General features: G+C 43.3%; 1 protein-coding gene across 3 annotated transcripts; it reads left to right on the top strand.

Moving 5' to 3' along the window:
* The first annotated feature begins 35321 nt into the window (after positions 1–35321).
* IKZF1 (IKAROS family zinc finger 1) lies at positions 35322–137224 on the top strand. Of its 3 annotated transcripts, XM_025380013.1 has the most exons (9): positions 35322–35690; positions 49853–49906; positions 58307–58426; positions 107733–107993; positions 113763–113930; positions 118558–118683; positions 122947–123081; positions 131271–136137; positions 136894–137224. In XM_025380013.1, the coding sequence occupies exons 2-8, from the start codon at positions 49867–49869 to the stop codon at positions 131978–131980; spliced, it is 1560 nt and encodes a 519-aa protein (XP_025235798.1). In that variant the 5' UTR covers positions 35322–35690; positions 49853–49866; the 3' UTR covers positions 131981–136137; positions 136894–137224. The 3 variants fall into 3 exon arrangements, with proteins under 3 accessions (XP_025235798.1, XP_025235799.1, XP_025235800.1); XM_025380014.1 differs by lacking the exons at positions 107733–107993; positions 113763–113930; positions 118558–118683; ... (1 more) ...; positions 131271–136137; positions 136894–137224 and adding exons at positions 98819–98878; positions 100362–100782; XM_025380015.1 differs by lacking the exons at positions 35322–35690; positions 107733–107993; positions 113763–113930; ... (2 more) ...; positions 131271–136137; positions 136894–137224 and adding exons at positions 39470–39696; positions 98819–98878; positions 100362–100782.
* The last annotated feature ends 6955 nt before the right edge of the window (positions 137225–144179 follow it).

Here is a 144179-nt window from a genome sequence, read left to right as displayed (position 1 = left end):
AGCTGCCATGAGCACTACTGCTGGGTACCAGACAGGGACCAGCCTTCTTTCCTCATTTGAAATGCAGGAAAGGGCAAGAGCGTATACTTCAAGGTTTGAAGGAGACCAGACCAGAGCAGGATTTGTCTCTGTGAGATGTGTGTCCCCACAAGGGCAGTCTGCACTGCCTGGCATCCCATCCCAGGATTCTCACTGCCTGTTATGATGCTTGCAATCCTCCCCTGTTAGGCTCTACATAAAACTGTGTAACTTTTTTCTGTCCTGCATATGCTAGTTTTTTTCTACTGGGCATCCCTCATGTACTGTTCAGCCTCCACCTCTGCTGGAATTTCTTTCAGAAAGCTCTGAGCTGAGATATAATTGGTACTGACTTCACCACCAGCTTAGGAGCGGTCATAAGGGCTGACACCCATCCTGGTATCACACTATCTTGGCCTGGACAGGGTTGGGATCCAATCAGAAGCAAGGATATTTGCTGAGGCCTTGGAGAAAAAGAAGCTTTGTCTCGTGGGAGAACTTCAAGGGCAAACATCATCCTTTTCTCTGAATGGTAGGGCATAAGAATACAAGGTCTGGATGTGAGGGCTGAGATGATCCAAGATCCATGGAATGCAGGCCACCAGGCTGGCACTTCAGAAGACAGACCACAAAAATAGAAAGAAACTGAGCCATTCATTTCACTGCCAATCCATTCCCTGGATCCTGACCCTGTCATCTGCTCTCAGCTTTTAAAATTGGAGCTGATACATTTCCCATATCGTTGAGACAAGTTTAAGGGGCTTTTTCATTAAAAAATGTTTACTCATGTCATAGACATTAAATTATATATCGATGTTCAATTTGCATTTTCGTAAAGTATGAGGTTAACTCTTAATTTTATCTCTTCTTGACCACATGGCACAGGAAAGCATCTCAAAGTCCTCACCAGGATAACTTTATGGACTGGGTGATTGATCCAGCCTAGAGTTTGCATTGTGCTCATTCTATGGAAAAACAGTCAATCTAAAAAGCACGGCAGAGTGGGCTATGGAGACTATGGTGGGCAGAATTCTCAGACAGCCCCAGTGACCCTCACCCTTGTATAATCTCCTCCCCTTGGGTGTGAGCAGAATCTGTTGAATGTGTTGAGATAGCCACTCCTGTGCTTATGTTACAGTTCATGGCAAATAGGGTTTTGCAGATGGAATTAAGGTTAGTACCCAGTTGACTTAGAGTTAATCAAGAGAGATATCATCTTGTTGAACAACAGCCCTTTTCATCCATCTCTAGAGGTCAGAGAGGGGAAATGAGATGCTCAAAGCATGAGAGAGATAAGACGTGAGGGAGATTTTCTGTGGCTGGCTTTGAACATGGAGGGGACCACGTGGCAAGGAACATGGGCAGCAGTGTAAGCTGACAGCAATCCCTGCTGAGAACCAAGGAGGAAACAAGGCCCAGCCTTACCCAGAGGAACTGAATCTTCCAATAACCTGAATGACCTGAGAAGGCGGTTCTTTCCCAGAGCTTCCAGATTGAGGACTCAGCCCAGCCAGCATCTCAATTTCCACCTCAGGAGACCCTGAGCAGAAAGCCCAGTTACATTGTGACCAGCCTTCTACTCACAGAATTGTGAGGAATTGTTTGAAGCCACTAATTTCATGATAATTTGTTATGCATCAATAGGAAAGTAACACAGAAGGACAGACCCCAGCAACTGTCTGAAGTCTCACCCAGAGCTACAAGGCTATTTGTACCCTGGTCTTCACAGATATTTAGAAAAATAGAGTCCTTTTTTGCCTAAGTTTATTGAAATTCAATTCCCCTTCTCGGTGACCAAAAGCCTCCCACTATAGTTCTTAAGTTCTTATAATCTCTTTTAATGTATATTTTATGATATGCTGCAAAGAATAGGACTACCTGGACCAGAGGCATTCAGATTTTTAGAAACCTTGCTGATAATTTTTAATTGTTTTCCAAAAGAGTTATGTCAATATATCCTGCCACCAAAAAACAAACAAACAAATGAACTATGAATATGCCAACAGCAGTATAAATCTACCATTATCACTCTTCTTGTAATATTTGGTTAAAAGGTGGTATTAATTTGTACCTGCATTTTGTTTTGTTTTTAGCTTTCAAACTTAATAAATGTAATCAATTTGTGTGAACTCTCTGTTCATTAATTATGACCAACGTTTTATTGGAGTGCTGGGGTTTTTTTTTTACCATTTTTCAATGAGAATGCCTATTAATTTTCTATCATACTTAAACCATTTCTCAGTTTGTTTTCTTTGAATTTTATTTCTATTAGGTATATTATACTTGTTGGGTAGAAGTCTCTTATTTTTTATGTTTCATATCTGTTGTTTCCTTTAAGATTCTTATATTGGCCCAAAATTTTGCAACCATGAGAGCTTTCTGATATGCACTTCATTTCTATATTCATTTCCAGGATTTGTCCATGTCATTTAGTTCTTCAAATACTCACGTCTTAGGCTTATTTATCTATTTTGTTTTTGTGTGTTTTCTATTTTTTTTTTTCTTTCATCACATTTTTAAGGTGGCCTCAGTTGCCAGATACAGAAACTCAATTCAAATATGCATGAACAACACTTGAGGATTCATTTAAAAGACATTTGGGTAGTTCACAGATTAAAAGGCCAAGATGAAGAGTGACAAGGGTGGAGGAGGCCTAAGAGGGAAAACTATGCCTCCCTCTCTTTCTCGCTTAACTCCAGGAGCTCAGACTATTATTTTTTCCATTGGTCAAAATTTTGCCCTGCTGAAGAGAACAGGACAGCTCAGGCCTGAAGTTCTGCAGCTCCATCACTCAAGGCAATGATGAGCCCTCTGCCAGAAGCACCCAGTAAAGTCCAGGGAAGGGACCAAATGGCCCAGCTTGGGACACCTGCTGACCCAGCAGATGGAATCAAATAATAACTGGTGAGTGTTGCCTCTAGAAGACACTTCTTTTTTCTCACCTAGTGAGAAGGCACTAAAACTCAACATTAGTTTTGAGCTCTTCATGATACAAAGCCTCCTAGAAGTCTGAACCCGGCAACAGGCTGACCTCCAAAGTCAGGCAGTGGTCTCATCATTAAGAGGCACTGGGAAGCTTCCTGATGACCCCCCTTCCCACCGCGCTCTGCGTTCTCCCAGGAATGACCGTGGGCATCTGCTACTGCTGTAGAGCAGGGATTTCCAGGCTGCTGTAGGATGCAGGCTCCCAAGGAATCTCACATCCACCACTCATCTTTGGAAAGAGATTCTCTAAATTGGGACTCCTTGGTTTTATTTGACCAAATTGAAAAGCTTTTGGATCAGGCTTTCCTTTGCTATTTTAACAAGAGTAGAAAAACCAGGAAAGCAGTATTCTTTACAGAATACTCTGCTTTGCCTGAATATCATGGTCTGCTCATGCTATTTACTACATAGTAATTTAATAAATTTCCTGGGCTCCCTTCTTAAATCAGTATGCTTTTTTAGTAATTCACTCCTCATTGGATGCCACACTGCAATACCTAATGATAACTTTTAAGACACATTTCTGGGAGGGGAGGGAACAAGCTTCTCTCTGCTCTCTTATATACTTCTGTTTCTCCAGTTCATGTTGGTTAATTTTCTTTGCATCATTTGGAGCTTTGATTTTAGTCAGCATTATTAATAATTTACTCTTTGACTTAATGGGACTGCTAAGGGGATGAGACAAGTCTGGTTGAAGCAGTGTGAGCTCCCTGGTATGGACAGCTATGGGCATCGTGTGTGTTGCCAAGTGCATTACAGAGTAATAAATGTATAACGAGTTGGGCCATCTGGGTGTGCTAAAAATGAACTCTGAGTTAAGTAAGAAAAGCATTTCCATTGTGCTGCCTGTGCTACTAAGGAGCCTTTTCTGTGAACTGTCCTGAGCTAGAAACTTGTTCAGAATCCACTTCTGAGATATGAGTGCAGTGTGTTTACAGGCCTTCATGCCTGTAAACCTTGAATTATTTTAGAAGTTGCTTCTAATTATTTAGAACTGTGTCTAAATAAGTTACTTTAATCAGGAGACATCTGTATCCCTGTTCCTAACCATGCACCATGGAACAGGTCTTTGGGTGCTACTCAAAATCTCTCCTTTCATTGATCTAGTTAGGCGTGGTCTAAACTGCACCAGCATAGCTTGTGGATGTGAAATGTTTAAACAGTAAAACCTCAAATGTGTGCAGCTGTGGTTTGGGAGAGCTGGAATCTTCACCAGCTGGACACAGTCAATGTGGGAGAGAGAACTACATTCACAATGGGGGAGAATTTGTTGTCTATACTCTAGACAACTCTGGTTCCCCTCACACTAAATCCAGAGTAGTCTTCAGATCAGAGGGAGAAAACTCGTGTCCAGGTAACGATGCAGAACATTCTAGAAAGATTAAGCTAGGGGAAAGACTCTCCCTTACATTCAGAGGGAACCAAATAGATTTAAACACAGGAGTGGGTGACTGTCCTTAAAATGTGAGTGTCAATCAGTTGCAGAAAGAGGCTGAGAATCTTTTCAGTTGGGGTGAAAAACTCCAGGCAAGAAAAAGCTGCTTGTCATGGACAAGGTGTGGAGCAGGAACAGAGGTGCTCCAAGGGGACTCAACAATGATGAAGACCTGAGAATTCCAGACAATGACAAAAAGTAGAACCAATAGCACTCCCTCCACTTCACTCAGCTGAGAGCTTCACCAGCAGAGGGGGAAGGCTAATGTCAGCAATTAACCAGTTATTTTTATACTCATAATCATAAGAACCCCGGAGTTATGGTCATCCATTGCAATCCAAATCGGTAGACCATCACTAGAAATTCAGTCTGCATGGAGTGCCCTGATGTCATACTTAATGACAACTTTTTAGACATTTTTTTAATCAAGTTTTCTCTACTATTTCAAGAAGAATAAAGAGACCAGGAAAGCAGGTTTCTTTGCAGAATTTTGCCTGAAAGTCACTGTCTGTGCTATTTAATTTACTACAGAGATATATTACAGGATTTCAAAATTTTTAAAAAGGTGAAGCAGAATTAGCTTTGGATTAAATTTTCTGCTGTTTCTATGTACTTCTGGGATTTCATTGTATTCAACACAGCGCTTCTCCAGCAGGTAGGAAGGAAAGGGACATGTAGCCCAGCCCTCTCCACTCTCGGCTCTTGACTAACTCCATCCATTAGAGTAGGAATGGGTCGTGTCTTCAATGCAGCTTGCTCAGGAGGAATTGGGCGGGAAGATCAGTCACCCTTCCAGCTATCCTCTCAGCAGCAAGGCAGGAGTTCTCCTCTGACTACAAACCCCGTGGACACTGAGGAACGGCAGCCCTCTTCACTGTGTGGGGCCACGGCGATGAGATCATCCCGTGGGCCCCTCCTGCCGATTCTCCCACAAACGGGCCCAAGTGGCAGCCTCTGAGTGCCAAGGACAGAATTAGCCACCATCCTGGAATAGGGACCCTATCTTTGTTTGTTCACCCAGTCAACATGTATTAAGCACCTATCATGAGTCTAGATACCAGAAGGAAGCTCCAGATCCTGCTCTTGAAATCGCACACATCATGTTCACCAAAATCTTGGGCATGTAAAGCAAGGGTGGGGAGGAGATCTAAGCTGCTCCATCTTGGAAGGACGATGGGGTCCTGAAGCGGCTTTCTGAAACTTACTCTTCTCATCCTGCAGAGCAAAGTTTAAACATTTGACTGCAGAGACAGAGAAAACAAGAGCGGCTGTGCAGAATAAACCCATTAAGTTCTTAAAGAACAACCTATTTAACTAAGTGCTTGACATGTGCCAGGTATCATTCTAATTACTCTACACACCTATTTAATCATCACTTTACACTGCTCTAGGCCTGTGTACCAGGCATATCTCCGTGTACTTTAAAAATATGAAATCATTCAATTCTCTAAGCAATCTTATGAAGGGTACTGTTATTATCCCGATTTTACAGATGAGAAAATTGAGACACAGAGAAGCTAAATAATTTGCCTAGGGATACACAGCAAGTAAGAGGATTCAAATACAGGCAATCTCACTGTGGACTCCATGCTCCTAACTCCAGTGCCTTATCCCAGGTAGAGAAGTAGCAAGTGTCAGGCACAGAAGCAGGACTGGAGGTGTCTGTTTCAGTAGGAACCCATCCCTATTACCAGATATTCAAACAGGGAGACAGTTGTAGCACCTTCCACTGGGCTGTGGGGTTGAGGAGAAAGCTTGTAATAGAAAAAGGAAAGTAAATTCATACCAGACATGGGATTTCAAGTCTCAGCTTCACAAACTACCAGCTGTTCTGAGCCTCAGTTTTACCCATCTGCAAAATGGGGATAAAGATGTCTGCCTCGTAAAGGCATGATGAGAATTCAGTGATGCATGAATAACTATTCACACAGTGTCTGGCACAAATATGGTGAGTAGAAAATACTCTCACTTCTATAGCCCAGGTCACGCCTTCCTGGATGGAGATTTACTGTGAAGCCAGATCAGGCAATACTCCTTCCTCAAGTGTCCCCAGTGCACCTGTGGCACCTGGAAAGCTGCCACTAACAGCTTCTGCTGAACACGCAGACACAGAGGCTGTTCAGACCACAGCGATGTGACCAGGTAACATCTGAGGCTCTTTCTGGTTCAAACAGTTTATGCTCCAGGAATCAAGATTATCATAATTATGGTAATTATCCATAATTATCCACTTGTCATTATCATTGACAAGCTAGTCAATAATCATAGAATAAAAATATATTGACATTGGAAAATCAATTGAAGACTATCCTGGGCAAACTTGCTTTGCCTCTTATGTAACATATTAGCAGGAAACTAATACAGGGAATGAAATATATATTACTCAATTCCAATAAAGTCCAGAAATAAAAAGAAATAATAACTTCTGAAAAAAGTAGTAGTTATGTTGGGGAAAGGGGAATCTTATTTGTTTAATGTCACCTTGTAAGATTGAAATTTTTACAAAATGAGGTAGAAGATTTAATGCATTTTCAGAATGTCTAAACAGAAAACTTTATTTTAGTATTTTCTGCCTAAAACCAAAAAAAAAAAAAAAAAAGTTTTGGACAGAAAAAAAATACATTGCTGCTGTCCAGATAGTGACAAATGGTGTCAAATGTTAACACCTAGCAGCTACTTACCACTACACGTAAACTTGCTTTAATAGTCACTATGGAAGATTATATAAGTAAAGTGATTGGGAGAGGAGAAAGAAAAGAAAGAGGAAGGGAAGGTGAGGCAAGAGATGATACACTTTTCTAATCTGATTTTACAATGGCTCAATTACTCTCTTTTACACTTCATTTACTCTGTGCTTCTAAATTTATACAGCTCATGAATGGGCCCCACCTCCCCTGGAATATTGCCCATCAGGCTCCATGTCTTAAAACACCACACCTGGGGCAGAACTCCTGACCCTCTTTAGTGGTTGAGCTAATTGACATCATTAATTGGCAAAAATCTATTGATTTCTTCTCTAATAAATATTTCCTGTTAATTCAATTAATCTTCTTCCTAGAACATATGCTAAATTTAGAGAAGGTTCTTCAACCGCAGAGGTACCATGATGCAGGAATATTTCTATAACAGCAAATTCATTCTTTCCAGAACATTAGCCCAGAATTTTTAATAACATTTGGAGCTATCAGATTTGCACACCACGACAATGGCTAAGTCTCCGGCCCAATTTATCCTCTTACTCAGATACCCACTTTAACTAATTCACATGCTAGAAATGTATCCATTTTAAATTGGGAATTTAGAGGTCTCCTTGATAGAAGCAGTAAAATAGTACATTCTAATTTCAGGCATGTCTAATGGAAATTTTATTCCTAAACTGTTATTAAATTACTGGGATATTGTGCTTGTGGTTTGTGTGACCCATTACATATGGCAACATCTCTATTTAAATGTCATCTTGGGCCATCTTTTCAAAGACACATCAAAAAAATACCAAGAGTTATCGCCAATAAAGAAACTCATTTCTTGACAGATCTCAATAGAATAAATTCTTTCCTTATTGGACGGTCAACAAATTAAATAATCAACAAATGTTCATTAAGCATCAGAGGAGCTGGAGGGCCTATATATACTCCAATCAAATCACCCTGGCCTTCCTGGCAGAGATGGACTGAAAAAGAACTTTACACCTCCTCTTCTTTTCCCTTCTCATCCCTTTGTACATCCAATCTCTGGTGCCTGCATTGTCTAATTACACCCAATAACCATACAGAAAAGGCAACTCCTGAGTTTTGCAGGGAAAATAAAACATACTAAATTTGCTTATAACAGAATTTCATGTAAGAGAAATTTGCATTTGGGCAGCGACTGGGTAGTAACAGAAGTTTTAGCAAAACTGAAGGACCCATTACTATGAGGAATTAAGAGGCACACAGAAAGTCTTTGGTGTTTTGGAATCAGTTTGTATTCCAGAAGAAGATTCAGCCTCACAGAATGACTACTCACCCCTCTCCCATCTCGCCCTCTGCCTTCTGGTTCCCAACCTCAACTTTTCTTTTGCACATTAGTTTAGCTGTTTGCTTTCTGGGCTAATCTTTGACCACACCAAAGTCCTTAGCATCAAATCTTTACATGGGTTTGCTTGTTTTGTTAAACAAAGACGCTTTCTGTGTTTTATTTTTTAATTATTAAGATGCCTCAAAATTGTGTTGCATGAGAATAGCCAAAAATTGAGAAAGAAAACTCTTAAATTTACATCAATAGGGAAATAATTAAATAAAAAAGATGTATCCATTCAATGTAACACAATCCTTTTTGAAAATAATGATACATAATTGTATGTTTGAAGTTCAAAATTGTTCATGACATTATAATTTTTTATTAACTACTGAATAGATACAATATTATAAAATATACATAAAGTATAATGATTAATCATGCAACAATCATGAACTCAGCACTTGAGGAAAATACTCACCATCCTTACTCTGAAGTCCTGGGGGTGTCTCTAATCTCATTCCCTTCTGTACCTACTCAGAGAAAATCGTTATCCTGAATCTTAGGTTTATTTCCTTATGTTCTTCAGAAAATTATTGTTATTTTCCAACATCTATTAAATAATATATTTTGACTTTTATGTCTTTAGACTTTTAGGAGTGGAAGTATAACTTTTATATTCTTTTGTGATTTGCCTTTTCCACTCAAGACTAAGTTCCCAACATTCATCTGTGTTGACGTGTAGCATAGAGTCAGCTCGCTTCACCTGCTTTGTGGCCTCCCATTATAAGCATACATCACAATTTTTAAAAATATTCACTTCCCAGTGGACCTTCTGGTTTCTTAAAACTTTTGTTATTACAAAGGGTGCTATTAGCAATAATATTCTTGAATACTTTAGTTTTTGCTAATTTGGTAATATTCTAATACAGTTTTAATTTGCATTTCCCTAATTATGAATAAGATCGAGCATCTTTTTATGTGCTTATGAGTCATTTATGTTCCTCCTAGACCCCTTCTTTACCTTACAAAAAACTTTACAAAAATTAGCTCAAGATGGATTAAAGACTTAAATGTAAAACCCAAAACCATAAAAACCCTAGAAAAAAACACAGGCAATACCATTCAAGACATAGGCATAGGCAGAGACTTCATGACTAAAACAGCAAAAGCAACTGCAACAAAAGCCAAAGTTAACAAATGGAACCTAATCAAATTAAAGAGCTTCTGCACAGCAAAATAAACTATCATTAGAGTGAACAGACAAACCACAGAATGGGAGAAAATTTTTGCAAGCTACCCATCTGACAAAGGTCTAATATCCAGAATCTGCAAGGAACTTAAAACAAATTTACGAGAAAAAAACAACCCCATCAAAAAGTGGGCAAAGGATATGAACAGACACTTCTCAAAAGAAGACATTTATGCAGTCAACAAGCATATGGAATAAAGCTCATCATCACTGCTCATTAGAGAAATGCAAATCAAAACCACAATGAGATACCAACTCACTCCAGTTAGAATGGTGATTATTAAAAAATCAGGAAACAACAGATACTGGTGACGCTATAGAGAAATAGGAACGCTTTTACATTGTTGGTAGGAGCGTAAATTAGTTCAATCACTATGGAAGATAGTGTGGTGATTCCTCAAGGATCTAGAACCAGAAATATCATTTGACCCAGCAATCCCATTGCTGGGTATATACCCAAAGGATTATAAATCATTCTACTATAAAGACACATACACATGTGTGTTTATTGCAGCACTATTTATGACAGCAAAGACATGGAATCAACCTAGATGCCCATTAGTGGTGGACTGGATAAAGAAAATGTGGCCCATGTACACCATGGAATACTATATAGCCATTAAAAAGAATGAGTTCATGTCCTTTGCAGGGACATGGATGAAGCTGAAAGCCATCATTCTCAGCAAACTAACACAGGAGCAGAAAACCAGACACCACATATTCTCACTTGTAAGTGGGAGCTGAACAATGAGAACACATGGACACAGGGAGGGGAACGTCACACACCAGGGCCTGTTGAGGGTTAGGGGGCAGGGGGAGGGAGAGCATTAAGACAAATACCTAAAGCATGTGGGGCTTAAAACCTAGATGATGGGTTGATGGGTGCAGCAAACCACCATGGTACTTGTATACCTATGTCACAAACCTGCATGCTCTGCACCTGTATCCCAGAACTTAAAATTTAAAAAAATTAAAATTAAAATAAGTCATTTATGTTTCTTTTTTGTAAGTGTCTATTCAAGGCTTTTGTCCATTTTGCTATTATTTTATTATCAATTTTAAAAATCTGATTTGGAGGGTAGATTTTCTTCTAAAGTAAGTGCTTGGTAGTTCACAATTTTATCTGTAATAATTTTATTTTAGAGAAATGGACTGAGAAAAGATTTAATTTTCATTTTTTTTGCTGTGTGGATAGCAAATTAGTCATACCACATAGTATGCGTGTGTTTCTAGGCTCTCTATTCTGTTCCATTGATCAGTTTAATTTCAATACCAGACCATCCTAATCACTATGTTATTCATAATATTTCTTGTTGGCTGTTAAGGCATATGGCCCCACATTTTTGCTCAGGATTTTCTTAGCTATCCTTAACTCTTGGAGCTCCCGACATACATATTAAAATTATCTTGTCAAGCTCTTTAAAAAGAGGGTGTTCGATTAGGATTGCATTGAATTTCTAAATCAATTTGAAAAAATAACATCTTTAAACTATGAAGTTATTCCATCTATGAACATGGTGTATCTATTTAAGTGTATGATAGTACATTTACCTATATTTCCATCTAGACTTGTGTGTCCTTTTCTGTTTCTATATTATGAAGCCACTTCTTAGCTTAAAAGTTTGGAATAATTATATTTTTCTGATGAGGCTGTAATGATTCTTTTATTTTTTTCATAATATCCTTTACCTTAGAGTATCTTTCGTTTAATAGAAATGAAACTGCACCTGTTTTTATTTGTTTCTTTGTTGTCGTTGTTTTTTGGTTTTGTTTGTTATTTTGGTCTCTATTTGGCTATGATATCTTTTCCCACAGTTTCACTTTTAATCCTTCTGATAACTTGTGTTATATGTCTATTGTAAAAAGTGCATAGCTTGCTTTGTGTTTAAAATCCACTGCAAATCTAGTTCAAGCTCAACTACAGAATTTGGCCTATTTAAATTTCTTTCAAGTAAGCACATTTTCTAATTTGTTGCTTTCACTTTATTTTATGTTTTCTATTTATATTGCTTTTCATTTTTTCACTCTTTTATTGCTTCCTTTTAGACTTAGTGTTTTTTCTTCACTACTGGTTTGGAAGTTATCTATCTTATTCCTGTTTTATAGTGGTCACCACAGAAGTGTCAACGTGCATACTTAATATGAAAAATTAATAAATATGTTTACCTCAATCCAAATCATGTCAAGACCTGAGAACATTTCCGCTTCAGACCTTTTCCTCCTAATCCTGACTTATATGCCTATTGCCAGAGTTGCAACTCAACAAAGACTGGCCAGTGCCTTAGATTTCATCTAGATGGTACTTTTCCTGAAGCTGAAATTCATTTCTATATTGATGCAGCCCCACCCCTCTCCTCCTAGGAGCTCCCATCACCAGCTTTGGATGGAACTAGAAGGAGTTTATCCTCAGGCTTTGGTGAAATCAGAGAAAGTGAGAGGAGAAAACTGCTATACTTGACTGCATCTTTTCCAGGATGAAGATGACCAGGGGATATTCTTGTACCATATCTGCCCATCACTGAATCCAGTCCATGTGGGCTTAGGCTGAAGAAATTAAGAGTTGTGTCTATTACATATTCTATGCTTTTGGGCTCTATTTCTGGTGGTAAGAATATTCTAAGGTTCTTTTTACAGAGGGGAACTTTGAGGCTCTAAGAGAGGAAGTGACTGAGGTCACCCAGGAGTCAGTTGGCAGAACCAGAAATAGACCCCAGGTCTCATTCTCAGTTCAGACAAGGCAGCATGTTCTGCTCTGATGCTGAGTGAAAAAGAAGAAAGAGGGAGAGAATTTTCAACAGATCATATCTGTGAAGTGGAAGCAAGATAATCATTTTCCTTAGAACAGACCTTTCTTCTCCCCTGCCCCTCAAGCCCGTCTGAAACTCCTCTGCTAACTGGCTTGAGCACTTCGAATATTCCAGATGTAAGAAATGCAGACAGGCAATAGCGCCAGCCACCCTCCCACAGCTGCAGCCCAGGTCTTGTGATTTCCGCCAGGCTCAAGCTTGGCCTCTTGGTTTCTCCTTGTCCCGTGTGCTGAGTGTGGGAAAATTCTGCGTGGGACACGTCTTTTCTTCAGCACTCTGGGATTTTGCCACGCCGGCCTCCCACTCCCGAGGACAGCAGCAGACATGCACACCTGCTTAGGGGCAGGGCTGGCAGTTCCCAGACCACTCCTGGAAGCTGCAGTGAGAAGATCCAGTTCACTCTGAGCTTCCCTCTCATGCACCTCTGAAGTCCCCAAAGATAGGGCCTTCAAGATCAGAGAAAGCTTGGCATGCTCTGCTCCCAAATTCCTTGGGAGAAGAGATTTAATTGTCCTTGGTTTCTTCGGCTTGTAAATCTTTTCTTTTCTTTTCTATTTATTTTTTAGATAGAGTCTCGCTCTGTCGCCCAGGCTGGAGTGCAGTGGCACGATCTCGGCTCACTGCAAGCTCCGCCTCCCGGGTTCACACCATTCTCCTGCCTCAGCCTCCAGAGTAGCTGGGACTACAGGTACCCGCCACCACGTTCAGCTATTTTTTTGTATTTTTAGTAGAGGCGGGGTTTCACCGTGTTAGCCAGGATGGTCTCAATTTCCTGACCTCGTGATCTGCCTACCTCGGTCTCCCAAAGTGCTAGGATTACTGGGGTGAGCCACCGCGCCCAGCCAAAACTTTTATTCTCTGGTGAGGTTGTTTGAGGCTCTCCATGCTATCTCCTGAAAAAGAGACCGAGGCCCACACAGTATGAGAGGAGCGAAATGAGTACAAGCTAAACGCAGTCCCTTCTGATGGCCTCGCTTTCCCAGAAATAAGAGGTTATAGAGAAAACACAAATGGAATCTAAATCTGGTAAGATTTGCAGAACCTCAAGGTTTCGCTGGGTCAGGAACAGGGTAAAAATAGTCTCTGAGGATGAATTCTGGCCAGGAAAATAGAGATAAGTGAAGGACAGGGAAATACATTGTAAAATTTCACTTTTTCCAGCTTCCTATTTGGTTTCATTCTGAATTTTCTCCGAATCATTTATTTCTTCCACCACCCTCATAGCACTATGAGGAGCCAGCTACAGTACCAGAATCCAGGAGATTGAGACATGGGGGCTTTTCAAATGTCCAGTGGTAAAAGGTATAGTAAAAATAGATCCCAGAAGTAGGCAACATGCCCACAAAGCTGGCCAGACAAAGTTCTGGGATGCAGGAACCCAGCCACTCAGCACAAAAGACAGCCATGGAGCTTGCAGTGCAGACGCAAGGGCCCCGAGAAGAGGAACAACCAAAGGTCACCTCGTTTTTGGAATGCTGCCAGCTATCCCAAACAAGCAAATGACGATCACATTTCTGAAAATCCTCACCATGGGGGCATTCCTGGTTCCCCTGACGGCTGGTTCCTTTCCACTGGGCAGTTGTTTCAGACACTTATGTTAATTTTCCTGGTGGCAAGTCTGTTCCATTTTCATCTAGTTCCTCATTCTCTCCAGATGGCCCTATTATGTGCTGGGGTCACAGAGCCAAATAGATGGACTTGAAGATACCATTCCTCTGCCATTATGGTCATAATCATCTTTTTTTAAAGGACTGCCTAAAGAAATTCAGCCGTGAAAGTCAGCAATAGCAACAATAACTCACAGTTTAACCATTTTCTCTTTGGATAATTAGTCAGGTGGAGAGGAACAGAGACCCATTCAGCTACCTAAAGTAAAAATTTGTGTTTGGTTTTATTTTCTTTGTTTCTTTCCAGAATGAGGTGAGTCCCATGGTGTCCAAGGGCAGAGAGCACCCAAGGCCTTTTCAGAAGTCAGAAGAAGAAACAAGAAAGTCCCAGTGAGCTCAGCAGGATCCTCAGCCCCTCTCCTGCCTCCAGTAGGCCTTAACAGTCTTCTCTCTTCCTTTCTAGGGTCTCTCATTCCTATAACTCTGCAAAAGGCATGTGCCTATTGTGTTATACATATGAACACATTTGAAAGCCCAAACCTCTGTTTCACAGCCTTCCTTGGCTATCAATCAGCATGTTAGGTACCAATGCCAAATTCCTGGGGGTGAAAATCTAACTGGCCCATTTGGAGTTAGGGAGCTGCCTAGGTCCAATAAACAATGCCCAGAAGGCGGGGGCTGCTGGGTGAGATAGAGATGTCACCCATTTTTTAGTGAGACCTATGTAGGCTCCCAAAACCTATCCATTACAGAGACTGGCTAAGAACTTTCACAGACTTAAAGTAGTTAATAAGCTTTGTCCATCCTACTCTGTTTAAGAAAATGGCAGCTCTAGAACCTTGGAGAAGAGATTACTTGAGCACTTATATTCTTCCCTGGCACTCTTTACTTTTGCTAGGATTAAGCCTCAATGGGTGAGAAACTTTTGAGTGGGCCTGAGCCCTCCCTGGGTGTGGTCAATGGTAGCCCACATCCTGTCCACCGAGCAGATCAATGCGTTAATGGGCCATGGGTCAGTTCACTCACGGATCAGTTAGTAGTAGGTGGGTCCCCTGCACAGGTTTGTCCCCGGTACTAAACACATTCCCACTGTGCTGCTGGCCACAGGAACACATGAGCCAGTCAGTGTGGACAGCCAGCCTGCATCTGTCACTTCTCCGAAGGAAATCACAAAACCCAAGCACTCTGTGTCATCTTTGTAAATATGAAATAAGGAATTGAATTATTACTTGAAGGATAGAAGACAGGTAGAATAAAAAGCCATAATAATGTCCACATTTCAATAATCTCTTAATTCACCAAATGATTTCTAAAGAAGCCCCTGACTAGCATTCATCTCCTCCTCTGCATAGCATTTATCACCCTGAGTGGCATTTGATCTCATATCTCTCTTCCTCAGTAAACACTGGTGTTCTTGAATGAAAACAGCATATTGTAGCCTCTCGCGGGCTTGGGGCCCAGCCCAGGACCTGGTATGTCACTATAAACAGTTGACAGTGGATGGACGAAGAAATGAAGAATGGAGGGAAACATTTAGGAATTAAAGGTCTGAAAGAAAATAGGAAGGGACTGAAAGGAAAGGGGAGGAATAAGGGATGGAGGAAGGAAGGAAGAAAGGAAGGAAGGAAGGGGGGGGAGGGGAGGTGAATGAGGGAGGGAGTTCAGTGGCAAGTGTAACAATCCCAGTGAGCACTGGGATCACACATCCTGTGATATGGTGCCGCACACAGATGAGTGCAACCTCCTGGACCAAACCTCCTGGACCAACACGGAGCTGGGACTGGGCTTCACTCAAGAAGCAAATGAGCTTGACCCAAGGCTAAAAGTTCTCGGTGTCATGGTCTTCAGGGAAGTTCTTCCTTGCCTCCTCTTTGTGTGCCCTTTCCTTGCACTCAGGCAGCAGTGCTCTTCTGACATCCTCCCCAAATCAAAAGGGAAGTCACTCCCACTGGCCATTTGCTCTTATTGATGGATTACACTGCAGTGTGAATATGCTTCATCAACTTTAACCCAGTGGTTCTTAACCTTTTTTGGCAGGAGAAGAGAGAAGTTGGCTGGGTGCATCACAGACCTGCCCTGACATCTTGATAAAAGGTATGGATCCTCTCCTCAGGAAAACGCACCCCTAACCACTCCTTAAATGCACAAACTCAGTTTCAGGGCTTCCCAACTTGAGGTCTGTTATCAGGGTTTACTAGACTCTGTATTATTTGGCTCTTTTTTAGTTTTAAGCTTCTGATCTCTAATTGGGGAAGTCTGTTACTTAGAGGATTACCAAGCACCAATAACCAGATAGGGAGGAAGACGTTTCTCTGGTCAGAATCAGACTTCAAAGTGCACAAACGGAGCCCTATTAGACTTCTGGGTAACTGGGAAGCAGTACAATAGCACGGTGACGTAGGAGCACTACTCCTGTCCTCTGGGATCTCACTGGCCCTGTGTGCCTCTCTTTGTCTCTCACACACACTGACCACTGGATGGAAGTCCCAGAACATTAAAGCCCCTGGGAAGCCACCCTCTATTAATGATTGGCATGTGTCAACCAGTTAGCAGCCTTGCTTCCTAATTTTCTGGAATTATCTACCTTTGGCCTTCCAGGACAAACTATCACATACATAATTTTTAATAGATTTTTTTTTCTTTTTGAGATGGAGTCTTGCTCTGTTGTCTAGGCTGGAGTGCAGTGGCACAATCTCTGCTCACTCCAACCTCCACCTCCCAGATTCAAGCAATTCTCCTGCCTCAGCCTCCCAAGTAGCTGGGTGCATGCCACCATGCCAGCTAATTTTTGTATTTTTAGTAGATATGGGATTTCACCATGTTGGCCAGGCTGGTCTCTAACTCCTGACCTCGTGATCTGCCTGCCTCAGCCTCCCAAAGTGCTATAATTACAGGATTGAGCCATTGCACCTGTCCTTCACAGATTTGTTTTTGAGACATGGTCTCACTCTGTTGCCCAGGCTGGAGTGTAGTGGTATGATCACAGCTCGACCTTCTGCTGGGCCCAGTAAATTTTTTTTTTTTTTTTGGTACAGGTGGGGTTTTTCCATGTTGCCCAGGATGGTTGCAAATTTCTGAGTTCAAGCGATCTGCCTGCCTTAGCCTCCCAAAGTGCTGGGATTACAGGTGTAATCCAATGTGCCCAGCTGGCTTTATTTTTTAGAGCAGTTTTTAGGTTTACAGCAAATTTGAGCAAAAGGTACACATTTGTTACAATTGATGAGCCTACACTGACATGTCATTATCACCCAAAGTCCAAAGCTTACATTAGGGTTCATGCTTGATGTTGTAAATTCTATGGGTTATGACAAATATATAATGACATATATCCACCATTATTGTATCATACACATCGTTCCACTGCCCTAAAAATCCTCTGTGCTCTCCTAATTCATCCCTCCTTGCTGCCCCGCAACACCGGGCAACCACTGATCTCTGTGCTGTCTCCATAATTTTGCCTTTTCCAGAATATCATAGAGTGGAAATCATACAGTATGCAGCCTTTTCAGATTGTCTTTTTTAACTTAATAATATGCCTTTAAGATTCCTTCATTTATTTTCATGGATTGATAGATCATTTATTGTTAGTGCCAAGTAATACTCCATTGTCTGGATGTACCACAGTTTATTTACCCATTCACCAACTGAAAGACATCTGCTTGCCCCCAAGTTTGGACAATTAAAAATAAAGCTGCTATAAATACTTACCTACAGGTTTTTGTGTGGACCCCAGTTTTCAGTTCATTTGGGTAAATATCAAGTGTGTGATTACTGAACTGTGTTTGGTAAGAGTATGTTTAAGTTTGTAAGAAACTGCCAGCTGAATTCCACAGTGGTTGGACCATTTTGCATTCTCCCCAGCAATTAGTGAGACATCCTATTGCTCCGCATTTCATCAACCTTTGATGTTGTCAGTACTTTGGATTTTCATCATTCTAACAGGTGTGCAGTATTATTTCATTGTTTTAATTTATGACTTCTTAATGGCATATGAGGCTGAGTACCTTTCATGTGCTAATTTGTCACCTGCATATCTTCTTGGGTGAGGTATCTGTACTTCCATGCTGTTTATTTTACTGGTAATGAAGTTTCTTATAGCAAATGCTATAACCTTGTTTCCCATGAAATCGTTGTAACCCTTCCTTATTGGCTTTTATTTTAGATCAGTTTTCTCCAAAACTAAAATTACATCCTTATTTTATAAAATGAAAACCAAAATTAATTTAAGTATTTGGTTTGTCATGAGTAATCCAGTTCGTTACTTCTCTTATAGTTTATTAATTGAAACCACCTCATCATTTTTAGAATAATCCAGAATCTCTTTTTAAAGTTGGTGACTATTTTTTTATTTCCTTTCTTCAATGAAGAAGTAATGGCTCAGCAAATAACAATTCCTTGGGTATCATAAAATGTAAGCCATTGGGTCCAATTGCAATGAACAAACTCATCCTTCACAGGTACTTTTTGGTCACTTTCTTTCCAATTCTAGTATACATTTCATTTCCCCACATAAAGGCTTCTAGGTTTTAGGTCACAATTTTTTTTAAGAAAACAAAAACCATAAAATATCTGTATTTTCCTAATTTTACCCTAAAGTTCCATTTTCACCAAACAGGTTAAGAACATGCATTTTTTAACAACAACAAATCTGGAAACAGACATTTTAATTTGAAATATTTTGGGGAAAATATTTAAGGAAATAATCATAGATTATAAAACATACTGAGGTTACTCTTATCAAAGCATTTGACTACTTCAAAATGCAGTTAAAATAACATTAAAATATGACACGGAAAGCACACTCAACAAAATAAAAAAATATAAACTGAACGTCATCAAAATTAAAACCTGTAGTGCATTGATACTACTATCAAGAGAGTGAAAAGACAGCTCACAGAATTGGAGAAAGTTTTTGCAAACCACATATCTGATATGATTCTCTATACTAGAATGTATAAAGCCAAGTACATATTCAAAGGATATAAAGTATCCAGAATATATTAAAGAACACTTACAACTCAACAACAAAATGACAAACAACCCTATTTAAAAATGGGCAAAAAACTTGCTTATCATTTCTTCCAAGATATACAAGTGGCCAATAGGCACATTAAAAGATCCTCCATGACATTAATTATTAGGAAAATGCAAATTAAAACCACTTTACAGCCACTAGAATGGTTATAATTCAAAAAAAGAAAATAATGGGTGTTGGTAAGGATATGAAGAAATTGGAATACTCATATGTAGCTGGAAGGAATTAAAATGAATTACAGTGTGGTCCTGCAATTCCACTCCTAGGTATATACCCAAAAGAATTCAAAACAGGTGTTCAAGCAAAAACTTGTACATGAATGTTTATAACAGCTATATTCACAATAGCCAAAAGGTAGAACCAACCTAAATATTCATCAACAGATGAATGGGTAAACCAAATGTGATATATTCATATAGTGGAAATTGCTCCACTATAAAGCAGAATGGAATACTGATACATGCTACAACATGGGTTAATTTCAAAAACATTATGCTAAGTAAAAGAAGCCACAGACAAAAGGCCACATAGTATGTGCTCCCATTTGTATAAAATATCCAGAACAGGCAAATTAATAGAGACAGAAAACAGACTAGTTGCTGCCAGGGGCTGGGAGTGACTGCTTCATGGATATTGGAATGAACAAGTTCTGGATATAGTGATGATGGTTGCGCAACATTGTGAATGTACTTAATGCCACTGAATTGCATACTTTAAAATGGTTATGATGGTAAGCTTTATGTAATGTATATTTTACCACAATAAAAGAGACAATAAATGCTTCAAAGACATGATTTAAATTAGTTTTACTAGTGCGTTTTATTTCAGATACTGGTGTTACATTGTCTAAAGGTAGAATTAATCCATGTTTTAAGCTTTTGTTCTATACGGGGGAGAGAGAATGTTGAAATGTTTCTCACCTTCAACCTGTGTTCTTGGAGAGTATTAAATTTGGCATATTGGCTGCAAATTTATACTATTTTTCTTTTTCAACTTAATTTGACTTCCACAGTTATCTGTTAGAGCTTGGGGTTCAATATATGGGATAGTTTCATCATAAATGCTTTTGGAATCATATTTATGAGTTTTTCTAAACTTTGTGTATGTCTGAGTTGTAGTTACTGTAAAGCCCAGTCTTTCACTTTCCCAGTAAAGTTAATGGTTATTAAAATTGCATCTAACATTTTTGGACTCAGCTATCTCTTAGATTTAATTTAATTTTCTAAACAGTCTTTGCTTATTATGTCTTTTCCTTTCCCTTCAAAATGAATCAATTATTAGTTTCTAACATAATTTTGACCAAATTTAAGTTCTTGTTAACACTTTTTTAATTCTATGAAGCAAGTCAAATGAGTTATCGCAACTACATTTTCATAATGTATGTAGGCTTATTGATAATTGTTAAGTATTACTGCAATGGTTAATGTTATATGTCAACTCTCTGTCTCTCTCTCTCTGTCTCTCTCTCTCTCTCTCTCTTTCTTTCTCTCCCTCTCCCTCTCTGTGCTTGAGCTTGGACATCCATCCTCTCGTACCCTCAGATATTGGCATGCTCCTGGTTCTCAGGCCTTCAGACTTGGAATAGAATCTACACCACTAGGTTTCCTCAGCATCCAGCATGCAGTTGTCAGGTCATAGGACTCCTCAGTCTCCATAATCATGTGAACCAATTAACTCATAATAAATCTCTGTAGATCTATGTCAGTATCTACACTTATATGTGTTCTATTGGTTCTGTTCTCTGGAGACCTGTTGATACAGTTTGGCTGTGCCTGCCCCCCACGCCCAGCCTTGCCGAAATGTCATCTTGAATTGTAGTTCGCATAATCCCCACATGTTGTGAGAGGGACCCGGCGGGAAGTAATTTAATTATAGGGGTGGTTACCCTCGTGTGGTTCTCATGATAGTGAGTGAGTTCTTAAAAGATCTGACAGTTTGGCTTTTCCCCTTTTGCTCATTCTTCTCTCTCCTGCTGCTATATGAAGTTGGACTTGTTTGCTTCCCCTTCTGCCATGATTGTAAGTTTCCTGAGGCCTCCCTAGCCATGCTGAATTGTGAGTGAATTAAACCTCTTCCCTTTATAAATTACCTAGTCTTGGGTATGTCTTTATTAGCAGCATGAGAACTGACTAATACACCTATAATACAATTATTAATAAATGATAATGTAGCTCAGTCAGGGAATATAGAAAATTATCAAGAAGAAAATGTGAATCACTCAAGAACCTCTTACCTGCTGGCAATGTTAATATTTTAGTGAATAGCCTTCAGATATATGTATGAGAGATATGTAAAATGCTTAAAACAATCCTGCAATTTTCATTTTCACTCTACTATGCATAGTGGATGTCTTTTCATCTTAGAAAATAGACATAAGTCATCTACTGATAGCTCCAAAATACTCATTTGTGGGAATATATCAAATACTATTTCATTTGGGATGAGCGTTCAGTTTTCAATTCTTCCTTCTGTGAACCTCTTTCTAGTGAATGTTAAACACACATATGTTCAATGTTAAATACAGGTATTTCCATATACAATCAGTTATCTTTGCATGTATTTCTTGAGGTTATGAAGTAAAAGGCCTCACGCCTTCTATATTTTGAATCCTATTGATATTGATATGTAATGCTGACTTCCCTCTGATCCTAGGAATCCCACCACCAGACCCCAATCTCCATGACCTAAAGACAATCTTTTCATTGTAAATTTACAAATTACAGTTGTGTATGTTTATGAGGTGCAAAGTGAGATTATGATTTAATAAATTTATTTTTAAACTTATGATTTATAAATACAAAATGATTTATAAATATGATTTAGAAAAACTAAATCAAGCTAATTAATGTATCTATTACCTCAAATACTTTTCATTTTTCCATGGTGACAATATTTACTCTTAGTGATTCTGAAAACGTACAATACACTATCACTAATTATATTCACCACACTGTACAATAGATCTCAGAAAACACCCTTATTTCTCTTGTCTAATTGAGGCTTCATCTAACAGTTTATTTTAATCTTTAGTTTTTAACCTCTACTAAAGTTGAACATTATTTCGCATTCAGTGGTCTTTTGTATTTTTTTATAGATTGTATAATCATGTTCTTCACCCATTGCTTATGGAGTTATTTCTTTTTATTAATTTGCAAAAGCTCTTTGTATATTAGGAAATGTAACTCTTCTTTCATGTTCATTGCAAATATTGCAAATATCATTAGTATCTAACAACGGTCTTCTTGTCATTTTTCTTTCTTTCCTAAAAATACTTTATCTCTGAAATTTTCAAATAGATACATCATTACATAAGGAATCCCCTTATAGCTATCACTCAGCTTCAATAATTATTGAAACTACTACCAATCTGGTTTTATCTTTCAACCACTGTTTTTCTTTGTTGTTTTAAGCCAAGCTCATGTTACCCATAAATATATCTGTAGGCATCTGTAATTAACATGATCATTTGGACCCATAATCACATACCATGTTCCCAACTTATCTACCTGTAATATAATGGAAATTTCACCAACTCACATAAAACCCTTTTAGATAGCATATACCCATTTTGAAACTTCTTACCACTATCCATACTCCTTTTCCTGGCCCTTCTGCTAGAGTTGTTTGGCCTACTTAATCAGAAACTCTTTCATCCATCTACTTGTCATAGGTTCTTAAATATATTTTCATAGTGTTTATCAGATTCACTTTTTCCACAAAGGTTTTGTTTTCATTCAGATGTTCTCCACACATTATTCACTTTCTCTTTTCTGTGTATCAGATAATTGTAGGCTTTTGAACCTAAAGGCAGTTGTAATTCTTATTTTCACTGCATCTCCTCAGTTGCAGCTCAATATTTCCAATTTAAGTGATAGTGTATGCTGAGATGGCAAGCTCTTCCTGTTAATTTTCCATGTTGTAGGCATTTACATAGGCATTTGGGGAAGTTAAGGGTTTTCCCCAACGCATTTCCCACTTACCACAACTGTCCACCTCACAGCAGACTTCAGGATTTCCCCCAGATCGATACACTTATTTTAGTCCCATATTAACTCATCTTCATTAAATCTCCCTTTGCCTATGCAGCAAGCAGCCTGCCCCGAGAGTCCCAGTCTTCACCAGGTGTCTCTCCTCTTTTACTCAAGAGGACTTTCCCAGGAAAACCATGCCATTAGCAAAAGAAAAAAAACAAAAAACAAAACAAGAAACACATAAAACTTGTCTGTGTGGGATCTTTATCCCTAGGATGCTTCTGTTTTATTTTTATTTTTATTTTTTCAGGTTAGGAGAAGTTGTGACTTCTTCACTCCTACCTACACAGTCCTGAAGTCAAACCATCCAAGTTTGACCAGAGAGGGTTAGACACTATAGGTTAGCACTATAGGTTAGACACTACAGTTAGCAGGTGATGGAGGTGATGATTGTGTTTGTGCGTATCTGAGGGTGTGATAAACTCCGGCTGGTTTTAGCACAGTTAGCTCTTAGTGCTTGAGTCCTTCTGGAATGGTATGGCATAAAAGCCAGGGACGTCAGGTCCACTTAGACATGTTGGGGAAAGAACTTTCAAAGCTTTTCCCTAAAGCTGTTCTCAGTTCCATACCAACCTCCCAGAAATATGTTACCAAGGCCAAACTGAAGTCATGAAGTATCAGTTAGGGGTCTTCATAGAGATCATCTTGTCAACCTCTATCATCTAATGAATAAAGAAACCAAAACTTAGGAAGGTGAACTGAATGACTTGCCCAGGGTTGGAGAGAGAATCATGACCCAAACCAGGTCTCCTGAATCTTCCATCCACCAAACCAAATTAAACCATCTCTGGTGACACTCTCTAGCTACTGTGCTTTCTACTCAAGCACACAAGGCCACTGTTGACTCTCCAAAGCATCACATGTTATAGCAGAGCCTCAAACAACCTCAGTGGGACTAACTGCTATAATCAAATTGACTCTAAGGGACATGGAACATAACTTTCTCAATCTGGGATCTCATTCGTTGCAATTCTAGAATCCCTCATGATGGACATCAGGGAAATTTAATTTAGTATGGCCCTGTTGGATAAACTAAAGTCTACTAAACAAAAGAGAATAGTAAGCATGGGACTAAGAAGAAAAATAGACTTCAAAGGAGAACAGATGATGAGCTCTGGTGCTCACAGGAAGCCCCAGGACAAAGTTTCAGTCCCATCTTACCCTTGACCGGCTTCAGACCTGAAAGAAGTTGGTCTTTTGTCTGTAAAAAGACAACAGGATTGGGTCTTTAAGTGAAGAAATAAATAGTAAGTAGTTCTCCAGGTTTTCTGCAGCTATGTCTCATATTTGACAATCTTACACTCACCGACTTGACAGTCTGCTTTCACTAATCCATATGCATATAAGGTGTATATTACCCCCATGTCTACGAGATTCTCACTTAGCCAACGACATCTGTCTTTGAACTGTCACGAAATGCTAGAATGATTCTTTTTCTTTTGTGGTGTCAATTCCTCTTTCTGTCATTATTAACCTTGTTAAATACCCTCTTCCCTCCCCTTCTGAAAGGCATGAACTGAGTGCTAAGTTTCAAACATACCCCCTTAACACATCCAGAAGGGGGGAAAAAAGCACATCTAGCTATCTACTTAATCAAACATCTACTTTCACTCCATCAACGGGGAGTAGGCCCTTTTGTACATTTAACAAATTCAAGCAATTTAGCAACTGGGTTAAAGTCTATGTAAAGTACTTCAACAACATGGGAAATGAAGACACTGGTCTTCTGTCTTAGAATTGGTTAATGGAAGACGTGAAGTCTCAAAACGCGCACAACAGTGGGTTCTTACGGAGCTGCCTAATGCACTGCTGGGAAAACCTTGAGAAGTTTTCCATCACGGGGGGAGGGGGGTTGACAGTTTTTGCCTTTGCTGTCAGTTCCACTGTGGGAGGCTCCTAAATTTATTATACCTGGGAAATGATTCTAGCGCAAACCCATCCTGAAAGAAGCCAAAAAGTGAGGCATGCAGAACATCCTTCTACACGTATTATTGGTTCCCACCCCAAGTTACAGAGGCCGAGTCAAGGCGACTCCATGGGCCATGACCATGGGGCACTTTATCTAACTTGATCAAAGTGGAGCAGAGCAAGAAATTGGTCCTATTTGCCGTGCTATATCAACCAGTTTTCCAAGCCTTAACTAAAAAAAAAAAAAAAGTGTTTACCTCATAAAACAGAATTGTCACAGTGGAGTGGTAGCATTTTTCTACCAGCAATGATGTCTCTATAAAATGTCCTTTCTACTGAGTAGTCAAAATGCTCAATGCCACCTGTTAGAAGCTCACATGTCAAACATTAGTTTTTTGGATCATCAAGAAGCAGCTGTATTTCTTTTTCAAAAAATTTAAAAATAACTCTCCTCACTTTGGGGGACTCCTTCACCTCAGTTTCCTCATCCATAAAATAATAATAATAATGTGGTCTAACTTCCTGGGGAGGAGAAGATTGATAAGTGCTTTTTGCTGATGAGCTCAAAAGCTATGCAAATATAAATCATTGAGTACTGCACATATTGCCACACTGCTACCTGAGGTGCTGGGAGCTTTCACTGAAATCAACAGGAGCTCCAGGAATGCAAAAGAAATATGCACTGGGAGAGATGGGCCCAGAGCATTTTGGTGGTGCTTATTGAAGCACAGTGTTGTAGTGGAGGGGCAACAGCTAAGTGTATGATTATCGACCGCTGCGTTTGGATTTGCTCTGAGAACTCTGCTACATAAGATAGTCCGGCTCAAAGGACATCAATCATTTGGTGCAACACTCTGTGTCTTACGGGCTTAATGGCCTTTGAATCCAAAGGGCCAAAAGCTGCCCTCTGAAGTGAGCAAAGGACTCTTCAAAGGCTGGAGGAATACTTATTTTTGATTCACAAATAATAAACAACCTAAGAATAAGATAATTAAAGTAGCGTACAGGTTCTGACCTTCAAAGGATCAATAAACAAATGCATCTCCTGCTCTGCACTTTAGCCACTGGAGCCAAACCCCATGGTTCTACCCTCAGTTTAGTCCCTCAGCTTAATCATCTTTTGATTGGCCATGGAATGTGTACCCAACTATAGTCAACAGTCTTACACACATATATATGTCCCGTATTTCTATTTGTACAAAGAATTGTATTTTCATCCTGCATATTCTCTTTTCAAAATTAGCCTTTGTTTATCATTTATAAATCAAGACAACATTATTCCTTCTCCCAAAATGCAGGGTCATTCAATACAACTTGTTGGAAACATCCTGCTTGGCTGAAAATGTTTATGAGCTATAATCATAGAAAATAAAGGGATATTATAATAAGAAGTCAATCTTTCAGTTTAATTGCAGAACACTTTTTAAGCTATAGAAAATTGTGAATTTGAGTTCTGAAGTGGAAATAAAGTTGGCAGTTTCAGACTGCATATCACAGAAAATGAGTTCTTTTTCTTCATTAGAAAAACATATCTGCAAGTAATAAGATATTATGAGTAAATATTAAAAGAATACATTGCACTGGGCTGTGTGTAGCTACAGAATACGTTATATCTTTAAATTATTTCTAAATCACCAATTTAGAGAAAGTCCTGCTCCTGGCATTACTAAATTATAATCTGTATTCTTATCCTACAGAAGTAAAGAGGTATCAGCTCACTTAGGATAATTGCCTGATACAACCAGAACAGGATTAAGGAAAATTCATTATGGTATTACACTGTTATATTTTGAAATTATTCTTTGTTTCCTTTTTGAAAAATGGCTTGAAAATGAGCAGAATAATGTACATACAAGGAAAGTGTTAACTAAATTGTCAACTCTCAGTTGAAGGAAGGAAATTTGGAATATTCTGTGCTGAAGCCTTTACTGCTAAAAGAGCATTAAATAGGTGAAGAAGCAACACTTCTAGTGCATGATCACAGAGCCCCAGAGAGGACAGAAGCATAGGAAGGGAAGGAGGGGCTTTCAGCTGTCAAGAGAGGAAAACACAGTCCCTCTGCATATTGGAAAACAAATATGCCAACTCCTTGCCGTGTTATTTAAACAAAAGTATTTTTCCTATAAGTAAGATAAACCCTTCAAAAGTGGCACTATGAAATGGAACTATCTGTTGAATATCTGCTCACTGTTCTAGGAACTGTGAGGAAACAAAATAGAAAAAAACCAAATCTCTATCAATGAGAACAAACAATAAATGTTACCAATGAAAACCAGAGAGAAGGCAGGAGAAAAGCTAACGCTCAGGTGGGTCAAGTTTGTTCCCTTTCATGGAGAACACACAATGACAACTCAATCACGATGATAATGGGCCAAACACCTGAAGCCAGTAAGAGGGGTGGGCAGGCAGAAATCCAGGGGAGAGCCTTCTAGGAGGGAGCAGTAAGTGCAAGGCAGTGAGCTGGTCTGGAGCACTTGAGGACTACAAGGTAGGGCCAAGTGGCCAGAGACGGGCAATAAGTGGGAGTGTAGCCAGGCCTATGTCGTCAGGAGAGAGGGGTGAGAAGGGTGGGAAATCATACATCTTCCTAGGACCTGGGCTTGGACTGGGGGAGGGGTCTGGCCTGCATTCAACACAGAAGCACCCTGAACTGACTCTGCTCTTCATCAAGCTCTCTCTGGTTTCTGTGAGGGGCAAGGATGGAAGCAGAGAGACCCCTGAGGAGGCCGCTGCTATTTGCAGATGAGAAGTGACCAGCCTGTCTGCAATGGAGGGAGAGGAGGTTGGACCATGGATACCTGATACATGCAGTGCTAGCGGGATCCCCCAGTGGACTGGATGGTAAGTGAAAGAGAGAGGCATCAAGAATGATTCCAAGGGTTTGACCTCAGCAATTGCCAGTTGGTATTCAATGAGATGAAGGGGTCTCAGTGAAGCAAGTAAGAGAGGAAGATCAGGGATTGAGCTAGGAGACAGTAAATATGAGTTGCCTATTAAGCCTCCAAGTAAAGGTGTTAAGGAGGTGGGAGAGTTCAAAAGGAGGTCTGAAGAGCAGATATCAATTTTTGGAGTAAGGGTACACAGATGACATTGCGAACTGATTCTGGGGAGGCCTTCAAGGAACTGACTGTGGAGGGAGACATGTCCGGAGAGCTGCAGCATTTTAGGAAAGAGACAGGGGAGAAAATAGCCAATGAATGGCACAAGAGAAAAATGTGGTGAGTGGGGTGTCCTGAAGATCTACCTCACTGATATCGGGGTTCAATAAAATGTTCATGCATTTTTTTGTAAATGTTAAAGTGCTAGATAAACGCTGACTTACTACCTTTGGGACCAAGTGGACTTTGCTCCATCCATTGAGATCATTCTTTCCAGCTCTTCTTAGATTAAAAAAAAAAAAAATCCACTTTCAACTTAGTCAAGGTTAGTCTCAACTGAGAATCTGGAGACACATTCCTGGGAATCAGAAACTCTGCCTACTTTTGACTTGTTAGATAGCACTTTCTAACAATATTTATAGCCACCCATAAGCAGGGGAAGGGAAGAAGGGCTAACTCACATTGATCACTAGATATTACAATTGAAGATTTATGTTCATGCTTTTGTTTAATCCAAACCACAACTTCACAAAGCAGGATTCATTTTCCCTGTTGCAGAAATGAGAATGTGATCCTGAGAGAGGTGATGTAACTCAGCTGAGTTCACGCAGTGCCCTCGCCATGCACCTGCGGTCTCAGCCACTTAGGAGGCTGAGGTGGAAGGATCCCTTGAGCCCAGGAGGTGGAGGTTGCAATGAGCCAAGATCATGCCACTGCACTCCAGCCTGGGTGATGGAGTGAGACCCTGTCTCAAAAAAAATTAATAAAGAAAAATAAAGAAAAGAAAAGATAGTTGCTGTAATAATTCAAAAATAACTAGACTAAAGTTCAGTCCTACCTGATAGGCTGGAAAGGCTGTTCACATATCTTAATCTTTCCAGGACAGGTCCATTCCATCTGACCTCTCTACCAAGACTGTGCTTCTAAGACTGACAATTCGGTCTTAGGGGAAATAAAAAATTTAAAGAGAACTGGAGGAAAACACTTCCCACCAATTGGAGAAAGGTGTCTTAAAGCAGCAGTCCCCAACCTTTTTAGCACCAGGAACTGGTTTCATTGAAGACAATTTTCCCACAGAGGTCAGGAGGGGATGGTTTGGGGATGATTCAAGAGCATTACATTTATGGTGCAATTGAGTTCTATTATTACTATTACATTGTAACATATAATGAAATAACAACTCACCATAATGTAGAATCAGTGGGAGCACTGAGCTTGTTTTCCTGCAACTAGATGGTCTCATCTGGGGGTGATGGCAGACAGTGACAGATCATCAGGCATTAGATTCTCATAAGGATCATGCAACCTAGATCCCTCACATGTACAGTTCACAATAGGATTTGCAATCCTGAGAGAATCTAATGCTACCATTGATCTGATGGGAGGTGGAGCTCAGGAGGTAATGTGAGTGATGGGGAGTGGCTGTAAATACAGATGATGCTTTGCTTGCTCACCCATTGCTCACCTCCTGCTGTGCGGCCCTGTACTGGTCAGTGACCCTGAGGTTGGGAATCCCTGTCTTACAGGAATCAGTCCTTGGAGAGATCTCATTTCTGTGCTGGGAAACGTGGCATAAGCAGGAAGAAAGAAGATAACGATGGAGCCAGAGGAGGAGCCAGTATGATTCGCAAGATAATTTGAAAAGAGAGGGCAGAGGCATGGCTGAAATATTATAACTGGCCAAGATTTGTATCCCAGCCTGGCCACATAAAAACTGAATGCTTCAAAGAGCCAAACACTCACCCAGTGCTTGATATCTGCCAGGGAGCCATCGAAGTGTCCTTAATGTGCACTAACTTGTTTAGACTTCAAACATTTCTGAGGATGTTTGTGCTATGGCAATGTTTCCATTTTACAGAAGAGGAAACTGAGGCATGGAGAAGCCTAGTAACTTGCAGAGTAACTCCAATAGTTTGGCTCCAGAGTCTGTCATTTCACAGCCAGGTTCTGGGCTTTCCATCAACCCCCAGCGAGTCACCTCCCCTGAGCTTCAGTGTACTCATATGAAATGGGGACCACAGTGCTGGTTTTGTTGCATGGTTAGATGGGAGATAATGCCTGAATGACTGTCACAGAGCTGGACTCAGGGTGGGGTGATGATTACAATATTACTATTAATCTTGAATTAATTCTCTCTTTTGAGAGGGATTTTTCTAAGCTCCCTTGCCAGCCAAGTGTGGAGCAGAAAAGCATTTGCTCAAACCTCCTTTATGATCTCTCCTCACCACCTCCCTCCTTGTGTCCATGAAGCCTCCCCCAGCTCCGGCAACTGTTTAGTGCTATCCTTTGTGTTCCATAAGGCTCATGTCAGAATTTATCATGACACATTTTGCATTAGAATGGAACTATTAATTGTCCACCGACTTTGCTAGATTGTGAGCTCCTTAAGGGACAAATCTTCCCTTCTGCTTTCTTGTGACTACCTGCATCTCAAGAGCCACCTGTGATGGTACACTCTCAATAAATATAGGCTTTCTAAATGAATAAATGAATACATGCCACCAGAGTGTTTATGCTTCCAGAAATCCTGCTCCAATCCTGTTCCTATTCAAAGAATCAACTGGGAGTGACACACAGCTCTGTTTTTCTTTGTTCTGATCTGTTCAGGTCCGATTAATGTATTATTTTTTATTACTAATCAAAAACATCTTCAGAAACTTTTCATCCGAAAGTTTTTTTTTTGTATAAACCTATCTATCTCCTCCAAATCACTATATCTGACACAGTGTGTTTTTTAGTCTCTTCTAACCAAATGATATTGATAGAAATTTGTTGCTTTTGAGAACCTAGGTGTATTTCTCTTACAAATTTCAAAGGGAATAAAGTGAAAGTATTATCAAGAAGTGGGGAGAATTCATATGTCAGGTGCAGCCCATCCTTGATTCGAAACCTATAGGCAGAGATGTGAATGGTCAGTAGGGCTAAAGGATTTCTGTGGTTCCTGCAGAACCAGGAGCCACTGAGGTGCCAAGACAGGGCCTTACAGATGTTTCAGGAAACCGAGCACCCAGAGGTGTGTCTTGCCCGGTTCACCAGGTGCTTCCTACCCAGGCACTGCCAGCAGGACAGTCCTAGTTCTGCACCAGCCCCCTGCCTCTCCTCTGCATCCTGCTCCTTCACCTCCAGTAGCAGGCAGGAGCCAGTGGACTATGCTTAGAAACAGCCAAACCAACGAGGGAGCCCAAGAAAAAGGATCGAGGACCTCTTGATCATTAGTTTTCAAAAACAGCAGAGGCAGAAGCTGGAAGTCATGAAAATTGGGAAAAAGAAACCAAAGAAGCAGTGTCTTTGTTGCAAGTTTCATCCAAGTTCTGGATCTTTCTTCTCCTGCTCCTGTTCATTTTCAGATGAAACTAAATGAGTTCTCTTAGGTTAACATTATACAAAGATACAAATTAATATATAAATAAGATAAAATTTTCTTTTTAGCAAAAAAAAAGAAACTTTTGCTGTTATTTAAAAATATTCTTGATGTTTTCCAACCATCAGGGGAAACATGCACTTTTCATTGCTGTTAACAGATTTTTTTATTGAAGAAAAATACAATTATGATAACAACTTCCATACATTATTTCATTTTATTTTACATAATTCTATCAAGACCATTGTGAAGTAGATATGCTCTGCAGATGAGAAACTGAAGCTCAGACTTTAAACAACTTGCCAAACACAGTTAGTAAGAAACAAAAGTATTAACGATATCATGTCACCTCAATCATCTTTTTACTTTCCTTTGAAAGTAAAAAAACTCACTCTCTTTTGAAAATCCCATCCAGGTTCTACCTGGACAAAAGTGTCTAGCTGCCTCTCTTTCTATAGTGAGCTCTGAATAAGTAGCCTCTGATTAATCCTATAGGTGGTCTCTATTCTTTCAATAATACAGCCTCAAAAGAAGAAAAATTGGTGATTTAGCAATTACTGTCTGAATAAATTAAACAGTGTTTTATTTAACAATTTAACATTGTGAAGAGGGCAATATATGAATTAATATATAAACAAAATAAAATGGCTTTAGACATAAAATGAAAAAAAAAGTTTTACATGTTTCAATTTCTCCCTATATGCTTTCCCATCCATTGTGCACTTTACTGTTGTCCCTAAGGGTTTGAACATTTGATTAATATCACCTCTCTGGTCCCTTTGAGTCTATCCACAGACCCCAGGTTACAATAATGTAAACTTGACTTCCTTCAACTCCACCCACTTGGGGGCAAGGGTAAGGCATGGTAACTTCAGCCTGACTGCTGTTTTGTTTTATTTTTGTTTTGTGATAGGGTCTTGCTCTGTCGCCCAAGCTGGATTGATTGCACTGGTGCCAATCATGGCTCACTGCAGCCTCAAACTTCTGGGCTCAAGGGATCCTCCTGCCTCAGCCTCCTAAGTAGGTTGTTGGGACTGCAGGTGCATTCCATGACACCTAATTTTTAAATTTTTAATACAAATGGGGTTCGATTTTTAAAGTTTAAAATTTTTTTATACAAACAGGGCCTTGCTTTGTTGCCCAGGCTGGTCTGGAACTCTTGGCTTGAAGTCATCTTCCCACCTTGGGCTCCAAACGCAGGTGTGAGTCACTGTACCCAGCCAAGGAGCCTGACTCTACACAGAGCACTCCTCATCTCATTGGGACATTGGTTGGGTTAGCAGGGAACAACAGTTCCTACTTGGAGAGTATTCCTCTCTGTCAGGCATGTGGCAAGGTCTTCCATATGTGATCTACTTAACCCACAAACAACCACATCAGGAAGGTCATATTATCACCAATTTACAGATGGGGAAACTCAGGCTTCCAGAGAATAAGGACCTCAGTCAGATTCATAAGCCCTAACTATCTGGGCTCTTAACCCCACGTGCTCCAGCCTCAGTGGGCTACATCTTGGTGAGATGCCTATGTTTTGGTCCACTGGTCCACTCCTGAGGACCAAGGCACAGGTTTAGAGAGACATACCAGGAGCTAAAGGTACTTCTGCATCCAAGAAAAAGAGGTTTCAGTGTCCCCTTTACATTGCTGGCCTCCCTCTGGGCCTTGTACCTTATGTTTATTGCCTCATTTAATCCAGGTAAAGACTCATTAGGATTCGTGGCATGTATTCTTTTTACAGACAAGGAAGATGACGCTTAGGAGTTTGGATAACCTGCCCAAGGTCACGCAGTGGAGGAGAGAACTAGAAGGTAAATCAATGCACCTTTCACTACCTTCCCCTTCTCCCGGCTGTAGCAGTGAGTAACTGGCTCAGGCTTGCCCAGCGGAATGCCCTTCAGGACACACTGAGTACTGTAGTAAGAGCTGCATATGCGCCCAGGAAGAATGTGGACAGACACTGTTTGTGATTCAGGGGTAGAAGGGCCTCCTCCCAGGGGCAGCAGAGGCAGATCCTGTCTCTGGTGTGCCCCGGTCCCCGACCTGGAGGCCTCCTGGGCCAGGCCACGACCTTCCCCGGTGGCGATGGTCACCAGCCATGCTCGACTGCCCTGAAGGGACATTTTCTGCTTATTCCCTTGCCCGGCTGTGCCCTCCACCTGGAAGGCCTGTGCCCTCTTCGCCTGCATTTCCTACCCTGAGGAGGCTCCCTTGGTCTTTCATCGCTCTCCCTGTTGATCTTCACGCCTTCCCAAACCACCGCGCCCAAGCAAGGGCACACCCTCGGCCCTCTTCACAGGGCGCTCCTCCTCACAGGGGTGCCTGAGAATTTTATTCTGTGCCTTCCTGGTGGCTCCTACAAGTCTGGAAGGGCAGGAGGCGCATCTCACTCCTCTGGGTCCCCTCCCCTAGCGCCTGGCGGGAGCCCAGGCTGCATGTGTGGAATTCATGACTTTTTCTCTCCTGCTCAAGCTGAACACACTGCTGGCTCCTGCTCGGGTGGAGCCCGGCTAATCAGAATGAGGGGCTCCCCGTAGGGCGAAGGGGTGCGCTGTCAGAGGTGGCATTCCCGTTTTACGGAGACACACGGTGTCTTACACGCCAGGGAGAGGTCTGAGACGCAAAGAGCCGTCGAGCGGGCTGCGGGATTGCTTCGCTGTCACCTCCGCCTGCAGCCACCCTTCCGCACGCACTTGCGTGTGCACCCAGGCCAACATGGAAGGCGCCATCCTAACTTCTGCCGTGAGCAGGTGGGAGGGAAGAGAGACGAGAGGTATTCCATTGGTTGTCTGGGAAAATGAATTGCACCTTCCCCTCCCTTGCGGAGGATCAACTTTTCCCACCCCCTCGGGTGGGCACTCGCATCCTGGGGCCGGAGCCCGAACCCGGGAGCCAAGGGGCCCCAGTTCCAGGGACGTGAAGCTGAGCGTACAGCGGGCGCTCCCAGACACTGGGGAAAGTGCTTTACGGTGTCCCGAGTCCCTCGAGTCTCGCCAGCTGGGCGAGCGTGCGGGTGCCCCGACCGACTAGCGGCCCGGGGTGCAGGGTGGCGGGCCCAGCGGAGCGCGTCCCCCTCCCTTTCCTGGGGGTCCGCACGTGTCGTCCGCGCCGCCCTCCCCACCACGAGTAACGCGCGGGTCCCCCAGCCCGGTGGCCGAGCTGGGCTGCCCGGCCCGCGGGCACACCGCCGGCGGCCGCATCCCGTGCGGGGCCGCGGCGCGATGCTGCGCTGGAATGAGGAAGCGCGGCGGCAAGGGGAGGGCCCGGGCGCGGTGCGCGCGGGGGTGGCGGCGGCGCGCCGAGCGGGCCCGGCGCGGGCGAGCGGGCTGCAGCCGGCGGCGGCGCCAGCAGGTACGGCCCGCGCCCGCCGCCGCCCGGGCGGCCTTTTGGGGGCTGAGCCGGAGCCCGGCGCTGTTGCAAAGTTTTCGTGCGCGGCTCCGCTGGCCCAGAGTTGCGGCTGAGACCGGCGCCGCGCGAGCCGGTGGACTCGGCGACGCCGGGGGGACGGGACGACGCGCCCTCTCCGTGTCCCGCTCTGCGCCCCTCTGCGTGCCCCTCTCCGTGTACCGGAGCAGCGAGCGGGGAGGCGGCCGAGACTTGCGCGCAGGGCCAAGCCGGCTGCGGGGCAAGTGGAGAGGGGACCGCCAGCGTGGGTCACCCCAAAGTTTACGGGGCGGCAGGGCGCGCGCTCCGGCCACCCGCCGCTCTGGGCGGCAGCAGGTGGCAACGCGAGGGCGCGGCGGGGGCGGCCGACGCGGAGGGGGCCAGGTACGCGGCCCGCGGGCGGCGCTGTGCACGCGGGGCAGCCGGTCGACCGGGAGCGCGAAAGCCGGGTCTGAGCCGGCTGGGGGCGGGGAGTGTGGCGGAGAAATGGGGAACAATGCGAGTGAGCAACTTCAGGAAGTCATTGTGAAAGAAAGCTGGGAAGAGCTCCGCGGCCAAGTTAGCAGGACACTCTAACAAGTGCCTGCGCGGCCCGCGCCCGGGGCGGTGACTGCGGCGACCCCCCTGGGTCCCCGCGCAGCGCAGCCCAGCCTGGGCGGGACGCTCGGCCGCGGCGAGGCGGGCAAGCCCGGTAGGGCAGAGGGAGCCCCGGCTCCGAGGTTGCTCTTCGCACCCGAAGATCAGTCTTGGCCCCAAAGCGCGACGCACAAATCCACGTGAGTGTTTTCAAATTGAATTTCAATAGGAAAACTTGGGGTAACTGGTGAATTTAAAAAAAAAAAAAAAAAAGTAAAGAAAGGCGGTAAGATTGGTAATCCCTGGTGTCGCTCCAGTCCGCCTCTCCTTTCTGAGGACAGTGAGAGCATTGACTTCTGTCAAGCGTCTGCCGCTCTGCACTGTGCCAGCAGGTGCAGGACCAGGCCGGCATGGGACACTTCTGAGCAGCCCCACTGTCACCAGGAGAGGAGTTCTAGCTCCCAGCCATGTTGAAATTTATATAGACCTACATATACCCACAGAAGTCAGCCTTTATAAAGTCGTGTGTAAAGAGTTTTCCTTGTATTTGAGCCGAGAGCTTCCTTTTTATACTATAAATATGATGAGATCGAGTCAGAACTTGATTTCTACAAGAGAGGAATTATCCCGGCTTCGAAAAGTTAGTCCTTTTGCTGACCGCAGGTTTGGCGCTCAAGTCACCAAACCTTCTCAGGAAAACCCTTAGTAATATTAAGGCATCAGGTTACTTGCGGTTATGTTTGAAATGTATTTTAAATATTTGTCAAGCATCGCTGCTGATGCCTAAGCAACCTCGTGAAGGCTTGTTTTTCCTACTAATTTGGAGGCACAGAGTATGGCATCTAATGACCGAAACCCGTAGCGATTCCATAGGGTCTGACCAGGCACAGCTTTCAAATGCAGCTTCCCTCTCTCTAGGGACTGCAGCCCACCCAGACTGAATTTCAATGCGGCGCGCTCTGCTTAGGTTACCCACTCACAATTTCCCACTGCACCGCAGGCAGTATGTTTCAGCTTTGAAATACCTTGTTTTAAACTTCGAGACAAAATGGTGTTGAGGAAATGTCTCCTTACTAGTCCCATCAACTTCTGTTAAAAGAGGAAAATTTATGGAAGTTGAAAATACTGCGTATGATGTTTAAACTTTCATAGAAATTCAAATGATTTTAAGGCCAGGTTCAGTTTGGTTATGAGCTGAGTGGGGGGAGAAACCCACATAAAAATGTCCTGGGTCCTCTTGAGTTTATTTCTTTGTTTGAAGATGTTTGTTCAATGAGGTTTATTGTACTCATCTTTTATGTGGAGTTCTAAAAAGTAACAATTTTGTATTATTTATATTAGAATGTGTCAATTTCTGTGACAAATCAGATCAAATTGGGCTGCGGCTTAAAATGTACACGAGGCAAATATTCATGACAAGAAGATTCACCTTCTTACGCTGGCGTCTTGTAAAACGCAGAACACGTTAAAGAAATACTGTGTACACATACAAATAATGATGTCACATTAAAAATACTACATTATTCTTGCTTGATAGAATGTATCTGATTTCAAATTTCGCCATGAACATATCTCATACCTTTTTTACATGAAAAAAAAATTGTGCTTCTGAGTCTCACAGTCAATCAGAGCTGATGACCAGAACATTTTATTGAACTCAATGGTCATGTTTTCTTCCCCTTTTGTTTCATGGTGAGAGTTGCAGGAAGGAGTTTAGAAACTCTCCAGTACTTGTTTAATTCATCAGTGTTTTAATTAGAGTGCTACCTCTTGGAAAACTACGCACTCCCCTATTGCAGAAACATCATAGCAATAATCACCCACCCTCAGGGTCTCCAGGAGACCACAAGGGCTGCAGATAAAAGTGTGGATGTGTTAGGTTTGACCCTTTTGAAGAGTTTTACACAGACTCCTAAAGAGAAGATCAGCTGTGGCCGTTTGTAGCCATATCCTTTGTCGAAAAACTAAGATCGTAGTGAATATATTGATTGGCTAAGAGGTCTAAAGCCCTGTTGTACTGCAGACCACTGTCTTCCTTGTTTGACTAGAGACTTAGAGTTTGAGAACAGTGGTTCTTTGGTTTGGATACATTTTTTGTTCTTGATTTGGATGTATGTGTTTCATGCGTGGTTAATGTAGCATATTTTCAATATAAATGTCAAAAATTTTGAAATAGGAAAGAACTCTCTATATTAATATATGTATACACGCACTTCCAGATTATGCCTATCTTAACAGATACATGAAATAAAGAAATACCATGTACATATACACACACACAGAGCATGCACACAGAGTGGAGTGAGAGGCGTGGGGCAGTGTGGAAGAGTTTTAACATCAAACAGACCTGAAATGAGTATTAAAGGCCCCCTTTATTTTTAAACTTTTACTAAAACAAGATGGATTTCCCTATGTTATATAATGGTGAACTTTAGGCATAAATAACGTTTTTTGAGTGTTGCATAATTGTATGTATTAATGTAATGTAACTGCAGTTAACTAAGAATTCATCAAGGATAGCACTGTTTTGTGGCATTTTTTTTCCTCCTCTATTGGAATTGTGAAATAATTTCACTATGAAATAAGTGTTGGTTCTTGTCATATTCTAAGGGAGATTGATGTAGTGGCTGCACTCCAGCTTACAGAAGGTAAACCACGACCTTTTTGTGTTCTCTGAAAACGCTTGTCTTCCGATGCCTCTGTTTCTGAGACTGACAAGCACTCTGGGGTACTGTGACGCCTGCTTCTAGCAGCAGAGTTGCTGCAGCTCCTGTCCTGGCTGTGAACATTGTTCTCTGTCTGGTGTCTTTGCGTTCATAATTACAGAGACTTCTGCTCTATTCCATTTCATATTTGTGCTGAATAATCATTCCATTTTATGGGAGAAAATACAAGATGTAAAAGCAACAAGTGACCCATCCTTTGAAGCTTACAAGAAGAGAAACATACATCTATTTCACATCTTAAAAGCAGATCAGTTTTATTTTGCTCAGAAAGGGCACATGTACATTTTTGATCTAGGTCTTAGAAACAGAGTTTCAGAGGATCAGCATTATACACACTGTCTCTCCCTCTCTCTCTCTCATACACACACACACACACACACACACACACTCTTAAAATTCAGATGAGGAACAAGATAGGAATGAGGTTTTGTTAGGGACGTAGAGCACCTAAAACCAAAGGATATCGACAGTAACAAAACTATGTTTACTGTGGTGCTGACTGAACACTCATGCTGGTATCTTCGTGTGGACCGTGGCTTTCTTGTATTTCTTTGCAGTTTAATAAATGACTTCATACCTCAGGTTACCTTTCCACATCCCCTGGAATATATGTTTATGTCCTTAAAGTGTCAGTGTCATCACTTTAGTAGCTTTAGTTTGAGTTTTTAAATGTTTGGTGATATTCCAACAAATATTTTTAAGACATTATGAAACCGTATGAAGTGCTGCGTATTACAAGTGAGATACAACAGCAAACAGAAGAAGGTTTGCAGAAGGTTTTTAAGTGGCGAAGTTCGGGCCTGCCCATTTTGGTGTCTCCTTGGTGGTTACTCCTGAGAAGGGCCTGGAGGAAAAGCAACTGAGGCCTAATCTACAGGCAACTGCCAAATTGTTTCAGTTGATGTTTTTTCCCTCTCATGTTTGACTATGATAAATAGGTAGATGCCAGAGGAGTCTTCAGCCAACCACCTGTTAATAAACTGTTAAAAATCGTGCAAACCCTAGGTCACAGGTGTGGGGGCCATTTGTCCTGCCTGTTAACAGGCCTGGCCCTAATTCTTTTCTCCCATGGCCATTTCTGCCTTAGGGGAACTCACAATTCCTGTTGACTAAAAGAGCACCCTTTTCCACCACAAGCCTGACAAATCAGACGTCCACATAATTTCTGAACTCATTTTGGTTACGACAGGAAGCACAGGCTCCCTTCCTGTCTGTGTTTTCCTAAGAGAAAACGGTCTTCCCTCCTTTTTTGCATATTTGGCAAGTGGTTCCACCTTTCTCTGCACCCTGGTGGAGTGTGAAGGCAGCAGTGGAACCTTCTGGAGGAGGAAGAGGACACAGAGGCCCTGTAGCCAGGCACCAAGATCCCTCCCAGGTGGCTGAGTCTGAGGGAAACTCCGAGCACCCCTGGGTCCTCAAAGTCTGGATTTGTGTGGAAAAGGCAGCTCTCACTTGGCCTTGGTGAGGCCTCGGTTGGTTGGTGAGTGCCACATAGTTTCTTTGTGTACTTGCATGGATTGGAATAGCCAGTGTGTTCTTCCCTCTTCCCTGCTGGTGTTTCCACAGTGGGTGGCCTGAACCCAGAGCAGCTCCCCATATCCCTATGCAGGCCACCTGTCTCGGGTGATGGAGAGCATCATTATGCTCCGTCTGCGCGCTCTGCTTTCGGATGGCCCCATGCTCCACCTCCTGATAGCTCGTGGCGCGGGGCCACGGCTTAACGAATGGCTGAAAATGGGTCCTAATTAGTGGAAAAGTGCTTTCTTCATATTTTCTCACTCAAGTGTGCAGTGATTCATTTTTCTTATGCAATCATCTCGCTGCTAAAGTAAATCTGACTGTCTTCCCGCCATTTCACACCAAAAGTTAACTCTAACGGGTAGGAGGTTAGATTCGTTGAGAGCAATGCAGTAAGAAGAGGGGACCCAATGTGGGCTTGTCTGTCTGGTCTTCCTCTCTTCCTTTTTTCTTCCCTTCTCTTCTCTGTGTTTCCCTTCCCTCCACTTGCCTTTCCTTTCCTGTCCTTCCCTTCCCTCCCCTCCCCTCTTTCTTTCTATAATTGGTGGGGGTTTTGCACAGACTGTCGAAACACTGAGAACTGCATAAAGTGTTTTTGAATGGGCTTACACATATTGAAGTAGATTTTTATACTCCAACTTTGAGATCACACACTAAAATCTATACCTTTACAGCATTTTCTGTTAGTTTGAAACTATTTGAAAATGAACAATGTGGTTTAGATTAAAATCCTGTTCTGAAGCTAGGAGTTCCACTATGAATATTGATTTATCAGTTTTTGATAAATTTTTGTTGTTATACCAGATTTTCACTGGCAAACCTAGAACAAATGAAATTCCACATAAGATACTTCCCTAGACCTAACGGGAAAAATGTTTAATTTAGAGTCTTTAGGAGAAATGAGAATGAGGAATTGACCTTTTGTAAGCTTACTTCTGAGGCACTCTGAAGTGTGTTCCAGTGCTTTTAATGGAAACTAGAGAGAGCCAGCAAACCCCTAGTGCGAGCCCCACTTTTAACCTGAGAAAGTGACCTTTTCCTCCTCCTTTGTGCTGAGTTTTGCGTAGGGCACAAAATTAAACTGATATTCAAAGAGATTCACTGCAAAAACGTATTGATACATTGTGTATTCCATTTCATTAAATTAAAAACATACTGCTAATTACCTCAGGTTGTTAAACATAAGGCAATTAATTATCATTTTAAAAATTGGTAGGAAGTTGTGAGTACTTTTGCAGTATGTTTTCCCGCTTTAGTATGAGGTTGTATATATTTGCTTGAACTTAAAGAATTTTCACTTTAACATCAGACAATGCTTTGTTAAAGAAATGAAATTTGCTAAAAAGGAACATGTAAAGTGAAACATTAAAAATAAATAATTTCAGCTTACTTAAGAGCTGCAGAAAAATCTGACTGCAGTGTTTAAAATGAATTTTCCCACATTTTGCTCTCTTATGGACAGGAGCATTTTCTGTCAGGTTATAAATAAAGATATGCCCATTTTTGTAGCCCCACAAATGAGGAAGTTGTAAGCTCTCTGAGGTTTTACTGATGAGCCCCCTCCCCCTGGGTTTGCATGAAGAGATCATAGGCCACAAGTAAAGGACTACAAAATGGGATCTAAACTATCCTGGTGGGGCCTGATTCCCACGTTTCACGTGGACCTTACAATGTGATGAATGGTTTTGGCATGAGGGTCTTAAGAATGCTTCCAGATTTGAGTTACAGGACAGCCAGCGCTGAGCTCCCTATTGCAGAACAAAATAGGAATCTAGAACTTTCTTGCTAACAGGATCCAGCTAAAACACCAACTTAGATTCTCAAATGATGTTCTTTTCTGTCATTATTTGATTGTTGTCAGTAGCAGTTATTGTTACCAAGTCATTGATGTATTTATTCTTCCCTTTGCCCTTCTGAGACACAACTCATTTTGACTTCAGTGGAACCCCTCAAAGGTGGGGTGATGAGCAAGGTGAATTTCCAGAGTAAAGCTACTAAGAGACCAAACTACCTGATCTTTGAATCAAATTCTATGTACTGTGGGCATAGTTCAACATAGATTAATTTCTTATAGTTGTTATGAAAAAAATTTCATCTCGATGATAGCTGATAATTTTGTGGGTGTCTTAAACAAAATGGAGGTCAGAATTCAGTCCCTTGGGGAAAATTTCCAGTTGGTCTGGAAACCAAGTGGCCTACCCAAGTTTGAAGACAGCAATCAGGATGTTTGCACCTTTGCATCCTCTCTGGAGCAAAGACTAAATACCCATTATTGTATATAGGTCAAGCCAAAGCAGCCTTTTATATTGCAAGGAATAAGAGGTAAATAGATATATGTGCAGCAATGAATCCCCTAATGTGTTTACTCTAGAATGCATGTTCTCTCTGTATATATAGGTAGATTTTGTAGATCTTGTCTTACCACCTGCTGATGGTAGATACTATATCTAAATAAGATGAGGAAAATTTATAGTACCTAGGAATGTGTCCTCAGTGGGCAAATCAATCAATCATGACTTCAAGTTATTTTTAATAAATATACACATATGGGTTCATAAACAGTGGGATGTTCCTGTGAAGATCTAAATCATTTTACTTCTTTGGGACTAAATAAAATATAGCTCTTGCCAAATAAACTCACACAAGCACTTATTTTAATAGAAGTCAAATGGCTTTGCAGAAATTTCAATTTTACAGGTGCATTGTTTGAAATGTTATGAGAATGCAAGTGGATTTCTCTATTATGTACAGTGTTAAGTTTCAGTCTCAAAATGTCCACCTGAAATGATTTACTTGTATGTTAAGATAATTTCACTGCTAAGAAGGCAAGATAAAGCATTCTTTGTGACACCATGTGCCCTTGCTGAGGGAAAAACTTACTGTTATAACTTTGTGTTTATCTCTCTTTAAAAAAAAATGAAGAAAAAAAACTTTGAAAATAATCGGAACACAACTCTTCCTGGGCTCCTCTGTCTCTTTATCTTATTATAATAAATTACAAAAAAAAAAAAAAGTGACCTGAGGCATATCTGTGCAGACCCTTCTTTTGGAGGCAGTTTCTGTGTTTTTTAAAGCTGTAGGTTCTATTTTCATTGCACTTCATATTGTTGCACAGCTCCTGGCCATGCATGAAGGTCTTCTGAAATCGGTAGGAGGGCAGAAGAAAATGATTCTAAATTTAGATTTTTTTAACTTAAGTGATGAAGTGTGAAACGCCATTTATATTTGAGGAAGCTACCTAGGAAGTGGCTGATGTCGATGGCCCAAATCAGAAGAGGGCCTGTAAAAGCCTCTGTCAATTTTGACTATGTATGCTTATCCCATGGCTGCTCAATAAACAGCAGTAGTAGTTGGAGAGCGGATGGTACAGTAGTATAGACAGGAAGCCTCTCCTCTCTGTGTGAACCGTGCACCCCATGAGAGGGTAGAGACAATACAATATGCCTGTAACGTCAGGACAGACAGTCATAGCCCGCTTGAACTCCAGCTCTGGGCTTCTTGCAGCAACAAACGTGAACACAAAGGACTGTCTCCAATTCCACTTTCTCTATTTTTAAAACAACTTTTTGGATACAGTATCTGCCATCTTTTCTTATACCTCTCTTTGAAACAGGTGGCTCCACTGTGGCATTTAAAATGTTCTGTTTCTTTTCCCTCTGTATCAAATACCTCTTTCCTAAGAAAACATTCAAACAGCATAGTTTTTAACTGTGTTTTGAAAGGTTTCCTTAGTTCCCTTTGACCCTTCCTCTTTTGCATATCAGTTCCTGGCCATAAAAATAAAAAATGCTAGGACAGAATTGCACATCTGAGCTGATTTGCCCTCAAAAAGTTTCACAGTGGAACAAACCGCAGGAGGAGTTTTCTGTGGCTCAGTTAAATGTCGGGGGAGGGTGGTGTGAAAGCCAAATTGGATTCCTGCTTTCCTGTTTAAATCTTGTTTTTCATTGTTATTTGCACCAGCAATACTCTGTGGAATAATCATGAAAATGTGTAGATTGGCAGCTAATTTTTGAAAAATGAAAAGAATCAGAAATGAAATAAGAGTGCTGAGAAGTTTTTATGTTCTCTCAACCTGTTTTGTCAAATTGTTACGAAAACCTATAAGGTCTCTTTGACTAGATACAAAGACTTTGCATATTGCCTTAGCTTTCTCTTGAAGCATTTCCTTTTTTAAAATACAGTGTAATTCACAGTGATATGATAGATTTGCAAAAGTAAAATCTACCAGTCTGAAGATGAAAGGACTTGTCTCTTCGCAGGAATAATGGGTTTTATTAAAGAGGTCTGTGACCTAAGGCATTTTAAATAAATTACAGGCTTGGTCCATGCCCTCCCGCCCCCGCCATGTATCTACTTCCTTCAATATAAGCATCATTGAGTATTTAAGGAAATAACCCCAAATGTAACTCTAGTGTAGCTTCACTTGTCAGGGAGGAAAAAGTAAATAGCATACATTTGGCCAAATAACCAGAAGTTTACTGTAGAAGTTTTATGATGAAATTTGCCTTCATTGCAGAGTATTACAAAGATCATATTAATTTCTGCAATATATAAGTAGCATCCATCCTCATCTGTCATGCATTTGGAGTGCGCGACCCCTGCAACAGGCTGCAACATTCTGATGGACAAGAGTGCTAGAGAGAAAGAGGCATCACCATCAGACTGCACGGGTTCAAGTCTCAGCTCTGTTGTTGATTAACTGTGTGACCTGGGGAAAGCTATTTCTCTTAGCCTTGGTTCTCTCTTCTATAAAATGGAGATAATAATGCAGATGCTTTGGGTTTAATTGGGAGAGTTAAAGACACATTTACATATTTTGCAAGTAGGTGTTGAATTCTAGCTCTACAGTGGACACTATGCAGGGTGCTCAAATGAACAAGTGGACAAGACAGACATCACCCATGGTCTTTATGAGGCTTAACCATTTGCCTCTTCAATGCTAGAAACTTAGTGGGTTGCTTAGACAAAGCCAGTGAGTACCAGTATCCTTTTCTTTGCAACCTTTTCCTAGCACGAAGTATTCAATACATGTTATGAAATATCTCTGGACAAAGAATCCCCCATAGAGTACCAGTGAAGAGGGAAGGCATTTGCTTAAAAACGAACCAACAGAAAGACACTGTAAGGCAGTTGTTTAAGTCTCAGGGAACTATAATTGTTTTCTTTTTCTTTTTCCTTTTTCTTTTTTTTTTTTTTTTTTTTTGTCTCCCTCTGTCACCCAGGCTGGAGTGCAGGGGTGCGATCTCGGCTCACTGCAAGCTCCGCCTCCCGGGTTCACACCGTTCTTCTGCCTCAGCCTCCCAAGTAGCAGGGACTACAGGTGCCCACCACCACGCCCGGCTAATTTTTTGTATTTTTAGTAGAGACGGATTTTCACCGTGTTAGCCAAGATGGTCTTGATCTCTTGATCTCGTGATCCACCTGCCTCGGCCTCCAAAAGTGCTGGGATTACTGGCGTAAGCCACCACGCCCGGCCAACTGCAATATTTTTAAAGCTTGTAGAAGTACTGTGTGCTACCAACAGATAGGCTAATTTTGAGTGACCCTCAGTACTTTGTACAGTTAATTTGGCATGCTGTGTACTTAGTGGCTTTTTAATAGCTGTAAATTTGGGCTGCTAGAAAAGTGGTAAAGTTGTGATTCTTGACAGGCATCTATCTGCATTTTAATTTTTACTTCATTTGTCTAGACTCAGCTTGTCAGAATTACGGGAGAGACTCCTTGTGTCAGGGCAAGCACTGTGAAGAGAGGTATTCACTGTCAGAAAAGAGAGGGGAGCTGGAGGCAGCTCAGAGGCCTGAGACCCGCCTCCACAGGGGCCCCAGCAGGCTCAACGCGGCTCTGATCAGACTCTCCTCTGGGGTGCTGCAGTTAGAATGAGTTCACTTCCTAGCCAGGCTTGCCAAGGCTCCTCACCTGGAAGCAGCAACTGCCCAGGGCTGTTGGATGTTTCTCCCCAGGGAACAGCCAGGTCCCAGTCCTGCCTCAGTGTGGAAGGAGGAAAGGCAGGGTCCAGGAAGCTGTTTCAGGACAGGCCCAAGGTCCCCCAGGGACGCCTTGCAGGGTCCGGGGAGGCTGTAAGTGAGCACTGCCCACACAGCCTGGAAGAGGCCCCTGTGCTGTCGACTTGCCCGGCTCCTAGTCCGGCTTCTGCTCCTCCTTTGTAAAGTTATGGATATGCTAATAGTTTATAACTGAAACTAGGAAAGTAAGTCCTATTTGACACTGTTTGGTCAGAAAGAGGGAGAGAAAGGAGAAGGGCGGAGAGAGACTGAGAGAGAAACAGTCTCTCTCAGACAAAGGGAGGCAGAGGGAGGGAGGGAGAGACAGAAAAAGAGATGGGAGGTAGGTGTGGGAGGAGGGAGAGATGGAGAAGGCAGAGGAAAGACAGACAGAGATTTAGACCTTCCAAGTCAGTGAGCAGTCCAGAGTGGGAGCAGAGGGTGCCTGATGGCTTGTGACTGCAGACTCCACTCTCCGCTCCTAGAGGCACAGCCATGGACAGCTTCTGTCACGTTGGCCCTGCACTTAATCTCTGCATCTATTTCCCCTTATGCAAGATTCAGAACTGCGTGCTCCAAAAAAACAATAAAAACATTCATGTTCGTAAGAATTGCACAGGTGAAAGGTAGTTTGCTGATATTGTTGTATTTTCTACTATCGATTCTTTTAGCTCTTGCCTGAAATTGTTTGGGTTTCCCAGGCAAAGTAGAAAACTGCAGTACGTTTCTGTGAAATAATTATTCCTTCTGGCATCTCCCTTTACGGACCTACTGATCTTGATTTTTCATTTAGGTGAAAGTTTGTGAAAACATGCCATTAGCTTGCTTTTGTGATTAACTCCTTTTACTGAATGTAAGCTCCTTTTAAGCTGAAGCCGTATCAAGCTTAAATTCCCTGTTTTACTTGGCACTCTGTGTTTCTTCCATGTGGGAGAAGAGGGACTCAGTAAGTGCTTTGTAAAATACACAGCCAAAGTGATGCACGTGCTAACAAAGGAGTGTGACAGGACGTAAGTGCCCTTCTAGACACTTCAGGCTCCCTTTTGTAAGCTGTCTTGGAAGAGGCCACGTTTCCTTTCCCTCAAACAGTTTCTCATTGTTTGATTATTCTTTTAGCCTTTCTCTGGAAGCAAAGCCACTTTTACGAGAAAGTCACTGCTTTTCATCTCAAGAGATGCAAGTTTGGAGTTTGGGGAAGTTTTCAGGAGCCCGTCAAGTCATCCTTTATGATGTCAGACGAGTCAGGCCACGGAATTCACAGGGCTCAGTGCAGACTGAAAAGTCGAGGCTTCTTGTTCAGAAATTATTAAAAATTTTGGTGAACATCACACCAAGCAAAGAGATCCCCTAAGCACCAGCCCCCAAGCAACTGCACTCATAAGCCCATGAAGCCCCCTGCCGTCAGAAACAGTGTGGTTGAAATTGTGTATGAACTTGGAAGTGAGGTGGATTGCAAAATGCAGGTCTCCATGCTGGGGCAGGAAGTGGTGATAGGGCATTGAGTGGAAATGTCCAGCAGGCCCACGTGCGAAAATGCAGAGCTCTCTGCCTCTTGCAGACTTGGCTGCTAACCATAGACTCTCTCCAGGAAGGTGCTCGCTGTGGTGTGATCTGCTGCCCACCCCCAGCTCCCTCCAGGAGACTGGTGCGGGGACTGTTTGCAAATGACTGCAAAAGTAAGAAGGTTCCCACAGAGCCGAGCTTGATTTGGGTACCAGCCGAGGACAGTTTGTCAGGATTCTGGCTTGAAACTGTTCTCACATCTCACCCCCTGAAAGGACGAATGTGTCTGGAGGACTTAGCATCGATCACCTCTGTCTCCATGCAGCAAACTCAGAGGCTCACCCCACATTCCACTGGAAGGGTGTTTGCCAGTGGTGCTTGGGTGGAAGAGCCTTGACTGTGCCTTAGGAAACATCTTTTTATAAAAAATTGAAAGTAACTTGAGTATGCAACAATAGGGCATTGGTTATATAAATCAGTTGAGTATTGTGTAGCCAGTAAAATGATGATGGTGGTGTATATTTGTTAAATAAAAAGATATGTGTAGTATTAAATTAAAGAATATTTTAAAACAGTATATTTGTAATCTGTTTAATGTCCTCTTTTTGTAAAAAGCACAGAAATAAATATACAGAAAAAGATAGTAGTCCTAAGTGGTAGAAATTATGAGCATTTTCTTGCCTTTAAAAAAAGTTGTAAAAGATTGTATCATTTATGTAGCAAAAAGTTTAAAGTCATCATTCTAAAAATTTCGTGTTGGTATAGTTGCTGTGACAAGATTTAACTTCTGTATGCTTCACCAATCAATACAGAGGTATTTAAGACCTGGTGTGTGATAGGCCACACTAAAATACTATACACATCTTCAGAAAGCTAAAGAACTAACTTCTAACATCCTGTATTAGTGTGGCACAGCTATTACAAAGATTTTTGTCATTTGAGTCTGTCTTGTTTCTTTATCATTGTTTTGACAGTTTCAGAAGAATCATGGCTTTTCCCCTTTTTTACAGTAAAGGCATCTGAGACTCTTGACGTATTGCTTTTTGGAAATGCTTGTGCTGGTCACATGCTTGCATCTGGGCTAGTGTGTCTGGCTTCCGTGTGCTGGTGGATGCTTACTCTGGTTTCTGAAATACTTTTTCTGTACAGTGGCCAGTGGCTGCACTCCTAAGCCACACACCCACCTTGAAAATTCATGCCACTTTTAGAAATAGATAAAAATCCCTCCCATCCAGAAAAAGTGACTATCATGTATATCCTCATCATGACTAATACTGATATTCCTGAAATTGAAAATAGATATTCCATATGTACCATAAAAGGTATTAAAGATATATGGAGTGATAGATGTATTATATATAACACTTCTACCCTCACAGTTTTCAGCCTAATTGAGAGGGTAAGGTCCCTGAATCATCCATCAGTTTTCAGATCTCTGCTGAAGCAAGCTGCAGCTCAGATCCACACATCTGAACCAGAGACAGAGGTGGCCAAATATAAAAAGGGATACAGGGGGACAACTTGGTTTAGAGTCAACAATTAGACTGTATTTTCTGGTTAGTGAAGGAGCTCTCCTGAAATTCATTTACCGCAGCATAAATGAGCAGATTTCCTTGAAGTCACCTTCTGCTGACCATAGCTTTCTTATCTGTGGAGCTGCCAGCTGTCATCCACTTCGGGGCACCTGAGACTGCTGAGTGGCAGGCCAGGACCCCAAGTGCGAAACACAGCACACCTTTTTGTTTCTACTCCACTGACCCTGGGGTTCTCTCCCTGGTGTTTGTGGCTTGTAGTGCACTCTGTGGAACATTCACTGTGGCCATCGAAGGACAGCATCTTCCCAGTTGTTTCTTTTTTTTTTTTTTATTTAATTTAAACCAATCTGAGAAGCCAACCATCTGTCAGCAAAACAGGAAGGCTTGGGCTCTCTCCTGGGCTCGTTTTGCTGCCGTCGTGAGCGTCACTTCTCCCCGTGTAAGAGTGCTGGTGAAGGCTGAGGCAAGGGCCCAGAAAGATTGAGGGACAAAGACAGGAGCGCCCGCATTGCCCATCTGCCAGGCTGGAGGTGTATTCATTATTGATGGAGGTAGTGCAGTTGCTGCTCAGATATGCAGCCCTGCCTGGGTAAATGAGACATTCTTCAGCAAATTGCTTCGTTTTTTGATTGCTGATTGTACGCGTGTCACCAAGCTGACTCAAGGTTCATCGATGCATGCTCAGTAAATTAGAAAGAACATAACTATGGATCAGCCAAGAGAATGAATTCTGTGCCTACAATGACCCAGGGCCATTTAATTTTCTGCTTAATTTTGTTGCAGTCAGTTTGCATTTTGGGTTATTATGCAGTAGGAAATTAACAATAAATAACAAATTTGGTCCTCCTGTGCTTGTAATGATATTTTTATAAATCTTTGTAATGCTGTTTTTAAAAGGATCAAGGTCTGTGCCAGTCTGATACTCTGGCAAGTATGTGAGGAGGAAAATGCATTATTCTTGCTAGATAACCTTGTTGTTAAATAGCATAGGGGTTCTTTATCTCTCTCTCTCTCTCTTTCTCATATCTTACTGGTATTTTTGCTTTAAACTAAAATCCCTTCCTCTCTTTCTCAGATAACCTGAGGACAATGGATGCTGATGAGGGTCAAGACATGTCCCAAGTTTCAGGTGAGACCTTATGAGATACCCACGTGGGAAGTTCATGAGAAAAGTTTCCCTGGGGCCAGAAGTCAGAGTGCTTGGTGTGGCCATGGGGGAGGACTAGCGGCTATTCTGCAAAAGAAAAGACCATGATGGAAATTGCCTGAGTGTTTCCTTCACCCATTACAAATTATCTCACTTTGAGAAGCTGAACAGAAAGTCTCCAAGATGAAATTAGTTTTACTATTAAACCTCAGGGAAAAAAATGGGAAGAGTTAAATACATATTTGTACTGTTGGAAGGAAAAATGGCTGATTGGTCTGCCCTAAAACCCAAACACATGCCAGTGATGGTACTTAGAGAGAGAGAGAGAGAGAAGCTTGAAAAACAGAATTGTTGGGCACAGTCGTGACTATTTGTTCATCAAGCATGGACACAACATGGCTCCCCTTTGCCATGTATCTTTTCAAGCCATATTGGACATAGCTCTTCTCATCCAGGAGACCCAGGAAGTGGAGAAGTCTGTGTAGGAAAATCCTAAGGGTAGGTCACAGACTGTGACCATTTGGCAGTAGTGAGGATGGACAGCCAGCCAGTCCAACAAAACCGCACAGTTCCCCAATGCATGGACATAGGAAGACAGCTTTCTATCTGGCCCTGTATCCAGAGGCGTCAGGCCCAGTAGTGGCTTTCACAGACTTTGGGGTTTTAGGTATTTCACATTTTTGAGCCTCACAGACTCACAACCAGCCCCAGAGGCTGACTTCTGTTTGAGAAAGGTCTCTCAGTGGCACCTTGCCTTGGCTGAGCACCCTTGTGTTTGGAAGTTTCTATGGGATTGCACAAGTCAGTGCTCCTGATGAAGACCAGGACCTGTGTGTGGCTGCTGCCCTGCTTGGTGGCTTCCCTGGAGAAGGTGCAGGAGAGGATCTTCTGAGTTCCATGGAACTGGAGATAGATCTGCCAATAACAGGCTTCCTTCTCCACCACTCCATAGCCGCTCTATTCATGTTTCAGGTTTTGGACTTAAACTCTCCCAGATGCAAAGAACAAACAAAAGGCTAGCTTGTTTTTCCTTTAGAGTTAGGCTTTGTATTTATTACAATATAATTTCCACATTCTTTGTGTACATTTATATCTTAAATATAATTCTCTGTTTGTATATCATTGAATATTTTCACTTAATTTTTAATTTTTTTTAATCGACACAAAATAGTTGTGTACATAGACACAAAATCATTGGGTGCATAGTGATGTTGTGATACATACAATGTATAGTAATCAGATCAGGTAAATCAGCGTATTCATCATCTCAAACATTTATCGTTTCTTTGTGTTGGGAACATTCAACATCTTCCTTCTAACTATTTGAAACTATATATTATTGTTGACTACAGTCATCCTGCAATGGTGTAGAACACTAGAACTTATTCCTCCTACCTAGCTGTAATTTTGTTTCCTTTAACAAATCTCTCCCTATCTTCCCCTCCCCCAACCTTTCCAGTCTCTGTTAGCCTCTGTCCTGCTTTTTACTTCAAGACAGCAGCATTTGTTAGTTTCCACATGTGAGTGAGAACATGTGGCATTTTAACTTTTAGAATGTGGTATGCAGGCACTTCATGGTACAGTTGGTAAAAGTGAAAATGTGTCCAAAAGCTTGTGATTATCTATGTAAACAAAAATGGTATAAATCCAAATATCAATTTTGCGTTGAAGAACTTACCTTAGAGGTACATTCTCACAAGTGCACAGAGCATTTAAACATTTGTTCACTGCAGCATTGTTACCAGTATTTTAAAACTATGGTACATCCATGTACTTCCACATACAGCTCTTAAAAATAAGGAGGATATGAATGAACTAGTATGAAAAGAAGTTCAAATACATGTGAAAGTGAGAAAAGCATGGTTCTGGATAGTATGCAAAGTATTATCCCGTTCTTTAAAAAGAAAATAAATTACATACACATACACATTTTCTATATGCTTGCCCATAACGTTTAGGAAAATTCTAGAGTGATATTTATTAACCTGGACTTCCTCTTGGAAGATTGATGGTAGAAGGAAGGGGATGAGTTAGGGAAGAGGAGGAGAAGAAGGAAAACTTTGCTTTTCATCTTCTACCTTTTAGCATTATTTGAATTTATTTTCCTTAAGCATATACTTTGTTTCTTAAACAAAAAAGCACAACAGCAAAAAACTAGTTAAATGGGAAAAAAGCAGTTTAGCTCTTTATAGTCTCTCATTTGGCTTTGCCAGCCTCTCACTGCAGCCTAGGAAAGCTGGTCTGGGAAACACTGGTAGATGAGGACTGTGATCCTCACTCATGGAAGAGGATCTCATTCACTGGGTTTGCTGACTGTGACTAGAAGTGATTAGAGTGTCAAGAAACCCAAGCATGTTAAAAATTTCCACAGGCCAAAAAGATGCTTTCATTGTTCTGCTCTTCTTCTTTTCCTTGTCGCTTTCACTTTGGGTAGCTTCTAAATTGGTATTTTGCATGGTGCATTTAAAGAAAATGAGACCCCTTTGGCCAATGCAGGGGTCTACACTCTGATATTCTAGAGTCAAAGCTGAATGCTGACACCTAGGGATTCATCTCTAGAATATTTCTATAAAGAATAGCCACTCAGTATTCTGATCTCATATCTTAGTAACAAAACTAACAAAAGCCTGATTCTCCTCTGGTAGTTTTCTTGTCTTTACCATTATACAAAATAAGTAATTTGTTCTGCACCCTAACCGTTCAAAGGATAGGGTAGCTGGGGGCGGAGACAAGAATGGAGACCTTATTACATAAGACTTCCTGAAAAAGGAAACTCTGTTTTTGTTTGAAATGATTTGGTCTGAAATTTAGTTTGTGTACACTTACCAAAGGGATTCCTATTTCTAAAACACTCATAGTACTTTTGATTTCTGTTAACCTTTGAGCACTCTACATAGTGATGAGAGCACTTAAAGTGTCATGTCACTTTTAGTAAAGAATCAAAGAATATTTTTTCTACTTCTTGGAGTTTGATCTCTGCTTCTCCAGTTAAAACCAGTATTTGTTTTTTTTCATTTCTAAAGTTGGAAGAAATAACACTTAGTTATGGCATAAGGATGTACATTTAACCAAATAGGAGTTAACATTCTTGACAAGAAATCTTATCAAGATTATGTTATAGATTATAAGAAATCTTATCAAGAATATGTTCCTAAATCATCCTCTTTTCTCATAAAATATTCATGTATCAGCAATTTCATTGGATTCAACCTAATGTATGCGAAATGCTTGATAAACAGATAAATACTTAACATCTGTCTTTTTTCAAAGCACTGGGTTCTTTGTTCCTTGAGATGTATAAATGTAGGCTATGCCCTGGTTTACAGTGTCTCACAGATGTGTAGTAGTAGACACTCCATAAGCATTTACTGACTTGAATTCACAGAGTATTGAGAAAATGCTATTGATGGACTTGGAGGAGAGCATATCTAAAGCAAGCTACCCTTTCCTTTAAGGCACATCTCACTAATTCTTTGGGTAAAGCATATTTTTTCTTTCTTTTGTGTTTTTGGCAGTCTTTCCAAAATACGTGTTATACCTATGCATTATTTTTTGGTTTGGTTTCTAAAGAGTCAACCGGTAGGAAAGTAAAGGATGTGGGAGTTGAGAGATGTGCATCAGCATCCCATCTCTGCCTCCCACGATGGGACCTGAGACAGTTATTTTTGCCTCCTGGACCACCATAGTATCATCTGTAACAGGAGGGACTTGAGCCAGTTGATCTCTAAGGTTCCTCTGGCACCTGTGACCCTAAATATGTGTTGGATATTGGCTTAATGCTATTTGTAGTGTGGTTTTTTGGGGATATGGAAACCAGAAGTATACCCTTAGATGTATATAATCTGCTTACATAAAGAAGGTTTGTATATATTGCAGTGTAAATGGGAATATTTTATCAAGTTAAGCATAGTACATCACATTGATTAAATGCTTTGTATTTACCAAACATTACCTGAAGTGTTTTCTCATTTCAACCTCACAAGGACCCACAGGAGAAAATATAGTTATCATTTCCAACCTGCAGAGAGCTGAGACTCATGGAATTTAAGTAACTGACCAGAAGTCCAGTAGGGAGTCAGAGATGGCTCTGGGGTGGGATCCCCACTTGGACCCTAGAGTGCAAGCTTCTCCACTACTTGATAGAGTTGGGATTCTATATTTTGAGCTTGTATTTACCCAGAGAATTATGTCCTCTTGGGCAATTATATATACTAAAACCCCATGCATTTGGGAGAGGGAGGATCATAGAACTTTGTGGAGTGAATTATACTCTACTTGAGAAATTATCTGCTTACAGTTTATAAGCTAATTATACCATATCTCATCCAGTTTTCCCAGAACACTTCACATAGGTAATGCTTTATTTGAAACATAGGCCATAGGTAAGTTAAGTGTAAATGTGTAATTTAACCAGAAGTTTATTTTATTTTTCTAAGTAAGTGAATTGTATTGCATCTTCTAAATTATTCTATTTAAACACTTGATGTCTTGCTGTCTCCATCTCTGTGTGTTTGCATGCCATTGTTCATGTTCTTAGGAAAAGTGTGGGAGCTTGATGCAATATATACCTTATGTTTCTATGTACATATAGTTTACCAAATAATACCATAAGTGTACTTAGCATATTATAATCCATGCACATTATTTTTATTTTATCTTCACCGCAACCCTGTGAGATAGACCAAAATCATGTTTTTCAGCCTCCTTTTTCCACTTGTGGAAGGAGTCTTAGAAAGGGGACCAGTCTTGTGTTCCCATAGGTCTTACAACTAATTGGTCAAGCCACAAAGCCAGAACTATGTCCTGGGTCAACTAACTCCTAGTCACTGTGTGTTAGTATTTGAGATGTGTTGACTTGTTTTAATCATTTTAGTGTTTTATAATATTTACATACTTTTACATTTTAAATGGTTAACTGGACAAATTTGTTTAAAATCAATGCATAAAAATACTGTGCCTATATTGATGGGGTTCATGAAGTGATAACTTTTCATCATGGAGATCCTCAGCTATCACAGACAATGAGGGGCCCTGGGCACAGAGGCTCACGTGAGGGATGAAATTCTCAGCAGCTCGGACTCACACTTTGGGGCTTTTAGGCAAATCAGACAACCTCTTAAGAACTATCACTGAGTTCAGGCAAGGCGAGCTTGAATTAACATGGAGCCCTTGGTGGGCATGTGAATATATCTCACTTCACTACCATCCAGTTCTGACTCTTTACTCGATGCCCCTGTACATGCCAAGACTGATTTTTTATTCTCCCTTCTCCCCATGTGGTTTCTTCTGCATAGAGAGTTCCTATTGATCAGTCTGACCCATGGTATTTTAGAATTGCGATCCCTACTGTTTCATTATTCCTTTTTCTCCCCCATGTTGAAAAAAATAAATGTCCTGAGATGCAAGATCAGGGACACTGGAGCACTGACATTTAGTTCAGTGCAGGAAGTAAAGGCAGATGTAATTCTTAAGAAGCACACCTGTTATTATGAACCATCCTCAACAAATTGTAGTGGATCTTGTTCTCTCATAGATACAGCAGTTAAATTTTTTAGTAAAAGTAACTAAGCGTTATTTGGATGTATTTTAGCATGCACTGAGCAGAAAGTACGACATTTTTTCACTGGGTAAGTCCTGATTCTTTATGATCCTTCCTGGGTTCCAGGGTGCTGTGCGTCTAAAGGCATCTCAGAGCATCCTGCAGTGCTCCAGCGCAATCACAGGGAAAAACTATAGGCGGAAAAGAGTCAATAAAGTTTAGTTTCTCAACGTCCCTCCCCCACCCCATAATAATGACAGCTGGTTAATCATGAGACACATGCACACCCTACACGCTCTGTACATGTTCACTCATTGAGATAGCATGTCAGGCCAGGAGGCTCCATGGTCATTTCTATGAAGGTACTTTAGCAGGTCTTCAAGGCAAGTGGCCTGGGTCCCTGCCTCCCCAAATTGCAAGGTCCCCACTTTATGTAGGGGACCCGTTGTGTATATTACAGTTCTGTGTAAGATTATTTTGTTATTCTTACCCCCACCCCTCCGCTGCCAAAAAAAATAAAATAAAAATAAGAATTCCTCTGACAACCTTCCTAAAGTCCTGGAAGTTTGAGCATCATTGCTCTAGGAAGTCATCTTATACAAAAATAAGAGTTGTCAGGTGGTTCATATACCTCCTGCATTCTCCTATTTGGAGTTTTTCTCCATTTATGAAAGAACTGAAAACAGTAAGATATTTAGCAATTGTTACTTTAAAATTTTTCTATTTATAGGCCGGGTGCAGTGGCTCATGCCTGTAATCCCAGCACTTTGGGAGGCCAAGGCAGGCGGATCATGAGGTCAAGAGATTGAGACCATCCTAACACGGTGAAACCCCATCTCTACTAAAAAAAAATACAAAAAATTAGCCAGGCATGGTGGCGGGCACCTGTGGTCCCAGCTACTTGGGAGTCTGAGGCAGGAGAATGGCTTGAACCCGGGAGGCGGAGCTTGCAGTGAGCCAAGATCACGCCACTGCACTCCAGCCTGGGTGACAGAGTGAGAATCCATCTAAAACAAACAAAAAAAAATTCTATTTATAGCAATGAAAATAGTACTGACTTAATACACATTTCCAAGGCTTTAGCATAACATGAGCACTTTCAATCAATGTCTCGCTGGCCTTTTGTTTTTCCTTGGGAAATTCTTATAATCCTGCTCCATCTTTAACTATTAATTTTGTATTGGCTATCCAAATATACCCAATAATGCTCTTTCTGAAAATATGCCAATTGTGGTAATTACAGCTAAGCTGGAATATTAAATTGTAATGTCTGTTTTCCAGAGAATGAAATAGTATTCCCCAGAGCATAGGCTTGGTGCCTGTGCAGGTTCTATTTTAAATATTCCAGGAAGGGTTGTTTTATATACCGGGAATGATTTTACTGGTCTTGCCAGTCATCTGAAATGCTGGTGTTACTCTTGTGTAAGGTTTATTCAACAAACAAGGACATTTCACACAATACCTAGTCATGTTTTTCAGACTTTTTAATGTTTGGTTCATCATTTGCACACACTCTCAAAAATCTAGGTTTGTCTGTGTGTTCATATCACCTTGCCTGTTGCCAGCTCAGTCAGCAGGCACATGCTCCCAGGCTGTTGCTGTTTCATTAGACTTCTTCAGGACCTTCCTCTAAAATGGTCTTCCACACGTAGCTATACTGCATTAGTTCACATCATCTGTTTCTTGCATGTGGGTTGTGTCTCAACTCAAGTTTAAGTTAGAGCTGGAAGGGCGGAAACTATAGGAGTTGCAGCTTCAGTGGAGAAAAGAGCCTTTCCTTCCAGTTGTGGCTTCCCAAGCAAGGTTGGATTCCTCAGAGTAGGAGTGACTCCCCATTGCTAGAGCCTCTGGCCAAATTAAATTCTAATCCTGTCAAAATAAATACAGGTATTCTGTAAAAGCCGATTTCATTTTGTAAATCTTACTTTGTATAGTGTAAGCAATTTTTGTATTTGTATGGATTATATTTTATTTTCCTATTTCAAAGAAAAGAATTTGTGTTAGCAGACTCCTTTGCTTGCAGAGAGGGGATCATTTTCCCAGTAGGCATGGGGTTCCCTTCCATTCCCTGTCCAGTCTTCTTCTCCCCACCAAGTTAAGTCAAACTAAGCAGCTGGTAAGATATTCCCTGGCTCTTGCAAAGAGATGGCAGGATACCTGGTGTGGTATCCTCAAACACAAATTGACAGGAGGGTGTGGTGCGGCAAGCTCATTGTGGCGGTAAATTGGAACAAGCTTACAGGGGGATAAGTTGACAAAAGATAGGAAGAACCTTAAAAATATAGATGCCTTTTACTCAGTGATAAAACATCTAGATATTTATACTGTGGCGATTATCAGGAATATGTGCAAAGATTGGCTATTAGGATGTTCGTTACAGTGTTGTTTAATAATAAAAAAAGGACAGAAAATAATATGAACTCAAAAACAGGAAAAGAACTTAAATAAATCCCAGTGTCCCCATTATAAATGAAATTATGGAAATATGTCCCTGAGTATGGAAATATGTACACGAGAATGTCTAAAAGCTAGTTCATTTTGAAAAACAAAATGATGTCACCTCATATTATTTATAGTATATAAGATGATTTTAAGAGTGGCAGTGTCTGGGATTATAGGTGATTGTATTTCTTCCCTTTTGCACATCTGTGTTCTCTCATTTGTCTTGTGTGGGGAGAAGTGACTTTTCATATAAAAAGAAAAAGGTATATGCATCCCAGCAGAGAAGCACTGGCTCTACCCAATACCTGCCTCCTCATGCCACTCTCTCAAGCCAAGCCAGGGGGAAGCCCAGGCACCTTGACCATGACCGCCCGAGACTCACGCTTCTTCTTTCTCTTCAGGGAAGGAAAGCCCCCCAGTAAGCGATACTCCAGATGAGGGCGATGAGCCCATGCCGATCCCCGAGGACCTCTCCACCACCTCGGGAGGACAGCAAAGCTCCAAGAGTGACAGAGTTGTGGGTAAGTGGGTCACCAGCGGCCTCTGTGCCTGTGAAACCTTTGTCTCTTTGTATTTTTCCAAGACAGTGATGAAGGGATACGAGTCATTTTATCCATTGTGTTCCCTCAACTGGCATATAAGAAACATGGCACAGAGATTGGCTGGATGGGGGTCCTCTGGTGTGTGGGAGGATGGACACTCACAGGCCAGCATGGCCATGAGAGCCACACACCCCGCAAAATGTCCAAGTTGAGGAGCAATCCTGCCCAGGGAGGCATCTCTGTCACTGTCCTCTGTCCTCACTGCACTTGCAGGAATATCAAATGTTATGGATTGTAGATCGTGAAAATGACACACTTATGTGTTTTGGCAACAGTGCTCTTCAGTGTTTGGGGTTAGAAGAAGCCACATCTGGCCATTTTATGTTATCCCTCTAATCTCTAGTTCTTAAAATTCAGATTTAACTAAAAACAGAAAGTTTCATAAATGGTAATTTTTAAATGTTATAAAAAAAATCTAAGCACACATTTACATACCTTTTCTATAAAAAAGTACATATGGAACCATCTGCAACTCCACTGGTCAACTTACACATGTGACAGTTTGTGTTTGGAAAACTTCACCCACCCTCTTTATTTCAAGAAACCAATGACTGAGAGAAGTTCAGTGAATTAACCAAGGTCAAATGACACAGTCAGAATTGAACTGAATTTCTGACTCAAAGACTAGTTCTCGCTCCATTATACCATGTTCTCATGAGCTATTGAGTCAACGGTTCCCTGGAATACTTGCTTTCTCCTTTAAAAAGAGAAAGAGCTGTGATACTAAAAGCCACCTATTGGCATAAAAGAATATCATGAAGGACATACAGGTAAAATGAGGTAGACTGGATCAGTGTGGGTCAGCTACATAAGCCCCCATAGCCAAGGAGGGAACATGTATTTAAAATTCTCAGGCTTATGAGAATCGCCTCAACTCTCTGTCTATAGGACATCCTAATGCAATAATGGAAAATGTGATAACTGAGAATTTTATCTACATGTATAGAAAACATATTTTGTATGCTTTTTATGTGTCTTAGAAACCAAGTGGACTAGGTATAATGGTTCTTTTTTCTTTTAACTCAGCAGCACAGTTAATGGCATAAACAGATAAAGATGGTGGCTAAAGCCATTTGGTGTAGATGAATCCAGAAAGCAAGTATATTTATGAATTATTTTACGCTATTGGAAAATGGCTACTATATGAAAGTAGAGGGGAAGAGACATGAACTTGTGGATTATCTGCTCTATTCTACTGAAGAAAGATACATATATCATTTCAGGCTTTTCCAAAGTTGGGATGCAAATGATCATGTTTCATTTTAATTTATGTATTTATTTTTGAGATTGTCTTCTATGTATTGCAAGTGATACTGGTTTTACCATACACTGTGCTACTACAAGGGTTCCTTTCAAAACACATTTATGTAAATTAAAAAATCAGTTTAAATAAAAACATTAAGTCAATAGTAACACATAGATATGAGAAAAGTTTGCAAAAGTGGCGCAGGAATAGTCATTGGGTGGTGATGTTCCCTGATTTTTTTTAGTCCCTGAAGCACCCAGCGCCAAGGGTACTGTTCTCCCTGATTAACACGGGAGCAAACAGATGCTCACACCCTGCCCAAGAACACAGAGAGGCTCAGGGACTGAACCAGAAGAAATGATCCATTAACCATGTAAATGAATGGAGAGCCTGGATGTCAGAGTGAGGAGGCCAGCTCGGGTCACTGTGGAGAGAGAGATGGGCTCTCCCTGGAATCCCTGCAACTGCCCTTAAAGGCTGTGAGCCATCGTGGCTGGGGCACCTTTAGAGAACTGAAAGTCAGGCTGATTCCTGGAGAGTGAAGAATAGCACACATGCCTTCAAAACAGTGTCAGTATCCTGTCCCTTATGGACGTCATATTGTTAGTGGGTTTTCCTGGGTGGGAGACCACCCAACATGTGGTTGGCATTACTGATGGGTTCCCAGAGCTGTGTCTCTTGGTTCAAAGTCCTGCCCTCAGTCCCAGCTGCCCCCAGCACAGGCGTCACCTTGGAGTCGGGGGCGGGTTTGTCCTTGCCCGTGGGTCCTGGCCTTGCCCTTTGTCATGTTTGACATGACTTTCAGTCTACCTTTCCTTCAGGATGAAGTTTAGAAAATATGATTTCAGAATTGTGAAATTTAAAAACCCTAGAAAACGTCTTTGCTCAGCTTGTAAATAGCAGTTGATGCAGCCCTGTGGACAGGCGGGGACAGCGTGTGACGTGGGCACTGAGATGATTTGGGAGATGAATGCTCCTCAGTGGGGCTAGAGGCCACAGGAGTGATGGGTTACTGTAAAGAAAGCAAAAAAGATGCAAAAGCCCACATGACAAACCGGGCACCACACAAAGGAGAGGCTTGAGAAGAGGAAGTGAGGGAGGGAGAGGATCCCACAAGACCGAAGTGCCCAAGAAGACATGGAGGGAAGAGAGGGCTCTTCACATAGCTGAGTTTAGAGACCACCCTCGATGGTTCTGGAAGGAAACCAGCCGGCTTTCATATGTGGTGACAGGCTGTTCATTAATTTGTAGTGTATAGCATTAAATAAATGAAGTATGTAGAGAACATTAGGAAACAATATAAAAAGGTGGGGGAATTCGTGGATAAAGGAAATAAACTGGGTGCCATATTTCATCACATTATTCCATGGGAATAAGTCATCAGTGCAAAGGACTGTAAAGAGCGCACAGCAGGAAATGAGAAGACAGCCCTCCCCAGGACAGAAGTAGTGGGGCCGGCAGGAGGAAATGGAGTTGCTGAAATGCAGGGTGAGCAGCAGGGGCGGAGAGTGCCCTGTGGGTAAGGCATACCTCAGAAGGGACAGGTCCAAGCTCCCTGCTCCCTGGCCTGGAGCTTCTGGCAAAGCTTTTTCTCTCTGAGCCTCAGTTTCCTCCTTGGAAGGTGGCAGTAGCAACTGAACCTGCATCACAGAATGGCCTTGAGGGTTAGATGGAACATATATAGACATACTTTGTTGAAGACAGAGTAGCAAAGACACAAAGTAAAAAGGACAGATAAAGGAAATTCAACTTGTGCAAAATAGAAATTTCAAAGATTTACAAGAAGGGTAAAGGAAGTTATCGTAGCTTCAGTTGCGAAAAGGGAGAGAACAGATGACCAGCACCAAGGATAGAAGAGGTATTTCTTACTTAAAAAAGAAAAGTCGTCCAAAGAATAAGCAAACTGAAAACAGCCAGAAGAGAAAAGAGGAATTTGTTAGAATAGGGCAAGACTAAAGGACAGAGTAAGGGTGCTGGCTGCCACCTGACTCAAGTCCAAGTCGAGCTGTCACTGTTGAAATTTCAAGAAGAAAAGGTGAGAGGCTAAAAGATGCAAAAAAAAAAAAAAAAAAAAAAGGGTGGGAAATGATTTGCTAATAATAGATTACACGGGTGTCTGCTTTAGAAAGTGACAAGGAACACTTTTGGAAAGCTGTGAGCTGTTATGACCACTGGCATCCTTCAGTGTTAGGCAAATCTATTCTCAACAAGGATAACAGACCATATTAATAAACAAATTGCTGGGAATGGTAGAAATCAGTCCCCTATGATGAGGGTGCGAGGTTATACTGATTGGTGAGTCACTCCCAGAATAAATAAGTAATGGTTTCACACCTCATTGCTTCATTCAGTGTGGAAGGAACATTCTAGGTTTGTGTGTAAGTTTAGGGAGAAGGAGACAGAGCCAGAGGGCACAGCAGCCCTGCAGCCCTCAGTTGGCCTCCATTTTCTTCCAGGTCTGAAGAAAATGGAACAAAGGATTTAAAGTGCTGCTTGAAGAATTTAAGTTAGACTTAAAGGAGAGATGTGGTCTTTACTCTCCTTTTGGTAAGGAGAGGTTTAGTCATCAGAATGGTCTATTTAATGAGACTCTAGCTTCTGAAGTGGTCTTTTTAAAAACTAGAGAACTCTCACCTCTCTGAAGTGGTTGTGTATGAAACTGTTTAAAGCTGAGGATGCACTCAGTGACCTCTTCAGGCAACCCCAGATTTACTCAGTCAGCCATGCCACACATGCTAGAGAAGTAAAAAAATGAATTAAGACTTGTTCTGAAAACTCTTGAGCAGGAACTCTTAAAAGTTTTTCATTTAGGAATTATGTCAGGGTTGGGGTCTGGAGAGCAGATAAGTGTTTTGTGTGAGAAAAGTAAAAGTTTAGTTATTTTCTTCCCTTATTCAGTAATACTTGCATTTTTTGCCTCCTTCTTTATACATACATATTTGCCAGTTACTGACTTCTCTCTTGTACACATTTCCGTGTCCTAAATTAACCAAGGGTTCTCAGCTGCTAGGATTCTATTGACAAGCACAGAGGTCTGGAGGTGTGAGTAAGGGCATTCCTCCCTCATGAATTCAGGAAGCAGGGGAGGCATTTGGGTGGGCGGAACAGAGGAGCAAAAAACCAGAGGACAGAGAAGAAAGATTCCAGGCTAGAAAATGGGATGGCCACCCCTGAGAAAGCAGACAGGCAAATTTAGGGCTTAGAGTAGAATTGAAGAAAAAACCCAGGGCAGAGGCACAGGAATGCTGTAGGACTGAATTGGGACCATGATTGATGTAAGCGACCGGAGATGGGTTAGTTGAATCTGTGGAAGGCTGAAGGATTGAGGCCCATATGGGCCTGGAACAAGGCTTACTGAATGACTTGCTACCTGGCTTGATAATCGGGACAACCTCAGGCAGTAGTTATTCAGGCGGGAGGACCCATGAGTTTGAATATAGGGAGATAAGGTGTATTTCTATATGCCCTGGTACATTCCAGAATGTGCTTCTTTGGCTCTGTGCACTGGAGCAGCCAACTCCAGGAGTTGTGAGGAGATTGCCATGGTTTCATGAGTGGTTTATTTCAGCTTGCATCTCACAGTGTGGTGTTCAGAGGCATAGGATCTAGGCTCCCTGGCAGCACGGAGAGATAGAAACTGAATCAGCACAACTTAGGTACTTCACGTTGAATAGTTTGGACAGGATTTGATTTACCCTAGCATAATTGAAAAAAAAAAAAAAAGTAGAAAAAAAAAATCTAGGTATTTTCCCTCTGGACTTCAGAACAAATGATTGAGTGTGTAAAAGCATAAATATTCTTTTTTATTCATTCAATTGAAGTAAAAATTTCTTTACTCAGCCATGAGTTCTAGGACTGCAGTGGGAATTGTAAGAGGATTACCATATTTTTAATCGGCTATTCTGGTGCCAAATCTCCCCTTCATTTTAGAGTTTCAGGCAGAAGACCAGCACGGTACTGGGGAGGTAGACAAATGGTAGTAACAGTCCTGTACAGCCTGGGAAGGAAGGAGTGGTGCTGAGGACAGCTTTCACCATGGAAAGAAAGCAGCCGCTCTGGTCTAATTGGAGATTGGGCAGCAGGCTTTTGAGCACGGATGCGGAGCCTGCTTATCTAATCAGCAGCTAGAGGAAGTTGTTTTTATCTGCGGAATGCATCTCTTCTGAACCGATAAACCCCATTTTAGCTGGGGAGAAATATTATCTAGCAGCATCTGAGCATTAGCTGCAGCTGAGCTCAAGCATGTTCAAATGTGAGAGAAGTCTCAAGCCGAGAACTGTTTGCCGAACTTCAAGTGACTGGAGTATTGGTTTCAAGTTTTCTTTTTTTTTTCTTCTTTGAGGAATAACTGAAAGCATATTATTTGGATTCTTATTCACCTTGCTTTTTTAGTTCCTTGCCCCCTTCATAGTTGAATTATTATTCAGTGGTCCATGGAGCAAATTTTGAAAATTCTGTGTTACTCGTCTTGCAATTTCCTACCACTATCTTGGAATGCCTCGTGAAGACAGCAAGTATTGTCAGCACAAACATGTCCAAGCCCAGATGATCCCAGTTGGAAAGCCTCCCCTTTTCCAAATTTCCCAAACATGAGATATAGCATTACAAAATGATCTGCCCACCTCTAAGCTTTTCCATGTTTGATAAGAGAGGCCATGATGTAACAGGTTCGTTGCTTCGCATTTCAAAGTCAATTTTAATGTACAGTCTTCCAGATTGCCTTTTGGGTAGGATTTTTATGTCTGCTAATTTGTCAAGTAGTTCAAAATGTTTAGGGATCATGACAGAACTTCATGACAGTTTTGATTTTAGATTAAAGTAAGTGACTTTTGTGCTATATCAGATACCAGCTTGTACTAGGTTTTGGAATGGACCGGTGAGATCAGGCAGCAGAAGTTTAATAACTTTCCTTGGAAAACTGAAATTGATGTGTGTGTGTTTGTGTATATGTGCATGTGGTATATGTGTTGTGTGTGTGCAGGTGTCTGTATATATGTGGGGGGTATATGTGGTGTGTGATGTATATATATGTATGTTTGGGTGGCATGTGTATGTTTGCATCTGTGTACATGTAGTATGTTTAGGTATGTAGTCGTGTGTGGTATATGTGACACATGTTTGTGTGTACATGTATGTGTGTGGTGTGTGTATATGTATATGGAGTGTATGTGTGTATGCTGTGTATATGTATATGGGGTGTGTATGTGTGTGGTGTGTATATGAATGGGATGTGTAGTGTATGTGTGTGCTGTGTATATGTGTATGGGATGTGTAGTGTGTATATGTGTGTGAGATGTGTAGTGTGTGTGTAGTCTGTGTATGTGTATGGGATGTGTGGTGTGTATATGTGTGTGAGATGTGTAGTGTGTATGTGGTCTGTATATGTGTATGGGATGTGTGGTGTGTATATGTGTGTGAGATGTGTAGTGTGTGTGTAGTCTGTATATGTGTATGGGATGTGTGGTGCATATATGTGTGTGAGATGTGTAGTATGTGTGCGTGGTCTGTATATGTGTATGGGATGTGTAGTGTGTATATGTGTATGGGATGTGTGGTGTGTAGTAGTGTGTATATGTGTATGGGATATGTGGTATGTATGTATTGTGTGTGCATGTGATGTGTATATGTGTGTGGGATGCATCGTGTGTGGTGTATATGTGTGTATGAGACGTGTTGTGTATATGGGGGGTGTGTGTATGGGATGTGTACTGTGTGGTGTGTGTGTGTATGGGATGTGCAGTGTATGGTGTATATATGTGTATGGGATATATGGTGTGTATGTGTAGTGTTTGTGCGTGTAATGTGTGTATGTGTGCAAGATGTGTGGGCTGTGGTGTATATGTGTGTACTGGATGTGTGGTGTGTATGTGTGGTGTGTGTGGTGTGCATGTGTGCATGGGATGTGTGGTGTGTATGGGATATATGGTAGGTGGTGTGTATATGTTTATGGGATGTGTGGCGCGTATGTATGGTGTGTACGTGTATAGGATATACAGTATGTATGGGATGTATGGTGTGTATGTGTGTGAGGTGCGTGGTGTGTATGTGTGTATGGAATGTGTGGTGTGTGTGGGATGTGTGGTATGTATGTGTGTTGTATGTATATGGGATGTGTGGTGTGTATGTGTGGGGTGTGTGGTGTGTGGTGTGTATGTGTGTATGGGATGTGTGGTGTGTATGTGTGTATGGGATGTGTGGTGTGTATGTGTGTATGGGATGTGTAGTGTGTGGTGTGTATGTGTGTATGGGATGTGTGGTGTGTGGTGTGTATATGTTTATGGGATGTGTGGTGTGTATGTGTGTATGGGATGTGTGTTGTGTCTGTGGTGTATGTGTGCACATGCGTGTGGCAGCTGAGCCACTGGGGTGTTTGCTGTGCCTGGGAGCAGGCCATGTGGATAGGTAGGCCTGGCTCTGTTGATTCCTAGCTGTTAGGCCCTGGCAGGTGGCTCTGCTGTTACTGCATTGTGAGGTGAGGGCGCCCCCCGACCTGATCCTGGCTGTCATGTCTGTGAAGCCTGACCCAGGGGGACACAGCATAGACAGCTGTCCAGGGCAGCTGCACTGACATCATCATCGTCTGCATTTTGGCATGCTCCATGTCAGACATTCCTGTTAGGCAGGTGGCTTTAGGGGAGAAGCACTGACACACTGACCCTGACAAAAAGCTTATAATTCCTCAGTGATAAAACACAGGGTGCAGCCTGTGGCCAGTCTGGTGAGGCTGGGTCCTGGAGAAGACTCAGTTGGCAAATGCCATGTGGTTCCCACAGCTGGAAGCACTGGGGGAGGAGGAGCCCTGCCTGGCCCCGGCGTGGGCGATGGGGGGTGCAGGGTGAGGGGACGAGTCATTTTGCCACAGGCGCACATGTGCTGGTGAAGAGGTGTGCGTGGGGACCACGGGTCATGCCTCGGCTGTCCCGTTCTTTAGGAAGGGGTGGAGGTGGCAGGAGTGGGGCGGGTGCAGGCTCAGAGGCACACGAGGCCCACACTCACTCTAAGGCTGAGGAATAAATGGTGCGGTGCTGGGAAGGGAACCGTCAAACGCGCTGACCTGAGAATAGCCCTTCAGGTGACCTGTCAGATAGCTCACCCTTGGGACAGGCAGCGGCGAGAGGCCAGGAGGCCTTTGGTGCAGGAGGGGAAGAAGGGCAGGGAGGGGTGTCTCAGCAGCCCCGTGGTGTTCGCCCCTTTGAGGCGGCTCCATCCGTTGGTGCTGTGTCCACCTCGGTAACTGGGGCCACGGTGATTCTGCAGAACGCAATGGGAACTGTACCCAGAGTAGGGGTTAGCGTGAGACCCAGGGATGGTGTCTAGCTACGGAACTGTCCGGAAGGTAGGGATGTAAGCCATAGGACAAGTTCCGTCTGTGGGACACGATCAGCTCAGGAGGGACAACCAACGAAGCAGCAGGACCACAGGGGCCCTGGGGAGTAAATACCTTTAATTGTCTAAGAGAGGAGCAAAGGAGGAGACAGAGAGCGAGTTGTGTGATTTGAGTAAAATTTGTAGAAAGAAACATGGCAGGAAAGCCCGGGACAGCGATTTTAGCAAAGGCGAGAGGAGTTGCTGGGGGCAGGATAGTGCCCGAGAAAGAGGTGTCTAGGGGTTGGCGGTGGGTTTCCCACAAACAGCTGAGTAGGGTTGGGGCAGAAACCAACCATGTAAGAGAGACCGGGAGCGGCACAGGAGAGGAGGCGGCAGCTGTGGGCTGGCAGGCGTTAGGAACCAAGGGAAGAAGACAAGGAGCTGGTTGGGGTTGGGGGTTGCAGGACTAGAGGATGGTATTTACAGGGTAGTCTTTTTAGGAGAATGTTTCAATGTGATTGAAGGCCAGTAAGTGGGAGCTAGCAGAGAAGAAAGGATTAAAATCTAACCAGCAGCCCCAGGGTAGGCCAGTGTGGGTCACCTATGAGCTGGGCCTGGGCCTGTACTATCCCCTAGGTTTCCTCTTGGCGCTCTCCTCCCTTCCCTCAGGGCTCTGTGCAGAGGTCCCCACACAGAGAGGTCTTCCTGGACACATGCCCTCAGACAGCGTTCTCAGCACTGTTGCTCCTTGCCCTGCCTTATAGCAGCGGTGTCACCACTCATAGATGAAGAACTCAGCTCTGATTTGCTCCCTACGCGATCCCCAGTACCTGGGCATCCCCACCCTAGAGTGGGTTGGTGTCCGACACATGGGTATTGAATGAATGAATGGAATGTGTCACTGCTTTCTCAAAGATGAGGGCAAATGGAGCATGTAGGACAGTAGAGAGAACTTTCAAAGTGAGAGGAGGGAATTTGAGGCTGCATCTGATGTTCATCTTATTTGAGGTCACTGTTTCTCGGTGGCACAATGATATTTGGGGTAGGGGGCACTTCTTTGGGTGAGACTGTCCCTCCCATTGCAGGATATTTAGCCACCCACATCACAAGTGGTACCATGGTGATTGTGACACCCAAAATGTCTCCACATTTCTCAGGTGAGGACCCTGCTGGAAAAGCCACCAGTTAGCCCGGACACATTCATTCTCACTTCCTACAGTACTTCCCACTCATAAGAGCTTTGAAAATTCAGAGGGACAATCTTTGGCAGATTTGTTAAGGTTTTTTAATATAGACAGTAATGTTCCAGAATCTGACATGTGAATTAAAAAAAAAAATCTATAGAGAAATTGGACCAGAAAAGGTTGAAAAATGCCAAACCTTGCATTTTCAACCATGCTTACAGTGGTGACTATGTGTCTTCAAAGGTGCAGAGTAACTATGGAAAGTTGCTTATTTTTATGAACAAAAACCAAGGTTAATCTTCATTTTATTTTGATGCCTTAAATTCAAGATCACATTGAACCTAATTGTTTCAATAAATAGAACCAACTTCTAGAAAATAAAGAGATTCTTAGATTAAAACTGCTGTCAGAGGAGATAGATAACATTTTCTGTTGCCGGGTTTTCGGTCCCAGTTTTATTTTCTGCTTTGTTCCATCTGTGTTGAAAGAATAGTTAGCTCTGTGTATAAAACAACCAACTGACATTTCGTTAACTTTCCTTCTACATGGGGTTTCAGAAAGAAATGGGAAAAAAAAAGGGGCGGGGGGTTGAGCTGTGGTTGCCAGTTGCCACCTGTCCCCCTATCTGGTTAGGGCATTTTCTGATTTGGGAAGTGTAAATATAACCCAGAAAAAACAGCTTCCCCTCCTTTTATGCAAAAGTAGAAAGGCTTAAACAGAGTACAGCCTTGACATTGCCCCGAAAAGTTTCCACAGAACCCGTTAGACTAAATGAAAGCCCTTGCTCCGGGGGAGTGTGCCACGCCAGGAAGCTGCCCTACCAAGCCCTCTCTTGCTGGCAAGGCAGGGCTGGGCCTGGGCTACTGTCTCCCACCAGATAAGCCCAGCTTTCTTCAAGGCCCTAACAGGAACCTACATTTCACAAATTACCGCAGACATGCTCACAATTTTAAACTCTTTGCCTGTTAGGATCAGTGAGCTAACAGAAACTTATAGGGAACTCAGAAAGCGTGCTCTGGTGAGCAGTGAGCCGTCGAGAATCAGCCAACTGCTCGTATGCAGAAAATCTGTCATGCTGTTGGTAAACTTTTGGTAGCTTGAAGTCTACCATGGTTGGAAGTATTTACACCACAGAAATCGGTGAATGCTGCAAATCAAGGCTTTTTCTTTTTGAGAGCCGGTTTATCTGTGCACAACTGGCTTAAATACACTTTTAACGTCCTGATAGCTGAAATTTGACAGTGAAATTTGAAAGGAGGAATTCTTTTGGGGTAGGGGTGTGTGTGTGTGTGTGTGTGTTTGTGTGTGTGTTGTGGAGGAGAAGCTAGGAAAGGGTGAATCTATTGGGGAGGACTGCGGGGTACATATAATTTATCCAACAAAAGAGTTGATTCCAAATGACTCTTTGCTGTTGACATCACAAACTGGAAATGTTGAAGCAACTAGACTCTCCATATTCTAAACAAAACACATCTTTAGCATTTAGTTTGGTTGCTGGGGGAGTATGATTAGAAAAGGATTTGGCCGGGCGTGGTAGTTTACACCATAATCCCAGCACTTCGGGAGGCCGAGGTAGACAGATCATGAGGTCAGGAGTTTGAGACCAGCCTGGCCAATGTGGTGAAACCCCATCTCTACTAAAATACAAAAAAAAAAAAAAAAAAAAAAAACCCAGCTGGGTGTGGTGGTGTGTGCTTGTAGTCCCAGCTACTCGGGAGGCAGAGGCAGAACAATTGCTTGAATTTGGGAGGCGGGGGTTGCAGTGAGCCAAGATTGTGCCACTGCACTCCAGCCTGGGTGACAGAGTGAGACTCTGTCTCAAAAAAAAAAAAAGAAAGAAAGAAAGGAAGGAAGAAAAGGATTCTGTGTCTTATTTATGGGATATTATTATTGCTATTGCTGTTATTTGGGGCTGAATGATTTTTATTTGGGGCTGAATGATTTTTAAATGTAAAGCAAGATGTCTAAATTACATTAATATGTTACTAAATTACCATGATTTTTCCAGAAAGATATTACCCCATGCAATATTCTTTAATTCCTGTGATTAACTTGGTCTTCTGCAAAGACATTTCTGTTGACTTCCTTAGATTAAGTGGCCCCGAGATGGGTTTGCAGGTCCAGGAAGTGGCCTGTGCAGTTCTCCCTGTGCCTGCAGGGGTGGCTTGTTGAGGATACTTTCTCAGTAAGGGCTTAGCAATATGCGCATGTCTAAGGAGTCTATCAGAAAACTACCTCTACTGTGGAAGGGCTGGAGATTGTATTTTTGTGCTTTGAAGCACCTGACACTTGCTGTAACTCCATTAACTGAAGAGCCGTTTGGTGCCCTAGTTTCAGGAGTGAGTTCAGCTGCGGGATCTCAGAGAGACAGGTCTAGGGTGTGTCCTCGCAAGGCCTGCTGCCAGGAGAGTACTTCCCCCACAGGGGATGTGGCTGCAGGCTGTCGATTTCCACTGAAATCACCAGGCGATGATTCCGGTGAAGCCCTGAACATCCGGTGTCACTCCTCACTAGGTTGGGTGTGATCGATGGAAGGCCTCCAGCATGGCCCCTTGCTGCATGGCAGAGCCCAGTGGCAGATGTGGCTGTTCTCTTTTTCAGAGTGAAGGACTATTACCCTAGAAGTGAAATCCTGCTGAAATGAGAAAAGGGCTATTATTATATTTCTATAGGCAGCTATATGATCATTTTTATTACAATTCTTGGAACCTGGCAGAATTTTGACTGCTTTTGCAATATCTCTGTGCTCTCCAGTTGAACTTGGTGGCAATAAAATTAAGAATCTGCCAGTGCCCCCCAAGCATTTCTACTCTGTCCATAATGTTTAATGACAATTAACTATTACCAGGTGTAGCTATCCTTACTTAATCTTGGTGTTGCAGTGTAAGTAATCCTTAGTGACATTATTGTTCTGTAGAGAATGCTGTGATCTGAGTGAAGTGACTTTCATCCTGCGATGATAATGGAGTTGTTTTTGTCATTGTGAAGGCTGTATTTACTCACAGTTTTAAAGCATTATTGCTACTCATATATGGTCTCAACACTGATTTTTATATCTGACTTTGTAGCTGTAGGTGTAAAGATTTCTGTTAAGGGTTTATATGTGTTAGTTAATTTTTCCCATTTCAGTAACCATGTTTTATTATTGATGGAGTCTCCTAAGAATATAACCTTAAAATCTGCTTGCCCTGTGCCTGCACATGTATTTTAAATGTTGGGTATGGAGTCTTTTTTTTTTTTTTTTTTTTTTTTTTTTTTTTTTTTTTGAGGTGGAGTTTCACTCTGCAGCCCAGGCTGGAGTGCAGTGGTGCGATCTTGGCTCACTGCAGCCTCCACCTCCTGGGTTTAAGTGATTCTCCTGTCCCAGCCTCCCAAGCAGCTGGGATTACAGGTGCCTGCCAACATGCCCAGCTGATTTTTTGTGTTTTTGGTAGAGATGGGGTTTCACCATGTTGACCAGACTGGTCTCGAACTCCTGACTTCAAGTGATCCACCTGCCTCAGCCTCCCAAAGTGCTGGGATTACAGGCGTGAGCCACCGTGCCCGGCCAGTATGGAGTCTTTCTAATCAGGACATAGGCAGACAGTCCCAGCCCAGCTTTATGCCTGATGAGATGCAACAACCTTGAACAGTCATTGTTTGAAGGGCAGAGGTTTTACAGATGGATGATAACTAGCATCTGTGGAACATTATTTGTGAAATATAGGAATCAGAAATTCCAGCATAGCACTGTCCAAGGGGAACATAATTTGACCTGCATATTTACTGATCCATTTTTAGTAGCCGCATTAAAAAGGAAGAATGATACAGGTGAAATTAATTTGAATATTTTCTTAATTCAGTATACTTAAATACTATTTAAATATGTACTCAATATAAGCAATTGTTAATGAAATATTTTACTCTTTTTGAACTATGTCTTTGAAACCCCGTGTGTGTGTGTGTGTTTTTTTTTATCCTTACCACACATTTCAGTTTGGGTTGGTCACATTTCAAGTGCTCAGGAGTCACATGGGGCTAGGGGTTACCTATTGGACAGGCAGGCAGAACTTGAAAGCTCCAGAGAACTGTGTGTCATTATACTGTGGAAAAAATAAAAATACAAATAAAAACCTTTTTAGATTAACCCTTGTTGAATGTTAGCCAAAGACTAGTCATTTATCAACTCTCTAAAAGGAGTTTTTAAATCAATTTGCTTTTCAAAACATTTTCTCAGTGTTCAATCACAAATATATGTGAACATCTGCTCTTTAAGTCTTTCATTGTTTGCCCACATTTTACTTAAAGAAAATCTAGGTTCAGTCCAATTTTAACATCAATTGGGTTTATTTTATGTAGCTGTGTTTTAAGTATAGGTCTTGTAGACATTTTGGTTAAGTACAAAGTAACGAGAATACAGCAACATGTAAACATGTCAAACAAATCAGTTTTTCAAAGCTAAGTAGCTGAATTAAATGTTTTTTGTCTTCATGCCTTCATTGTATTCCCGTGTACTCTATGGTAACTTTTTTAAGTTGGGAAGTCCTCTTTAAATTTTTGAAATGAGGTAGCTGCTTTATAGACATGAGGCAGGTTCCCCGAGAGTGCCCTTGACAGGCTGTAAGTAAACTAAGCTGCAAAGGCAGACACCATCACACCTATGGAATTGTTTTGCAAAAATTGTGGAGAGTAATGCCTCTTGATACCTCCTAAGAGATGCTTTTGCAACCTGATGAAGCAACCGAGGAGAGGTGGTGAAGGAAAGCCTTTTTTTTTTTTTTTTTTTTTCAAAGAGAGAAAGAGAAGCAGCAAGCTGCCTGCCTGCAGCCTGAGAAAGCAGTTCCACCTTGGCACCCGTGTCCTCATAGCCCAAGCGGGGCCACCCTGGCATGTGAATCTGCTCCGCAGTGTGCAGCCCAGACCCCAGCCTTCCTGTGTAAGGGACACCTCCTGCTGCTAACCGCTGCTCTTCCTGCAGTTCAGGAGACAGCATGTGCTCCTGTGGCGGCTGCATTTCCTGAGTACACCATGATCCAAAAAGGCACAGATTCGTCATGGAAGCTTTGATTGGGGCGTTACTGTCTTTTGACCTTTCTTGTTTGCTTACCCTTTTATTTCTTTCCTCCTTTTTCCTTCCTTCCTGTCTTTCTTCTTCCTTCCTTTCTTCCTTTTTCTTTTTCATTTTCCTCCTTTCTCTTTCTCCTTTCTTTCCTTCCTTCTTTCCTTTCTTTCCCTCCCTCCCTCCCTTCTTTTCTTCCTTCCTTCCTTCCTTCCCTCCCTCTCCACTCTTCCTCCCTTTCCTTCCCCTCCCCTCCCCTCCCTCCCCCCTCCCTCCCTTCACTTCCCCTTTCCTCCCTCCCTTCCTTCCTCCTTTTCTTTCTTTCCCTTTCCTCCATCCCTCCTTCCTTCCTCTCTTCTTTTCTCCCTCCCTTTCTTCCTTTCAACATTTGATCATGAGTATGATTTTAAGATTCTGTTCCTTAGATCCAAGGACTAGTGACCAAATTGTTTTTCCCAGGAGTAATCTTTTCTATGAGACATAGATAAAAGGCTGCCAGTGTGCACCATCAGGCACACCATCCCGTGTGATAGGTAACCTAAAATAATGGTGCAGCTGGGAGTAACTGGAAAAGACAAAACTACACAAATCTCTTGCATTTTCCTTATCATTAAATGAATTAGGGATTTCCTGGTTTGAGATTTATGGACAAGGAGAACTACTTCTTTGTACGAGAGGCTTGTGCCAGGAGAAGACACGCTGTGGTTACAATGTTGCCGTAACTAGCTATGGTCATCTCATGTCTTTGAGTGTACCTAGAGTGTAATACAGTGCAGCAGCGATGGGCTGAAGGCCTGATGCACCAGCACACGTGCCTGGAAGACCTGACGTTGAGGATCCGCTTTTTTTTCATCACTCACGTTTATTTTGCAGCTCCCTGTTTTGATCACCTTCAGAGATCCAAGCACTTGCTTTTGTGTATTTGAGTCTGGGTTTTATTTTCCTTTTAGAAATAGTCCAAAATCCTTTTAGAACCTAGACCTTTGAATAAAGTGCTAACCTAACCTGCCGAATGCTCTTTTTTGGTTCACAAATAAGGCTTAATTGTGAAGTCGTGAGAATTGCTTTCTGAGCTGACTTATAAATTTACCCACCTTTTTTTACCCCAACCCCCCAAAAAACCTCCAGAAGGTGAGCCCAGCTTGTTGTAAAAGATTTTGAAGCAGAAGTCCTGGGTTTAAGCTTCAGTTCTCTGCCTTACCAGAATCGGGATGTGTGGGGCAGGCCTACCTCCTCTTTCTTCATCTGCAAAATACATTGGATGAAATCATGTTTTTTCCTAAATATATGATATGTAAAGTGTATTTCAAAAACTCATTAATCTGCATGACTGGGTCAGAAAGGACGCACCTTTTGCCTTGTGTCTAGTGTGTGACTGTCCTCATGTGTAGATGCCCAGGCCACATCCGTTGATGTTCTCTGCCTTCACTTCTTTGTCCCTTCCAAAGACTCCTTTATGAAGTCATTCAGCAGTGTTTCTAAGCCAGGTTCCTTCTCTTCACATATCACCAACCCGCAGGGCAAGTCATCCACATTTCACCTCTTTATCTTTTGTGCTTTGGGAAACACATTTTACAACTTCCAAACTATTTGCCTAAGTTCATCTGAGCACATCTAGAATTATTCCACTCCTCTGAATCAGTGCTAAAAGTACAAACGTGCATACACTGTTATACTCCAGTTATTTTGTACCTCGTGTGCAGGTAGGTTGCAAGATCCTTGCAGGCAGGTATTACATCTACTTGAATTGCTTCACGATCGCGTAACACAATGCAGTGTTAAAAGTAGAAACGTAATTGACATCTTGACTTACAGAAACACTAAATACAGTGTATTGTGATGATACCTTTTTATGAGATAGGCTTTAGAAATAGAAAATCGTCTTAGTTGGAATTGAAAGTTAGGAAACAGCATTTTAAGTAAGAGATGAAAATACTTAAAAGGGAAAGGAGCAGTGCTTACACAGATGAGGGGAAAAAATAAAATGTGTCATCTAAAAATTTAAATCAAATATATTAGGTTGGTGCAAAAGTAATTGTGGTTTTTGCCATTAAAAGTAATAGCAAAAACCACAGTTGCTTTTGCACCAACCTAATTAAAAGTAATAGCAAAAACCACAGTTACTTTTGCATCAACCTAATAGATGGGAAAAATAAGAGGAATGAATATTTTAAGCTTTGCTATATAATTAAAATATTCTTAGAAGTCTGGAGCCTGTGAAGGTCACACCCTCTGGTCTCCTCCCAGCCCTTAGGGTATAAATAATCTGAATTGATGGCATCCAGGGATCTCAGAAATTATTAGTACATCCCACATTGAATTACCACCTTACTAAAATATTCATGGGTATATACTATGAATTTGTTTTATCCTATTTAGTCTTAAAAACCATAGAGAAATCTGCAGGCTTATTAACATATTACTCAGAATCATATTGTCTCTAAAGCACAAACTGAATCAGTTAACAAGATATTAGACTAGAGATCATGGCAAATCAGAGGTACATAAGACCTAGTTCCCTTCTGGAGCTAAACAAACTGCAGAGACCTAAAGGGAAGCCTCGCACTACACTCTAGGTTTGGAGCTCAGGTTTTGAGTGGTAACAGCACTCCAGAACACATGGGATCCCCTGGGAGGTAGAAATTGAGCCGTCTTTGGAGAATCAACTAATGAGACAGATGCATGTTAAATGTCTGCTGTGGCCCAGGCACTCTGCTAGGCAGAGGGGTGAACCGGAAAGATGAGATTCATGGGGCCAAAGAATTTGCCTTCTGGTGCAAGAGAAGATGGATGCAGCTTGGCAGAAAGAAAAAAAAAGGTAAAAGATAGAAGTGAAATACAGAATAATCTATCTCCTCATCCCACAAGCAGTTCTGCCTGGTTTGAACATCTGATTCAGTTAAAATACTTCGTGAAAATATTTAGCTTGATGCATTGAAGTCCATCGCTGCTTTTGTGGGTTGCACTGATGACAGTCTGACTGTTCTCCTAGTGGAAAGAGGAGCAGTAGCTTCTGTCTGCATGTGCATGAAACAGATGGAAATTTAGAAGAGATTCTAGTGCAGACACCTCCATCCCACCCCCACTGCCCACAGAGCTAGCCATGTGCACAGTGTGTTTCAACCATGTTATGTTGCTGCTGTGCACAGAGATCCCCAGTCCCATAAAACATACTAGATGGAAGGCTGTCAGGAGATCATCAGGCCCCAGTGCATGAGTTCTTCCTGAGCATCCTTAACAGGTGATCACCTCGCCTATTGAGACCCCTCAGGAGGCAGCCCACTGTAGGTTTAGGGAAGCACTGATTGTTACAAAAGCCCTGAACTAAAATCTGCTTCTCTCTAAAGCCAGGCCTGCAGATGTCTGCAGTGTAACTACTTTCTCTTCTCTCAAGCAGTTCAGCCCTTCAAATCATTGACAACAGCTCTACAAGGCCCTCTAAATAGCCCGTTCTCCTGTCTAAAGCGTGTTAGTTTCCTCAGAATATAATGAAATAAACACCATGATGCCTTTGCCTTGCTTCTTCTTGCTGGTCTCACTCTTCCCTGGCATTCTTCAAGGTGCCCTAGTCCTTCCTAGAACATTGCACCCGAAGGGCCTTCCTGGCCTTGCCAGGGAATGCAGAATGAAAAAGAAATCCCAGCCTCTACCTCAAAAGGAGTTCTCCTGCATGTAAGTCTACCTTCCCCCTCGGGTGTAATGGGAAACAGTTTGCCAAAGCTAACTGTGTAATTTCACACGGCTTAACTGCCACTAGTCTGAGAAAGCATGGCATATTAAACTCATTTTCCATGCTTCCCAACTTTATTTACTATTCCAGTTCTGAGAGGCAGAGGGCTGAGCAGGAATAACACCTTCCTTGCTCCTCCTAATAGGGCACATGTGCACATATAAAACTGTGTTCGATCTTTGCAGCCACGACCCATGTTAACTGTCAACTGAGAACTCATGAGTCAGTTTCTCAGGAACAGCCCTGAAGACATTATTTCCCACATCTTGTATTTGTGCCTTTGCTATTTGGAGGGAAGGGTAGGATCTGGCAATTACCGTTATCTCATTTGGTTCAGTGTGTTTCATTTCAGCCTGTTAAGATCTTTTGAAAATACTGTATGTGCTAGTTACAGGGACAGTGATAAATAAGACAGCATTCCTGCCCTTGAGATGCTATTTCCACAGCTCCATAAGATGCCTAGTTAAAAACGGAGTCTTTTTTGAAAACAGCCTAATAATCTGTTAAAATAATAATGGAAAAAGATAAAGTTAGCATACCTGAGCTGCTAGGGATGCTTCCTGGTCTGATCCCTGATAAGGATCAAATCCTAGAGCCTCTGAGATCCGTGGGCTCCCTGTCTGCACAAGCACTCACAGAAGGAGAAACAGTTTATGATGGTTCGTCAGTGAACCAAGCTTGAAGTCAAAGTCATACTCTGTAAACGATTGGAAACCAAGTTTTTGCGAGTTGCCTAAAGTGGGCAGAAATCCCACGATGCATCTGAGCACAAGCAGGAAAACATGCTCCTGTCTCCCCAGGAGCTCTCTTTGACTTCTACTTTGCTTTATCCATTGACTCTAGTCTTATACGTAGCTTTGTCCATCCAATTTTTAATTGAATTTCGTTTTTATTTTCGTGAGTAGAAATATCACCTTTAAACAAATCAGTCCTCTCCAGAAATCCAGAATTCCCGGAGTTCAGTTTACATGTTTGACCCGTGTCACATGATTCCACAAGTCACTCAAGGGCAAGAGGATTACCATCGATACGGAAAGATTTCTTAGAAAGCTTAAGTGAAAGGGAAACCAGGGAGAAAGTGTGCTTCATGAGAATAGGTATGCAGATGGCTTTTTGTGACGTTCTCTGCAACCCTTGTGTTTGCATTGAACCAAACTGTGCTGCAGATGGACACCCATCCCATTTCCCCAACTCACACCAAGGAGGCCCACATTGCAAGGTACACAGAGGGGACCACAGAGCAGGGGGCCATGCAGGGGACCAAGGGACATTTTAGTGTAACCAAAGTGTGAAGTATGCACTTTTGTTTATTTAGAAATACTAAAGAAAATCCCAGGTTTTCTCTCTGATATGCCAGGGACATTTCGAAGAGAATTCCTTTTTTTGAGAGAAATCTCCTTTAATAGCCCATCAGTCAGCCATACTGCATAATTGTTAGATAGTGAAAGAAATTCATTTTTTAAGTTTGTCAGAAAAATTAATTCTTTGAAGTCTTAAATTGCTGCCTCTAGTCATGACATATCTGGCTCTTCCAGAATCCATGTTAGTCCTAGCTGAGGAAGAAGGAGAAGGAGAGGGGCATTGGTTGATTATTGATTTTGTAAGATATCCCAGATGTTGGCTGTTAGCAGAATTCTCACCTCCAAAAGGAAAATGAGTGTGAGCTATGTTCAATGAGAAACAGTTATTTTTGGGACATTCTTTGAGATAAAACACCTCCTTAAGATGCTGCTTCCTCATTGCTTTGAGACCAAGATGAGAGCAAGAACATACTAGTTTTGAGACCCTGGACATCATCCACAGCCGCTGCAGAGGCCCTGCCCACTTGAACAATGAGACGGGCCGCCATTTTGTTTTGAGAATGAACAAAATGAACTACCATGCCACATGTGGTTAAGTCAGCAACTCTTCTGAAAATGGACATGTTGAAAAATAAACAAGGCAGCACTTGAGATGGTCATGGCAGAGCAATCTCAATAAGTGATTTGTTATTTTGCACAGCAATGCACCCACTCATTGAATAAAATGCACCAGAACCATGTACTACAGATGCTAAGGAGAGTTGTCCTTCAACAAAGGAGACAGGCTGCAGTGGCCATGGGGCAGTTTATGTTATTTGGTCCTTGTCATGGGCAGGCATGGCCCTCCCTCTGCTTCACAGATGAGGAAGGTCCCTGGCACATGCCCAGTCTCCAGCATGGCCTAGAGGTAGCAGGCGCTACTTAGCATCGCCAGCCTCCTGCTTGGTCATGGGGTCAGCCAATTTATAACATGAATGGAGGTTAATGAACTGATCTTCCAGTCACACAACTGGTATGAACCCACATCTTCTGATTCTAAATCTTTTGCTCTTTAACTCTCAGTCATTACCACTGTCTAATGTTGGCCTGTGTGTTCATGGCCTTTGTTGCCACCAAAAGATCAACTATTAGCTGAATAACACACTGAGACATGTTGGTGTTGTGTTCTGAATAGCACTGGTAAACTGGTAGGGAAATCTGACCGTGATAGCTACTATGCAGTCTAGTTTCTCTTGCGAAGTGTTTGTTGAGTGTGTAATGAGGAGTAAGGAGGATGAATAAGAAACGGCCTGAGTCTTTCTAAGGGGGCAGCATTTACAAAATAAGCAAGGAGAGAAATCGGCTTTGATGAGAAGCACATGGAATTTTTAGAAAACAGAACGTGTATTATGTACCTACAAGAATGGGTAGGATTTTAGAAGAGATGGATGGGAAAAAGGAACAGGGAGTGGGAACAAAACATGGACCAAGGAAGAGCAGGTATAGCATGGAAACCCAACCGCCAGCTTTGGTGTATCGTGGGCCAAGGGGACAGACCTTGTGGGGAGGGCTGGCAGCAGGGAGGCCTTCCAGAAGTCTGTCCTGCAGGCAGTAACAGCCACCCAGTCTATAAGCCGAGTGGGCATGGGGGTGATGGGGAATGGGTGAGGAGTCACGGGGGTAGCTTACCCCAAAATGATAGCTAGTTGGAACCATTTATTCTATTGCCTTTTATCAATCTTACAGCAAGTATCATCCTGGTGAAAACCCTGTCATATTGAGGGCATTAGTGCTTATGTTTTAAAACATGTTATTAGGTCTATGAAAAATAAGTCTGGAACCTATGAGCCCCCTCCATGCAAAGTTTCAGTCAAAGCTTTGGAAACAAGACAGAGTGTCTTACTCACTTTATAAATTCATTCAGAAAGCTGTAGGTTTGAAAATTCCAAAGTTAGATGTAAGAAGCTCTGAGAAACACATGAAGTTATCCCCACATCAGCAGAGGTGTCTCATCAGACATGAGAAGAAGGCAGCAGGACATAGCGAGGTGGGGCAGCCCCGGGGTGGGCCTTGCAGTCTGGGCTTGAATCCCATGGCCACCACCGTCTGCTGGGAGGCCTGGAGCTGGCTGCCCCCTCTCTGACCAGCGCATGTTGATGCTGTATCCTCGAAGGTCCGATGGTCTCACATCCTGGGATGCAGACCTGAACCCATCACCCACAGGGTCTGCACATTCCCTCTTTGAGGTGGAGCCCAGCTCCAGAGGCTGGTCCCTGACTCTGTTTCTCAAGAAGCCTGTACAGATGTTCCCCTCAGCACTGTTTCCAGTCACGTTTGGCTTTCACGGTGCAGGTGCTAAGTTTGGTTTTCAGGGCCCATCTGGGAATTTAGTGAACTGAACGGGTAGCATTTCTGAACCCACCCGTAACCCATGCCCTCCCCACTAATTTTGAAAGAGAGTTTGGTGCAGGTGACTTTGCAGCTGGGTAGAGAATCCTGGGGCAGGATTCCGAGGCAGGCAGATGAGCGAGGATAAATTGGGTTCTGATGGCACGTTACACCAGTGGACTCTAACGACGACCTCACCTTGTGCACAGATAATTCTGCCTTGTGCTTAACTGTTAGAAATGTGTCACTGAAGTGTGAACATATTTATGCTGTTAGATTTCCCATCATTTCTGTTCTTTCATTCCCTCTCATTTGCATTGGTTACTCATAAATGTAGATCTTTAGTACAATTTGTACAACCGCCGGGTGTCAATCTGTGAAAGAAATCGCAGAGCAAGCTGGGCTCTGGTAGCGCTTTATCCCTGCATGCTGGCTTGCCCGGGTTGACTCAAAGGCAGTCTCACATTCAGCTGCACTGGGGCCAAGGACCCAGGGAGACAAGTGTGCTTCTGTTTTCTGTATTTACCAATTTAAGAACTGCGTTTAAATACTAGCTATGCATTCTAGCAAAAGAGGTTTATATTTTAACACAGTAACTCTTAATTGTTTAATTCAGTTCATGTGTTACCTCTCGGAATAAAATAGTAGAAGCCAGTTAACTATAGACTTCATAAGTTTTGATCTAAGATCACCAAAACATTTACCACATCTCAATTGTTCATTACATACTCTCTCTTTTTTAATGTAGTTGTCATAATATGGGGAGTGGGGGTGTGGATGTAACCATTATATTTTTATGATATTGGGAGTAGATTTAACCATTATGTAAATTGGGTTTTTTAATTTTAAAACGTCACTTATCTTAACGTAAAATCATATGTCTTAGTAACCTTGATAAACTAAGTTTTGCATGATTACACCTTAAAGTTAAAACATATTTCATTTCATCATTTCCCAGAAGGGGCACTGAATTCACCCATTTCCTGTTTTTCATCTCAGAATGTTCTGTGTTTCCTCCATATCTACTTTCCCGGCAGCAGGACCCTGGAAGCAGTCACACCAACCTCATTTACCCCACCTGAGATTTATGCACTTTGAACCTACTTGCAATCAAATCAACAATATCTTTGCTCAGAAATGGATATGTGAGGTAAAATGTGCTGCCCCAATCATCTATGAAATCATTCAGCTAGCTGGCCAGTGAGCCCTTCATTGCAACAAAGATTTTTCTAGAGCCCTGCACTATCTGAGGCTATGCCAGGCCTCACACTCCTGCTCACACGTTTGGAGGCTGTCTCGGCCAGTATTACCTTAATCCAGCATTTAGGGGAGGGAGCATTTCAATACTAAATTTTCTAAACTACTCAAGCCTACCCCATTTTATTTCTTGTGTATTTTAACACTTTTGGATGAGGACTCTTCCTAGAACCTACTAATAATACCTCCTGCCCCCATGCCAAGATTCTTCAAAGACTTTCTTGAAAACACTTTAGTCTTTTCTTCTTAGCTCAAAAGCACTATCCTAAATACTAACTCTGGCATTACAGGAAGATAATTTGTGGGCACACACAGTAAATTATAAACCCCTTAAGCAGAAAATATTGTAGTATCAGTTTATTAGTTTTCGTAGTCATTCCTTCAGCAAACATTTTTGGTGCCTCCAATGCAGCAGAGAAATTGACTTCTAGAATTTCCACAACAGTCCGGATTACAACTGTGTAGTCCTCTTTCAGCCAGAAAGTACACTTGTGTTTCCCTGCCCATAGGTCCTGAACCTCACTTCTGAGAAGTCATTGTGCATACAGAGCTAATAGCTGCACCCTGAATGATCCTGGCTTTGAATTCTCTTATCTGTTTGGATAGTATTAACTGTCTCTTCCTCTGCATTCTAATTTGCTACTTTTAATCTGCTGGGAATTACAATAAGAAAGAACTATTTAATCATTTTTACAACTGTGCATAAAGCGAGTGTGTGTAAGTGCCAAGAGTGTATGAGGGACTTGCCCATGAGTAAATGCATGAATTTTAGGTCAAGGGTTTTTTGCTTCTCTTTTGGTTGATTACCTCAGAGATCAGTTTTACTTTCTTTCTCATTCTTGACCTATCATCACTAGCTGATACGGATGATGTGTACAACTTCTGAGTCAGAATAATGTCAATGGGATGGGATGGGATTGGCTGGTGATTCTGTTGATCTTAACGTTTATATATTTTAAGTTTAGTGTTTCAGAATGAGACCAAAGCGGTGACATTTTCAACCGCTTTGGTCTGTCTTCAGTTTTTTCATTTTAAGTTTTTGTTGTGCTTCTATCACTTAAAGGAGGCCTCCAAGTTGAAATCAAATGCTAATGATGTTTTTATCTAATGTATAAATGTGTTTTTATTATTTATTAGGAAACTTATTTTAATTGGCCCTCAACCATGACATATCATGGCATAATCACTATCCTAAATTTGAATATCTTATCCTTGCATAAGATAAAACTTTCTATGAATTACACATAATATATATTTTCCTCTCTTACATATTTTAAGAATTTTTTTAATTTTTTGTTTTCTGCAAATGAAATATTGCTCATAAGCAAGGCGATGGCTGCCCACGCCTCTTTTCCCCTGCTTACCCTTGCTTAGATCTTATGGTAGAATCTTTTTATAGAAGAAACAGAAAGACATGAAAGAAAGAGCTGGAGAAGCCTGAGGGGCTGCTCGGGTGGTCCGCTGGGATGCTGTGCCACAGCCCAGGCACAGGAGGCAGGAAGAGCAATGGGACCCTTCCGTTCCGCCAGCATTCAGCAGAATTTGCAGTTCCATGTTTCCAAGGCTTCCAGGGCACTTGCATTTAAAGAGAGAGAGCAAGCAAGCTGCCTTTTCTCTTCCTCAGTTCTGCCAGCCACACTTTTGCCATGATGAGCAGTTTCAGCCAAGAGCTCCTTCCTCTGCCCCCACACCTCCCACAAGGCCTGAGGTCTGGAAGCCACCTGCGCCTGCTGGCCTCCCCTTTCTTGTTTCTGCAATGGATGTCGTGGCCCTGCGAGGGAGAAGAGAAAAAGAAGTTGCCCTCCTCCCTCTATCCTCACCTCCTGCCGTGCTCTCACCCTTATAAGGGAGAAGGGCTGACCATCCAGGCCAATCCTCCAGTGACACAGGAGAGGACATCCTGGCCGGAAGAGTCGGAGCTTCCAGGTGAGGTCAGGTGGGTCAGCCCCCCAGGACTGTGAAGAGCCGAGGAGTCAGTAGATGCCACTTTTGCTCCAGGAAGAATCTTCAACTGTGTCCTTTTTATTTAAGGGGCTCTCTTTCCAGTGAATCTCTAGATTTACTAGTCATAAACACTTGTATTTATTCAAATGTATCCATGATCCCACATTCCTCTTATATATTTCTCTCCGGGAGCATCACATTTCCGAGGGCCCTGCGCCTGTTTTCTGCAGGAAGTTGCTGTTGTCCCCGTTTCCCCTGCCCCCAGCACCTATGTTACAAGAAGCAGACCCTTCGTGCCACACTGGGACCCAACCAGGCCCCAATCCTGGATGCTGGGATCTTAGTAAAGTTCAGAATGACGTCAGGACATAGAGCAGGCAGAATTCCCCCCGAAGCATCATCCTGGAGGGCGCTGATTTGTGTGTTCTGCCAGGTTCATCTGTAACTCGGGATTTAAAAGCCCCAGGTGTGGTGTGCCTTCTATGCCTGCAAAGTGTGTCTTTAGCGGTTCTCCCTGGTGTGGAAAGATCAGTGGTTCTTGCAGCCTGGGCACCCTTCACAACAAGCCCAACACCGGTGCTGTGAGCCGCTGGTTCATGAACGGTGATCCTAGGGAGAAGGGGAGGCTGAAAAGGGAAAACCAGTGCAAAGGTGTGTCATCCAATTGGTCACTGCTATGGGTGCCTGGGCTTCCATCCTACCAGAGTCCCCACTAGCCAGGGCAGCCTGGCAGAGGTGAGCATCATTCTGCTTTCTGGCTGCACCTGTGTGTACAGAGCCCGTTCCAAAGCCTCCTAGGCACAGGGCAGACATAGAGCAAGGGACAAAGCTGGGGCAAGGGCCCCGGTTGCTCCCCTGATTGAACACAGGTTCAATCTGAAGGGAGCCTGAGAGGTGGCCGGCGGGAGATACTACAAGGCAGAAAGGCAGGGCAGCAGTGTTTGTACTGCATGCTTTTGTTTTTTAAGACAGAATAAAAAGTCAAGTTTGAGAGATGAGAAATCTTCTTGCCAGAAAGAGAACACCAAAATCCTGGAGTCACGGGTCTTCCATTACCCTCTCTGGCATTTCTGCTTGTCTTTTCCCTAGTATTGGTGAAGAATTTTTAATGTAACTAATCCATACCCTTGGTTACAGGCCCTGTGGTCACTGGACTGTCTCCCCATGATGGGGATGGAGAGTGGTTAGTGCAGAAAGTTAGACCTCCCCTCCAGCTTGTTGAACGCACTGAAGTTTATCTAGGACGGAAGACGCTCAAGCGTAAGATTTCAGTGATGCATTTGGACGGCGTCAGTACTATGCTTCGGTGTCAAAAAGGTCACTTTGGTAGGAACAATATGTAATGTGTGGCAATGCCTTTTGTGACACCTGTTCAGGAGATTCCTGTAGGAAGCTTCTGAGGCAGAGTCCTCGGGTGAGGAGGGGGACAGGCCTGGGCCTTGGGGAAGGTGGAGGTGAGCAGCCTCGTGCCTCTCTCCCCAGTGGCCTCAGCCTCCATGAGGCAAATCTTGAGCAGCCTCCTCCATTCTGCAGGCAAATGACTGAGATGTCTGAGCTGTCCTTCCCAACAGGCGGAAATTCACATGGGGGAGGCACCTGTGAATGGCCTTCTAGAACTATCAGGAAGTTCTGAATTTAGTACCCTGTGAGAGCGGATGGTCCTGGGTGCACTCAGATGATCCTGCCCAGCCAGCTGGATTGCAGAGTGGTCATCACCATCAGTGAGCTGTGGAGGGGTTGAGAGCAGTCAAACAGTCATGTATAAGAATGTCATGTATAAGAATGGGTTGGGGTACCGGCCGACCCCTGCCTTGAGGCCTGGCTGCTGGATGGGAGGCGAGAGCACGGGAGAGTCCTGGCTGGGTCTGCCCCCCGTCTGCAGGGCCACACCATCCACTGGAAACCCGGTGCCCACTGGGCTGCATGCTAAGGGGCTGTGGCCAATGCTCTTGTCCAAATTGTACTGAATCTGCAGTCTCTCTTGGTTTTTTTTTTGTTTGTTTGTTTGTTTTTTTGAGATGGAGTCTCGCTCTGTAGCCCGGGCTGGAGTGCAGTGGCCGGATCTCAGCTCACTGCAAGCTCCGCCTCCCGGGTTTACGCCATTCTCCTGCCTCAGCCTCCCGAGTAGCTGGGACTACAGGCGCCCGCCACCTCGCCCGGCTAGTTTTTTGTATTTTTTAGTAGAGATGGAGTTTCACGGTGTTCGCCAGGATGGTCTCGATCTCCTGACCTCGTGATCCGCCCATCTCGGCCTCCCAAAGTGCTGGGATTACAGGCTTGAGCCACCGCGCCCGGCCAGTCTCTCTTGTTTTAATTCACTCCAAAATTTAATGTGTTAGCTTGCAAACAAACAAACAAATAAATAAAGGGAAAGAAACAGTCCTCAGAAAGTCCCAGTCAAATTTAAATTCCGACAGATGATCAGCAGTTTCCTCTAAGAACAATGAGAGTTCTGGGGCTAGCCAGTGTTTCTCTTGGAAAATAAGGAGAAAGGAGGAGGGAAAGCAGTGCTTTCATTTAAAAACCTGCCCTAGGGAGGCAGCGTTCCCTGTGAACTAGGAGGCCAGCCGCAGTGAGTAGGGCAGGCTGGAGGCCTCCCGGCTGTCCTGCCCCTCCTGCTGCATGCCTGTGAAAATGCTAGATAAGGACTTTTTCTCAGCAACCTCCACACTCCTCCGGTGGGGATGTCTTTGACTCAGAGCTCTGCCACTGGTTATCTCCACTAACAGAAAATGCCACAGATGGGTTAATTCACTGTGTTGTTCTCATTTTCCCTCAGTTTCAGGCTTTTCTCTCCTTGCCTGTTTTCCTTGCTTAAAAAAATGATTTGGGGGGTCCCTAAATGCATCTACCCCGATCGATTTATGTTTTCTTTTCCATTACTCCAATTTGCGTCTCAGCCCTAAAATTAAGTTTTTGATTATAATGTAAGGAAATTTTACCATATTTTAACTCTGGCTTTTTAAATACAAAAGAAAAATAACAGAATGGGCTTCTAGAACTATCAGGAAGTTCTGGATCTAGTACCCTGTGGGGACAGATGGTCCGGAGCGAGCATACTTGGATGATCTCTCCCAGCGAGCTGGATCCCAGAGTGAACTTGTTACTGTCCCTCCAAGGCTGACAACTAAGAGCTCATATTCTGCTAGCAGTTTGATTTAGACCCAAGAAAGGCTGTGTGTGTATGAATTTGTGAGAGTGTGTGAGTGTGTCGCTGTGCCTGTGTTTCTGTGTCTGTGTGTACATGTGTGTCTGTGGGGTGTGTCTGTGTGTGCGCGGCTGTGTGTGTGTCTGTGCGTGTGCATGGCTTTGTCTATGTGTGCGCGCGCGCACTCTGCTAAGCTACTCAATGCAATTCCTTACTCTTACTTCCCTTTCTGTCACTTCTCCATAATTCTTTGTATTTCGGTTGGGCTGGTATCTCGCGGCGGCTTCCTCTTTTCCTGCATTCCTATATTTCATTATTTGCTCTTGTTCCTCTTCTAGGGCTTTTACAATACAGCCAGGAGGATGTGGAAACCCAGTTACAAGATGACACACAAGCACAGTGTCACAATCGCTGTGCTTGGGCCCTACCTCCTGGAGACCAGGGCGGGACAGTGCCTCTGGATGTGGAGGGAAGGGCGCAAGATCATGGGGTGGCAGAAGGCCCGACTGTCGGGTCTTCTGGAAGCTGGGGTCTTGTGGTCACTGGGCTGGTGGTGCTCTAAAGCCTAGAGTAACCGAGAGCAGGATGACTGCACCCCTGACTGCCGACTTGCCAGGCTTCGGACGGCTATGGGTGTGTGATTCCACTTGTGATCCTCCTACTTCCCCAGCCCACCCTGCTGGCCCCCAACTTCTCTCTCTCTCTCTCTGCCTGTGGAGTGTTATGACCAACTCCTTCTTCCAGCCATCTCCATCCCAACCCCAGACCAGTTCCCTTAAACCACCTCCCACCACAGGACCCCCACAAGTAGGGACCTCTCACAGTTCCTATTGCCTGGGGACTTCATCTCAGCTTCCAAGGCCTCTGGAACCAGGCCCTGCATCCTGGGGATGACTGTCCTCATGACTCTCTGAGCCAGCCACCACCCCGCCCCACCCCCCAACTCCACTGCTGACCCTGCTATGGCCCCGTACCTCCACTTGAGATTCCCTCTTCCTGCTTCTCATTTTGAGTGTCACCCTTCTGTGACTTCTCACAACACCCCCGCCACCGCTCCCTCCAGGTGGCACGCCTTGTCTTCCTAAGAACATGTGCTGCTTCCCAGTACCCAGGGCTGCTATGCACCATGGCACATGAGTTTCAGTGCATTTTCCTCCTGCTGTTTATAGATTGCAACATCCCTGGACAGATCCTGGATTTTCCCTCTGTAATTTCCCTGGAGACTCCCTTGGGGTTTGCACACACATCTGTGGAATGCCCAAGTTGGAGATGGTCCTCCCTGATGTGTAGTGTGGGCTATTCAGAGGGCCTCATTTCATAAACTCATTAACAGCTAGGACGCAAAGACTTGGAGAAGTCAGCTCAGGACCTGCGGAGTGGGAGAGAGGCAGAGAGTAAAGAAACAGGCTTTGGAGTGCCACGAATTTGGGCTCCACTCTGCTTTGCTACTGTCTTACCTGGCCTTGGGCAGGTCGGGTGACCATTCTGAGTTGGAGTTTCTCTCGTTTGTAAAGTGTGGGTGATATTTTTCTCACAGGGCTGCTTCAAGGGTTAACAAAGTTAATGTCTAGCACCTTCGCCTGGTTGCAAGCCCCTGGAGTCACATGGCAACAGCTATGGAACCAGGTAAATGACTTGACTTAGATGTTACACACTCTTAGTTGTTCGATTTGTAAATGGGAAGAATGTGTGACCCAAATTAGTCGTTTCCAGATATTTCCTGGTAAATTGTTGTTGAATCATAAAACTAGAAAGATGGGAAAGAAAGGGAGGAACCCCCCTTCGAAGAAGTGTTGTTGATGTGAAGGACAGGACTTTTTGAGACACTCTCATCCTAAGAAACAGCTGATATCTACTAGGAAAAAACATGACATTTGAAGGTTCTTCCTAAGAGATGTGAGGTTTTGACAGAAGTGCCAGGAAGCCAGAGGTGTGTGAGCAGCAGGCCAATCACGCATGAAGGCTGTGGGATGGGGCAGGAGAGGAGCAGCCAGCATTTCCAGAGCACCAGCTAATGGCGGGGACCTGGCACCTTTGCTCTGTGACTCTCCAGCTGTATGGTGACATGAGGCTGGCGTTTTCTTTGGTTTCGTATGTGAGGAAGCTGAGGCTTGGTGATGTCCTGTGTATGACTCGAACCCCAGAGCTACTCAGAGGCAGAGGCTGTCTGTAAACAACTTCGGGTGGTTGGAGGCAGGGTGCTGTCGCCAGTGCTGATCGCCCACAAGCCAAGGCTTTCTTGTGAGGGCTAAATAAAATAACATATGCCTAGCATTTATACAGCACAGGGCTTTTAGGAAACCGTGAGAGGACCGTAGAGAGGTAGAGGAAGAGAAAAGGGAAAGAAGAAAATGAAAAAAAAAAAAAAAAAAGCTTAAAGAGTTCCTTAAGAGAACTATAAATTATGAAGTCCTTGGAGTTTACTTTTCCCTGGTTAGACATAAGTTTACAGGACACATTAAACGGCTTAAAGTATCCACATCTCTTTCCTTATGTCTTCTCACAGCCACTGTGTGAGTTTCTTACCAAGATATAGAATTCTGGCCAGGTGCGGTGGCTCACGCCTGTAATCCCAGCACTTTGGGAGACTGAGGTGGGAGGATCACATGTGCTCAGGAATTTGAGACCAACCTAGGCAATATGGTGAAACCCTGTCTCTACAAAAAAATACAAAAATTAGCTGGGCATGGTGGCATATTCCTGTAATCCCAGGTACTCGGGAGGCCGAGGCAGGAGGGTTGCTTGAACCCAAGAGGTCAAGATTGCAGTGAACTGTGATCGAGCCACTGCACTGCAGCCTGGGCCACAGAACAAGATCCTGTCTCAAAAAATAAAATAAAATAAAATAAAATAAATTCTGCCACAAGTCACAATTCCTTGCTCAGAAATCCCTACAAGGGTGCTTCTTAGTTAAGAAATGGAGGAAACACGAATTTCATCCTGACTTCTGAGTCTTGTAGAGACCAGATCTGACTCCTGCGGCCTTCTGCCCATAGAGCTGGCAGGCGGGGGAATGTGTGCAGAGTGAGGAGGGGCTGACCTGGCATTAAGAACAGTGGAGACTGCTGCCTATTTGGCTGCGCCACTGTCCTTCTGCATGGAAAAGTCACTGTAAATAATGGACTCTACTTCTGAGTCAATTTTACTGAGCTGCCTTTTTAAATATATGTGTAGAAAGGGCGATCTCTGTGTGTCATTTGCACATGTGCATACACATGTGCACACACGCACACACACATGCACATGTGATCACTCATGTACACATGTGTGTGCACCAGACCAGATGCACCCACCCCAATCCACGATCCTCAGCCCCTTGCTTTCCTCTGCAGACAGCCAGTTCAGCTACAGTTATGGCCAGATTGCCTGCGCTCTGATCTTTACCATCACCAGGCTCATGGCTTGAGCTCGTGCCTGACAAATCCATTTTCTGGGAGGAAGGCGGAAGAAACTGCCAAGGCGGGACTGAAGACTTGACCTCCACCTGTAGTGGGGTCAGGTCACCGGAGGCTGGCTGACTCCCCAGGATTTCTCAGCAAGATTACTACACAAATACCCCTTCCTTAAAGATTAGCGACCACTTAAAGACACAAAGTGTGCAGGACTGTACCCATGGCCAAGAGCCGCGGGATCAAGAGGGCGGCTGAGTTGTTCTTCCCGTCCCTCCTCCTCTGTGCTGAGTCACCTTCTGCTTGGAATTCTGACAGGGACCCGTTGGGCTTCTGGAAGGGAGGGACGGCAGAGGATCCACCCTCTGTGTGTCCTGGGGGAGATTACTTATCTCTGGCCTCCCTGAAGCAGGGCCTGGGCTTCTGGAATCTTTGGGGCTGACACCCTGTCAGCCCTGGGGATGAGAGGGAATGGCCATGTCTGTCTGCAGAGCCTGGGGAGGAGCCGAGCGCTGCCTCCGGAGTTCTCTTCGGTTGATCGCATCGGAGGACAAAGGCCACAGAAGTGGATTTAAACTCCTCAGCCCTTTCTTTGCATGTTTGTTCTCATTTGAAGTCAGAAGTGATATGTCCTACACCTCAAGAACGTGTGAAATGCACATACAATAACCCCATTTCAGGAAGCCAAGTCCAGCTTAACAGTCAAAACATTTCCTTCAGTCTTTAGTCCTTCACTTTGCCGAACTCCCTTTTACACCGGCAGCAACAGTTTAACCTGTTGCTTCTGTAAGAGTGTGCTACCGGGAAAACCACATCTGAAACACGTGTGCAGTTACATCAGCTAGAGCACATGCTAAACAGTTGATCAAAGGCTCTCGCCTTGTGGCCCACGCTGCAGACACTCTGACGACTGCCGAGCTCCGCAGCCCCAGGTCCCTTCCGCATTGCCTGCTTGCCTCTCTTCTCCATGTTGCAGGGAACACAGCCATCCGTCACCATGTGGGTCTGCCCAGTGCTGCCCCCACATGTCCTCACAAGGCCTTGATATGCAAAGGTGGCTCTCCACGCACACACCCTGAGCCCCTCCTGCCCACTGCATGGCCCACACTCTTGTGGGCAGCCCAGTTGTTTTGTAGAATTTCCCTTCCTTATCATTTTGGCCCATGTGATCCAGTACAAATCTCCCTTATTAGAATAAAATTTGGAATTACAAAATAAAATTTCATTTTTCACTTATGTTGAGGACCTCACACTCTTCACCCCTGCCACGATCCCTGACAAGAGCTTTCCTATCTAATCATTGTTCCTCCAGCCCTCTTAATTTTCTTCAGCCTTTCTTGATTGCCTGAATATCCCTTTCCCTTCTCCTTTTAAAGCATAAACCAAGCTTTCTTACTCCGTTCTCATTATCATTTTTCCATTTTCTTCTTTGCACATGATTCTCCTTAAATTATAAAATTTGGAGGTAATTTCTAGAGGTGCCATCATAGTGCTTCTGTCTAGTCAGTATCTTTAGAATAAGCAAATATCATTTTTACAAAAAAGTAGTATTTCTTCCGAAAAAGAGTAAGCAAGAAGGATACAACATTGGGAAAATATCCCTAAGCCTGTTCTTCAATCCGTTGAATGTTTTCCCCTAAATTGTTATATGGAGATCCTGGACCCGGAAGTCGGCTGACATGAAACAGGCCTAGCAGGGGGGCTGAGGAAATGCTCCAACCTCAGGATCCAGGAAGATTGCACATGGCACCAAAACAATCACTTAAAAGCTAATCCCGGCCAGGCACAGTGGCTCACACCTATAATCCCAGCACTTTGGGAGGCCGAGGTGGGCAGATCATGAGGTCAAGAGATCAAGACCATCCTGACCAACATGGTGAAACCCCATCTCTACTAAAAATACAAAAATTAGCTGGGCATGGTGGCACACGCCTGTAGTCCCAGCTACCCTGGAGGCTGAGGCAGGAGAATCACTTGAACCCAGGAGGAGGAGGTTGCACTGAGCCAAGATCACGCCACTGCACTCCAGCCTGGCAACAGAGCAAGACTCCATCTCAAAAAAGAAAAAAAAAAAAAAAGCTAATCCCATAAAAGAACCATCATTTTGAACCTGCTGTTTTCTTTCTTGTACTCTTTAGAAGTACCCCTTTCTCACTGTATAAGCCATAGGTGTATTGATTGGAGCTTTTTCTATCTTAATTAGTGAACAATTAAAATTGTGTTAATAAAACATAAACAAAAATAGGACTGGTGCCTAGTTGTGCTACATGAAGAGAGAAGGGGCCAGACATTGGTTTTTCCTAATCTTCTGTTAAGTTCTCCAAATCATCTGCTCTGGAAGGTAATTCCAACAGCTGGGATTTGAAGTAAAGCATAGTGACTTTGGCCATCATTGACATGTCCCATTTGAAGCAACCAGAACTGTCCCTCGACCTGACATTCATCCCTAAAACACCATGAGGGTAAGTGAGGCGCTTCAGAAGGTCCACTCAACCCCATTGCCAGATAGAGTAAGTGTCTGCCAGGGGCATTTGGAGCTGAAGGGGAGATTGCACAGGACCAGGGTTTGCAGGCACTGAAGGTGTTTTCTTGCCTTGTTTTTCACCTTCAATGGACTTGCAAAGCTCTAGCCCTATTGTTTTTCCCATCTGGGAAACATGGTGAATGTTGGTCGGTTGTAGCTAATCCTATGGGTCTTGAAGTCTTTGTTGACAAGAAGATAGATGTCATATTTGTCTGCGTGTGGCTTTCGACTAAAACATTAGCTACAGGGCTTTTTTGTTTTAAAGCATTTTTCCATAAGGTTCACCCTTACTATTGCTTATCTGAATAGTATTACCTGCTAAGAAGTTTATTCATTGCTCACCAGTTGTAGGGGGATTTTGACACAGGACTGGAGGCTTTTTTTCTCGTTGTAACACTGCAGACCCATGGAAAACTTGGAAGCAGATGTGACTGGATAAGAGCAGATTGAGGATGATAATCTTAGGGCAATGAGCAGGATGATTGAGAGGGGTGCCTGAAAGCAAGGTCCCCATGATGCAAACAAACCAACTCACATGCCAGACGGTGGACAGGAAACACAGGCAGGATGTGGTGCAGGCTGGGCTGCCTTTGCTTGGCGAAGGCAGGGGCTTCATGGCCATGCTGGGATGTGACGTGGATGGAAAACAATAAGAATGGAGACCTCTCCAAAAACCTCAGACATAATTTGGCCATGAGAGGCAAGGGTAGAGGCGAGCCCCCTGTGGGTTGGAGTGTATGGAATTCAAATGAAGCACCATCAACATGCATGGGCTACATAGGAGAGCTGGGTCTGGGGGAAAAGATGGGGATTTGGGTTTGGGTGTGCATGTTCCAGGCATGGAGAGAAGAATGGGAAGATTGATGAGGATCAAGCCCTGGTAGAGCCTACAGACAGGGGACCTGGGCATACTTCCACTTGCCTTCTCCAAACTTTTGTGTGCCTGTTGGGTGGAAGGTACTATGCTGGAGCCATCCAGAATCCAGAACAGTGTAAGATGTCATGGCCTGCATGGTGTGACCCTTGACTTCTGAAAAAGAAGGAACTGGTAGAGTGGGAAGGAGACAAGGGGCAGTAGAGCTGACATCATCAGGACTGACTGCAGTACAAGCGGTGAAAGGAGCCACTGAGGAGTTACCCCAGTCCCCTGGGGAGCTTAGATGTGAGATTCACACCAGCCAGCACTCCCCAGCTCTGTGTCCCTGGGTCCCACTGAACTTGATTGCATTTTAGTTGCCTCTTTTCTAAGACTGGCGCAACAATACCTTCCTTGAATGTGCATGTGCAGTCCATAGATGGTAGCTAGTGTTCTCTTCCCATGAGAAGACTCTGAGCCTCCTCACTAGAGAGTGATCTAAAAACAAATGTATCCATCCACAGAAGGTCAGAAAGGTTTTCATAGAATCTTGACTTGGTAGCTCTTCAGGATCTAACTCGTACTTTCCAGAAGTGTGGCCTGTGGTGTTCTGTCTGGGGCACTTGGTCCTCCCATCCACCTCCACCTTGCTGTCCTGTCCTGTGACTCTCACTAGCTCAGTCCCGGGGTCAGGAAGCCCTGCCATGAAATGCTAGATTTGCAGGCATTGCCAAGGTTTGCGTGTTCCAGGCATGGAGAGAAGAATGGGAAGATTGATGAGGATCAAGCCCTGGTAGAGCCTACAGACAGAGTCCCTGGACATACTTCCACTTGCCTTGGGTATGATTTGTGAACCAATTCCCAACCAGTGAATCAACGATTGGTCAAGTGTGGCTGCTATGCCTCCTAGCCCCGCCTCCTTAGGGACCTCACTGGTCCAGCAGCTAAGCCTGGCACCCTTCATACTCAAACTATACTCAAACAAGGTCATAATAGACTAATGATCTAACTGTGACTAACAGGTTCATGTGATTTAAAGAAAGACAGCATTTTTTCTAAATTTCTAAATTCTGCTAAATACAAATCTGAATGTGTTTACCTTTAGACAGATTTTCCTAGAAAATTGTCAGTGTTCTCACATTTGAAAGTAGATCAGATCTCCTCCCTCTAGTTTTGAAAATCTCATGTAGGTTTAGCCTCTCCCCAGAGTGACAACGACACAAGAAGTTTATAATTTTATGCACAGCTCAATGCAAACTGAAAAGTGTGGTTTGTGGGTATTTCATTTTTCCCATAATGTTCATCAATTTGGTGATTCAAATAGGATTCAGAATCCTAGGTGTTCACAGCATTTTATATGAAAATGTGCATGAGAGTTTGGGGAATAGAAATTCCTACCAAATAAGTTAAATTTACTCTTGATAAGAATATATTTTGTAAAATGTAGAAAACTGAGAAAAGAGTTTAATACCTATTTTATCTGCACCTTTTTATTAAACAATGGCCTGAATTTACTAAAGGAAAGAGAACAAGGTTGAGAGGTAATCACTGAATAATAGCTTCGCTAATCCCACAGTGACTGCTTCTTATGACAAGCAAGAGGGTCACCTTAGAGGCAGGACTGTCTTCAGGGGCAAAGGCAAGTCAGCACCTGCAAACCTCTCAAAGTGAGTGAGTAAAAGCAGGTCGTATGGCTCATTTTGCAGCTTGCCAGAAGCAATGTGGGAATATCGTCAGACTGCACAGCCCCTGGGGCTAGCTGGCTCCTGGAGTGCGAGGAGCTCTCAGTGACTGCTGTGCATACTCACCGACTCTGTGACTTTGTTCAGTCCCTACCCTGGATGTGCAGTGAAGGGTACCAGGCTTAGCTGCTGGACCAGTGAGGTCCCTAAGGAGGCGGGGCTAGGAGGCGTAGCAGCCGCACTTGACCAATCGTTGTTGATTCACTGGTTGGGAATTGGTTCACTGAGGGGACACCATTACTCCCCATGCCTCACGTGCAGGTGAGTGTGTGTATATTTGCATTAACACACAAACACACTTATGTGTGTCCCTGTGTGTGCAGCTGCAGTACCTTACACACCTTCCAGTGCCTCTCAAGCATCATTAAAACAGCTTCCATAAAACCTCTACTGCCCACCTGGCATCCACAGAGCTCCCAGTGAATGGCTCCCACAAGATACTGAACATTAGCGTGGAACAGAGTGAGTTTCCACATGTGCTGTTGTATGTAATTACCTGTCCAGCTAGAATAGTACACACTTCTTTAACTGAGCCCTAAGCTTGTATGCATGAACGGGGATGGTACAGGAACAAGGGTGAGCACTTATCAATTCAGCATTACTCTGGAGACATGAAACAAACTAATAGGTACAGCTATATATATATTTTTAAACAATTTTGTGATTTTTAGGGAACCGCATATTTGGGACACAAAACAAGTAAATTTGAATTACACTAGGCAAAGGACTGATTCTTTTGAAACGTGATTGACATTCAATGTCTAACTTTCCAAAAGAAGACATACATGTGGCCCACAATCATATGAAATAAAGCTCAACATCACTGATCATTAGAGAAATGCAAATCAAAACCACAATGAGATACCATCTCACACCAGTCAGAATGGTTATTAATAAAAAGTCAAAGAATAACAGTTGCTGGTGAGGTTGTAGAGAAAAAGGCACGCTTATACACTGTTGATGGGATTGTAAATTAGTTCAACCATGTGGAAGACAGTGTGGCAATTCCTCAAAGACCTATATACCATTTGACTCAGCATCCCATTACTGCATATATACCCAAAGGAATATGAATCGTTCTACTCTAAGACTCATGCACCCATATGTTTGTTGCAGCACTATTCACAATAGCAAAAACATGGAATCAACCTACATGTCCATCAACAATAGACTGGATAAAGAAAATGTGGTACATATACACCATGGAATAGTATGCAGCCATAAAAAATGAATGAGATCGTGCCCTTTGCAGGAACATGGATGGAGCTGGAGATCATTATCCTTAGCAAACTAACCCAGGAACAGAAAACCAAGTACAGATGTTCTCACTTTTAAGTGTGAGCTAAATGAGGAGAATACATGGGCACATAGAGGGGCCTATCAGAGGGTGGAGGGTGGGAGAAGAAAGAGGATCAGGAAAAATAATAGGTAGTAGATTTAATATCTGGATGACAAAACAATCTGTATAACAAACCCCCATGACATGAGTTTACCAGTATAACACACCTGCACATGTACTCCTGAACTTAAAAGTTAAATTTAAAAATATATATATTTAATGTCTAATAATATATTACAGTATTCTTCATATTCAATGGCAATGTGTGAAGTGGGAAGTGTCTTGACTGAATTCGGTATTTCAGGGCTTACACTTTGACTACCCAAGACTGCACAAGGCTACATTTTCCACTGGTGAGACAAATTCGAGACACATTGCATTCAGATCTAATCTCTTAGTTCCTTAATCTTCAGTGTACCAGTAAACATGAAGACCTCCCCAGTGCTGTAGTCATCATCATATGTACAAAGGTGGCTGAGCTCTGGCTGTAGAGCTGCAGGGATATATTAGGAAGTTAACTCTCAAGGCAAGTCATCTTCAAGCACCATATCGGCATGATCAGCATTGTAAGCAGTATCTCAGTGCTTCGTTGTTTAGTCAGAGTTTTGTACTCTATCACTCACTGTAATGTTCCCATTTGCAAAAGGTAATACATACCCTTTAAAACATCTTTGCTTTTTCTCCCATTATCTGAGATGCTAGCAGCTTCATGAAGCAGAATAACTAAGGGAAAACAGATTATATAAAGGGTTGGAGCTCAATGAAGATGCAAGAACAGCAAAAGTTATTGTAAAATTGGCTGTTTGCAGGCCAGCAAGCACATCCATATGGAGGCAATCAGTTTGTGCTACCTCTGTTTGATCGAATTCATAATATTGACTTTATCCATTAGATTTGGACTACCAGGGAATGAAATAAGCAGATGAAGAATAAGAATTTGCTAGGAAATAATTTAGCCAATCACTTCAAGAAACAGCTTTCAAAGTGTCTCTCAAACTATGTTTGCCCATTATCCCAATAATTTATTTCCCAATTATTTCATGGGAAAAGAAGGATGTTCTGTGGTCAGATAAGTCTGGAAAACACTGGATTAAGCAAAGTTCAATAGGTCTGTTTCCCTGCAGGTCACCTCAGAGTCTTTACTCTGCTAACCTAGGAACTCATCCAACAAGTTTAATTTAACAGCTCACTGTATATGTAACTTTAACAGTCACTGAGACGTGACTCTTGGGGGAAAAATTGTATGTGTTTGTATCTGTGTGTGTGTACACATGTGTGCACATGTGCAGAATCTGCCAAATCTTAAGAAAAAGGAACATGCTGGGAAACTGTCCTGTGAAAGAGAATAGAAACCTGAAGATTTGAGGCAGTGATAGCATTTATGAAAGCAACTGATAAGTACTCATCACTGAAATGGGTAGCTCTTTTGCCGGTTGGGGAAAACAATAATTTTTCCCCACCCAATGTGCTGCATTTTCTAATTTTCTACGAACACTTTCTAAGAAAAAGCTGAATGAAGAACATTTGCGATGCAATCAGCTCATTAAGAAACACGCACTTTTGTGGAGATACGTACTGTCCCAGGAGACGCTCTGCGCGGAGCCTGAGTTTTTGGATTGGAGCTGCTGAATGGTTTCGCACAGTTCTAGAATGTTTGGGGCTGCACCCTCTAAGATGTTGAACCCATCAAGTAATTGCTCCAAACCACTTTATGGGATATAATGCTGTGAGTTGAGACCTGAGGGAATTGTGGTCCTGTTCATGAGTAATTACTTTTCTGTTGCCTATAGGAGGGCCAGCAATAGCAGATGAGTAGCTGAACAGTGGTTTTGAGTAATAAAACGTTCTTTTTAAAAAAGTAATGCTTTCTGTTAAACTCTGACTATATCTCTCTCCTGGTATCACAACCCAGCTTTCTTTTTGCCTTCTTTATTGCAGTTACATATGGGGCTGATGACTTTAGGGATTTCCATGCAATAATTCCCAAATCTTTCTCTCGTAAGTATATGCCTTGCTTCTGGAAAACAAAAGCATGCCTTCATCTCCTATCATGTAAATATCATATATGCATGTTCCTTCATCAACGCCTTCATTCATGCTTGAAAAAGGAGATACGTTAAATATTCACTGTTCTATTCATTAGACACCTACCGTATCATTTTTGGGTATTTATACCATGAAGTGCAAAAGGAAGGTCTAGGCAGTTGTGCAGTGTCCTGGGGGCATGGTAGTGGAGTCACAGTAAGGGTTGGAGTCGCAGTAGCACTGATGGGATTGTTGCTTCACTGATGCTGCTGGACAGCTTTGAGATTACTCTTGTGATTATCTCCTTTTTATTGAGTGTGAGGATAAAATGGCCATACTTTCTGTCACCAACAAAGAACTGAACATGGTTTCAAGATAATTTTTACAATTTTGTGGGACAGGAGAAAGAGACATGCTCTTCATCTGTGGTTCTGGAGTATTAATTTCAGAACTGAGAAGAGAAAATTGCAGGCCTCCAGGCCGTTATTCTGTGGTGCGTCGCTGCTGGAGCCAACTTACTGTTCATGCTTGTTGCCCGCAGGACCTTCTCTGATCTGAGCTGTTAAACCAAAAACAGATGTGAATTTCATTTTTCTTTTTTAGATATTGAGAGCTGATAAATGATAAATATATTTGGGTAACATCCTCAAAGAAATACTTTAAAGCACAGAGAGTGCTTTTAAAAATGTATAGAGAGCTGAATATTTAAAGTCATACAAGTTGATAATCCCCTTAGGACCTGTATTAGTAAATTCTCTAATACTATGAAGCAACATCAGAAAACAGGTTGCATTTGTTAACACTGTGACAATTATAATTATAGGCTCTAATTTAAATAGTGCCAATGACAGTTAAAGGTAGTTTCTGACATTCTGGTTATCAAAAACTATCTGGTGTCTAAGGAATTTAACAGTATCAAAGTACGCGCTTTTGCTTATAAAGTAGATTGGCTACTTTTCCAGCCTATAAAAGTGACAGAAATCTTTCTTCTACTGATATTCCTTTGGTCCCACTTTAAAGCAATAGCTTGATACCTACTTTTGTGAGATGTATATGTATGTACATGTAAATGCTTATATATGTGTATCTGTTTACACATGAGCTTATATGAGCATATAAAACATAATGGTATTGGACAGGGAAATGATATTGAAGAATCATATTATTGACGTATTTTGACAAGTCAAATGCACTTGAGAGTAAGCTAATGCATCGTGAAACATGTTTCTGTGAAGTCTGAGGAAGGTGTCAGCCAGAGCATATTGCAGTGTTGAAGCAGACCCTTCAGTGAAGCCTTCAGTCTGTAAGATTTGCTGCATGTGAAGACGTATTAATGTTATGATACTTACAGTTTTTATAAAAGAGATGATATACACTTGGATACACTTTCTGTCTGTATTTGTGCAAATGTGTCCATAAGGTATTGGTGTCTCTCTTTCTCTTCCCCTCTCCCCAGTGCTGGAATTGTGACTATCCTCCTCACACAAGTGGCTAGTTGGTCTTGATGCCTTCCTCCACAAAACAGCAACCAAACTGTTCTGGGCCAATATCACCACCTTGTGGTCATGATGAAGAATTGCCCTCTTTGCCCTTCACAGCTCTTTTCTTCTTAAAAATTAAAAACAACCCCTTTGACCCCCTCTACTATCCTTATTCCAGTTTGTGTCCCTAGTTACTGGAGGAAAGAAAATGTCTGTTGCTCTTTTTTATTCTATCTTTTTACTCTTCTGCCTTTCTTTTCTCTCCCTGACTTCATTCCATTTAAAGGCCTTAAATTGCTAATAAGGAGAAAAGCATTTTCTAATAAGGTACCCAGCTGAGACGAAAACAACTTTCTACATTTTAGATGATATTAAGTTATAATAAATGGTGCCATGAACCTTAAAATGCTTAAAAGTTTTATAAATCTATTTTAGAGGCAACACACACACACAAAATATACACACACACACACACACACACACACACATCCTCTTCATCTCAAATTTTCACTTAATTACTGTGATTCAAGATATATTTAAAATATTTTCATTTCATTTTATTTTTACTTGCTAGGCACCAATGTTGCAAGAATATTTCTGTCTACCATTTTTCAAGTAAAATATTGAGCATTTCAAGCTTACGTGGCCTAAACTCACGCTGGAGTGATTGCTTCGGACTATCTTTTCAATGGAAAAATGCATTCTGAGTACCAAACATTTACTTTTTCGGTAAATATGAATACACATTCTAAAAAGGAAAGGAAAATGAAGAGGAAGCATAACTCCTTGGTCAGGTGGGGACTGACAGTGTACATTATACCTATGCATTAAAAAATGTTTAATTATCCATGAGCACATACAGTGTCTGGCACAGATTCAGGCCTCTTGGCTCCTCTTGGCATCTGAGTTCCTTGTATTCTCCAGATTCTTCAATCCAAACTTGTCTATCTACCAAAGTCCACCTTCCATACAGGGGTGTGGGGTCTCTGTCAGTACTGTTGGGTGCCAATAACATAGAAGTCCTCCAAGATAGGTCAATGAGATTTTAATTTTTCCCAACCTTAAATAGCATCTGGGAAGGAAAGCAGCTTTTGACTAGGAGTTTGAAAACATCCACTCTTCATATTTATTGTTGCATTTATTGAATAATAAAATTGGGCTCTTGTCCATTGTCTCTCAGTCAACGAAAGAGCCCAGGGTGGTCCTGAGCCAGAGTGTTCCGGGGAAAGAGAAGACCAGTCTCCATTTCATGTTCTATATTTAATCAGTTCAATTCAGCACCTTACTGAGTTTGACATTTTTCTAAGTAATGGGGTGGGGGGGTTACAAAATATTCATAAGTATCTTTCCTATCTTCTGGGAGATGTACCATTTCACTGAAGCAATACCATAGCTAAGCAGTTCCAGCTAAGAGTAACAGAGGAGGGAGTGAGCGATTTAGGAACTCACAGAAGGGCATGGCCAGGAAACTCGGGCCCTGGCAAATGTTCCATAGAGACAGCATCCATGGGGTTGAACCAAGCACAATGCCTGCATCATAGGGGCAGGCGGGTTCATGGAATTGATTCTGGGGCAGGTATGAGCAGCACCGTTTAAGGAGTGGCAGTTGTTAAGAAACTGAAGGGACTTCTCATAGGGCATTTTCAACAGAATTCAGCGGGAGCCTTGCATATCCCTTTGGGTGGGCTCCGGGGTATTATGAAGCTGCCAGGAGGTACACAGCTTCAGTAACTGCCAGTCATTCCTTCCCAACCTCCTCCTTCATTCGTGGAGGCATCAGCTGGTGTCATTGCCTTCTGCAGGAGGATGGATTTCAAAACGAAGGGCTGCCAAAACTCACACTCTCGCAGAGCCTCCCTCACAACTGCATGTGTTCACTACCATCGACAGGCCAACCCCCACTTGTTCTTTTCTTCTAGGTAAAGGAAAAGGTCTGCGGGTCAAAGGCCCTGAACTCCTCACTCCTTGAATGGGAGGCATATTGGTGGAAGCTGTCACACAACTACAGGTGGCAGGAACCTGCCATCAGGGGTTCCCACCAGCCTCCAGGGCTTGCTTCTCTGCTCTCTGTGTGGACACCCTCCGCCCCTGCAAATCCCTCTCTCAGAAGAAGCTCTTCTTTTTTTTTTTTTTTTTTTTTTGAGACGGAGTCTCGCTCTGTCACCCAGGCTGGAGTGCAGTGGCCGGATCTCAGCTCACTGCAAGCTCCGCCTCCCGGGTTCACGCCATTCTCCTGCCTCAGCCTCCCGAGTAGCTGGGACTACAGGCGCCTGCCACCTCGCCCGGCTAAGTTTTTGTATTTTTAGTAGAGACGGGGTTTCACTGTGTTAGCCAGGATGGTCTCGATCTCCTGACCTCGTGATCCGCCCGTCTCGGCCTCCCAAAGTGCTGGGATTACAGGCTTGAGCCACCGCGCCCGGCCAGAAGAAGCTCTTCTTGCACTCACCTCCCACTTGCCTCTCCTCAGCACCTTCTCCACCCTCAGGGGCCAAACTGAGGAAGTATGAATCCTGTGCCATCAACCTTGCTCACAGGAATTAGTTTCAGTCCCCACTGACCGACTTCCTTCCAAACCTGCACCAGCCTGTGCTGCTCTTTTTAAAGGAGGCATGCGCACGGCCTGGCTGGTACAGAAGATTCCAGATTTCAGTGACTACAGGACTCTGTCACCCCTTCTTCTGTTTTTCTTTCTTCTGTCCACATCTGTGATTGAGCTCACCTTCAGGGAAAACCCCAGAAACCTTTTTCACACTTACATGGGAAGCCAAGACGCTCTCATCCCGGGCTTGTGTTTTTAAAATGTGTATTTTAATTTCACAGGTCCTTACATTTATGACTAATAGGTTTCAGATTTTGAGATACAGTCTGTAGCTGCAACTTACGAAGATAGTTTCAAGCCCTGATTTCTGTCATCTATGAAAACAGTAAGCAAGTTGCTTATATTCTCCTCCTAGCTGGATAAGAGACCCCCATTTTCATGGACAGCCTCCTTGGGTGGACAGAACTCTCCTGATCTCATCTATGTAACCAGCATCCACTTTGCATTTTTCCACAAAGAAACGAGGAGCTTTAACCCCATTTATGGGAAATCCACACACTGCTTGAATCTAACGCGCCCCATGGTGACGACTCTGTTCCCACCAAATCCTGCCAGCGCCTGGCAGTCATCCAGTCCCTGTCTTAGACTTCACCAACCTTTCCTGTCATAACATGGCTTAGAAGCTGTCCGAATAGTGCTAGAAGCTTCCAGCCCTGGAATGCTCCGCATCTGCCATCTAAATTCCATTTAAAATGTTTTGAGCATTTGCTGATACAGGTTCCTCTGTTCATTTTCCGTTATTTTCAGTTCTTTGGCCTGGCCCACAGTGATCCGTGGATATTGTCTGCATACTCTTTTTTAGAAACCTAGAGCATCGCAGTGTCCTTAGTTTTCCTCTTGGAACTCTCTCTCTTCCTGAGCTGATCCTCCCTACTGCTGTTCCTACAGACTTATGTGACCAATCTTCTGTATATGTCCCTACATCTGGCCATCTAGGTGGAGATCTAGGTACCTATCTCCCTAAAATCGTACCTTGGTGTCCACATTGATCTCAGGACAGTATGTGATAGGCTCTTGTGCCTTTTTGACTAGGAGTTTGAACACATCCACTCTTCATCGTATTTATTGTCACATTTGTTGAATAATAAAATTGAACTCTCATCCATTATCTCTCAGTCAATGAAAGAGCCCAGGGTGGGCCTGAGCCAGAGTGTTTGTGTCCCTGGTTCTCTTTTGGTTCTGTTACAGCTCTCAGTGACAGTGTCATGAAGGCTAACAAGGACAGAGTACTGCTTTCAGCCACCATTTGTCCAATGAGTGACTGATCTCCAGGCCTCTGGCTTTGAGGACATCTGTGATATCTATGGCAGCATCCATTGTGGGCTTTCCCCTATGCTTCTGCTTCCTTCCTGTCACATAGCTTTGCCGCCTCCTGCAAGCAGCCTGCTGTAGCAGAACTGGTGATCCTGAAGCCAGAAACCTGAAGGTCATGTCCAGTGCTTCCCTGCTGTTCTGTTCCCCGCCTGCAAGCGCCCACACACTTAGCAACAGCACACACCATAGAGCACACCGAAGAATCCCAGAAATACTCATTCTTAATGATCCAGAAAAACAAGTGATAACTTCTGGCAAGTTCTAATAGGCCATATGTACCCGTGGGAAAGCAAGAGTCAATTCTCTGTAGCTGGTTGCCTCTGAATTTATGAAGTCAAGCCAAGTAGGGGAATATGCCAAGGGGATTATCCCCATGCCTGTTCTTCTGCGTGGCGTCCTTTTTCTAGCCTCAGAAGCACTCCGCCTACACCTTCTCTACAGCCCTGGTCTTAGCGCCTGTTTTTGAAAAACTTGCTACACCAATCTTAATTTGGTCCATTGTGTTCTAATCTTATATTAAAAGCCACAAGATAAATGATTAAAAATAATATTAGATTAAGGAGTACACAGATCTTTGCAACCTCATTGTGTTTGCAGAGCAGGCTGGTGTAGACACTGGTGAGCAAGGAGGGCCTAGAGAATTAGCTTCCTCCCAAAAAGATGCACATCCTCTACCTGAGAGTACCGACAGAGAACTCAGTGGTCGTTGAGCACCATTGCCTCAACAGCCAACCAGACTCACTTGCCTGCCTATCTCTTTATTTTCCAAGTATCTTATCCCTGGCAGTGGGGAGAGGTTAGTAGGAGGCTGCTCAGATGCTCTGAGTCTCTGATCTTCAGGATCTGAAGGGAAGAGCATTTGGAGAATCCCCACTGCTGGATTTCTCAGGACAATTCTGCATAATGCCAGGATCTGATGGAGGAGACAGGCAGCTCTGTTCATCCTCTGGTGCATCCTCACTTTTGTGGTCTCCAAGTCCAGCATGTCTCAGTTAATTCATTTCATTATTCATCTGTAAGTCATTTCGCTAAAGAGCTAAAGGGAAAACACTGGCAGTACAGTTAGCCCTCCATTTCCATGGGTTCAGCCTCTGGAAATTCAACCCACTGTGGCTTGAAAACGCAGTATTCAAGAGACATGGAACCTGTGGATATGGAAGGCAGATTTTTCGTATCCACAGGTTCTATAGGGCCAATTTAGGGACTTGCACATCCACAGACCTTCAGGAGTCCCAGAACTGATGCACTGCAGTTACCAAGAGATGACTGTGTAAGTGGATGCTGGGGCCAGGCTGCCTGCGGTTACCTTCCAGCTCTGCCACTTGCCAGCTATGTGACCTTAGCAAATTGTTCAACCTCTCTGTGCCTCGGCTTCTTCAACGGTAAAATAGGATAATGATAGCACTTCCCTTATGGAGTTGTTGTGAAGGTTAAATAGCAGAGAGCAATTAATGTGCTGTCTGCCCAGCATGTGGTATTGGGGTTAGGTGGAAGACTATACTGGGATCACTGGGGGTGAGCCTCCATGTGCCATGCCCCAGCCACTGTCCTCAGCTAACTTCTCATCGGTCAGCCCTGTTAGGCTGGTGCTATAATAAATTCCATTTTCATGGATGAGGAAATCAAGGCACAGAGAAGTTACATGACTTGCCTAAGATCTCAGAGCTTTTAAATAGTGCAGCTAAGATTCCCGACCAGGTATTTTTATTTCAGTGTCTGAATTGTAGTTCTCTAAATCAAGAGGAACTCGCTGAAATAAAATAAGCTTGGAGTGTTATTAACTAAGTTGGTTATTTAAAACAGTTGTTCTCAGTCCTCAGGATACGTTAGAATCTTTTGGAGGGTTCATTAAAACAGACTGCGGGCCTGCCCTAGAGTTCCTGAGCCAGCAGTTCTGGGGTGAGCCCGAGAGTCTGTGCTTCTAGTAAGTTCTCAGGTGATGCTGATGCTGCTTCTCCAGAGACCAAACTTTGAGAACCATTGATTGAAAATGTTGATCAAAAATTATGTAGTCTACGCTGAGCACAGTGGCCACACCTGTAATCTCAACACTTCGGGAGGCCAAGGCAGGTGGATCACTGAGCTCAGGAGTTCGAGACCAGCCTGGTCATCGTGGGAAGACCCATCTCTACAAAAAATACCAAAAACAAAAATGGCCGGATGTGGTGGTGCAAACCTTTAGTCACAACTACTAGGGAGGCTGAGGTGGGAGGATCACTTGAGCCCGGGAGACAGAGGCTACAGTGAGCCATCCCACTGCACTCCAGCCTGGGTGACAGAGCAAGACCCTATCTCAAAAAAGAAATATTTAGTCTTGATTGTCATCTATCTCATCGATCATTTTACTTGGCAAAATTTACCTACCTACTCTTAATTAGTCTGTAAAAATGGTTGTTAAAATGATGGCTTTCAGTGTAACTACAAATTCTCTTAGTCATTGTAGTGTTGGATTCACCAGTGTATCATCAGTCAGTGTTTCTGATGTATGTAAATGAAATGTTTCCTACTTTCTTCAGAAAGAAAAATATTCAAATGACATAATTACCCTATGATGTGTGACTTAAAGGCAACAGTAATGCAGAGTCAATAGTGGTCATTGTATTCAAGACACTAAAAGTTCACCTCCCACCCTCCCCCCAGCACACACACAAGCTTCTTTCTCTTCGGAAAAAAAAAAGCTCTTCCAGATATCTACATTCATAAACTATCCCAATTAACCCTTCAGTGAGTGGAAGAAGTGTAAGAAATGATTACCTCTTCTTTAGAACACAGGGTTTGTTTATGTTATTTAAGATAAACAGGAATTCAAATGGTCATGTACCGAAGAAACAGAAAGAAATCTGAAGGGGAACTGTGGTCAGAACTCTGAGCATTTTTATGTTTACTGAGTTTTGTCCCAAAGTTTATTAATGTTTACATGCCACAAGGAAAGGTAGCATCACAAGCAAGAGACATTTTCAGGCTTGTTAACCACTTATTAGGTATTTTGCCAAACAAGTTCTCACATCCTAGAGAGCTGGATTGTGTGACCCAGTACCCACCCTCTAGGGCAAGGTGCCCATCTGATGGGTAGGGTGTAGGAGTCGGCTTCAGACCACTCCTGACATGAACCTGCTTAAAATGGGGGCCCAACTCTAAAGTGGGAACTATGTAAATACCCTTCTAGTGCATTTTCAGACCCTCGCCAATGGGGCCTATGGAGAGGGCTGGCAGATCTCCCTGTGACTCCAGGTGCATCCCAAGGTCTGCCACCAAAGCCCTCTCAAGTCTGAATGCATGGCGAGTTCAGGCTGCTCTCCCCTTGGTATTTGCTAAGAACTTCTGTTTAGTAGCTCTCCACGCCTATTTGATTGTCTTTTTGCTGCTGTGTTGTTTTGTTGCATTTTTTTTTTTTGCAATGACACTGAGTGGCCTCCTGTATTATTTCTTTCAGCCAGTAATGTTAAAGTAGAGACTCAGAGTGATGAAGAGAATGGGCGTGCCTGTGAAATGAATGGGGAAGAATGTGCGGAGGATTTACGAATGCTTGATGCCTCAGGAGAGAAAATGAATGGCTCCCACAGGGACCAAGGCAGCTCGGCTTTGTCAGGAGTTGGAGGCATTCGACTTCCTAACGGAAAACTAAAGTGTGATATCTGTGGGATCATTTGCATCGGGCCCAATGTGCTCATGGTTCACAAAAGAAGCCACACTGGTAAGGCCTGGCTCAGTTTTTCCTTTAGTGGCCTGGAGAAGGTGCATGGGGTTTGAAGGAGGAAAGCATCCTGTCTTCCTTGAGTGTTCTGAGCATGTTTCAAATTGGCTGGTAGCTCAGTTGTTGCAAGCGATTGGTTCCAAGTGGTACCGAGTCATAGAGTCCTTATTCTGGTACGGCCTTGAAAAGGACTTATCAACATGTACCAATTCCACCTTATACATAAAACAAGGGGAAAGTGAACAGCATCACATGAGAGGCCTGGCGAGGGCCTGCTATTATAGTAACACATACTAAGTAGTCTCAGCTGAGCCCTTAGGGTACGTGTGCTAGTCATCACCCTCCACAAAACAGAAAATCCTGATACACCAAAATTTACTACTCAAATTTTCCACTGAGAAACCATGAGTAAAATGTGTGTTTTAATGGTATTCAAACTAACAGGGTTTGATGTGTAGAAACAATAGTGAATGATGGAATAGCAGCAAAATTGAGTTTTCAGAAAGACCTCAGATGAGCTTTCAAATGATTTGCCCTCTACCAGGGGAGACTGAATCAGATGCTTCTGTTACTGAATCAGATGCTTCTGTTACCACTGGTTATCAGCTCAAATTCCTAAATAACTTCATCCCAAATCCTCTGTCTTACTGAAAGGTTTACTGGAAGTATAAGAGAATGTCATGTTCTGTGTCCAGAAAGGAAAGAACACGGGCACCCTAGTGTCAGCGAGTTGTGCTCAGGCTCACAGGATGCCCCCTCACCAGGGACGTGGGAACACGGCGAGCCCCAGCTGGCCTCGCTCTGCCAGTGTTTCTAATAGTCGGTCACGTTGATGGAAGTGTCACAGAGTTGTCCAACAGAACTGTCCAGTCACCACCACTCATGGTGCTGAAGGGTCTTAGAAGTAAAATATGAATGGCACACACTTATTTAACTGTCGGCAGGAGGTTTCTTATGAATTGAAGAGAAACTTTTCTTTGCATGGGAAGCTGTTCTAAAGTTGGGTAAAACACAATAGATCCACCACCTCTAGCAGCCACTGAAAGCTGGAACGTGAAACATAGAGACCCTAAGCCATCACTGCCTCTGAGCTGGCATCGTTAGGTCAGCATAAAGCTAGCGTCTCCCACTGCAAAACCCAAGGGGAAGAATTAGTTGAAAATCCTATTTTAAAGGCCTAGCAGATTCTATAAGATACCTCAGGAAAGTGATGACGATGACTTGACATCAGACCCTCGTGTGCTGCTTCCGTGCGGGCAAACAAAAATATGTTTATCAGAAATTAAGCAGAAATTAAGAAAATTTCGTGAGCCAAAAAAGCTATATTATCAGGAAATGCAGATATTTGTGGGGTTGTAATTTTTATATTTGAATCAGGGCAGTTTCCAAACTGATCCATTCCATTTGTAGTGTATCTGAAAAACTGTAAAAATAAGTTGATGTCAATAGATACCCATCTTCAATAAAAATTCAAATTCTAAAATTAAGCAAACTTTGCTTTTTCTAATGGCCCCTTTATCCTCAAATTACCCAGTGAAATAGACCGATCACACTCAGCCCTAAGTGAAGCAAGCGTCCACGAGAGTAGTCCCAGCCTCGCCTTTGTGATGAGGTGGAAGTTAACATGAAGGTAGGCTACCCTGTGATAGACACTTAACAGGATACTCCGAGACCCGTAGTAATACATCCCCGATGAGGAATAGACCTCACTAATGAATTACTTGCCTGTTAGTTCATGTAAAGCCTGACTGTACAGTGAAAATTCTCTTAAATAAATATTTGATAAGTGAGTCAAATTCTGGCATACTAAATTGCCAAAATATAATGACTGCCTGCCTTGATAAAAAGAATAATTACATTTAATGAATAAACCTGCCAAGTACAGATATGCCAGGTGGCATCTGCTGTTTGTTGTTCACTTCTCCCAACAAATAGCAGCTAGGTGCCACCTGCACACCAATAAGCTGAGTTTTTCACTTACGGAACAAATAACTTTCAGAAGTCAATTTTATACTTTCTGTCTTGACCTTTGTTAAAAACAAAAAAATACCCACACTTGAAGCAATGAACTTGTGAATTGTCTTCATCATGCATTTCCACTGCCTAAATATAGACAGTCCCAGATAGATACAAAATACCTGGTTTGGCCAGACTTGGTTTGAATAACTAGATATGCTAGAAAAGGTTTTCATTTTCCTGGGATCTGAGTGGAATATGTTACAAAAGCCATGCTTTCTGAATTCTCTATGCTTAAAACATTTCTAGAGCAGTGCTTCTCAAACTTGAAAGAGCATGTAAATCACCTGAGATCTTGTGAACATGCAACTCTGCTTCAGACCTCGGGGGAGGCCAGAGAGCAGGCATTCCTAACAAGCTCCCAGCACGTGGAGCACAGAGCCGCCTCAGGCGGCAGGGCAGCGCAGCTGAGCAGTGACAGAACAGGGCCGTTCGGAGGGCTCTCCATCTGGGGCAGGCTGGTACTTGCACTGTGGCCATTGTTCCTCCTCCTGCCCGTGGCTGAGTCAGCTTCCCAGTCCCTTCTGGGATACACTGAGGGAATTCAGGGGCAGTCTCACCTCCACCCATATCCCCATGTTGGTTGAGTACCACTGGTGCCATTTTCTAATCAGCTCATGGGCACCAGCACGTCACTTCCCCTGTTGCGCAGCTCAGTTTTATATTTTTGACTCGGGTGTAATAGTAACATCTTCCCCACCAGTGTCTCAAGGTTAGTGTGAGAACCAGAGGGGAGAGAGGTAGTAAGGAAGCAGGAAATGCAGGGTGCAAATACACCGCATTATTATTCTAAATGATGGGATTTTTAATAACAAAGACCAAGAAGATTGTCTGTGCCTACCTAGTTCCCGTCTGTTCTGTAAGATAAAAACGTTCAGTCCCCGAGCTTCCTAAGCACAGCACCCTAATGGCACTGCTCCTCCCAGGTATGGTTGCAGTAGACCTACGTCAGTTCTTGAAGTTCAAACATATTTTTTTCACTTTCTTCTGATACGCCCTCAAATTCTAGGACGTAGGCATCCATGAAGACTTCCGTTTTTACCCAGTGAAGTTACTGGAGAGGGCTCAAACCTTCTTACAGAGGGTTCCTAAACTGGGAGATCTGTGGAGTCATTGGGATTAAAAATTAAATTTCCAATTCACGACGTCAACGTCCTCATCCCAGTTAAATAAAAATAAATACAACCTTGGAGAAACTTGACCTACTCAGCTGCAATAGCCGTTGACCTGCACAAGGCAAATGATGGACCCCGGCCACGCAAGAACACACACGGCGTGGGCTGGGTTCTTGTGCCCCAGCTCCATGAACGTGTCTTCTTAGCTGCGGACCCCTCCAAAGGAAACTGCTTGAGTGGAGTGCTCTGTATTGTCACTCCTGGGAATGCTCTCTTAAGACCCCCATGCCTTGGGCTACATGTTCATCCCAGCAAAGGCACTCAGAAGCAAAAAAGGTTTCCAATGAAATTTGTTTGTAGGCAGGTATTAGGACCCCAAGCACGGCAGGATCCAAGTGAACCCCTGCCTGCCTGCCTGCCTGCCTTCCTGCCTGCCTGCCCTGCTCTGCAGAAGGGCAATGTGTCTGCAGCAGTCTGCCCTTTCTGTCTGTGATGGACAGAGACCCTGGCTCTGCCTCCTGTTTTCCCTGTAGCCCTCCAGACCTGGGGAGAGACATGGGACTCCAGCACCTGCCCAGCATAGAAGGGGGTCTTTCCCAGGTGTAAGTGTAGGGCTGGATTCACGAACTTAGGGTCATACTACAAACACTGTTGTGTCACCAGGATGTCCTCACATCCTTACTGTGAGCATTTTTGTGGCATGAGCTTTCTCCTGAGAGGCCACCCTGTCCAAAGGAGAGCTGTGGTTGGAGGCATGTCCATCTCACGCTGTCTGGGTCTCCCTGCACCAGCACACTCTACTTTTCCTTTTTATCCTTTTGGAGTTAAATACACACAGTTATGCACAAGTGCACGGAAGGCTCAGAAGTGTTCCTAACAGATAATTAAATGATCTCTCTCCAGTGGAAACTCTCCTGGGCTATCTGGCTGCTAGCTGTTTTAGCCTCTTCATCTAGTATTGATTTTCATGCATGGGTTTGTAACTCAAACAGTATAGTTAGTTAGTTAGTCAGTTAGCTTGTTTCACCATCACCTTCCAACCTGCTTACATTTAAACTCCTTCTCTCTGCTTAGCTAATACAAATTTCTATAGGGATTTGGAGAAATACCAGATACCTCCTGGTTAGTATCAGGACCTCTCCATTGGCCTATAATTGAACATCACTGTAAATTAGTTTCAGCTTTTATAGTAGTGCCTCTAACCTGCCAGCTTAAAAAAAAAAGTGATGATAATCATGAAATTCAAGTGTCAATATAGACTTTTAAATCTAATCTGGTGTGGATGTTAATAGTGCCAGATATGCTTCTGTGTAATCATTTTTGAGAAGTGCTGTCTTCTTTACCATAATCATATTAATCAATCGGGAAATCGTTAAATAGACATTTTAATACATTGTTTTTTCCTGAGAAAAAAGTGACTCCAGGAAATATGTTGTTATGGTCTCTCAACACCAGGAATTGTAGTCACATAGGATTCTTCTTCTAAATAAAGCATTTGTTTTACAAAAGAGTTTCATGTCTACTTAAACATGACAAATTATCACTCTTTGAAGTGAGAGTTAAATGAAATGTTCCCTGATTTAGATTCCAAGACCTGTGACTACTCAGTAGGACAATAGTGTATTTCTTTTACTCAGATACCTGTTTATCCCTTTGTCAGCTCTGGAATGGAGACACAGGTGCTGCCACACAGAGCAGAGGGTCAGGTGTTTTCTTAGTCACAGTTGCAACAGTCCCACCCCGGAAAGAATTCCTTCATAACAACTGAATTGCACCTCTTAGAATACCTGTACTTAAAATATAATTTGTCTTCTATGGATATAGACAAATAATAGCTTAAATGTTTTAGGATTTGTAAAGAAAGAAAAAGCTAGAAATCTCAATGCAACTCTGACTTGTATGCCCTGCCATAGGGAGGTTTGGGACTTTTCTTTGGAAGATGGGGGACTTGCTTCACAGTTTCTTAACTTCTCATTTTATTCAATCTTTCTCCATCTCTCTCTCTCTTTCTCTCATCCTCACGCTCTCTGTCTGTCTCTCTCCTGATTTGCCTGCTTAGGGACAGACAGGTAATGGAGAAGAAATTGAAAGGGAAAATACAGGGAAAATGTAAATGAAAAGAAGTTATTATAACTGTTATAATGAAGTGCCTTTCATTTAAATATAAGAATGTAACGCTGAAATGAACTTGTGATCCTGAAATGCATTTTTAATGAGTTTCCTTTTTATTTTGCTGCTTCAGTGGCATATTTTAAAGACCCTTTGAAAAAAGCCACATTAAAAACCCCACCAAATGCCACAACACGCAAAATTGGATATTGGTTTATTCCAAAACTGCTGATCAGGAAGAGTGGCTCTTCATCACAAAATGTTGCAGTCACTTTATTTAAATGAGTTTGAATTTGCATTGTGATGTGCCATTCTGATTTAGGGAAAAAAAATTAGATTTTCAGATCAAATTGACCCAGCCAGTGAAGCGTTAAGGAGCTGGCAGGTTTAGTCTGAAAGCCTCGTGTTCTATCAAACCTGCAGCCGGTGGAAGTCACCAAGCCCCCGTGGGAAACAACTTTCTTGTAGCATCGTCCTCGTGTCCCCATGTTGAGTTTAGTTCTCACCAGCTCTCCTCTCTCGGTCCCAGGAGAACGGCCCTTCCAGTGCAATCAGTGCGGGGCCTCCTTCACCCAGAAGGGCAACCTGCTCCGGCACATCAAGCTGCATTCCGGGGAGAAGCCTTTCAAATGCCACCTCTGCAACTACGCCTGCCGCCGGAGGGACGCCCTCACTGGCCACCTGAGGACGCACTCCGGTAGGTCCCCTGGGCGCAGTCCGGGGCTGTCCGGGTGTCCCGGGACTCCTCCGCTCTGCCTGCATGGATCCCGGATTGTATCCTTGCTGGCTAACCCTGAGTACCCCCCAGCTCGCAGTCCTGCATTGGGTGTGGGCCGTCGCTTCTTTGACATTGCCCCATCCGCCCTCCCCATATTCTACTTTTCCCACTGCACCAGGGAGATTGGGCACAGGGAGCCCCATGCACACACACGCACTCACACACGGAAGTCTCACCTTAGGTAGCATGTTTCAGAACAGGCCTCCTCACCGTTTGTCAGGCTGGTGTGGTTTCCATAAAGGATTTTGCGGGAAGTGTTTTCACCAAGTGTACTGCTAAGACCCAAAACGTTTTCAAGTACAATTCTTTATGTTGTTAAGTCCCACTTTGGAGTGTTTTACACAGGTGTAATAGGATAGCTTTTTTGCAGAGCTGGTAGAGAAGGGTGATTTAGGGCACACCCACCCAGACTGAGCCCAGTGTGGCTCTCACACCAAAAACCAGCCAACACCACAGTTGCAGAGGCCAGTCTGGGGCTGTTACCAGATTTTAGACAGCAGCCTTTCTCTTTCAATTAGACAGATAAAGTACAACCCACATAGTCCGGAGTCTTGGCAAGATCATCATAGGCATAAATGCTTCATTATTCTCAAAACACTCCCAGCCTGTAAAGTCCAAATCCACTAAAGTTTGGTTAGATCCTCTGCCTCCTGAGAAATAGTCCTGGGTGTTTCATTATCCAGCAGTCCCATAATTCTACAGGGCAGAGGAAGAGAGGGCTCTTGGCCGGCGTGTCATGGATCATGTTTGCCTACAGTGTGGTCTGTACAACATGACACGGCACAGGTCTCCTTCATACCGTCCAGTTGGGGGTATTTGCTGTAGCATACCGCATGAAGCTTTGGATGTGAAAGGTTGATGGCTTTTGTCCTTTTCCTCAAGGGGCCTCTTGCCCCAGCCAGCCACCAGCCAAGGCCCTTCTCCAAGCAGCAGGCTCTCTAAGCAGGTGCACTGGGGGATGGCAATGCCTCAGACCAGCTGCTCCTCACCTACCTGGGGTAGCAGGATAAGGAGGAGCCTCCCTCAGGGAGGCGGATGTGTGTTGTTTGTGGAAGGTCTGCAGCGGCCCAGGCCATCTCTTCCCAAATGTGATGCGTGTATTCAATGGTTGAGGGTTTTAGAGGCCGCTCATTACATCCATCTCTTTATCACACATTTACTGAGTGCCCCTGGTGCCCATTCTGCACAGAAGACCTCAGGTGCACACAAGGAAAGCACCAGTGTGTTACAGGAGGCATGACAGAGCGTCTGAGGGGACAGTGGGAGCATAAGGAAGGGGACAGTGGGTCCTGGGGTGGAAAGTCGGGAGAGACTTCCCATAGAAAGGAGGGGCTTCTGAAGTACGTGCTGGAAGGCGAGTGTCTGAGGTTTGCTTTAGAGAAGTTCTAAACGAGTGTGTGAGTCGGCAGTAATCCCAGAAAGGGGTGTGGCACCCATGTTGCCAAGAACTCAGTCTCTCTCCTGGCAGGTGATCCTTGTAGTAGCTCACCTAGTTGGCTGGAGACAAAAAAGAGAGGAGTCACAGAGGCCAGTGCATCACCTCCTCTCCATCCTGACCTCCTTCGTGGCGGTGCATGTGGAGAAGGATCCCCACATGCTCTCCATCAGAAAATTGTCATGATTTGGGTGATTTGACTTCCTAAAAACATCCAAGAAAGGAGCTATACCAAGCCGAGGAGTTGCTTGCCCCAGAGAGCGGGCAGGTCAGCAGGCGGGCCATGGAGTGGGACACTTGCCTTGTTACAGTGGGACAGGGAGAACGGGTGGTTTGCCTGAGATGGGAAGACAGTAGCATGACGTGAGCATCTTTAAATGTTCACATGGGTGATGAGCATGTACGGTGGTCCCACCTGGAGACAAAGGTGGTACCTGGGCCTGACAGGCAAGGCCTATGGAGGCCTCAGTTGAGAGGACTGTGCAGTCTGTGTGCCATGCTAACAAGTGATCTAGGAAGAAGCTTCACATCTGTTGTTTCTAAGGAGCCATGTAGACACGGACACAGTTGGCAGCAATATTGCCTTCACCGCTTCCCATGTCAGTGGAAAACACAAGCACTCATTCTTAGGTTGACACCAACCATAGGTCATCATTACTCCTAGATTACTCTCATCGCAATGGAATCTCTCATGCACATCAGTCCTTAAGAGCAGAGCTGCTCTCTTTCCTCTCTTGTTGTGGAGTTGGGACCATCTAGTAGAGTACTTTATGTTACTCTGGCTCCAGGCCTATGTATTTCATTTGAGGCATGATGGTATCCTACTCTAAGTACCACTGATCACTTGAGTAATTACAGAATGGTGGTAGACTCTGGACCATGTATTTCTATTCTGGATCCATGGATGAGCCAGTGGAGAAAAACCCATCATGGATGCAGGGCTGCTAGGGATCTGTCTGTCCGAAAATGCTGTAGAGACACACACTGCTCTTGGGGAAAAAATCAGCGATGATTTCTTCAACATGATTTCACTGAAGTGAAATAAGGACTTTGGCCTTTGTCTGGCAAATTCAAATGTGGCCACACTCTACTCCATTGTGGAATGGTGACTCCCCTGTCCCATTAAAAACCAGGATCAACATCACAGCTTTCTCTAGCAACTGGTGGTGGCCTGAGGTCTTATGAACTAGCATGTTAGCAGGGAGAGAGTTAGGGAATTTGTCCCATGCTGACAGCAAGAGGGGACTGGGGGAGCTGGAGGGGTGGAGAAGTGATCTCCCTTCCTGCCTCATGGCTTCCTTTGGAAGTTGCAAGCTTAGAATTTCTTTCCCACAGAATATTGGGCTATGCTGCAAGAGACACTTGAGTTCAGTTGCTTACAGTGAACATAGTTCTTATGTTCCAAAGTTAAAATCAATCATATTTTCAGAAAAATGGGTATTCAGACACCATGTCATATATACAGGAAGCAATTTGATCATGGAATTTACTGAAGTTATAGCTTTTTCAGGAAAGGACATCGAGTGATTATCTATATCCTATTAATTTCTAAAAGCAATACTCAATAAAATGTGCAATTTTAGGCAAAATTCTGTGTTTCAACATTATTTCCTGATATTAGGGGTACATCACTTTATGTAGATAAATAAAGATCCTTTTCATTCTCTATTAAATGGTCCAGAAGTCAAATTTTGGCTTTCATGTTGGTCTTCTTCCTGTAGCTTCCGTTCACCTAGGAAAGAGATTCAACCAACATAATCTTTGACTAAACCATTGTACCAGACGTTCTATTTGCATGCTCTTAATTTTTATACAATACTTTGAAATATGCTCAATAAAACAACATGAGAAAGAAGTAGAAGATTCTGCTATTAGGTTGGAAATTTATATTCCTTATATAAGTGATTAAAGATACTTTATTCAGTTTGTCTCTTAAAATGGTATCTACTGAAGTCCTTAAACTTAGGCATGATATGAATTCCTGACTAGTCTTTCTCTTTCCTAAAATATCACTCAGTAAAATCCAGAAAGGACTAAACCTCATTATACAGAACTGCACTGCCCAATACAGTAGCCACTAGCCACATGCAGTATTTTTAATTATAATAAGTTAAAACTAAACAAAATTAAAACTTCAGTCCTCAGTGGCACTAGCCACACTTTTTATGTCCAACAGCTACATGTTGCTGGTGGCTACCATATTGGACAGCACCAATAGAGAGCACTTCTATCATGATAGTAAGTTCTGTTGGACAAGGCTGATCTAGAAGCTACACCATCCTAAAGCTCTTTGGCAAGAAAGCAGAGCTTTTCCATAAGCTCTGTTTATGAACAATGTATTTTGTATTTTCTATGTATATGTATGTAAAAATACATATACATAGAAATATATGAAAATACATATACATATAAATATACATATACCTAGAATAGAAATATATATACATAGAAAATACAAAATATTTTGTATTACATATACATATGCATGGAAAATACAAAATACTTTGTCTTACATAATACAAACATAAGATATATTTATATTATGTAAGAAAATACATTTGTGAAATAACACACTTATTTCATTCAAGTATATTTGTCCAGCATGGTTTCTTAGAGACCTCAAGTTACCCAGTTTAGCACCTGGAACTGAATTCACTCTGGCTATGGTAGATGTAGCACCAGCGTCAAGGCAGATCCGGCCCACAGCATAGACTGAGGCCTACTCTGGAAGCAAATCTGCGGACAATGTGGCCAACACACGGGCCTTCCTCATATCTCTGTCCGGTCGCTGGCATCCACATTATAACATGGCAGTGGCTCATTTTCTCCAGTTAAAGATTAGGCTTCCATGATTGAAGCAGGAGAGAATTTGGTAGTCAGTAGACAAACTAAGACAAAACAAGAATCGCATGAGTTCTTGGTACAATGAAAGAAACCCTTGGCCACCAACATTTTTGAATTCAGGAATTTTCATCAAGTCCATCACACTTTTAGCTCTCAAGGGTAGAATTTTTTTAAAACTTTTTTGGTAATAATTGTATTGCATGCATTTCCCTTACACATAAGGCTGGCATTTAATTGGGGTCTTGAACTCAATTGTGTTTTCTGCAGTTGGTAAACCTCACAAATGTGGATATTGTGGCCGAAGCTATAAACAGCGAAGCTCTTTAGAGGAACATAAAGAGCGCTGCCACAACTACTTGGAAAGCATGGGCCTTCCGGGCACACTGTACCCAGGTAAGCGCTGCTGCTCGGAGGCCAGCCTGGTGGGCTCTCCCCCCAGCATGGTGGGGAAGGAGGGCGCTCTGCATGCAGCCTTAGGAGCAGAGCCTTGGGCCTGCTTCCTGCCGGGGCTAGGAGGGAGGAAAGTTTTTGGCCAATAACATCACAGTTTCACCAGAAGCACATTGTGCTTTCTAGGTCCTCATCTGACCAGAGAGAGCTTGATTTTAAAACCCTTCCCACTTCCGATCGGGAGAAACTCCTAGGATAGCAGTGACCTTAAAAGTTTTGGGGTTGTTTTTTGGATGTTAGTGGTTTTAAAACAACAACAACAAAAAACAAAAAAACAAAAAAAAAACACCTCAAGTAGTGATTATTTCTTTGTAAACAAAATAAAATGTAAAATCTTGTTTTAAAACAATTTTTTAACGAAGTTTATCAAATAAGAACTTTCAGGCTGTGATTTTAAGCATCAGTTCAGACTGAGGGCAGGGTATCCACTCCTGCCTGAAGAGTGAGGTTGAAGTTTGTTGGAAGCCCCTGGTAGTTGATAGTATTGAGGTTGTCGAAGGATGAGAGGAAAAGTCGCTTCTTTCTCAGGAGCTGTGATGCTCCGCTGTGTTGCATAACGAGATAGCACTTGATTCCAACCCCCGAGCCTGTAGAATAAATGATGTGGAGAGATTACCAAGGAAGGCTGGATTTACCTGGAGGAATGGCAGTGTTATAAAAGGTTCTTCCCTAATTTTTTAAGAGATAAACAATTTATAAAGAGATCATATAAAGCTAATCTCTTTCAAAACAGTATTCATTTATCACTGCTCCTGGAAAAGCCATCACTAGACTGTGAGGTCACAATTTAACGAATGGTGGAAAATTTATTAAGCCTCGTTCATTCACCTTTCGGACCTTAATAAATGGTTCAGAAGGGAAAATTCACCAGAGTACCCTCAGATTATTAGTGGCAGATGAGAGGAGGAGAAAAGAATGTTGGGAATGGCTAAAAATTGATTCCGATTAGTCTTGGCATGGAGAGGCAACATCTCACCTGACCAGAGCTCTGCAGCCAAACTGTTGTCTCCTTTGCCAGTCAGCCAGGGATCTGGGGCTCACAGGTGATTCCTCCAGGTCTCAGTTTTCTCCCTGTGAAATGGGAAGATATCATTAAATTATCATTTGGCTTCTTTCAAAATCTCAGGTCTAGAATGGAAAGGCATTGAAGGTGAGTGGAAGAGAAGAAACTGGATGTTAAAATAATAATAATGTAACAGTTATTAATTCACATGACCAGACCCCAGGGCAGAAGACTAATGGATGAGAAGATAATTATGTTCCTTTGAAATAAAATGTCAACACTCAAATATTGTATTTTTCTGTAAAAAATAAATGAACGGGTCTTGGAAGGAAGTGCTCCTAATTATGTAGTTTACATATTAATGCTTAATAAGCCATTTTATTTACTCAACAAATATTTACTGAGGACATAATCAATAATGCCAAACCCTATTGAATACAGGAATCTGATATGCACATAGAATTGAAAAGACAAAATGAACAAAAGAAACAGACAGTATATCATTTCTGTTTCCTCCACTGTTTTCATTACCAAAGAAACAAGCTGCAGTACACGAGAGCTGCTTCCAGGGGAGCGGGAGAAGCAGCATTCATTTCACTGAGACCTGGGTTTGAGTTCTCTGTTTTTGAATGTGACCCAGAGCTCATCGCTTAAATGTGAGTGACGATTCGTGCCAGGCCACCCTCATAGCAGCGCTCTGAGAGAAACATAAGGGGGTGGATCCAGGTGTGAGCAAGAGCCTAGACATGTGTCAGGTACTTACCTAAACATGGATGTTTAGGTCACTGACATACTGATACCAGAGAAGAAGCTAATTCTTCTCTGTTAGTCTCTATATCAGTAAGGCTACATGCCAGTAATGTGTATTAAATATTACCTTGTGGTGAGTATCAATTTCACCCTAAAATGTTAATGTATTCCCTTTGGTGGTTAAGTTACTTGGACTACCATCGTGATGCCTCTGTGTCCCCTCACTCAGGAGGTATGAAAGCTTCTCTAAGGAAGGAGCAGTGGTCTGGTCTCAGTGTGGCAGCAGACAAAGCCAGGCTTGCACTTAATTCTGTTGAATTCTTTCTGTCTGGTATGGCCTCAAAAGGTGCAGAATGATCATACATACCTTTCGACAGTCACCTTTGGTTTTTGCCCTTGCCAACACCTAGCACTTGTAGGTGCTGCTGGTTTAAGGAACTTGGAGTATTGAGGGCTTTGACAGAAGTCTTCCTGAACTGTGCTTGGGACCAGGAAGGCAGGCAGGGCAAGCTTGGTCATTTCAGCTGTGCTGTGCCTGGGTGGGTGGAACCTGTGCCTTCTGATTCATCTTTCCTCCTCTGTCCTCCTCTGAGAACCCCTTGTCTGTGCTCAGATGGATGGGCAAATAGTCTCTTCTCCAACCCCCAAAACCCCCTTAGATTGGGTGAATTCAGTAAAATCAAAGCCTCAATTAGGCGATATAGGAAAAGAGGAATTTTCTGAATATAATTTTCTTTAGTAAAAGGCTTTTGGTCACCTGTTATAATTTCTTAATGTCTTTATGGAAAAAATAAGTTTCTCTTGAGCCTTTGGTGCACAAACAGAATCACCAGCCCTTGGAGGTGCATGTATCTAATGACAGAGCAGCCCGTAACTCACGAGCATCCGGCTCACTTGTTCCTTGCTGTGACTGCCTCTGGGGGTGGAGGCTTTTGGGAGGCCCTGCACCATGGTGCAGAGGAAGACCCCTGACTTCTGGGAGCCCTGGGCAGGCCGTGGGCACGGCTTTGCAGAGAAAGATGGACATGTCAGGAAGCATATTAGCTTAATAGATGAAGTGTGTGACCAGTGGAACTGGGTTTTATGGATTTATCTTTATCTTGCATATAAATCAGGGTGTGGGCTATATATGTTTGCCCATTTAATAAAAAAAACACATATTTCAAATGTTAAAATATAAAATATACCAGCAACAATAGCCAATTTGAAATACATGTTTTCAAAGTAACATTCACAATATCAATGAAGACATAAAATACTTACAAATGAAGAAAACCAGCAAACCATACTGAGGCAAGAAAGAAAACATGGAAGATTGGCGAGGTAGAGAGGTCTGGATGCTGTCCATGTGCCTCTGCCCAAATTACCCTATCATTCCAACACAAACTGGCTTGTAAATTTTACTGGAATCTGGTAACCATGTATCATAAAGTATCTGGATATATACATGAGATAATTGGCAACTTTTTAAAAGAAGAGTAATATCAAGTGATGTATGAAAATGTAACTGAAATGGATGGAACTCTTTGAAGAATAGACAGATAAATCAATAATAGAGATGGATAACCTACCAAAGACCCCGTGATAAATCAGCATGAAATAGCCAAGGCAGGAAGAAGCATAAGACAGGAATGGTATTGGAAGAATCGATCAGGCATTTAAGATAATCAGTTTATATTATCAACTCCTTATAGACTAGGATAAATTGCCGGGAAATGAAAGAGTTATATTTTTATACCTCCAACCACAATAACTAGATGTAAATATAGATCCAGCTATGCAGGATACAAAGTTGTATTTTCAATTTTGGAAAGGGATGACATAGAGCAATCAAGAGTGACTAGAAATGGCCCACACATCAACATTTGCCTTCATAATTTCTAAATTTTCTACAATAGTCGGGGTGCTCTGATTTTCAGGAGTTTGCTGTGTGCTCAGGGATAAGGGACTCTGGGTTTTTCTCCACATTGCCCAGATCTGCTGGAGGTTCTTGGGGGCCACATTTTTGTATCTCAGTTCATTGTGCTGGTCCATGAAGTCAGACATTAGGTCAGACAGTTCTTTGCATCTCAGAGGGCTGCTGTTAGAGACTGACGGACATAGTGGATTTAGGAGTATTATGAAAAGTTCAAAGGACTTGTCAAAGGGACATCAATACTTAATCCCAGTCCAGTCTCTGGCGATGGTGGTAGTGTCTGTGCATTTGGACTTAAAGAGGATGATGTGTGGTGAGCAGCTGTTGGAGGAAGAAGCATTTGCACGTAGCTGGTCGTTGGCATTGCTGTGGCTGCCTCTGCCTGTCTGGCAGTGTTGCTGGGAAGATTAGAATTAATCTCTAGGAAGGGCCTAGGTCTTGTAGGCACTTAACAAATGTCAGATTTAACATTGGAGCGACTGAACCCTTTAAATGTAAGCCTTTCTAAACTGGCCTCTCTAACTGTCTTTGACTTTAGTCATTAAAGAAGAAACTAATCACAGTGAAATGGCAGAAGACCTGTGCAAGATAGGATCAGAGAGATCTCTCGTGCTGGACAGACTAGCAAGTAACGTCGCCAAACGTAAGAGTTCTATGCCTCAGAAATTTCTTGGTAAGAGTTAAATGTTTGCTGTCTCTTAAAAAAAAAAAAAAACTATGTGGGTGTTTTAGTTGCAAGTAGAAATTAGTTGAGGGTAGAAGAAAGGGAAAAAATATCTTAATTTTTCAAAAGCAAAAATTGATAAGCTTAACATTCCTTAAATATCTTAGAATTTTTTCCAATAAGTGTCTTAGAAATGACAAACCTCCCATCAGTTTTTCCTAGATGTGATTTTGCAGCATCTGGGGGTGCACTGTGATCTGCCTGTGGACATCGCTCCTAGGGGCGGCTGCACCAGCGTGCACAGGGTGGAGAGTTTGGGCCTGGCTTGGCTGGGGGACACCACACTGCAGGACACTCCAGGCCTGGCCGGCTTCTCAGAGCTTCAGATCCTCATTTTTCACATGAAGCTCTTAACTCTCCCCTTATGGGGGACTCTGAAGGGTTAATGGGAAGACTCATACAGTGACTGGCCCCTGAGAAGTGTCCAGTGAAGACAGGGCTTAGCTAGGATTGCTGTTTTGCCTAATGCTTTGCGTGATTAAAAAAAAAAAAAGAAGAAGAAGAAGAAGACCATCCTTCTCTCTAGGAGTAATGCCCAGAGTAGGTGACAGACGCATCAACACCACCATCCAGCCAGACGCTGCAGGGACGGCAAGCCAGGGTCCAAGTGGAAAGGCGGTAGGCTTGGGAACCAGCTCAGAGTCAATACACAGCCACTGCCACTCGCCAACTCTGTCACCTTAGTAAAATGGCTCTCCCCCTAGAGCCTTGGTTCCATGCTTTAGTATCCTCACAGGGTGTTTGTGAACATCCCATGACTCCGAGATTGTGAAAACATTTAGAAACCCTCGGGGCGAAGGTTAACTCTGTCCAGGAAAGAGGACCAGTAAAAGCTTCATGAGGCTGAGAGGCACCTTGGAAGAAGAATAGGGTTTCAGCACATTCTAGGCATTGGAGGAATGGGGGAATCTAGGCAGATGTTTAAGATCAATGAGAAACCATGCTGACCACGAGGGCTGGAGTGGGGGCCTAAGGACATGACAGAGGAGCAGGGCATCTTCCCAGCATAACTCAGGTGCCCTTGGGGAAGCAGGAAAAGCAAAGGTGTCCTAGGCAGCTGTGCCACAGGATGAATGGCTTCAGATACCAGGTGAGAGAAGAACCCTTCATTCAGTCAGCAGGAAAGAAGCATTACCTTATTTTCCATGAGAGCGATGGCTAGGATAGTAAAGACATCAAGTACCAAAATATGACTGGAAAAGGGAGAGTGCAGAGGCGGTGGCAGCAGGCATGGAAAGAGGGGCTTGTGAAGGAGAAGGGCTGCCATCAGAGGAACATAGGGCTGAAGGCAGGGATCGGGTGAGGGAAACCATGAGTCACACTGACTCCAGTAGAATAGTGTGCCCTTGATGAAAAGGGTAACACCAGGTTCTGGGAAAAGACGGGGTTCTGTTTTTGACGTGTTGATTTTCAAGGACTTCTGGTGTCTGTGACACATGGGGAAATTGTGGTGGGAGAGAGGTGGGGCCAGAACAGGGGCTGGTGAGGCCAAGGGTCCCAGAGGGCACCTGTTGACCTGCAGGATGACAGGAAGGGGGAAGGACAGAGGCAAGACCAAGTCCTGGGCACCAGCCTCCCTCTTGCAGCTTCAAACAGGGCTCCATTTTGACCTTTTGATTAATTAGAGATTTGTCATAGGGTGGGGGTTGAGAGGAGCAAGGGAGAGAAGGATTCAGTGTACATAAAGTGTGAAAGTCACTGGCTTAGCCAGTGAGGAGTTGTCCACATACACTTGAGCCTTTAGACCATGAGAACGAGGGAGGCCTTGCCATCCTGAATGGAGTAGGAGTGAGGTCCTGTGCTGAGCATAAGCTGTGGGATTCTAGCAGCACTGGGCACAGGGCCCAGCATCTGCTTGCAGGCCCCTGGGGTGGACACAGTGACAGAGAGATGGGTGGTGACTGGGATTTGGGCAGAGATAAAGCAGCGAGTGTGTGCAAGGGGAGTGAAGGGTTACTGCCCTTAAGAAGCAGGGACGGCATCCTCTGTCAGGTGAGGAGCCTGGAGAATGCTTTGGTGAATGAACATTTGCAGCCCCTTTTAGCTTTTGGAGACTTGAAACCAAATGAGAAATTCATCTGTGAAACTCTCCTGGAGCCACTCCCCAATCCCCACCCTTGTGAGACCACAATGTGGGCGTTGGCTTGAGATGCTTCTGTGTTAGTAGAAGAAATAAACAACACAGTGCTCTGATGAGGCAAGGCGAAGATGAAAAAGGAGTACCCAGGGGACGTAGTAGGAACAGTGGACGAGGGTAGCAGAAGAGGAGTTTGGAGCAAAAGACTCACAAGCAGCTGCATAATCTGTTGGTGATTGGCAGTTCATTTGTAAAAATGATGCCTCTTCCTGCCCTAAAATGTCTACCTTACCCCCGCTTCAACTTGATGAGATTTCCATCAGTCACTCCCAATGTGTCACGGCTTCTGCAGCCCTAAAATTAAGAGGTGAGTGAGTCGCTAAGGCCCCTCTCGGCTTCTTGGATGCTGAGTTTAGCCTTCATGTGAACGTGGAAAGAGAGTAGGAATACAGCTGTTCTCACACAAGCTGGCCCAATAGTGGTTCAGTTGGAAGAGCCCCATGCTTCAGAGTCAGCTCCAGCTAGGAGTGACTGGTGGCCTTGAGCGTGGTGCTGGGCTTAGTGTTGCCATCTGTGGGATGGGTGTGGGTCTGTTGCCCTGCCTCCTCCCAGAGCTGTCCTGAGGCTCAGAAGGGGTGATGGATGTGATGGTGCTCCCAACACTAGAAAGCATCTTAAGAATATAAGATGATATGATTTTCATGATGACTATTGCTCAGAGTGGCATATAGTTTTGCTTTATTGATCCATAACCTATGATTAAAATTTTCTCCTTAAACTTTGACATGAGTGTGAATGAGTATTTGTTTTGCCAGCAACATTCCTCACCACTGGGGCCATTAAAGATTTCCCCCTCTGAGATCATCAAATACAGGTCAACAGGACTGATTAATCTAATTAGAAAAGGGCTTATATTAAATAGCAATGATAATTGTTGTTTTTAGTCTGTCTGGTGCTTGACTTGGGAACATTTTTGAAATAGAGAAAAACACAAAGAGGAAAACAACAATTACCAATATTTGTGCTACCCATTATAATTATGTAGGTATATTTTCTTCTTTTGTAAGAAAAAGAAACCCTGTTATATTGTTAAAATAACACGAAGTTAATATAAAGAATTTTAATGCAAAGATTAATGTTTTCAAATCACCACAAAGCCCAACATCCAGAAATTACCAATATTAAAAGTAGATAAGTAACATTCTAAATATCTTCTGATGCATATGTATGTGAGTGGATAGGCTGATGAACTAGGTGGATTGATGGATTGGTAAATATGAAATACTTTCATAAAGATTCCAACATATCATACATGCCTTAAATTCAAGAGGTGAAGAGAGACCCGAACAAAAGTGAAGTGGCTTATCTTAAATATCCTCTCACATAAAGGAATATTATTTTTAAAGGATCCTCTAAGATTAAAAATATGTATTATGAAAAACATTAAGAAATTTGAATTTTTTTAATCCAGTTGTTTCAAGTTAAGCAGTATTTACTGGCTCACTGCTTTGAAAAATAAGGACAGTATTCCAGTTCACATTCAGTGTTCCAGTGTTCACATTATCTTATTATTTTTACATTGTCCAGCTTTGTAATATTCACACTCTATTCTGTAATCATAATTCATAGTAGTTTATTTATTACTAACGCTATTTAAATAGATTCAAAGATCAGACCCTACCCTTTTATTCTTATTTCTGTTTATTTTGATTAATCTCTTAATTGATTGGACTTTACATTCAAGCAACTTTTTTAAAAAAGGTTTCTATAGATGTTCCATTTCTATCACTGTATTGTGTTTGAGGATGTTGGCCTGTTGCCTTCGTATTTGATGAGCATTTTGACAGAGTCTATGATCTTGGGCCACTCTTTCTTTTTCTCCCTTGAGAACTTTTTAGATTTTGCTGATGGCCCTTCTTGTTGAATGTTGCTGTGGAAACATCAAGTCTAGTATAACTGTTTCTTCTTCAAGGTGATTTGCATTTTATTCCTGAATGCCTGAGGGTTCTTTCTTTAACCTTGAAGTTAAATACCTTAATTAGGATGTATCTTGGTCTATTCATTCTGAATAAAAAATACCTGCCATTTAATCTAGAAAGTCCCTTTTTTTCCTCTCTTTATTTCTGGGAAATTCTCTTTTATATAAATATGTTTTGTTCCATCTATTGTGATCTCTGTTGAGGGATACCAGTTGTCCATATGTTAGATAATTTGTCTTCCATATCTGTTAACAGTTCTTTAAGTTTTTTGTTTATTTCTCTGTCTATTTTTACATTTACTCACTGTTCTCTTGTGGTTTTCCTCTGTCAGTAATTTAATTTTTAGTAGTTCCTGTTCTATTACTAACTCTATTTAAATAGATTTAAGGATCAGACCCTGCCCTTTTATTCTTATTTCTATTTTGATTAATCTCTTAATTGATTGGACGTTACATTCAAGCAACTTTTTTTTAAAAGTTTCTATAAATGTTCTGTTTCTATCATTGTATTGTGTTTGAGGATGTATTTTTAATCCATGCATTAATTCTGTAATAATATTATTTTGCTCCTTGTCTTGTCTCCTGAGATCCGAAATATCTTTCTTCCTCTTATTCTGTTGCTTTTGTATTTTATTTTGAATATTTTTAAAATTGATTCCATGTTATGAAGCAGTTATGAGGCATTTCCTCTCTTCTTGGAATTAAGGATTTTTTCCCCTAGGAGGGACTCGATGGTCTGTGTTTTACTTCCTTTCTTTCCCTGTATTTCTAGAAAATATTTTCTTAGTAACCCTGACATTTCTTTTCGTCTTGCTTATTCTGCTTGGTCTGATATAGCTTGATTGACATTTCAGCCTTCTTCCCACTGCATTTTTTTTTCCTGTGAGAGCTATTGAGTTTTCTAAATCCTGAAAGAATGACAAAGATGGGGTTGGAGGAGTCTGGTGAGGCAAAGTGCAGCCTTTGTTAAAATACTTTTCCTTTGCTCTCTCTCCCTCATCTGAAATTTAGTTACATACCCTAAGCCATCAGCACTGTACCTACTTAGGGAATGCTTTCATCCCCACAGGAGATTCTCTGGGGCTTCGAGCCATCTTCCTTTTCAGTGTAGACCACAGAGGACTTTGCTTCTGTCCCAGGGAGCCTGCAGGGGCTCACTTCTCCATGGTCATCTGATTCTTGTCAGCCAAGGTTTCAACTGCTTTTCTGATCAGAACAGGGAAAATATACCTATTTGAATCATGTCTTTATAGATATGAGGATATGAGGGAAAATGCTGAGGTTATTCTTGACTCACACCTAAAGATTTGGAAATGAGATGAGCAGCGAAGCTTTGCCCGACATCTCATTCCAGAATTTCTAGTCTTTGAGTGTGTGTCTGTGTGTACTCACACACACCATAATGAAATACATATTATATATAATTATGTTTATATATAATATTCTATGACTATACATGACCTGTTCCTTTAGCTGATTGCTATTGGTGAAATTTAGAGGTTTTTATTTTTCTTGTTTCATTGGGTATTAAGGAAGAGAAATTCTATGGTAATTTTCATGTGCCACAGTAATCTGACATATATGTTGATTTTTTTCCTACACCCATTTGTTGTGATACCAAGTTTGAAAATAACAGATTTCAGGGTTGCTTGGGAAACCACACAACCATGCCTTGGGGAGAGACAGGATGATTAGGTGGGAAAGCACCCTTTTGGTGGGGCTGTAAAGACTTCTATATTTAGCAAAATTGGCTACAAAGTCCATTCCCCTCCGTTTCTTGCGTTTCTTGATGTGATTTGGTAGAGGGATAGACTTGGATACAAACTAGAATGGATTCATTCTGTTCTGGAGTTAGTGTAACAAGACATTTAGCTGCTCGACACAAAAACAGAAACAAAAAATTTGTGTGGTTTCAGTAATGCTATACAATTACTTTTTCTGACCTTTAATGGAGAGAAACACCACTTCTTTGGTCCCTACCATCAGCTTCATAGGGGTTTCATCCTGTTCTGTTTCTGGAATGGCGTAACTGGCCATGCACAAGTTTTCTTTCTGTAATCAGAGTATATGTCACTTCTGACCACCAGTAGATGAAAACAAACAGAAACTAGGCTATTATATGATACATACCCATTGCAAAATAAGACATGAAACTCAAAGGTACTTTATGGTATAATTGGGCATATATTCCTGGACAATTCTTAATGGTCACAGATTTTATAAAAGGACTATTAGTAAATGTATGAATTACAGAGTAGTTTATCCTTCTGTTAGTAAGAACCAGCTGATGACCTCAGTGTCAGGTGCAGCGTGGGAGGTGTTGGGACCTTCCCTTGCCACCACCCTCACCAGCCATCATCAGCCATAACCTGCACATTGGGGAAGTTTTGAATTATCCCTCACGTTTGCCCCTCTTCAAGCTGTTCTTTCCACAGTGAATGAGAAGGCCACTTCTTCCTTCAAACCGTTCATTGGTTTCCATTCTCTTTTAGACAAAGTCTCTGCCTAGCTGGCCTCTGCCTGCCCCTCCTGCCTACCTCTCCAGCACTGCCCCCACCTAGGGCTCTGGTTCCCCAACCTTCACTCAGTCCTGCCACACCTCCCAGCCCGTTCTCCCTTCAGAAACTTCCTTCTTGTTGTCCCCAACACTGGGACACAAAACCCTCCTTGTCTGGCTGATTCTTACAAGATCAGAAACCTGTGTAATGCTCTCATAGCAAGCTCCCCTTGTCTTCATGGATTTCTCAGATGGGAAGGAATTATCTGTGCAATCATGCATGAACTTCTACCTACCCTCCCTTAGTAGCTGTCTGCTGCGAAGGATGGGGACCATTCTCACTTGCTCACCATTCTGTCCCTCTGCCCAGTCCAGATGTGTTGAAGGATGGAAGTATACAGAGTAGTGGTAAAATATAAACCATTCAGACATTCCAAGGATGGGCTTATGTGCTTTGACTCATTTATGTACCACCACTGAAAGTAGAACACAGCCGCAGTGTTGCCAGTAAGAGTGCAGACAGTTACTGTAATTAATGAATTTGCTAATTAAGCCATGATTTCATACCGAACTTATGACCAACATATTGAGAAGGTGTGCCTTCAAGGAAATTTATTTTTTGTATTACGATATTTACTACAAAGCTAATTGAAGAAGCCCAATCTAGGCTCTGATTTCACCATTGCCAGGGAAATAAGTTCACGGACTCCTATGAACTGATGATGATAGATCAGAAGTGTCTCGAGACCAGGGCCCAATCACTGCTGAGGCCTCAGCAGTAGTTCCTTGTACATCAAGAATTCTCAGTACTTTTTAAAAATAACAGATGAATAACAACTATTTTCCCTGTAGCTCCCTTGCTATGCCTCCTACCCTCCACCACATGTTTCTGGGGAGCCCTGCTTCAGGCCTGCCAACTACAGATAATTACTTTTGAGTATCCTTTCCACTCTCATCACAAGACAGAGCTCATCTACCTTTGGGTTATTTGTCAAAAATGTGTCATTTTATTACAAAAATAAACAATCATCATGTATTTTGTTTAAATTTTACACTAGATTATTAAAAGTATTAAATACAATTATTAAAATTATTAATTTAACATTACATCACATATTTTAAATATATTGTATATAATGAATAAATTATTATGTATTTTAATTCAATAAATGTATAAGTTAGCCAGTTGTAAATTACTGAGAACACTCTACTGAAAAAGCATAATTTAAAATACACTATTTAAAATATTAAATGCAATACAATAACATAATTAAATTAATCTTGTGTTCCCCTATTTATTTATTCATTTATCCAACAAAATCTCTTTAAGTGCCTATGATGGGTGGGTCCTGGCTTGGTGCCCCCTAGACAGATGCATGGGCCTTCCCCCAGCCCGTCAGTGTGGTGCAGGTGTGATGTGTCCGCAGGTGTGTGTGTATGTGTGCAGGTGTGGGGTCCGCAGGCGTGCTGGGCCCCCAGGCGGTGTTCCCCCTTCCCTCCCCGGGTGTAGATTTCAGCTGTTGCTGCGGGACCTGACCGGTTCCGGAGGTGGCCGCGCCCCACTCACTGTCGCCTGCTTTCCACAGGGGACAAGGGCCTGTCCGACACGCCCTACGACAGCAGCGCCAGCTACGAGAAGGAGAACGAAATGATGAAGTCCCACGTGATGGACCAAGCCATCAACAACGCCATCAACTACCTGGGGGCCGAGTCCCTGCGCCCGCTGGTGCAGACGCCCCCGGGCGGCTCCGAGGTGGTCCCGGTCATCAGCCCCATGTACCAGCTGCACAAGCCGCTCGCGGAGGGCACCCCGCGCTCCAACCACTCGGCCCAGGACAGCGCCGTGGAGAACCTGCTGCTGCTCTCCAAGGCCAAGTTGGTGCCCTCGGAGCGCGAGGCGTCCCCGAGCAACAGCTGCCAAGACTCCACGGACACCGAGAGCAACAACGAGGAGCAGCGCAGCGGCCTCATCTACCTGACCAACCACATCGCCCCGCACGCGCGCAACGGGCTCTCGCTCAAGGAGGAGCACCGCGCCTACGACCTGCTGCGCGCCGCCTCCGAGAACTCGCAGGACGCGCTCCGCGTGGTCAGCACCAGCGGGGAGCAGATGAAGGTGTACAAGTGCGAACACTGCCGGGTGCTCTTCCTGGATCACGTCATGTACACCATCCACATGGGCTGCCACGGCTTCCGTGATCCTTTTGAGTGCAACATGTGCGGCTACCACAGCCAGGACCGGTACGAGTTCTCGTCGCACATAACGCGAGGGGAGCACCGCTTCCACATGAGCTAAAGCCCTCCCGACCCCCGCCCCACCCAGCCATCCCAGGAAAAGCACAAGGACTGCCGCCTTCTCGCTCCCGCCAGCAGCATAGACTGGACTGGACCAGATAATGTTGTGTTTGGATTTGTAGCTGTTTTTGTTTTTTGTTTGAGTTGGTTGATTGGGGTTTGATTTGCTTTTAAAAAGATTTTTATTTTTAGAGGCAGGGCTGCATTGGGAGCATCCATAACTGCTACCTTCCTAGATGTTTCCCCAGACTGCTGGCTGAGAGTCCCTCACCTGTTGCTTCCTAGAATCCCCTTCTCCAAGCGATTAGTCTAAATTTTCGAAGAGAAATAGATAAAACACGGCACAGCCTGGGAAGGAACGTGCTCGTCCCTGTTCTAAGCACTGGGTTTGCGCACCAGGTGTCTTTTTCCAGTCCCCAGAAGCAGAGAGCACAGCCCCTGCCGTGTGGCTCTGCAGGTGAGCAGACAGGACAGGTGTGCCGCCACCCAAGTGCCAAGACAGCAGGGCCAACAACCTGTGCCCAGGCCAGTTTCGGGCCACATGCATCTAAGGCGGAGAGGCTACACTGTTGAGAGAAAAAACTATTTTAAGTCATATTCTGCGTAGGAAAATGAGTTGTTTGGGGAAAGTTGTGTCTGTCAGACTGCCCTGGGTGGAGGGAGACGCTGGGCTAGAGCCTTTGGGATCCTCCGGGATTCGCTGGCTTTACGGAGGCTGCTCAGATGGCCTGAGCCTCCGGAGGCTTGCTGCCCCGTAGGAGGAGCCTGTCTTCCCGTGGGCATATCTGGGGAGCCCTGTTCCCCGCTTTTTCACTCCCATGTGTTTAATGGCCCCCAAAGTCTGTCACTACAATTTAAACACCAGTCCCGAGGTTTGGATCTTAATTCTTTTTGAACCTCTCAAATGGCAACATTCCTCAGAAACCAAAGCTTTATTTCAAGTCTCTTCCTTCCCTGGCTGGTTCCATCTAATACCAGAAACCTCTTTTCCTGAGGAAATCCAATCCTGGCCCTCATTTTAATTATGTACATCTGTTTGTAGCCACAAGCCTGAATTTCTCAGTGTCGGTAAGTTTCTTTACCTACCGTCACTGTATATTATTCTCGTTTTAAAACCCATAAAGGAGTGATTTAGAATGATCATTAATTTTCAGCTCAATGAAATACGTGAAGCCCAGCATCTCTGTTGCTAACACACTGAACTCATCTGTTTGAAACTAAGCTGTCAAACATGTTGAAGCTCTTTACTGTAAAGGCAAGCCACCATGTGTGTCTACACATACATAGGATGGCTGGCCCCGCGCCTGTAAGATATTGGAATGCACAGGGCAATCGAGGGACTGAGCCAGACCTTCGGAGAGTAATGCCACCAGATCCCCCAGAAAAGAGGAGGCAGGTGGCACTGCAGGTGAGAACCCTACCCGTCCATATTATGACATGGAGGCACTGAAGCCCAAGGAAGGTATGTGGAGATTCTAATCCCAACCAGCAAGGGTCTCCTTCAAGATTAATGCTATCATTAAGGTCATTACTGTCAACCACCTGGGCAATGAAGAATATACCATTTCAAATATTTACAGTACTTGTCTTCACCAACACTGTCCCAAGATGAAATGAAGCAACAGAGAGGAAATTGTACATAAGCACCTCAGCATTTAATCCAAACAGGGGTTCTTAGTCTCAGCACTATGACATTTTGGGCTGAATACTTATTTGTTAGGCAGGAGCTCTCCTGTGCATTGTAGGATAATTAGCAGCATCCCTGGTCACTACCCAATAGACGCCAGTAGCACCCCAAATTGACAACCCAAACTCTCCAGACATCTCCAACTGTCCCCTGTGAGGAGAAATCACTCTTGGTGGAGAACCACTGACCCAACAATTCTAAACCAATCAAAAGTCTGGGAAGCCCTCCCTCTCTCCCCCCCAAAAAAAATAGAAAAGCACTTGAAGAATATTCTCAATATTCCCAGTCAGCAGTATCAAGCCTGACTTGTGTTCCTGTGGAATCATTATAAATTCTATAAATGAATTATTCCCCTTCAGTCTTCAAAAATATATTTCCTCATAAACATTTGAGTTTTGTTGAAAGGATGGAGTTTACAAAGATACCATTCTTGAGTCATGGATTTCTCTGCTCACAGAAGGGTGTGGCATTTGGAAACTGGAATAAACAAAATGGCCGCAACAATGCATTGAGTGAAGGAAGAGAGAGAGAGAAGCCAAGGGCTTTAGACAGTCCTCCTTCAATATGCAATTACAGAGAAAGATGCGCCTTATCCAAGTTAATATCTGTAAGGTGAGAGCCTTCTTAGAGTCAGTTTGTTGCAAATTTCACCTACTCTGTTCTTTTCCATCTATCCCCCTGAGTCAGTTGGTTGAAGGGAGTTATTTTTTCAAGTGGAATTCAAACAAAGCTCAAACCAGAACTGTAAATAGTGGTTGCAGGAATTCTTCTCTAAACTGCTTTGCCCTTTCCTCTCACTGCCTTTTATAGCCAATATAAATGTCTCTTTGCACACCTTTTGTTGTGGTTTTATATTGTAACACCATTTTTCTTTGAAACTATTGTATTTAAAGTAAGGTTTCATATTATGTCAGCAAGTAATTAACTTATGTTTAAAAGGTGACCATATCATGTACCAAAAGTTGCTGAAGTTTCTCTTCTAGCTGGTAAAGTAGGAGTTTGCATGACTTCACACTTTTTGTTGCGTAGTTTGTTCTGTTGTATGATGGCGTGTGTGTGTGTCTTGGGTACTACTGTGTACTACTGTGTGCCTAGATTCCATGCACTCTCATTGTGTTTGAAGTAAATATTGGAGACGGGACGGTAACTCATAACAGGTTGGCCTGTTGATTACAGCTAGTAATTGCTGTTTCTTGTTCCTCCCCCTCTCTGACACCCCAGCTTCCCAAGATGTGGAAAGCCTGGATCTCAGCTCCTTGCCCCATATTCCTTCTGTAATTTGTACCTAACGAGTGTGATTATCCTAATTCAAGAGTCACTAAAAATCATCACATTATCATTGCATATCAGCAAAGGGTAAAGTCCCAGCACCAGTTGCTTTACATACCAGCATGTTCCATTTCCAATTTAGAATTAGCCACATAATAAAATCTTAGAATCTTCCTTGAGAAAGAGCTGCCTGAGATGTAGGTTTGTTGTTATATGGTTCCCACCCCCTCAATTTTTGTGCTTTATTCTTGTTTTGTTTTGTTTTGTTTTGACTGCACTGTGAGTTTTGTAGCGTCCTCTTCTTGCCAAAACAAACGCGAGATGAACTGGACTTACGTAGACAAATCATGACACCAGTGTATCCTTCCTTTCTTCAGTTCCAGCAATAATGAATGGTCAACTCTTTTAAAATCTAGATCTCTCTCATTCATTTCAATGTATTTTTACTTTAAGATGAACCAAAATTATTAGACTTATTTAAGATGTACAGGCATCAGAAAAAAGAAGCACATAATGCTTTTGGTGCAATGGCACTCACTGTGAACATGTGTAACCACATATTAATATGCAATATTGTTTCCAATACTTTCTAATACACTTTTTTATAATGTTGTGTGTGGTGATTGTTCAGGTCGAATCTGTTGTATCCAATACAGCTTTAGGTCTTCAGCTGCCCTTCTGGCGAGTACATGCACAGGATTGTAAATGAGAAATGCAGTCATATTTCCAATCTGCCTCTATGATGATGTTAAATTATTGCTGTTTAGCTGTGAACAAGGGATGTACCACTGGAGGAATAGAGTATCCTTTTGTACACATTTTGAAATGCTTCTTCTGTAGTGATAGAACAAATAAATGCAACAAATACTCTGTCTGCCCTATCCCGTGAAGTCCACACTAGCATGAGAGAAGGCCCATCAGAGCAGGAATCTGCCGAGACTTCCTCCCAGTGAGATCCCAGTATGAGAGGGAGAAGAGATGGACCTCGGGACAGCTGCAATACCACTTGGGAACACATGTGGTATCTTAATGTGGCCGGCGCAGCACTTCAGCGCGACAGACCTCCCATCTACAACAGTGCTGGACGTGGGCATTCTGGGCCCCAGTCTGGAGGGTGGGTGGAGATAGAGGGCAACAAGAGATACATTTCCAGTTCTCCACTGCAGCATGCTTCAGTCATTCTGTGAGTGACCGGACCCAGGGTGGTGGGAGCACAGAGGACAGAGTGACCACAGCGAGTACACCTTCAGCATAGGCAGTTTGCAGAGCCACATGCTATGCCAGGACTGAGCCAGTGATGGGAGGTTTGCCTGAGCTCTGCCACGGAATTGTACTACAACAGACTCTCTGTGGTGAAAATCCTTGTCCCTTTTGGATGAATAGCCAGACATCATTTGGGTTCAGATCTAGCAAATCAAGTGAGGTGACTACCTTTAATGTGGCACAACATCAGACCCAAACAAGATGAAACTCTAGTGACATAAACAGTGTATTGGGTTTCACATCCGGGCCTGGCACCACTACCCAAGAAGGACTTTTTAAAATATCTTTGCCAAGGCAGCATCTTTAGGAGAACTTTTCGGCCTCCTTAGGTTACCTCATTGAGGGATCATGTTTTATACATGTACATATACATATAATGATACATCTGTTTGCAAATTTGTCCAGTCATTTTTATAGCTACACCCTGCACATTTCCAGTGATCATGGTGCAAAAAATAATAATAATAAAGAATACCTACAGTTAGTTAAAAATAACCTGGACTCAAACTAAGAGGAAAAAGTAATTCAGAAGGGTGAGAGGTAGGACAAGAGGGTGAGAAATATGTTGATGTATATTTTTGTAAAACTGTATGGTACAGCCTAGCAGCTCAATGCCTTAAGAAGCTAGACCAGCAATGTAGTGACATAAAAGAGAGGTTCCAAAACTCTTTTAGGAGCCATGGGGAGGATGACAGCCTTCATTTCTTGGTTTTCAGTACCTTGTCTTTTACAAAGTCATAAGAATTATCCTCAACATAGCCTTTGACGCTGTAAATCTTGAGTATTCATTTACCTTCTTCTGATCTCCTGGAAACAGCTGCCTGCCTGCACTTCTCTTCCTGAGGAGTGGGGTAAATTTAAAAGTCAAGCTATAGTTTGGATGTTAGTATAGAACTTTGGAATTGGGAATTAAAAATCAGGACTGGGGACTGGGAGACCAAAAATTCCTGATCCCATTTCTGATGGGTTTGTCACAAATTTTCTGTCAAAATAAAATGTCTTGGAGGTTATGACTCCTTGGTGAAACCTTCTCACATTCTCATTGGAAGCACGTGGGTTCTCAAGGAACAGAATCCCTTTGACTGTTTCCAAAACTCATGTCTTTTCTTTTATGGCCTCACAACTCCAACACAGGGCCGGGCACAAAAGAGACACTCAAGGGATTGATTGAGCAATTGGTAAAAGACCCGGAGGAAGTTCTCAGACAACCAAAGCAGAAACTCCACATTCCTCCAAAGCCCAGGACATCTTTCTGAAAACTTCTGGCCTTTTCTTTGCACCAGAACCCAGAACAGGCTGGCACAGGGTTGCTGTGCAGAGCTGAAGTCAAAATGTTGCTGTTGCCTGCACAGATCTGTCTTCTCTGACTTCTTGCAAATCATCCGCCCCTAACTTCCTCTAAGAAGGCAGAAAGGGATTCCCCGTGGCTCTTAGAATAGCAACCCTGCCCTCAGCATCCTAGGCTCCCACCGACTTTTCCTGCCATTAAACAGGCTTTAACAAAACCAACCCCCGGTTTTGAGCTGCCATGAGACTCCCTCACTGACTCCAGCCTTGCCCAGGCTCCAGTGCCTCCAAAGATCTCCCAGGACTTTATTTCCCAAATGCAGCTTGTAATCACCCAAGTGGCTGTTAAAAATGCAGCTTTCAGAAGCCTCCTCCTGAACATTCTGGAGCTGGAGGTCTGGACACAGCCCACCCTCGAGGTGTGGGACCAGCCCCCAAGTCGTGCTAAGCAGACTCCCAATCCATTCCTCCTTGAGACAGTTACAGCCTTGCCTCTCTTCCTGGGCCCAAACCCATTTTTGGAATGGAGAGACGGAACCAATAATAGTCTCTTTTTTTTTTTCCTCCTGAGTTTGAAACAACCCAGATATTATAGATAAAAGAATCAAGAAGTGGGAAACCAAAAAACTAGCTTTCTTACTCATAAACCGAGTTGAGAGGACACAGCTTCACAGTGTGACCCCAGCGGGCATTACACTCGTCCTGCGTTAGGCAGATTTGCCTACCCGGCCACAGGTAGCAATTAAGCTCAGGAGGCCCCAGCAAAGGCTGAGCGCCTGCCCTGCAGGACGGGGAGAGGGTACCAGAACCTACACCCTGTAGGCAGCAGACCCCCATGGAGCAAGAGGAAGCGCACTCGGTTCCTACATCCAGACTCAAGTCCAGGCCACTCCTTTCCTCCTGGGGTCCAGCAAAGGGCTTTACCAGAGTCTATCCACATGGAAACAGGGGTGAGAAAATTGAGTCCACAGCCATCCTTGCATCACTCCCTGGATCTCAGCCTGTTTCCCCTAATGGAGAAGCCAAGCCTGTTCACCTGGCCCTCCGTGGTCCACTAAGATGGAAGGCCATGCCCCAGCTGCCACTGGTGTCCACAATGACCCTCAGTGTCACACAGTCTCTCTCCCTGTCCGTCCTTCAATGGGAGCCTCCTAAAGACCTCCTTACCTCCTGAGTCTCCTTACTCCTACCCAGACTTTTGACTTCTCAATAGTGATTGTGCTAAAGCAGGAACCTGATCAATCACTGACCCTACCCTGCACACAGATCTCCCCTGGTTTCCTGCTACTCCAAAGCCAAGTGCCATTTCCTCAGCCAGGAGCACAAAGTGGCCCTGCCTTAGAGGTATCCCTCTGGGCATGTTGAGATGTACATAAGGCATGGTGGTTAGGAACGGGACTCTGGAGCCACCAAGCCTGGGTGTGAATATCTGCTCTGTACATTAAGGCTGTGTGATATTGGACACATGGCCTAACCTCTCTGAGCCCCAGTTTTCTCCTCACTGAAAGCCTGGAGGGTTATAGATGAAATCCTCAGTGTCTGTGGAGCACTGGGCTCAATGCTGCAGGAGTGGCTGCTCAGCCTTTCCTGCCTCACCGGGCATTTGTATAGCACCTTCTAGCCCCCTTATCTCATTCCAGCTGCATGAGCCAAATGAGACAGGAACACAACCACATCCCCCTTAGAGATCAGACAATTGTGTCTGGGAAGCAACAAACCTCCTTCTCAGCCATCACCATGCTGGGCATGTTCTGCATGAGCCTGGGGAAGATGATATGTGCCCCACTGTAAAGTGAAAGAACTGCATCTCAGGGCTCCACAGAGCACCCAGAGTCCAGCGCAGCAGAGGCAGAATGGTCCCAGGCCCCTTGGGCCCATTCTTCTCCTGGCTCCCATTCCATCTCGGCAGTGCTTCCTCCAGGGAGGATGTGGGATTGGATACACAGGAATGACAGGGTTTGGCAATCCCATCGCTTCTGAATTCCAGGGCGGGGAGGAGAAAGACGCGGGTGAAAACCTGCTTTCAGAGGATTTTCCCTTGGCTGCCTCCTCAACCAAACTCACCCACAAATTGCACATCAAGTTTCCCAGCCTCCACCTTGGGGAGCAGGCTCTTTCACTTCAGGGAATTCAGAGGCGTCTCGAGGGGCATATGCCAGGGCAGGCACAGAGCGAGGAGGTGGGGTTGGGGGTTGTGGACAGCTCTGGTCCCCTCCGGCCCCACAGAGCACACAAGGCAGCTGACACTGCTGGAGAGCTGGTCCCTGAAAGGATGGAGAATGCATGAATCTGAACTAGAAACAGAAGGGCAGGAGGAGCAGGAAAAGAAATGAGGGCCAAACAGAGTCTGAGCAATGAAGGGATATTTCAGAGCGCTGGAAACACAAGCTAAGCTAAGCAGCAGGGGACTGGGAGAGCTCTGCAAAATATCAGGGAGCCTAGAGGTATCTAGTCAAAGATGAGTGCAATTGCAACCAACAAAGTCAAGACCAAGGACAAGAGCAGGGGCATTTCCCCAATTACACAGTGCCCCTGCCCCCAACACACAATGACACATTTGACTTTTGACTTCATTCTGCTCTCTCCGCACTGCATCTTATCCCTAGCTCTTCTCAATCTTAAGATCCTTCATTGATTTGTTGAATAACTTGAGCTGCAAAGGGGAGACTGGGAAGTTGGAAATAAAGTAAATCAATTTCTCGTTGATAAAAGAGACATTCCTGACATCACATAATGACTTGACCCACTCACATCACATCGCTCCTGAGCCTTCGATGCCTGGCTATGTGCTGGGATCAAGGCTCACAGCATCACAGGGGTTGGGGACTGTAACCACCTGCTTGTGCCATGGGTACTCCCTGTCTGTCTCTACGAGTGCCATTGTCACCTCCAGTTCTGCAGATGAGGTCTTTGAGGCTTGGAAAAGCTGAGTAACCTGCCTGGGGTCACACAGCTGGAAAGTACTAGGACCAGCACTTGCCCCTGGGCACCTGGCTCCTGTGCCTGCACTCCAGAAAGCACAGGGAGAAATGACCCAGCACAAAGGTGATTAAAAAACAAAGTGCAATGAAAAGCGCTCTAAAGTGACAACGTGCTGTAAAAGCCGAGTGGAAGGAAACATCACTTCTTACTTGAGGATTACAGAAGGCTTCCTGGAAGAGATCTTGTCTGATCCCAGCTTTTCAGAATGATTGGGATTGTGACATTGGAAGCAGGGGGTTGGGAGTATAAGAAGAAGGGCATTCAAAACAGAACAAACATGAATGAAGTCTGTTGTATGTCAGAACCAGAGGTCCAATAGCAGTAGCCCCGTTTGTCTGGAAAAGAGTACTCAAGGAGAAAAAAAATGGGAGATAAATTGAGAAATGTAGATTGAGGATGGACAGGAGGAGTTTGAACAGGTGAATAGGGAGGCATCCAGGAGCCTTAGCAGGTGAGGAGGAGGGGGTGATGCAATGGGAACTCTGGAGACGGGGAAGGGGGCCATGCCATCCAGGCAGAAGAGAGTCTTTGCCCACAGCAGGGGTGCTGACACTAGCCAACAGAAGTCAGGAGAGGAGAGGAGAGAAGCAGAGAAGAGAGGACTGGACTCTGCCACTAGGACGCAGGCTCCATGAGCAGGGATTTTTTTTTTTTTTTTTTCATGTATTTAATGCCATATCCTCCGTGTCAAACAGAGTACCTGGAACATATTAGATGCTCAATAAATATTTGTTGCATACCATCGATTTAAGATAATTAAATCTATTGTACTTGGAAGAGAGGTGAGGAGGTGAAACCCAGTCTCAGAGCCTATATGAGCCATTACTGAGAAAAGGGAAAATAGGAAGAGGATTTAAAGAGGGGAACTTGGCTTTGTGTAAGCACAGGTGGGACAGCTGGGTCCCCATGGATGGTCAATGCATTTGGGAGTCATGAGGCATAGGCTACTGTAATGGGGGCTGTGACAGGTACATGTCGCCTCAGGAAAGAGGTGGAGGGTAGGGGACGGCTCTGGGGAGCACGGGGAGAGGAGAAGCAGGAGGAATTAGGCAAAGGAAATAAGAGGGGCTATTCCAGATAGGAAAGCCCGCTGGGGACAGCATCTCGGATTTGTTTTTTTAATTCAAAAAAGGAGGCCCATTAATAGGTTCAATAAAGCAAATGGAATAAGGAAGGGGGCAGAGATGAGACCACTGGGCCAGGTATGTAGGATGCTGGCAATGACCTTCAAGTGGTGGGTGGCAGTGGACTGCAAGGGTGGACAGAGGTGGGCTCTGGAGAGCAGCTGGCAGAGAAGACAGGAGTCTGCAATGCAGCCCAGGCCTCACAGAGGCCGATGCTTTGGAAAGGCCAAGTTCTTGGCCGCACTTTTCTAAGGAGAAAGGTAAGCGCTTCATGGGGATGCTCCCTTGCTTTTTCTGCTTTTTGACGTGGCCAAGACAGAAAGAAGGTGGACATCCCTTGAACTCTGTCTCCTGTCCATGTCTGGGATCTGGGCTGCTCAAGGCAGGCTACATCACCTTCCAGCTCCAGGAGTGGCCAGGCAGGTCCTGGAGCAGCAGCCTGGCCCCTGTCCACGTCCCCTCCTCCCTGGCAGCAGGCCCTGGGCCTGGGCTGAGCAGATGGGCCCTGGTGACTCGGTGAATCAGAACCATGGGAAGCAGATGCACCCGCCATGGGTCCCCGGGCACAACTGGAACCTGTTGGGGGAGGGAATTTGCATAATAAGGATAATTTGGTACCAAAACTGTCCCCTGAAGTGAACTGCATGGATCTCGATACAGTTAACAAATTTCACTTCTTCTTTCCCATGTTTTGTCAAACCAACTAGTTGTGACGTTGAGTGTGTGAATTGTCCCAATGTTTCTGTTTCTCTGCCCATGAGTCAGCCCTGGCCTCTCTCTCCGCTTTGCTACCCCCTGGGCCCAAGGAGGTGCCATGCACACGCGTGTGGGCCTCTCCCGAACAAGGCCACGCTAAGACCTCTCTCTGTGGTTGTGACCACGTGTGATCCCAGGTTCCCAGAAGGCCTCGGTGGCTGCGGCCTCCTCTCCACCACCGTCTCACGGTGCTGTTCCTCCCCAGGCACCTGCACGAGCTTCCTCATTGTCATCCTCCCTCCAGCTTCCTGTGGGTAGAGGGTGGGCCGGGCCCCACAGTAAGAAGGGTGCGCAGTTTCAGGGTCCCTCAATTCGATTCCCCTTTCAGGGACCTCCTCCCTCTGGGCACTGCCCTGATCCCCACCCTCAGTGGGCACTGCCCCTTGCAAAACCTTCTGTAAATCCCCTCTGCCCACACCCACTTCCCACCTCTGTGAGCACCATGATTCCTTTTTTAAGTTGATCTCATACCACCCCATGGGAGAACAGTTGTGTGCTTACATGCACTGATGGGAAATTAAAGCCGACACGCATGGAGGCAGGGACCCTGAGAGCTGCGGGAAGCTGGTCAGCTGGTCTCCGGGTAAGATCTCATCTCCAGGAAGCCATCCGGTCTCAGTGAGATGTGACCCCAAATGATCCCTCCAGCCTCCTCCCAACCTCCAAATCATACCCAGTTCCCAGGTTTCCTTGCATCACAGGGCCCTGCTGGTCCTGGGAAGTCTTCCCATGCTTGGCTGCCTGCTGAGTTCTTCTGGGACAAGGCAGACCTTACTGCACCTAATGTTTTGAGTTTTCTGAAGACCTGATCTCTGAGTTCCTTGAGTCCTCATGTCAGCTGTCTTAGGGCTCTCACCCCGCAATGTATGGGATGTCCACCTCCTCCATTGGACTGTGAGCCTGTGGAGGGCAGAGGCTGGTCTCACACATCCCGAGCCTCCAATAACAACAGAGAGAAGCTTCTGCTGGAGATTCCATCCCAGAGTCCTGGACTCCCTGAGGTCTTATCTTGCCCCAGGCAATGATGTGGGCCTGAGGCCCATGACTTTCCCTTTGAAGCCCTGGCCATCTTTCTACTTGCTCCACAGCCAACATCAACTGCCCCCCCCAACTCCCAGAGAAAGGGCCAGATGCAATAGGATGCTGACCCCTGGACTCCCTGGGTGCTCCAGGAGGGTCCTCTCCTCATCTTAGCATTCAGGCCCTTCTTTTGGACAAGGAACTCCTCCAGGGGACAGGCAGAGCCTCTAGCCCTGGGATGAATCGGCTGAATCTAGAGAAGGGCTGTGGGGCAGGGAAGGCCGGAAGAGCCCCCTTTGGGCACGGAGGAGTTCAGCCGTGCAGCAGTCTGCGTGGGGGAGAGGGGATTTCCCTCAAGAAGGCTTCTGGGGCTTTTTATTTTCCAATGTAAACACGCTTTTAGCCCTATGAACGTGTGTTTGTGTTAACACTCATTCAAGTGCTGCCCTATATACATAGTTCTGTCCTGTCCCACCAGCGTTGACCAGGCCTGCCCTTGTCATCCCAGGACCAGCAGCCAGGGTCAGAGACATGAGAATGTAAGGCCACCGCCCTGGAGGAGCCGCAGGTGAAATGGGCAACCGTCAGGCAAGAGTGTCCACAGACAAGCTCTGTGCTGCCGACACAGACACCCAGGACCCAAAGGTACTCAGGACCTGTGGGACCAAGTGCACCTCAGCTGAATCTTGAAAAAGAGAAGGCAGAGAGGGGACAAACTGAATTATACAAAATACTCAAAGCCAAGGAAGGCAAGAAGAGTGGAAGACAAACACAAAACAAAACAAAACAAAAAGGCCCACAAATAGAATAAA

The sequence above is a fragment of the Theropithecus gelada genome, chromosome 3 (genome assembly GCF_003255815.1).
Source record: "Theropithecus gelada isolate Dixy chromosome 3, Tgel_1.0, whole genome shotgun sequence".
Lineage (NCBI taxonomy): Eukaryota > Metazoa > Chordata > Mammalia > Primates > Cercopithecidae > Theropithecus > Theropithecus gelada.
The sequence above is the reverse complement of the archived record's forward strand: the minus strand, read 5'-3'. Positions and strand labels throughout refer to the sequence as shown.

Coding starts and splice junctions, on each gene's coding strand:
- IKZF1 (XM_025380013.1), top strand. CDS start 49,867: ATGGATGCTGATGAGGGTCAAGACATGTCCCAAGTTTCAG. Junction 58,427..107,732: donor CAAGAGTGACAGAGTTGTGG/GTAAGTGGGTCA, acceptor TATTTCTTTCAG/CCAGTAATGTTAAAGTAGAG. Junction 123,082..131,270: donor TATGCCTCAGAAATTTCTTG/GTAAGAGTTAAA, acceptor TGCTTTCCACAG/GGGACAAGGGCCTGTCCGAC.